The sequence below is a fragment of the Xenopus laevis genome, chromosome 2L (assembly GCF_017654675.1).
Source record: "Xenopus laevis strain J_2021 chromosome 2L, Xenopus_laevis_v10.1, whole genome shotgun sequence".
NCBI lineage: Eukaryota > Metazoa > Chordata > Amphibia > Anura > Pipidae > Xenopus > Xenopus laevis.
The window spans coordinates 59,310,868-59,455,046 of NC_054373.1; the positions used below are offsets into that span (position 1 = coordinate 59,310,868).

General features: G+C 38.1%; 5 protein-coding genes across 9 annotated transcripts; 1 reads left to right on the top strand and 4 right to left on the bottom strand.

Moving 5' to 3' along the window:
* Window positions 1–955: 955 nt before the first annotated feature.
* On the bottom strand, window positions 956–17,984 carry dnajc8.L (DnaJ heat shock protein family (Hsp40) member C8 L homeolog). Of its 2 annotated transcripts, XM_018246400.2 has the most exons (10): window positions 17,784–17,944; window positions 15,217–15,318; window positions 14,678–14,976; window positions 11,561–11,617; window positions 9,693–9,759; window positions 9,365–9,459; window positions 9,022–9,093; window positions 5,499–5,590; window positions 5,055–5,130; window positions 956–1,512 (listed from the first exon to the last, which is right to left on the bottom strand). In XM_018246400.2, exons 3-10 carry the CDS (start codon window positions 14,777–14,779, stop codon window positions 1,390–1,392), a joined length of 684 nt encoding a protein of 227 aa, XP_018101889.1. In that variant the 5' UTR covers window positions 14,780–14,976; window positions 15,217–15,318; window positions 17,784–17,944; the 3' UTR covers window positions 956–1,389. The 2 variants fall into 2 exon arrangements, with proteins under 2 accessions (XP_018101889.1, XP_018101888.1); XM_018246399.2 differs by lacking the exon at window positions 14,678–14,976 and having other exon boundaries at window positions 17,828–17,984.
* A 3,937-nt stretch (window positions 17,985–21,921) lies between these two features.
* Window positions 21,922–67,823, bottom strand: pum1.L (pumilio RNA binding family member 1 L homeolog). Of its 4 annotated transcripts, none has more exons than XM_018246404.1 (22): window positions 66,890–67,823; window positions 52,259–52,635; window positions 51,337–51,405; window positions 42,542–42,650; window positions 42,204–42,382; window positions 40,700–40,866; window positions 40,344–40,611; window positions 40,162–40,255; window positions 39,663–39,764; window positions 38,280–38,431; window positions 35,895–36,033; window positions 35,634–35,777; window positions 34,442–34,726; window positions 32,132–32,368; window positions 30,677–30,944; window positions 29,946–30,075; window positions 29,038–29,172; window positions 28,647–28,784; window positions 28,029–28,154; window positions 27,461–27,582; window positions 23,708–23,900; window positions 21,922–23,514 (listed from the first exon to the last, which is right to left on the bottom strand). In XM_018246404.1, the coding sequence occupies exons 2-22, from the start codon at window positions 52,622–52,624 to the stop codon at window positions 23,383–23,385; spliced, it is 3,555 nt and encodes a 1,184-aa protein (XP_018101893.1). In that variant the 5' UTR covers window positions 52,625–52,635; window positions 66,890–67,823; the 3' UTR covers window positions 21,922–23,382. The 4 variants fall into 4 exon arrangements, with proteins under 4 accessions (XP_018101893.1, XP_018101892.1, XP_041437852.1 ...); XM_018246403.1 differs by having other exon boundaries at window positions 39,663–39,767; XM_041581918.1 differs by having other exon boundaries at window positions 30,677–30,941; window positions 39,663–39,779.
* Window positions 67,824–81,842: 14,019 nt separating this feature from the next.
* Window positions 81,843–100,371, bottom strand: nkain1.L (Sodium/potassium transporting ATPase interacting 1 L homeolog). Its single transcript, NM_001093819.2, has 7 exons — window positions 100,247–100,371; window positions 87,594–87,731; window positions 86,981–87,061; window positions 86,611–86,808; window positions 85,779–85,839; window positions 84,517–84,598; window positions 81,843–82,008 (listed from the first exon to the last, which is right to left on the bottom strand). Exons 1-7 carry the CDS (start codon window positions 100,298–100,300, stop codon window positions 81,999–82,001), a joined length of 624 nt encoding a protein of 207 aa, NP_001087288.1. The 5' UTR covers window positions 100,301–100,371; the 3' UTR covers window positions 81,843–81,998.
* A 12,835-nt stretch (window positions 100,372–113,206) lies between these two features.
* Window positions 113,207–121,596, bottom strand: snrnp40.L (small nuclear ribonucleoprotein, U5 40kDa subunit L homeolog). Its single transcript, NM_001086355.1, is given in 10 exon segments — window positions 113,207–113,579; window positions 114,409–114,512; window positions 114,656–114,717; window positions 114,924–115,006; window positions 115,121–115,241; window positions 115,527–115,649; window positions 115,760–115,925; window positions 117,271–117,364; window positions 118,458–118,587; window positions 121,474–121,596. Coding segments are annotated over 10 exon segments (1,014 nt in total). The 5' UTR covers window positions 121,555–121,596; the 3' UTR covers window positions 113,207–113,529.
* A 188-nt stretch (window positions 121,597–121,784) lies between these two features.
* On the top strand, window positions 121,785–136,249 carry LOC108708086 (nucleolar protein of 40 kDa). Its single transcript, XM_018246405.2, has 8 exons — window positions 121,785–121,920; window positions 127,363–127,449; window positions 129,313–129,370; window positions 131,151–131,251; window positions 132,121–132,212; window positions 133,262–133,362; window positions 135,263–135,378; window positions 135,729–136,249. Exons 2-8 carry the CDS (start codon window positions 127,408–127,410, stop codon window positions 135,930–135,932), a joined length of 714 nt encoding a protein of 237 aa, XP_018101894.1. The 5' UTR covers window positions 121,785–121,920; window positions 127,363–127,407; the 3' UTR covers window positions 135,933–136,249.
* Window positions 136,250–144,179: the final 7,930 nt, after the last annotated feature.

Sequence of the window (144,179 nt, forward strand, 5' to 3'; positions counted from 1 at the left end):
GCAGGAGCAGCACTATTACCAGATGCGTTTTGAAAAACACATTGTTCCCATGACAGTATCCCTTTAATTCAGCTGCTGATGCCTCTTTCTAGGACATGAATAGAGAAAGGACTTATGAAGTCATAGGGGCTGCAGATCCATTTGACCTTCATTCAGATCCACTTGTTTAGGAAATATGCCCAAAGGAAAGTTAAAAATCAATAAGAGCTCAGTAGCAAGGCCGCATTAAATAGCTTTGCTTATATCACTGCGCAGCTTATGTCCCCAGATGCTGCAGTCACTTAAGCTCAACTCTGCAACATTCCTACTTGGATGACATTGGTACATTGACTTTGTTGTAATGAAATCTCCTTAGTTGGAGTATGATCCCTGGCACACTGGTTTTTCCTTCCATCCTAGTAATGACATGCAGTTTACATGCCCATTAATGCTCAGCAGGGAAAGGATGTGGGGCATTAAAAATGGTGATGACAATCTCTGCAAAATGAGTTTACGTTTGGGTTGTGGTTTTGGAGACATGACTGTGGAGTGGAGGGAAAAAAAAGCCATCAGTGTAGGTGAGGTTATATTCTTTTACTAGACACCTTCAGGCTAATGTCTAGCACATTTTTCTGCTAGATTTAAAAAATTAAAACAAAAAAAAAAAACCACACATGCTTTTGTCCCGACACAGTCCATTGCATTCACCTATAGCTCCTTGGGGGAATGCCGTATGCCATTTTTTCTGCCAAAATTTCACTGGCACAATGAAAATGTCAGGGAAAACAGTCTGCCACTTTAAAACTTCATTAAACTGTCACAATATCCTTAGTCTAAGGGCAAATGACAACAATTTGCATACAGAATCAACTCTTGGCAAGGGACAAAGAGTTGCAAATGCTATGAAATACATTTTCTGATGGTCACATTGTTTTTTATGAACATTCCAATTGAACAGACATCTAGATACACCAGATTTTGGACTTCTAAAGATTTCCTTTAATGTCACACATCTAATATACAATGGCTAGTTGACATCAAATGATATTGGTACAAAACATTAAAATACAAGCAATTCCTCGCCCCAAAAAAAAAATTAAAAAAAAGCATTAAAGGAGCAGTAACATCAACAGTTTTTTTTTATTTGTTTGCATGTATGTGTGTGTGTGTGTGTGTATATATATATAGATAGATAGATAGATAGATAGATAGATATTAAAAAAAAAAAACATTTGATGTTACTGGTCCTTTATAAGGAACAGCTCAACTGTACAAAAGGGGAGTTGGTTTAAGTGTCCGTGCCACCAGCAGATAGCATGAAATACTGGCATCAGCCAGGGCACTTAAATAAAAGGTGTATAAGCAGTTCATAGAAATCAAAGGAGGGCTTATTCTGTGTGGGTGGGACAGTCACTCTCGTTGCTCCATCTTCACTTTTGGGGGTTTTAGAAAGGACCTTGCCTTCTTTTCTTTTTTTCCTTTTGTGTTGGCTTGGAAGCTTCGCCAGCTATCCACTCGCCCATCTCGACTATCCTGAGAATAAATCAAACATTTTAATAAAACCACACAGAGGGCAAATCTGAAGTTACATTTTCCCCAATTAGCTGCTGTGCCTCTCAAGTATTCATAAGTGGGCAAAATCAATTTGTCGCCCTCTAAAGTTTCAAAAGCCTTTACAGGTTCATGCACAGACACAGAACATTTCAGGTTAGACAGGTCACTCAGAGAAAGGCGTGGAAGCTGAAACGTAATTGTATTTGTCCATGGAATAATGCCCTTGGGTTTATTTCTACTCTCACAGCTATATAGGCTTTTAAACTTCAAAAAAAAAAAACTGCACTTACATGCTAAACCTGAAAAACATACAAAGAGTTTGTAGCACATTTTGAAAAAGGTAGAAAAAAGCTCACAGTTCAAGTTTCTGACTAAAACAGGGTAAACGGACCATGAATTGCACTTACAGGAGACCGTGTCATGAGGCACCTTTTTTGGAAAAAAATAACAGACTTCGTGTATATTTACATTTTTTCCCTATTGATAACATTGGGGTCAAGCATCATTTTTTACCAGTCAGGCTGGGATACTGGCCAGGAGGCAACCATTTCAGTTATATTACAGAATTATTATCACAGGGAATTGGTAATGCACTGAATTTGCTCTGTTTCTATAGAAACAAATAGGTACAGACTATAAAGAAGTCAGTAACGGTCATCTTACAGCTCAAAATGGCACACAACACTAAAAATGCACAACCCCAATATTGCTATCAATGCCTGTGAATAAACAGACTCCACAAAAAGCCCTGAAATGGTCTCCAGTTGTACCCTAAACTGGGCAGCTACAATTGACTCAGCTGAGATATGTCTGCATGATTGTTGCTTAAGTAACACTTCTCTCTCGTGATGGTCTGAACTGTGTTTTACAGCTTGTTGCTTCCTTGCTGTGCTTTATTAGTCTAGTGATTGTCTGAAATTAAAATGTTCCCAAAATTACAACTTGACTAATTTCTCCTGCTGTATTCAACAGTAACTGTAAATTGAGCAGGGTTTTTATTTAGTTGTATTTTTTCATGTATCTGATGTTCATTGATGCACCAATCTATTGCTGTGGAATATCTAGGCACATACAAATATGTATAAATTATAATCTGTACACAGACTGAAGTGCATGTGCTGCTTAGCTGCAGCAGTCTTAAACCTTTACAGACTGTTTCTTTCCATGTTTCTTTGCCCAGCAGCTGCCCCTTTTGTTGTTTTAACACTATAAACATTGTCTCGGATTGTACTAGAATGAAATTGGGAGGATTAGTACCCTGCCACAAAGTACGATAAAGTGGATGTGCAGTTGTAACTAACTCGGCTGAGAACAGCAATAAAATTCCCAATCAAGCCACGCGCAGTGACAAAGGTCCAAACAGTGTTCAAAGTTCTCAATCCTGTGATTCACGTTTGAGTAGTGCCAAGTATCTATTCGCCTTCCCTATTAAAAGGGATATGATTTTTATTATGTCGTTTTTTTATTTCTAAATTACACTGCAAATAATTCACTCCACAATATAAAATGTAATTCCTGAACCAGCAAGTTACATATTTTTAGTTGTAATATTGGTGTGTAGGCAGACATCTCAGGTCATTTTGCCTGGTCATGTGCTCAGAAAGAGCCAGCACTTTACGATGGAACTGCTTTCTGGCAGGCTGCGGTTTCTCCTACTCAATGTAACTGAATGTGTCGCAGTGGGACCTGGATTTTACTATTGAGTGCTGTTCTTAGATCTACCAGGCAGCTGTTATCGTGTGTAAAGCTCCCCATAGACGCGACAATTCTTCTTGCCGAACGACCGATTTTAGGGAAGCCCGACCAATCCTTCGAAATTATCGTGCGTTTAGTGGGATTCGAACAATCGTACATCTTACGATTTTTCTGCCGACATCTGTCAGGAAATTGATCGGCCAGGTCAAAAAATCTTTGGCGGTCCCAGTGCAATCTGTCTATGTTTGCAGGGCTAAGCAGGCAGCTCCCCTTTGTTTTCCTGCCAAATTGGTCTTTTTAGTTGATGGTAAATTCGTACAATCTGAGAAGATCGTGGTCTCACGATCAGGATCTGATCTTTTAAAAATCTCAACATCTATGGCCAGCTTTAGGTAGCTGCTATCTGGTTACTTTCCCATTGTTCTGTTGTTAGGCTGCTGGGGGGGGGAGGGAGGGGAGTTATATCACTCCAACTTGCATGACAGCAGTAAAGAGTGACTGAAGTTTATCAGAGCACAGGTCACATGACTGGAGGCAGCTGGAAAACTGACAATATGTCTAGCCCATTGTCAGATTTCAAAATTAAATATAAAAAATCTGTTTTCTTTTTGAGAAATGGATTTCAGTTGCAGAAATCTGCTGAAGCAGCATTAACTGATTTGCATAAAAAAAAATCCCATGACAGTATCCCTTTAAAGACTGGTTGACAGGTGATAGCCATCGATCTGATGTATCAAAGTATGCCTTATTGTAAGAAAGGGTCTTGCAATAGGTTGCTCTGCTTTCTTTCCCCCAAGTGCTTTAATAATTGCAGACCTGTGATTAACAATCTGTTGCTTTAAAGGAGAAGGAAAGGTTAAAACTAAGTAAGCCTTATCAGAAAGGTCTCTATAAATACACCAGTAAACCCCCAAAGTAATGTTGCTCTGAGTCCCCTGTCAAAAGAAACACTGCATTTCTTTCCTTCTATTGTGTACACATGTGTTTCTGTATCAGACTTCCTGCCTTCAGCTTAAACCTCATTGCCCTGGGCAAGAGCATGCTCAGTTTGTTGCTCTTCCCCCCCCCTCCCTTCTCTACTGTAATCAGAGCCCGAGCAGGGAGAGACTCAGGCAGGAAGTGATGTCACACCACATTGATACTGCAGCTCCTATTCTAAACAAACAGAGAGTTTCTAGAGCTGTTTACTCAGGTATGGTAAAGCATTCTGCAGAATAAATATAGCATTCTAGCTTGCACTATTGCAGCTAACCTATTGGCAATAAAATGCTTCCGTAGCTTTCCTTCTCCTTTAATGTGGCAGTTGTCTTGCCCACCTAGTAAAGGCCACATGAACAAATGATAACGTAAAGATAAAGATATAAGTACAGAAAAGTCTATGCATTATTTTAAGTGCTTGCAGTGTGAGGATGTGGGAAGTTGGTCAGTTAATAAATATCTTATACTTCGACCATCCTAGTTTGTATTGTGTAAAGTATTACTCATCCTTTGACTAGTAGTTAAGTCTATTTTCACCAAGATGTCCCTGAAACTTTTATTCCACCTGTACCTAACATACATAATAAATTGTGGAGACTGACAGATGAAACCCATCTTTAAATATGCAAATGTTTAAGTTTGTATCATGTGGGATTTCCTAGGTCTGAAGCTGCTATTACCTTCACACAGCACACCGCAAATCGTTGGTAAACTTTGACAAATTTTACAAAATTTTAAAAATAATATTAGAATAATATACCACCTGATCTTTACAGCAATATGCAATGGGTTCTTAAGTTCTGGTCCGCTTATGTGCCTTACACCACTTGAGGGTGTTAAATACATACCTCAAAGTTTTTCTGCCACTCTCTTTCCCTTTTGGCTTTTTCTTGAGTTTCTATTTCACCTTCTCTCTGCCTCTTCCTGTAGGAAAAAAATAAGAAAGAAAAGAAAGGTACTATAAAAATTATTTAAAAGGAAATAATTACTTAGAGCATAAAGACTGATATCCCTAATCCTATCCCCTCCTGGAGATATTTAAGAGATATGTTAGAAAATATCACCCCTTCCACAGCATTTGTGAAGTAGTACTTTTTAAAAGGTACTTTAACCACAAGTATGGATCAGATCCTTGAGACAAATGGATACTCCCTATCCACCCATGCTTCAAGGGCTAAAACTGAAAAATAAAACTATCCTACATAATCTAATATATAATAAGATAAAATGAATGAACGGCTATGGACATGTAGAATATATCTTATATTTGAGAAAGAAAATCATATACAAACCTTTCGTGCATATCTTTGGCTTCTCTTTCTTTTCGTTTGATTTCAAGCTCTGCAAAGAGCTTCATCGTCTGTTTGTACACAGCCTGTTTGAACTGTGGTATAAAAAAGAATCATAATAGATCAGTGTTACACATGTAATAATCTTACAGGCAATGTCACACACAAGTGACAGCACATAGCATACTGCAGAAGTTAAGAATTCTAGGACATTGCTGGTGCATGTTTAGCTGTGAATATTTGGTTTGACCTACTCACTATGTTTAAAGCAAACACAAAGATGGCTTATGTGAGGTTGCTCACCTATAAAAAAAACCCCATGCTTCTGACACTTGCTGACAACGCAATGTCAAATAGAGTTGTGTAAAGGTCTCACCCACTGGATGACACAAAGTAGGAAGTGTGGAAATGTCAGCTGTCTGGGGGAGGCCATTTCCGGTTTCCATCTGTCCATCCATCATTTGTTTTAACCAAAACTGTCCTTCAAATCCACATATAAATAACACTATATATAATTGTATATAAGTTTAGTAGAGAACTGTGCTTGTGGCTTATTATTTGTGTTATCAAGTACAATTTTATCGAATCGAATACTTGGAAATCAAATTTGGAAATATATGAATCATTTTATTAATTAATTGCTTCCTCGAGGACCCATTCACTATAACCAAGCTTCAAATATCTGATGTAGATGTATGATATTTATACAACTTATAGATTTAATGTGCAATTTGTGATAATTGTGAAAGTCTGTAGTTATCTGCCATGTTATTATGATTTGTCTTCTTTATATGGCTTCTTTCTTTTAGTTAGTGCTACACACTGTGATCTAGGGCAGTTTCCAATGTTTTCATAAAATACCTGTGTGCCATAGCCCATGTTACCTAAATAAAGTTAATACCTACATGAGAAAGGAGTCTTCCTTTGTTCTAGTGGTCAGATTAGATACTCACTGATATGTTTACAAAGAATAACTCTAAAAGGGATTTTATGTTTCTGTTCTAAACTTACTGTTTAAATAATGCTTCTCACTTAACTCCAAAATTCAACTTCCTAAGCATTCATATTTGACATTAAGGGGCAAATTCATCAAGGGTCGAATTTGCCCCTTATTCGACTGGGGAATGAAAATCCTTCGACTTTGAAGTCAAAGGATTTTGCGCAAATACTTCGATCGAAGGAATAATCGTTCGATTAAATCCTTCAAATCGAACGATTCGAAGGATTTTAATCCAACGATCGAAGGATTATCCTTCGACCAAAAAGTCGACATGGGGACCTTCCCCATAGGCTAACATTGAGTTCGGTAGCTTTTAGGTGGCGAACTAGGGGGTCGAAGTGTTTTCTTTAAGAGACAGGACTTCGACTATCGAATGGTCGAAAAGTGGAACGATTTTTAGTTCAAAACGTTAGATTCAATGTCGAAGGTCGAAGTAGTCCATTCGATGGTCGAAGTAGCCAAAAAAACACTTCGAAATTCAAAGCATTTTTTCTTCTATTCCTTCACTCGAACTTAATGAATGAGCCCCCAAGCGTCTTTGGGCGGATAACTGCTGTGACCTATTTATTGAGTATGAGGGAGATACAAGTGAGGTAAAGTGCTTAACGTTAAAAGCAGCTAGAAGATTGGGAAGTAATAAATAACCGAGGTAAAAACTGAGGTAAGAGGTAGATAAAGTAGCAGAGCAACAGGGAGCTTTCCTACTGTGTGTCTGACAATGGAAAATAAACACTGCATAAAGGCAGGACTAAGAGAACGTGTAACCGAATGCCTGGGCTCAGTTCCTTAATGGCCTTTTGCAAACCAACAGGGATATACCGAATTCGGCCTTAGTCAGCGTGATTCAGCCAAATCCCCAAAAAATCACGTGATTATTCATCACACAAACATTTTTTAACCATGCACTGCACGCATTGTGGTCTTTCCCCCTTGTTTACCTAATTTGCAGATGCAAATTAGGGATCAGTTTCGGTTCAGTATTCAGCCGAATCTTTCACAAAAGATTTGTCTGAATCCTAAAATAGTGTATTTGGTGCATCCCTACAACATATTCACCAGTGATTCAGGCAACTAAAGTGAGAATTTAACATTTTGTAGAAAACAAGCAACCTGAAGTTTCTGAGCATTAATTCATACGTAAAAGAAAAGCAGAAATGTAGAGGACAGAACCCTTTATTGAACCCTTTGAATACAAAACAAAAGGGGAATTCCTATTTAGCATTTTTTTATTGCTAAACAGAAATTCCCATTTTGTTCAGTGTTCAAGGGGTTGAAATTCATAGTAAGACACGGCAGAAAGAGGAAGGAAAAGTATCGGAGGTGGCATTAAAACAATGTGTAGAAAAGCACAGAGTAAAAAGAAGTGAAAAGTAAAAATTTGTTTTTGAATCTAAGCAACCATACAAAATATATTAGGCATGTTTAGTGATTTAAATTACTTGTAAATGTAATTGCTACACAAATCAATATCTGTCATATGCTGCTATCTTAATGGCTGGTCCGGACTACATGTACCAAAACCTGCAGCATTAGTCAGCTGCCTTCTAACCAGGACTTATACTCCCAAAAGCATTGCATGATCTGCATGATTATGAAAAAAATCTATAAATAAGGAAAATTATGCAGCAGTTAGTGTTTCAGAGCATTATATCATGTGCACGGGTGAACGAGCAGAGTCTAGGAGATTACCATTCAGGGCAATGGAATGTCAACTTTGAAACTTTTGCTGCTTGCAGAATTGCAAATTGCGTGGCTGGAATAACACTCACAACTGCCTCATGTGCCCTAGTTAACCCCCCAAAAAACTACATTACTTCTTAACACTATTTTGATGACGTGTGTGTGTAGCTGACTTGGAAGTTTAACGTGTGGTCCAACTGACCCGAGTTATGATGCTATATGAATCCAAAGAAAACCGCAGCACTCCGGTATTATTGAAAAAGTGAAGAACCTTACTTAAAGTGCCTTAGGCAATGTTTCGGGCTACACAGGCCCTTTTGTCAAGCCAAGGGCCTGTGTAGCCCGAAACGTTGCCTATGGCACTTTAAGTAAAGTTATTCACTTTTTCAATAACACCTGAGTGCTGCTGTTTTCTTTGGATTCATGTAAGTTTGCCCTGGCAGGGGGTACAATTGCACCCGGGGCTGCAAAGAGCTTGTTCCGCTTTTGAGAGCACACACGAACTAAATTCATTATGATGCTATATGAAGATAAGTACCCTGTTGATTTGTGTGAATAAAGTGCAGGCAAAGCCCCATCTTATTCAGCATTTATGTGACCCCGTCTCTTCTCATAAAATATCAGCATGCCTACCATTGTTACTCACCTTGTATCTTCAAACTTCTTTCCCTTAGAGACAGTAAGCTCTATTATATAAGGCCCTATTCAGCTTCTGTATCAATTAATTATTGAATGCAATTTGTATGATTGATGTTATGTTGCCATCATTTGTCCACTCAACCACAGAGAGAGGGTTAAGAGTAGTCACCATGAAAATCTCCATTCTTTTGTCACTTTGATGCTTACCACTTCAGGGTCATCTTCTTCAACTGTTAATGATTTTCCTTCCTTTTTCAATTGCTTCTTTTTTTCTTTTACCTAAACAATAATGACATCAAAATTTTAACAGATTAGATACTCGACAATTGAAAGACTTCTTGGAGTTTAACTTTTGATTTTAAACTGCAGTGTGTCCAAAGTGAAACATTCTCTGCAAATATTGCATGGGTTCTGAACTGTTCAGTGAAATAAAGTGGATCATGTGGGCAGTAAATGAAAAATCGAATCAGTTGTCATACTGCCAGGCTCCACCAACATGGAAACATTGTTGAGAAAACAGAGGATACACTTGAGGGAACAGTGTACTTACAACATGTTCAATGTATTCCTGTCCAGCTTGGATGACATCTACAGCCCTCTTTTTCTGCTCCGGATCAAGGAGACTCTTATACGCTTTGTCTACAGCTGCAAAAGGAGAGTAATAAGATAAATAAACAGTATGTACTGGTTAAAAAAACTGGAGGGGTGGTTATTTGCATTTAATTTAAAAAAAGCCTATACTTTAAAAAGTAAAAATAAATCAAATAAAATCAAGGACAGGGAATAAAGAAAATAATCACAACAGAAATAATGACAAAGAAAGCAAATATGTAATATATTACACTGGGAGATGAAGTGTACGAAACCTATCAGTATACCTTCAAAAGCTTTCTGGGCTCTGTCTGGATCAGCTTGATTTTTATCCGGATGAACAAGAATTGATAACTAAATGGAAACGGCAAATGAATTTACAGAATATAACAAAAACAGTTACATATTAAACAAACACTTGATAGATAACACATAAAATAGAAACCTTAATAATCTTGAGAAGCTACAGCTAATAAAATAATAAAGTCATGCAAATGTCACCAATACAGGAACAGCAATAAAAAACAGACAAAAAAGACAGAGAATTATCTCTTTGAGATAATGTTATGGGTCTAAATTATACCAAATCCAAGCCTGTTTGGTGTTGCAGAGTCTGTGATTTTTGTCTATGTGCAGGCTTGCAAATAAACAATTTCATGGATTGTTTTAGCCATTAGTGGCATTTTATTCCCCCAAATTTTCCTCAATGCAAGAACATAACTAAGAAATAATTTATCACATCACAAACAGCTAAACCAGATAAAGAATTGTGATAACTTACTAACTAACTACATACTCAAGAATTACAGTTAATATACTTAAACTACATATTTAAAGGGGAACTATCACGAAAAAATCTAATATAATCTTAAAGGAACAGTAACACCAATTTTTTTTTAATGCTTAATTCCCCCCCCCCCCCGCTATAACAATAGGTAAGGTTTACTTCCCCTTGGCGTTTTTCAAATCTTCAGCTTGAATTTGACAGGAGAAAGACAATAGCAGCTTGAATTCCTGTGCTCTGAACTGGAAGTCAGCTTTGTACTAATAATGTAAATGACCAAAGCTTTTTTACAGTGTCTGTAATAGAAACATAAATTTAAGATGGAGACACTGAAAAAAAGCTTACATGCTTTAGGTGATCAGTACAAATCAAGTACAAATTCATGCTACCATGTCTTTTCTCCTTTCGCCTATGGGGCACTTTGCATGTCAAATTCAAGCTGAAGATTTGAAAAATGCCAAAGGGAAGTAAGCCTTACCTATCATTGTAGCTATTTTGGGGGGTTTAAGTATTTTTAAAAAATTGGTGTTACTGGCCCTTTAATCACACTGAAATAAGAAACGTTCTAAATATAATCAATTGAAAATTCTGTACCATTTCTGAAATAATAACTATCCCTTATCTCTCAGCATCTGATTCTCTGCATTCTCTCTTCATACAGGAATTGGGTGTCAGATTTTCATTGACAGATCCAATATATCTTATAGGGGGGCTTCCTTTTCTAGCAAATGAATTTGAGCTCACTCAAATAACAGATTCCAGTACAATCAAAATATAAAAAAACAAACAAAAAAAATCCCCACAAAAACTGACTTTGACTCTCTCTGCATGTAGAGAGACAGGATCTCTGGTGATTTTAACAAAATGAGCTTGAATACATCTTCTAGGCTAAAGGAGCCACCCATAGATATATTGGACCTAGATGTCATTCAAAATCAAACTCCCAACTCCTGCATGAAGACAGATTGAACAGAGACAAATGCTGAAAGTGGGAGAGTGAAGAGTAACTTGATTATTTTAGAAACACTTCAGAATTTTTAAATAATTATATTTAGAAAACGTCTAATGCCTTAAATTTTCATTTTAGCAATAGTTCCCCTTTAACTAACACAGGGAAAGTTACAGTCATTAACAGTTACAGAACATTTGCGTTATGGGGGTGGGGGGGGCTGAAGCCTTGGATGGGGGACAGAGGACTACTGCTAAACTGTTTCATTGGTACATATAATCAGGACCAGTGGTGCCGGAAAAAACATGACTAACATTTTGTAACAATTTTTGTATTTTATTTTATATATTGAAAACGTTTTAAACTGTGTCACAAACCCCTATAAACAAACAAAGCAGAAGCTCAAGAGCGAGTTTTGTTACCTGCCGAAATCTCTTCTTGATTTCCACATCTGTTGCTTCTGGATCAATTTGCAAGACCTACAAGATTACAATGTAGTTGAGAGCAGGATAAAATTGTATACCCATACAACAAATACAGCAACTTACACATGTTAAATTGCAGCACAAACAGTAGTGAGCAGTTAAATGGAGTGGGTTTGTGTGGGATTTTCCATGTATTCACCATAATAACAATATCAATGCGCTGACAATCATACCCTGTGGAACGAACACGTTGATAGATGCATGGAGGAATAAAGACTTGTGATTTTTTGTCTTTACATTGTTGCTGTCAGTGCTCTCTACTGTTCAGATGGGTATACTATCTTATTAATCGACATATTCATATCCTCACAATGCTGAGATTCAACTATAAACTATAGGAAAAGTTGCTCATGTTGGGAGAAATATAGGCCCAGTCCTGGGACCAAAATACTGCAAGGTGAAAGCTAGTTGGAACTTTGTCAGGTTTTGATGCTGGGCAAAAAACCCCATAGACCAAGCACTGCATCAGGCCCTTCACTTATAGTTCTGCAAAGGCCGCCCACAAGATGCAGATTCTGACCAAAAGACAACACACATGATCTAATATTTATCTAAACTAAAGATCTTTGTTGTCTTTAACATTTCCCAAACATTTAGGATCTTCTTTTTAAACAACACATTTTCTGAAAGTAATGCATTTGCATCTGACACAAAGAAGAAAAAGTAAGGTAAAAAAAAGGTTTTGAAATGTAGTGTGACATTGCACTTATAGGGGTAACATCCAAAAAAACAAAAACAAAGGAATATTTGCTGCACTAAGGTTAAAAACAAATATTCATTAAAGGGATACTGTCATGGGAAAACATGTTTATATTCCAAAACGCATCAGTTAATAGTGCTGCTCCAGCAGAATTCTGCACTGAAATCCAATCTCAGCAAACAGATTTTTTTATATTCAATTTTGAAATCTGACATGGGGCTAGACATATTGTCAGTTTTCCAGCTGCCCCAGTCATGTGACTTGTGCCTGCGCTTTGGGATGGAACTACTTTCTGGCAGGCTGATTCAGTTACATTAAGAAGAAGAAATAACAGTCTCAGTGGGGCTTTTACTATTGAGTGCTGGGGGGGGGGAGGTGATATCACTCCAACTTGCAGTACAGCAGTAAAGAGTGATTGAAGTTTATCAGAGCACAAGTCACATGACTGGGGCAGCTGGGAAATTGACAATATGCCTAGCCCTATTTCTGATTTCAAAATTGAATATAACAAAATCTGTTTGCTCTTTTCAAAAATGGATTTCAGTGCAGAATTCTGCTGGAGCAGCACTATTAACTGATGCATTTTGAAAAAAACATGTTTTCCCATGACAGTATCCCTTTAAGTAGTTAAAATACATAGGCACATCAGCATGGAAATATATATATATATATATATATATATATATATATATATATATATATATATATATATATATATATATTTCCATATATATTTCAGTTTAAAGACCCTTAATAATAGGCTAACAATGATGACATTGTTACAAGTGGTTCCCCTTAAGGTTAAGTTTTAAGATACCTATTTATTAACATTTGAATGTGTGTAGTTCTGGAGGTTTTTTCAACTTAAACTCACATTTTAAAAAAGCATGAAAGTCTACTTATTTATTAGAAGATCCCAATATAAAAATAATAAAACAGTTAAATGAATCCAAACAAGAATAGGAAAACCTCAAAATACTAATTTTCGTAAGAATTTTTGTGCAATTAAAAATAAAAATCCTAAAACCTATAAAAGCTCAAAGCAAAGGAAAAAGACAGCAGCTTTTAGATGGAAAAGTTTTAGTTTTTCCTGGTTTAGAGTAATTAGTTAAATACAAGATTCTAGTTGTATAAAGTATGATTCAAGGAAAAGAAAAAAAAATATGAAGATTAATAAAACCGCCCCTTAGTATGTTTTAGAATGGGCATTTCTCAGCAACTTTCTATTGGTCTACTTTTTTTTTTTTTATTAGAGTTTTTAAATTATTTGCTTTCCTCTTCTGACTTTTTCCAGCTTTCAAATGTGGGTCACTGACCTTGGCAGACAAAAAAACAATTGCTTTTTGAGGCTACAATTTTATTGTAACTGTATGAGTATATTGCAATTAGTAAATATGATATATCTTATATTATAAAACTAAAAGTGAAATATCCAATCTGGGATTCAAACCATGTGGAACTCGTATATACTATCCAGAAAGCCTTTATAAAGTTGTCAAATAATTCCCCCACATGGAGAAATCTGCAATTTTTCAACAAAATTTACTTTCAGATCCCGAGTTCCTCTTATTCTACAGTCCTGAGAACTGATTTTGTCCTTATATGGATAAGCCTTGCAGAGAGCTGTTCTAAGTACACAACAACACAAAGCAAACTAATACAGTATACGTGGTCTTCCTGTTAAATTACCAAAGCTGACAGCTGTCACATTATTTGTACACACTGCAAATGTTAATTATAACCAAGTCAAGCATTGCTGCAAACCGAAATCTATTACCTGTCAATACACACAGAAGATGTAAAGCAATACTTTGCAAGTCATTAAAAACCACAGTACAAAGAGAACATCAAATATTAAAACCGAAGAAGCCCAACTGAAAAGTTGCTTAGAATTGGCCATTCTAAAAGTTACCTTAAAGCTGAGCCACCCCTTTAAAAGCAAACTACACACCTGAACAATGTAGGTCTCTATAAACATATCTCACATAAAACAGCTCATATGAAAAACACTGATGCATAGAAATTATAGATTTTAGTAGTATGTTCCATTGGGTAATCCAAAATAGGAAATTGTAATTTCAAAAACGAAGGGGCCCCTGGGATCCTACCTTTCACAGTGCACACAAACATACCAAGGGCACACATACATGTTTGGTTACACAAGCCAGTTAATGGAGAAAGGCTTTTACTTTAACACATTTCCTGTTATAGTTAGAGCCGCATTATTTCTGGTCAGGTAATCTCTGAGGGAGTACAAAAAATATCATAAAACGACTCAAGGAAAAAGTTGTAAAACTGCATTATTTACAGATACCTATATTTCAGTAGGTAAGATTATTTAATAGGCCACTTACTATGCAATTTGTTGTTAAATATTCATTCTTGGGGGTATTGATTTCTGTTTGGGAACTGAGGAGACCAACTGCTGTAGTTTTTTTTAAAGTGAAATATTCCATTTTTGTCTGACATATGATTTCAGCTGCTCAACAGTTTGCAGTCTCTTGCAGTATTTAAGCTTCATAATGCGGCAAATGCTCTCAAATAAAGGGTTTAAATGGTTTGCAAACTTTCTTATTCTCTTCTTAGTTACATTTTACATAGCTTTCCAACTTATTTGACAACAAGCTTGTGCAAGCTTATGCAAATACAGTACCTGCAATAAAGATAATTATCAGTGCAAAATCAAGGGACACAGGACAACATCAATATTTTAAAAATGTTAAAGAATATGAACATGTTAAATACTATTCATATTATAGAATGGCAAAATGTACCCAAATGAAACGGTTACCAAAAACCTAGGAATACTTTGCTGTACTGTACTTGACCCTTTACAGACACAGCCATTATATTGTTTTAATTGTTACATTCCTAAAATGAATTAAAGCTTTACCTCAAAAGGGTTTAAGTTAAAGTACGATGATCCAGGTCTAATCAGTCTTTCGATTTGTTGCTTTGGGGTTAAGACGGAATCACGTTTTTCAATTTGCTTAACCTGTGAAAAATTGAAAATAAGTATGTTGTCAAAAATAAAAGTGCTACCACTTTCTGAGTGAAGTGCAAAACAACAAAGCCACGCAAAAAGGATACCCTACTTTTGAGAAGTTAAAGGCAATAATGATAATTGTGTATTTAATGCAAAGGATTGTTTTGAATCCACCAAACAAGAACAGGTCAATAACTACCTGTATTAATTTTTAAACTCCAAAAAGTTTGTACTATTGATACTGTGTTGATACTGGTTTATTTACATTTGTTTTTTTTTACAGACTACCTGCTACAGGTAAAGGGCATGTTCAGTTTTAGTTAATAGATTGTGTTTAATTAAACAACATTTTCAAAAGATTGTCTTTGGGGTAGGGACATAAATCCATCTAGTATTTTCATATTTTATTACATTTTTAACTTTCCCCCTGTTCGTGTTTATATCCTGTAAAGCATTACATACATTTGTAGTGTTAGATAAACCAATGCAATACAATACATGTACCTGTTCAGGACAATGAATGGATGTTTAGCTCTGACCAATGGCTGTGAAAGACCCTGCTTATAGCAGAATGATAAATAAATCTGTAGATTCTAGTAAATGCCAGAGGGGCTGATGTACGATTCCAGAGTAAGCACCTACTTATTGGGTTTGTAGGGGCAGTTTGGGCCTCTGTATACCTAAACGGCTAGAGCCTATTTTGACTGTCAGTTTGGACCTGATGACATTGCTTGTAATACTGGAGTCACTGATAGGGTTGCCACCTTTTAAAAAAAATCTTCACCGGCAGGCGGAGGGGGCAGGGTTAAAAGGGCGGATTGTGACGCTAAAGTGGGCGGGCAGTGACACGCTATTGGCTGGGCAGGTTGTGATGACGTCAAAAGGGGCAGAGCCAAACGCACACATTTGGCAAGAAGCCCGGGAAAAAAAGGTTAGTTTTTTGCAGGCTGGGGGCAGGCCACGGGCTTTTTGTAGGTGTATTACAAATTTACCGGCAGCTACATTGCCGGTAAGTTTGTAATACCGGCCCCCACCTTGGCTGGTGTTTTACCGGCTAGCCCGGTAAAATACCGGCCAGGTGGCAACACTAGTCACTGAGCGCTTTCCCTTATGGCTTATTTGCACAATAGTGCTTGATGTTATGCCCCGTTTCTTTACAAATATGCATTTTTAAATCGCATATCGCTGCTTCGACTGGCTTCCCCACTTATGGTTAAAGGGATACTGTCATGGGAAAACAAGTTTTTTTCAAAACGCATCAGTTAATAGTGCTGCTTCAGCAGAATTCTGCACGGAAATCCATTTTTCAAAAGAGCAAACACAATTTTTTATATTCAATTTTGAAATCTGACATGGGGCTAGACATATTGTCAGTTTCCCAGCTGCCCCCAGTCATATGACTTGTGCTCCGATAAACTTCACTCACTCTTTACTGCAAGTTGGAGTGATATCACCCCCTCCCTCCCCCCCCCAGCAGCCTAACAACAGAACAATGGGAAGGTAACGAGATAGCAGCTCCCTAACACAAGATAACAGCTCTCTGGAAGATCTAAGAACAGCAAAAAGTAAAAGCCAAGTCCCACTGAGACTGATTCAATTACATTAAGTAGGAGAAATAACAGCCTGCCAGAAAGTAGTTTCATCCTAAAGTGCAGGCACAAGTCACATGACTGGGGCAGCTGGGAAAATGACAATATGTCTAGCCCCATGTCAGATTCCAAAATTAATTATAAAAAAATAGATTTGCTCTTTTGAGAATTGGATTTCAGTGCAGAATTCTGCTGCAGCAGCACTATTAACTGATGTGTTTTGAAAAAAACATGTTTTTCCATGACAGTATCCCTTTAAATTAAACCTAAGTCAGCAACCATTCAAACATTAAGTGCAACGCTGCACTAACAGTGGCTTCAGTGGACAATGCACCTGCTTGAACAAATGAATAAAGTCGAGCAGAGTAATTATACTAGATATGGTTTTGACAGCCCACATCATCCTTCAGAAAGCTTCCAAGGCAAACGTGTTTCCCCATATGCACATTAGTCACTAAAGCCAGTGACAGGCTGACAACACAGCGATGCCCTTACTTTACGGTTCGTGTTAGAGAAGCATTTCAATAGACTCAGCAAGTGCGAAGCTGCTAAAATATCAAGCAGAATATTTGTGTATTAATAGTGACTTCAGTGAGGACGCAGGAAATCGTAGTTCAATGCACATCCCTGGGCTAAAGCTTCCTATCTGTCCTGTCTCCCAGTCATAGTTCCCATTGTCTCTGTCTTTAAGCCGGCCGGGTGCTGTCAAAACACACAGCAGTAGTTTCACAACAGAATCAGGCCACAGACCAGAGCGTTGCCGCTCCTCAAATATGTATATTGCATCCACGTTTATGACTACAGGCTAATTTCCATTTCTCCGTTCAGGAGAGAACATTTCTCCTCCCCTAGATTTTATTTCTGTAATTCCAACTCCATGTTTACCAGGATTACGTTGTTCGCATGTTCTTCCTCTGCAAACACCGTACCTCTGTGTAAAACGTCGAGAACAAATCATCTACTGAACCGGAGGACACACCAGACCCGGCAGCCGCCATCTTGCCGCCAAGCGAAGACGAACGTACAGGCACACGTGACCCGACGCTAGGCAAAAAGGTAGATCCCAGACTGTTACGTACGGACTAGCGATACGTGCGCGCAACCCATGTTATTACCACGTGATTCGTTTTGTCACAAAGAGCGATGTAGAGAAGAAAGTGCAATGTGTGTCGTGGCCTTTCTATTAGCATTTTTGTTGTGCTATAAAAGCGCACAGTCTAATAGGAGAAGTGATTGCAAATGACAGCATGTGATTATTGTATTTTAGTTACAGTCACATGCCAAAAGGCCACTCTCCACACATTCCCAGTTCTCTTCACTATCACTAAATAATTGTGCACCAGAATGGGGGACCCAATGACCATTCCCATGCACAGGCTACACAATCAAGATTCTGAGATGATGCAAGGCTTGCCTTAATAACAGTGTCCACAAAATGGCTCCTGCCTGCTTGATATAATTATGAGTTCCCAGACTGAAGGAAACAAGATTCAAATAATTAATACAGTGTAATTAAAGTTAATTTTGCTTGACTAATGTGATAAAATAGGATTTTGAATAATTTTTTTCGGTGACGGGTCCCCTTTAAAAGGATTGTCATGATTTTTATGGTGCAGGTATGGGACCTGTTATCCAGAATGCTCAGGACATGGGGGTTTTGTGAATAACCAATCTTTCTGTAATCTGGATTCTCATATCAAAAGTCTACTAGAAAGTAATTTAAACATTACGTAGACCCTACAGGCTGCTTTAGCTTCCAAAAGGATTCATTTATATCTTTGTTTGGATCAAATACAAGGTCATGTTTAAACTTTCTGGATAACAGATCCCATACCTGTAAAGTTTTTATTACTAAATTTCACTGTGTACATTGCATATAATGCATACTACCATTTAAAATGATATTCTTGAACCATTAAATGTACTTTACTAAGTTATAATATTGGTGTGTCGGCAGCCATCTCAGGTCATTGTGCCTGATACTGTGCTTTCAGAAACAGCCAGCACTTCACAATGGAACTAATTTCAGATAAGCTATTGTTTCTCCTACTCAATGTAACTGGAGTTGCGGTCAGACTTGGGTGTTTAAAGGGCATGTAAACAGCAGGGGGAGCCCCCACCTTACTTTCCAGCCATGCAGAACTCAAGCAGCTTTATTACGATCCCTAAGCAAGTCTTTGTCTTGCAAAGATGTTTAACAAAGTTACAAGATGGTGACCCCCTGTAGCCAACTTTGAAAGCATACATTATTTGTTTGATTAGGCTTGTGGTGCAGTAAGTTCATGTTTATATTTAGTATACAAAATACAGCATTTCTAGCCTTATTCTATTTTAGACTTTAAATGCCCTTTAAGGGGGACATATAGCATATATTTTCACAATGCATCAAAACATGTAAAATAATGTAAAATAGAAGAAATTGTTATCATCTTAATACATTTAGGGTGAAAAACATCTGTATTAGTTCGAAAACTTTGCTCAGCCTGCCCCCTTAGCAAGCTTCCTGTCCAGGAGCTTCCAGTATCAGTCTCTGGAGCCGCCGGCACCTTCTGCCCAAGTTACAGAGCTTGTATACAATGTAATCTCTCCTACCGCACACCTGTAGTTCACTAATCCTGCAACTGGTGGTGTGTTTCTTCCGTTGACCAGGCCGGGTCCCTTAGCAACATATGTATATAGAAAACGGTTCCGCACACACTCTGGTTAATGCAGTCGGGGAGTATCCCCTTTTATTTAGCCACCAAACATTCAACGTTGTTTTTTTTTGGGGGGCTGAAGTGAGGGTGTTCCCCCCCCCTCGAAACGTTAAATGTTTGGTGGCTAAATAAAAGGGGATACTACCCGACTGCATTAACCAGAGTGTGTGGGGATCCGTTTTCTATACACACAAGTTATAGAGCAGCAGCCATTGAGGGAGGAGTGTGCGTTTGTGATGTCACACTTGGTTCTTGCCTGCAGATATGTTCCTTCCCCCCTCCCTGCAGTGTTCAATTCTGTCCCTCTCTGCCCTGTTCATGTAACCCCCTCCCTGCAGTGTTGTTTCTCTCCCTTGCTGTCCTGTTCATTTAACCCCCTCCCTGTCATGTTCATTAAACCCCCTCCATGCAGTTTCTCTCCCTCTCTGCCATGTTTATTTAACCCCCTTCCCTGGGCTGTTCGTTTCTCTCCCTTCCTACTCTGTTCGTTTAACCCCCTCCCTGCAGTGGTCATTTCTCTCCCTCTCTGCCCTGTTCATTTAACCCCCCCTATGCTCTGTTTATTTTCCATCCTCCAAGAACCTCCCTTCACTGCTTACAGCCCCCTGCACCTGATCATAAATTGTTCCAGAACAGCTACATTTATTCCCTTGCAACTCCCTGGCAATTTAACATAAATTCTTCCCGAACTGCTGCATTTATTCCCTGCACCTGATTATATATCAATATGCAGGAAAAAAAACCTACAGCTGCTGTTCTGGAATTTCATAATAGTAAATACTAATGTACAGTGTTTGTGAGCATTTTTAGCAATGCAGGTTGCAGGGAGCAGTTATCTTGTTACCTTGCCATTGTTCTGTTGAAAGGCTGTTGGGCGGGAAAGGGAGGGGGGTGATATCACTCCAATTTACAGTAAAGACTCACTGAGTTTATGAGAGCACAAGTCACATGGCTGAGGGCATCTGGGGAACTAAGAACATGCCTAGTGTCACTTAAATTTTCATAATTAAATAAAAAAATAAATAAAAAAAAGCTCTTTTCTGCTAAACAACCCTTCATCTGAAAACATTCCATTTTGCTTGGAGGCTTTCTTAAATGTCCCTCCCCACTCTGAAATGTTCTCAGATACCTACGATAGAATAGGCTATAACAAAAACATTGGTATTTGGTCAAATATGGTTAAACCCCATCTTTTTAGTTGTTCAAAGCAATGGTCATAAGGTATTTAAAGTACAATAAATTCAGTTTCACTGTTAATGATTTAGTGCAAGAAAAAAATCATTAAAATGAGAGCTAGTATAGCCCTGTTCATATTGCCTTTTTAAAGAGACACTAAACTAACATATGATATACAGAGATTTATACAGGATAAACAAGATGTGAAGAACTGTTCAAACGCAGTGGGTTGCTGCAAACTTCAGTGCTTTATTTCACACGACATGTTTCGAGCAAAGCTCTTTTTCAAGTTGGTTACACTTGAAAAAGAGCTTTGCTCGAAACATGTCGTGTGAAATAAAGCACTGAAGTTTGCAGCAACCCACTGCGTTTGAACAGTTCTTCACATCTTGTTTATCCTGATTAACTTGGTTTCGTTGGACGGAAACTTTGTGACTGAACTGCTTGTTTGAATCCATTATCTCCTGCTTGAAAATACAGAGATTTATAGTTTCATCCAGTAAAAACCAATCAAATGATGGCTCAATTTCAATGGTTGCTTTAGCACAAATGTGTATTTCTGACTATTTCTTTTTAATGTGTAGAAATTGGACAGAATAGCTTTTAGATGACCTGAGAACAATATAGACAACAGAATAATAAGTTAATCTGTCCAACATTAGCCAGATAATGGGGCTGGCACTGAAATATGTTATTCTAATTCTTTAAAAATAAATGCATATTGTTTTAGCTATTATATCATTAATGGATCATGGTTTTGATTTGTAACCTTAATACGGGTCAGTGCTGCCTTGGCAGGTGCTATGATGGATGCAAGTTTAGAATAGTCATTATACATACTTGCAGCTACAGGCAGTTTACCAATAATTTCAACATTGTTCCACTGTGCGCAACTGCATTTGTATACCTTCGTTCATTTAGGAAGCACTACATTAAAAAAAAAAAAGAAAGTTCTGGTATAATGGTGGTTGAATGGCAGAATAAAGCCTACTCATTAATGGCAAAAAAAGCCTACACTTTAAATGAAGGCAGAGTTTTCACGTTCATGATGATTAAGATGATGAGTACTGCTTAATGTATGTGTGACTGAGCACATCTGTTTCTATGTACATATGACATTTTTCAGGAAAGACCAAATTAAGAGAGTCAGAGAGATTCCAAAGATCTGTAATTTTCAAAATAAAGATCACACATCGTTTATAGACATTCTACACAAAGTACAAAAAATAATTGCTAAATCAGAAGCATCCACAGGGCCAATAACACCCCTTTCCCATTGCCTACCATCTACTCCTTCAGGCAACAGAAAAGGGGAATCTTAATTATACACATACGGTTAGACAAGTGTGCTTGGAAAAATTTCATTTGTAATATACACAAAAGAGGAGGATCTTATGTCTGTTGTAAATATACACCGTTTAACTATTACATTTGTATATTCAAACAAGAAAGAATTTAGTGGACAATATGTTACAGCAACTTACAAGTGAGACAAAATGCAAAACGAAAACGTTATAGTATGTACAATAAGGATTAACTAACAGTATGTCCAACTGTATAAGGGGGCTGTTTCATTTCACAGATAATCAAAAGATAATTTGCAAATGGCAGATTTAAAAGATTACTGTGATCATTTGGAGCAAATTCATAATTTATCCAAATTTTTTTTTAAAGAGAAATAAAAAGATTTAAATGGAAACTAAAAAAAGGGGGACCAAAAATAACGCAGTTTTGTTTTGTCCAGCTGAAATTACAATTTACAATTTACAACATCACAACTAATATATCTGTAGAAGAATTCTGGAAAAGCACAGTTTGGCCTAACTTTTTTTTTTTTGTTATTTTTTTTGCCTTTTCTCTTACCAAAAAAGGAAGGGGGGTTATGTCGATTTTCAAACTCACATTTACATTACTGGTTTTACAAATGTACAATTTTACAGTCAAAAGGGTTTATGTCCACTAACTGCAGGATACATCTGTATTTTAAACATCAAAAAAACTAAAAGAAAAAAATGACTACAAAGTTTTATATATATATGCAAATATCTATATCAAGTATACACTACATATTTATACAAAGCGAAAAATGGGTACAGGGATTAGAATTTTAAGTGGACATGCTAAAGTAAGTCTCTCAAAATCAAAAATATTCATAAAAAGGGCAGGCGAATACCTGTCTCATTACAGCCAAGATTCTGCACAATAAAACAGAACTTGCTGGGGAATAAGCAAAAAAGTTGTATATCTAAAGAACAGACAGATATGGAGAAATCTGGTTGAAGAAAGAATGTTAAAAATAAACAAAAGGAGGGGAATAATGGTTTTTGGCATAAAAAAAGTTTTAACTTTTTGGAGTTGGTAGGAAGCAAATTTATTCACATAGGCTCTGAACACATACTTGTGCATTCAGTAAAGGGCAGGACATGTACAAAGTATGTACAAGTTATTCTGTACAGAAATACAGCGGGGGTTAAGCTGATCTTAAAAAAAATAATACGCCGGGTGTAATAAAATTAAAGACATTTACAAAGTTGGTTGAAAATTAGAATTGCGTGATGTTTCTCCCTCCTGGTGTTGTGCAGAGACTGGGAGATACAATTTGATGGAGATCTCTAAATGATTCCATTTGAGGGTCCACACATTGGACCCAGATCCATGCCATTTTTCATGTAGTACTTCTCCAACTTGGCCAGGATGTGCTTGCCATATGTGTATTTACGAAGAGTGGCAATATGTGGTCTGATCTAAAAAGAAACAAAAAAAGTGACAATTTAATATTGAAGGAAAATAAAATTATTCAGAGTTGCCTTACAGTTCAAGCCTTCCCTTAGACCCTTCGGGGAGTAACTGCTTTGTCCGCAAACTCAAAACATACAGTGCAAATGAGGGTGCATTTTACATCTCTCTGGAAAAAATACAATTTATATTAAGACTCACCTTGTGCATAACAATCTTGCGCTGAGCTGGTTCTGCTACATCGATCATTTTCTGTACAACATAGTTAGCGTACTGGTCTTTCATCATGGTGTATAAGGCACTATGAGGCCCATCATTCATTGTGCACACCTCGTCTATCAGCATGGCCCTTTCCGTACGAGACGCATGCGTCACACACTTTTCGACTACATTACTGAAAAAAATTAAAAGAAACAATATAGCATAGCAAAACAGGTACTAATGGCTGTGAAACAGTATGTTTCCAATACAAACAACATTCTTTATGCTCTCTGAATTTTGTGGTTGTGTACAAAAATGCAACTATTCATAAAAATCAGATATCAGTATTCCTATGAACCATAAGGACAAATGCATAACCTGCTGTCCTCTGTTGCCAAACTTAAACATATAACAAGCCACCTTAAAAATGTATTTAGAAGTTGTCAATATCGCCAACACAGCCAACAACATTGTTCTTAAATAATAAAAGTGGGGAACTCCACAAAAACATAAAAATATGCAGACTTTTCAGGATTTTTAATGGTTTGGAACAGTTCCATAAGTCTAGCCCCCTGCTCTCCTGCTGATCTGGCTGACTACTGTTACTTTGTATCAGCAACCATCTGCCTGTATCCTCCAAACCCCACAATTCCCTGCACATATGATTTCAATAAGTGCAATGCATTGCGTGTTATGTAGTTCCTGCATGCTGTCTGTAAGCTGTAGAGAAGTTGTTACAATTTGTAACATCAGTGTTTAGTCCCTCCTTCCCTGCCAGGATTTCAAATGATGCAGAAAGAGAACTGTTAAACAGCTAGATTTCAGAATAGAATGGCATTTATTTATACTTTTTGAAGAAACAGGTAACTGTGATGGGTATATTAGGGGGTTTTGTGTTGTGTGGACCGCTTTATCAAATTTTGGTTTGGAAGCCTGAGTTCCCCTTGAAGTATAAGCAACTTTCCAAAATAAATTAATCTTCTAAACTCCAGTTGTGTGGTTATTTCGTAAACATAATTACTACTGAACGAAATATTGTCTGCCTGGTTACATTCTCTGCACTGCTGGTTCTTATGCCTGGAACAATTTTGCAATGTAATCTCTCCTACCGCACACCTGTAGTTCACCAATCCTGCAACTGGTGGTGCATTTCCTCCGTTGACCCGGCCGGGTCCCCCAGCAACATATGTGTATAGAAAACGGATCCGCACACACTCTGGTGTCTAAATAGAAGGGGATACTCCCCAACTGCATTAACCAAACAACAATGTTTGGTGGCTAAATAGAAGGGGATACTCCCCGACTGCATTAACCAGAGTGTGTGCGGATCCGTTTTCTATACACATTTGGAACAATTTTGCAGCAGTCAGTTGATTAGCAAACCTGAAGGAGAACTGGCCTCTGCAACACCACACAAGAGCCAAAACAAGACAACATTTACATTTACAATCTTGTTAAAAGTACAGTGGATCAGGGCTGCCTTATGTTCAGTGCCAGAAATCAAACGAGTGGCACCACAATATTTAGTATAGATTACAGAAGGCCAACACCAGTTTTCTTCTATACACTGAGCACTTGATGCTTCTGATGGTGCTAACAAAGCTCCCTATATGAATGGAAAGTAGACCATAGAACAAATGTATTTAGGAGCTGTACACATCTTCAACATCGAAATGGTGCTCAAACCATTTATTTAACACCCTTTGCACATATAAGCACCCTTTACACACCTAAGGGGTGAACAGTTAATATACATATGTTCAAGATAAAATTGATCATAGTGTGTGTGTGTGAATGTGATAGGAACCTTAGACTGTAAGCAGGAACTGGTGTAAATGATGAGCAAGCCCTGTACAAGCAATTTCCATAAATGTGTTGGCACTATATAAAAAATATAGTACTTTCTGGGCCCTTAAGAAAGGCAAATGAAACATGGCATTTTCCAAAATGTGTTCAAGGGTAGAATTAGATTAAAATAATGTCATACTCTAGGGCCTGTTATGGCTAGAGGTTATAAAAATACTTTGGTGGACCATATCCATCCTAAGGATAGCCTAAGGGCAAGGCCAGACGTGGAGTTTTTATGTTGCATTTTTAAAAAAGCTCTGACAGGCGTAAATACGCAGAAACTGCACTTCCACTATGGCAATTCTCACATGGCGCTTGCAAGCTGAAATCCGCGACGGGAGAGCCAGTATTGGCGTTTTTTTTTTGCGGAAACGCCAATATGTCAAGAATACCAAATCGATAGACTATGGGATCTGCAAGTTTGAAACCACTTTACCTAACTACGCAGCGTATTTTAAGTATGGCATCCAAATTCTTGCACGATAAATGAAGTATATACGGTTTTAGGGCCGGTGACGTAATTATGTTGCGTTCTGATCATTCCGTCTCCATTTTGCATGTAAATAGTTTTTCTATTTCTAAATAGCTTTTCTATTTTCAGCCAATGGAATTATGGGGAACGAGAACAATGAGAAGTGCATGTTGGGAAAAGAAACCTACGTGCTGAAAAACGCATGTTGACGGTCGCGTGTGGTTTCAGTGTCGTATTTACGTTATTTAAAAAAAAAAACCATGTCTGGCCTTGCTCTTACAGTGTATGCATGTCTGGGTGGCTACACACAACACAGGGCAAAAGTTAATTTTGACAAAGAAATGTGTCAGTACCGTATATTACTTCAGAGTAATTAGGGGAAATGTAATATGTCTTCCCATAGTCCCCTTGCCTGTCTTACACTATCAAGAAACTCCAACCCTCTGGTCTGCTTACTGCTGAAATGCCTAAGCTCAGTAGCAGCCGACAGTTTATTTATTTATTTATTTTTTTAAGCAAACCTATGATGAGGGGGGAAGGACAGAAATAAAAAGTATGCATATGATATATGTAAGATCGACTAGATTGTAGGATGATCTACCCCATTTCTTAAGTTGCACATGGTTGGAAATGCAAGCTTTTGGGGAAGACAGTAGTTGACTTCAAATTGATAAAGTTTTCAAGCGAAAACCACTAATGAAAACGAAAATCATGAAGGCTAAAAACATCTTCAAATGGTTCAAGGGACCTATGCCATTTACTTCTACATTACCTCAACAGGTTTTAGCTGGAGTATTTTTGGATTCGGGGCATAATAAATCTTGGTCAAGTACATTACATGTACATTAGTCCAGAACCTCAATTTAGGAGTACCACCTGAAGCACTGTATTAAGTCAAAAAAACAATATAGTATTCCTAAAATAAGAGAACAAAGGGGTACAAAGGCAACATTCCCCTTCAACAAATCTGAATTGGCTGCTAGGTAGTGCTGCTTCCTCAGAAGCTTTACATAATGATTACTATCACCGTTACCATCTTATAGGTCTTTTTATGTATTGTGCATATCATGAACGAGTTTGAAGTCTGAAATGCAGGTAGATGGGAAATTAGCACTGCCCCGTAGCTCAATTCAAAGACAATTCTAATGTCCCATGTCGCATTTTCTCCACTGGTTGGGTTCCCAACTGTCTAGTGGTCTTTTAAGCACTCACGTCAATGGCATCCGCTTGTCAGTATGTACACAGGGCAACTAATAATGCTGTAACTGAAGCAACATGCTAATCGCTACCTTTAGCCAAAAACCTAACTGATTTCACCATTATGAATGCAAGCATCACTTTAAGCTTTAGCCACCACTTTGCTATGTATGGGTGAAAGTAGCATTCTAGATAAAAATAAAAAAGTTTTTTTTATATAAATGACACTTAAGTACCTGGCAAATTTGTGCTGACTCAGGACTAGAACGTTTCCACGAATCTCCGCAACAATTTTACTTTTGTCCTCCGGTCGACCATGCTCCAAAACATGCTGGATAACGTAGTTACCATACTGATCCTGAGAGGACAATCACACATTTGAAATTGTTTATTAAGTAATTTCCAGAGTGGTAATTGAAATGACTGCACTCATTTTAAATTAGCTCCCAAGACAGAAGGCTAAATGCAGAAGAGAACTAAACTTAAAACAGGAGACAAGAATATACTTGGACCACTCAGTTGTTGAGCTACAACTCATAGAATGTCTCTGAGAGCCACATGTGTAACATCTCTTTTGCAGACAAGCTGTTAAACTTTTTCAGTGTCATGAAAAAAGCTGCAGTTTAGCTAAGTTGGCTATGTAATAGTTGCCAATTCTTTTTTCAAGAAATTTTTTTTTTTAGGTAACTAGAAACAAATCACTCATGATGGTAATGTCACACTTTAGTTCTCATGATATGTATTTTAAAGCATTTGTAAAAACTGTACAGTGGTTTATAGCTGCACTGGTAAAAAATGTGGTACCTGAACAAGTTGCTCCGTGTGCTGGTGTAACTCTTTTAAAATGGGCAGTGTCTGCTCAGGAAGGCAGTGCTCCAAAATTCGCTGGATCACTCTACAGCCATACGGATGTGTGGAGAGTGCAAACACCTGTACAGAAAGCATTCGGTGAACATCCAAGTTTCAAACTCAAATAAAAAATCTTGGTAGTAAAATGACGGGATTACTCATCTAGAAACCACCTAATATTTGGAAAGCAATTTCCCACAGACTGCATTTTAAGCAAACAATTTTCATTTTTTCCAAATTATTTTATTTTGTTTCTTTGTACCTGATCATATCTAATCTAGCAAAGATCAATCCAGGAGGTAAAAACCTATATGCTTCATTTAATATGTTTTATAGTAGCTTTAACGTATGGGGACTTAAATTATGAAAACACACCTTATCGATAAAACATCAGGTCCCAAGTATTCTGAATAATAGACCCAGTTCTGCTGGGTTCCTACATATCCCTTATCTTATCAGTACAACCAACAGCGAGTTCTGTTTACTCGTTACATTAATAATTCAGAGCTCTAGTAAGTTCCTAACTTCTCAATAACAAATGTTTTACACCGATTGTTTCATGCTAGATTGTACCTGGCTCTTGAAGGCATCAATAATGAATTGAAGGGACTGCGGCTGTACACACTCAATGCATTTTTGAACCACATGATTCCCATTCTGGTCCTTTACACACTTCAAGACGTGACCATCCAACTCTCTGACCATTTCATTCTGCCAGTAAGAGTGTAAGAGTTGGATAAGAATGCAAAACCAAAGACAGTTGCTATTGTAGTTACGAGGCTGTTAAGCACAGGATACACAACATAGCAGAAAATACCAATTTATAAAAATGAAACAGTTTAGACAGTAGGGTTTTTTTTGTGTAATAGAATGCCTCCATGCAGTATGTATCAACATGCATAGCTTATTTATACTGCAGTCGTGCTTCTAATGTACAACGGGAGAAAGAAAAAAGTACACTTACAATAACCTGCTGATCAGGGGGAATAAACTCCAGTGCCTTCTGTATCACCCGACATCCATACATTTGCAGTGCCAGCGAAAGTACATGCCCACGAATACGTTCAGCAAGAGCAAGCTTCTGTTCTAGGCTGCCAAACTACAAAAAAAAAAAAAAAAATTATTAAAGAACCTAGAGATTATATTGGTAGTTGGCAGCCCATTGCAGAACTAGTAGCAAATCTCTGTATTTAGTTGGGCACAGTCGGTCAGCGGTAAGCTTCTCCTTTGCAAACAATCCTTCAATTACTACCTGCTAAGCAGAATAAATATTGAGGGTATCTCTGCTCATTATTATTCCTTGCTTTCAGTCTCACATATTACATATATGAGATGTGGGCCCTATTCTGCAAATTTTACAACCCTGGTGCTGCTGTCCCTCCATTAGGTTCTATTTAGAAGTATGATTTCCATGTAAAAGTATTCACCCCACCCTTCCGTGGCTTTCTGGAGACAGCTAGTGGATGGGGCTCTTCCCCTAGTAAAATTAACTTATGAAACAAGAGGAGCGCACGATAAGTTTGACTAGATTTGGGGGATTGGTGCAACCAAGACCCCCTAGATGAATAACAGGTCCCTTTAAAATTGGTGTGAGCTGCTATATAATGCTACCTATGATTATTTGAACAATGATAACCGAACTATCCAGTTACTTAAAGCCTAAGATTGACCTGACATCACTTACATGCAGAATTGCAAAACACTTTAATGACGTTGTTTTGTGTTTGTTTTGGTTTTGTAAAATCAATAAAAAAAATTTAACTTTAAAAAAAAAAAAATAAGTATTCACCCACTTGATATATTATTAATATCCTGAGGTGTTGTAGCATCAAACATAACACTGACTAAGAAAAGAAGGGGACATTTGCCAACCTCAAAAAATTTCTGTATGACATAATTCCCAAATACATCCACCATAAGTTGGTAAGCTGCTTGAAGGATCTCATTGAACACCAATTGCCTCTCGGCAGGTGTAGCTCGCTCCAGCTTCAGCTGAATAAACCTGCAGGAGACAAAATGTATTTTTACATTATGCTGCTCTATGCCACTCCACCACACTAAAAATCAGCTAGATATCGACTGGGCAGGCTTGATTTTCCAGTCTGATCGAGGACTGCATCTGCTAGTTGATGTGGTCCTTTGCTCAGACAGTTCCTATTTCTAGGATCTGATTAAGCGGATATCGCCCACCTTATGTTGGCATATTAGGGGAAATAACTGCTTTTTTATCAAGCTCGTCTGGCAAACACTGGATAACAACAAGCAGATCCTAAACGCAATAAGAGTCCAATAATTTAAAAAATACAGTAAAATACAATGCACTTTTCTTTTCTGAGACATAAATAAATGTCCACAAACACACAAAGATGATTACAACGAGCAGAGGACATAGATTCTGAACCCAAGTTATTTTTTATTACCTCTAAGACTTCTCTATGCCAAATGCCAGAAACCTGTTTTATTTGGAGATTAAGTATTGTCAAACTTCACTAAACAAAGAATAAAAAAGGCTGCTTATGTGAGAAGATGTCGTAATTATGATAATTTTACCATGTGCAAAACTCTTAAGAGACAAGAGACTGCCAGGAGTCTACTTAAAATACCTTGATCCATGCTGGTCCTGGGAAAACTCCATGATGTGGCCAGCGATTTCTCGTAACTGCAAATTTGGGTAGCGGTTGTTCCTGAAATCTTCAAGTAGTCTACTCCGTCCAGAGGGCATGACATCTGACATTCCATAGCGCAAGCGGGAGGATGGGAAGAGAGTGCTGCTTGGGCTGAACAAGCTAGATGCACTGCTGGCACTTCGGTACTTTGCTTCTGCTCCTGGTGCAGCAGAGATATATCGCCCACTGCCATTCGTCAAACCTCCTAAAGTGAAAATGTACAACTTATGCTTTCGAATTAAAGAATACATTATAGCCAATTAAAAAACCCCACATAAGAAAAAAAACTCCAAACCTGGGTTTTGATCTTAACGTAAACTTCTTAAGCATATCAACATTTCGGTATACCCCACCACCAAATTTATAATGTAAGCTCTATGGTGTATAAACTCATAGTGCTTGACATTTCTTACACAAATTTCACGAAAATTAAAATTTTATATTAGCTTCAATTTCACGAAAATTTAATATTAGCTTCAGCATACTGAAATAAGAAACTTTCTAAATACAAGTTAAAAATTCTGTATTGTTCATCTTCACTATCCCTCTTTCAGCATCTGTTTCTCTTCATTCTGTCTTCATGCAGCAGTTGGGTGTCAGATACTCAGACAGTTAGATCTAATATCTTATAAGGGGTTCCTTTTGCCTAGAAGATGTATTAGCGCTCACTATTAAAATCACCAGAAATCCTGTCTCTCTACATGCAGAATTTGTGCAAAAGGCAGTTGTTTGGTTAGATTTTGTTTGTACTGGAATCAGTTATTTGAATAAGATCTAATTAATCTGCTAGGAAAGGAAGCCCCCCTATAAGATATATTGGATCTAACTGTCAATGAATATCTGACACCCAACTTCTGCATTAAGACAGAATGAAGAGAAACAGACGCTGAGAGAGGGATAGTGAAGATGAACTTGATAATTTCAGAAATACAGAGATTAGTTGATTATATTTAGAAAGTTTCTTCGGTATGATAAAGCTTAAATTAAATTTTCAATTTCGTGATAGTTCCCCTTTAATGTTCTGCATGCATTTAGGAAAGCTTTTTGAAACACATTAAATAAACAACAACACATTAACAATTGGCTGTTTATTTTGTTTGAAGTCTCATCCCACTCAAAGGTGTTATAATATGTCATGCCACTTTATGCTATCGCTGACCAATTTGGGATTTACAAAATAAGTCCAGCACTAAATAATTTTGCCTACTTCTCCACAGATCCTGGCTTATCCAGTAATTTTTACAACAGCTTATTGTGAAGTTTATTTTATGTTCAACATGATGTTGCAGACTGCATTCATAGTAGTTTGCTGTTTTTTGAAGAGAATGTGATACAGTTTGTAGTAGTACTGCGTACAATAGAGGCACTATTTCAGAAGTTTCTGTTACTTACCAAGGTTGAGGCTGGTGGAGGACCCATGCGAAGACAGGGATGGAGGAGGTGTTTGGGAGTGACTGGGACCCTGACTGGGAAGTGGCATTCCCACAGGTCCTGGAGAAGATGAAAAGCCCAATCCATTGTAAAAGCTATGACCTATGGGTGTCAGGTTGCTAGAAGTTCTCTTGTAGATATCACTGCTGCCAGTCAGAGAGTCACGACGAGAACCACTGTTAGCGTTGGAATTCGCAACTATGGAGAGAAGAAAAAAGCATGCTCAAATCACAGCATCTTTCAGAAATAATCTATTGTTGGTTCAAGGATAAGAGATGTAAAAGCACAATAATTAAATATATATTCCAGTTTGCCACTTAATATGATATAAACTGTTGCTTAAACATTCATTTTGGGGGGTAAAGTTTTCCTTTAAAGAAGACATTGTACCAGCCTCATCTCCTAGTATTGTATTTCCCCTAATTGCAAAAAAATGGTCAGAATGTTCAGCTCATGGTGATCAGTGATGCTGCATCTTTCCCAAAAACGTTTTGCTTTGTCCCCATTATTGATTATAAGGTCTTATACACAGCAGATGATGTGTAAAATTGCTGGGAATAATAGTCTCCATTAAAGAACTAAAGCTTAGCAAAAGAATTAGGCAGAAATATTGTACATTATGTTTTGAGCTTCTGTACCAGCCCAAGTGGAAACCACAGCCCTTTAGCAGGGAAGATCTGTGCCTCGAAAGACGCCCCTATTGTTCCCATCTTCTTTTTTGCAGATTCACCGCACATGCTCTGTGCTGCTGTCACTTACTGAACTTAGGGACTGACACAATATACAGTACACAGAATATAAATGTCAGCAACAGCAGAGAGACCAGTGCAACTAGCATCAGAATTTAATAATCAGCCCTGTAGCATCAGGTTACATTACAGGCCATTTTCTGCTTCATAATTGGCAACAGCCCCTAAGTTCAACAGCTGCTCAGAGCCTACTGAGCAAGTGAGGATGGTGGCTCTCTGTGACAAGTTTGAAGTCCTTGATCATTGCTGTTATTGAGAAGCTGAAATGTTAGCCTGGTGCAATACGTTCAGTATATAAAATATAGCATTTTTAGCCATATTGATTTTAAGGGTTTAGTTCTCCTTTAAAGCAGTAGGCCTTGTATTCTATGGTGAAGCCACCTGCTGCCAGCAACAACAGCCGTCCATATCAGTTTCCTCTGATGTTACATAAGACGTACATGCAGCTTTGCTTGGAGGTAAGTTAAAGAAAGCAGCTAGCGGGCCACATTCGAATATGACTGGATAATGGTAAAAAAAGGATACACCACCATGTCAGCAGGTGGTCTCTGAGCTGTTACAAAATGAGAACTGCCTGCACCAATTCCTGGAAATAGTTATTCATAAATGGCTTGTCTCAATAGCACATCAGCAGCTGCTCCTCCTCCAGCTGTGATTAAACAACAATTTGCTCAATCTATGGCTGAAAGAAGTTGATGCTGGCAGAGCTACCGAGTTGTGCAATTAAAAGTGCCGAGAGTAACAGCAAATAATGGGACAAAATAACCAATTTTAGGGACAAAGTTTTACTACTTTCACTGCTTTTCTTTCTATATGACTTTATATAACATAATGGCTGCTTCTATTAAATAAATACACTTACTGGAAATGTATGCCCCAGTACTTCCCAAGTAAAAATGTATCCTAAATGATATCACTCATCTATCCCCCTTACTTGCCAGCATGAAAAATGGGGCTTTCCCCTTACTGGACACCGGCAGTAGGCAATTTCCCTACAAGAATAGCAATTACATTCAAAAAAAGTCATTTTTATTTTAACTCATATGAGCCAAAATTAACTTTTTAAGGCTGAGTTTCAAAAAAAAGTTATATCTGGATTTTGTTTTTCAAGGTCACATTTTAAAAAATGATGTACCGTATATGTTTTGTATATGTCACCATTTGGTGTGGGGTGGAGTATGTCGGTGAGCAGCTAGTGACCAATAAATAAGCTAGTGACCAATAAATAAATACAATTCATCTGTATTTCTTCTACCATTAGGTACTCACTTTATAGGTTGTTTGCTTGTTTATTGTATCTATTTATTTATACATTGTTACCATTAGTGTACCATAATCCTCCAAAGGTCTGTGCAATTTCAGCAAAATGGAAATGATTTATTATGACAAATATGTATTCAAGAGTGCAATGTATTTATTGTTATATAAAGTGATATAATGCTCTCAGGAAGTTTGACTTGCCCATAAAACATGATGTTTATATGATTTATTCTCTTTTAATCTACATCAGGCACAATCTTACCTGCAGTCCCAAATCCACCAAGAGCTGAACTCAGCGTGGCTCCTAAAGAACCACTGCTGCCAAATCCCAAAGAATTGTTCCCAGGCTGACCAGAGCTCTGTGAGAACAAGGAGCTGCTCTGTGAGTTACTGTTCAGGGAGCTGTTGCCATAGAAGGAGCTGGACGCCAGATTCTGGTTGCCCTGTGGCTGAGGCTGGCCCTGTGGCTGCTGAGAGTTTAACTGCCGAAATGGTCCATTAGCAGTACCTGCTGGACCATTTGCAGAGGCAGCAGCAGCTGCAACAGCTAGAAAAGGAAAACAAATTAAAAACTTAATCTCCAAATTGTAATCAATCAGCAAAATTAATTTGGTGCATTTTCTTTTCTTTTAAAGGGATTCTGTCATGATTTTTATGGTGTCGTTTTTATTGCAAGCTTACACTGTTTACACTGCAAATAATTCATTCTACAATATAAAATTTCATTCCTGAACCAGCAAGTGTTTTTTTATTAACTTATAATATTGGTGTGTAGGCAGCCATCTCAGGTCATTTTGTTTGGTCATGTGGTTTCAGAAAGAGCCAGCACTTTAGGATGGAACTGCTTTCTGGCAGACAGTTGTTTCTCCTACTCAATGTAACTTAATGAGACTGCCTCACGAGGAAACTTTGTGCGACTTTGGAAAGCCAAAGCAATTCGAGTGCCATTCCCGCCAGCTTTTTTCATTCTAGCCGTTCAGGCAGTTCAGGGGGAGATTAGTCGCCCGAAGAAAAAACTATTTGTTGCTGGGCGACTTATCTCCCGAAATCACAGCGTGTATCTCTGCCCTTAGATCTACCAGGGAGCTGTTATCTTGTGTCAGGAGCTGTTATGTTGTGTTAGAGAGCTTTTATCTGGTTACCTTCCCATTGTTCTGTTGTTAGTCCTGGGGGGGGGGGGGTGATATCACTCCAATTTGCAGTACTGCAGTGAAGACTGGTTTATCAGAGCACATTTACATGACTGGGGCAGCTGGGAAACTGAATCGGTCTAGTCCGTGTCAGATTTTAAAATTAAATGTAAAAAAAATCTGTTTGCTCTTTTGAGAAATGGATTTCAGTGCAGAATTCTGCAGGAGCAGCACTATTAACTGATGTGTTTTGAAAAATACATGTTTTCCCATGACAGTATCCCTTTAAATATTCTTAAATGAAGATTTGATGCAAAGGTGTACCTGCTTGGGCTGCCGATTGGCTGATGATAACAGGTGCTGGTGCCACTAGACGAACAGGTCCACCCAGACCATTCCTGGCTCCAGTATTCACAACTAGGGCACCTGTTTGATCATAGTAAGCAGCAGGTGCAAGCATAGGGTATCCTGAAATTACAACAAAATAGAGGCTGATTATATTGCCATACAATGGAAAAATCTCTTCTTTCAAAGAATCAAGAAAATCCAATAATAATAATATATGGGGTTGTACAGTGTACCTACCTGGCATCCCTGCAGCTAGTCCTTGTCCAAAGGCAAGTGCAGAATTCACTGCAGCTGCTGCCACCAGCTGGTCAGTATTTTGCCCTTGCTGATTTTGGTTGGGCGTTAAGGGTCTCTGGTTGCCCCCTGCACGTAGCACCTATGAAGCAAAAAGCAAAGGATGAATCTGTACCAGGCATGCCAAATTCAAATAATCAGTAGGACAAATTACATCAGAAGCAGCCGTCAAGGACCACAAATAAAAGGAAGGGATTGCAAACCACCTTTAAAAAATATCTAGAGCAGTCCAGTGTAAAAATAAAAACTGGGTAAATGGATAGGCTGTGCAAAATAAAAATGTTTCTAATACAAGTTAGCCAGTAACGTATAAAGGGTGCAGTAATTGTATGTCTAACTTAACGTAACAGAACAGAACTCAACCTACTGCTTTGCAGCTCTCTAACTCTGAGTTAAGGTGGCCATACACGCTAAGATCTGCTCGTTTGTCGAGGTCACCAAACAAGTGGATCTTTCCCCTATATGCCCTCCACTGGCAGGGTGATATTGGGTTAATCCAAACGTTCAGCCATAGGGCCAAATTATCAAATTACAATAAAAAGCATCAACTAGCTGATGCGGTCCTTGATCGCCAGAAAAATCAAACCTCTCTGATCAATATCTTGGCCAGATATCAATCAGGGAGACCTGTCAGAAGCCTCCATGTATGCCTGTGTATGGCCACCTTTAGTAGACTACTTTAAGTGGATGGGGCACATGGGACATAACTGTTCAGTGAGTTTGAAATTGATCTTTAGATCAATTTAATTCTTGAGTGAAAAAAATATGCCATCTAAAACCTAGCAAGTTCATGAAGCAATCAATGGGCATTTATTTAAATTGAAGCCATTATTCAATTCAAATTTTTAAGATTAAATGGGAAGTAATGTCAAATAGAATAAGGCTAGAAATGCTGTATTTTGTATACTAAACAAACATGAACTCACTGCACCAGAAGCCTAATAAAACAAATGATTTATGCTTTGAAAGTTGGCCACAGGGGGTCACCATCTTGTAACTTTGCATGACCAAGACTATGCACATGCTCAATGTGCTCTGAGCTTCAGTTGGGAGGCTAAGCTTAGGGATCGTCATAAATGATCAAAACAGCACAAATAATATCTGCCAGAAGCCGATACAGCAAGACTGATTAATTATCAGAATATGCAGACTGCACTTGGTCCTGTTTTGTCATGTAATCTAATGTGGATTTTATCGTTTTTGTATTGTTTAATACAAACTTTCTTCAATTCTGCAGAACCAGTGGCTGTTGCAAAATAATCCTCCAAATAGAATCCCAGTTTATCTGTTTAAATCTGGCTCCATGATCTTTGTCCCTGCAGCTGGAGTTGGAAACAGTAAAGGGGACGTAAAGGCAAAAATAAAATCCAATACAAATCTCTAGGTCATTAGCATCCTACCCTCAGTATCTGAGTTGCAGTTTAGTCTAAATACCACACATATTAAAAAAATATCATCATTAAACCCCTTCCATCTTACAGTATCTCAGACCAACTAGGAAACCTCAATAATATAGCAGTCCACTCCAGAACATTTAAGGCACATAGGGCACCAGGCTATGCATCTTCCAACTCAACTGTAACAAGAAGTCCTGGGAATTTCCCCTTAACTGAAAGGTATGATAATTACCTGGACCCTGCCAGTGCAATTGAGCGACAGACAATTACTGCTTGGAAAAACTCACCGACATGTTTCTGAACACTGAATGCCTGACACATGAGTGTTTTTGCAGGGTCCAGGCAATTACTATGTAAACCAAAATAAGCTGCCTCCAGTCCACTGCCCAGTGTACCACAGCACTTACAGTACACCTAAGGAACTTTGACTGACTCCTTCCAGATACACATCCTAAATGTGATACCTGGCTTGTTATGGCTTTGTGGCATTTAGTCCTGCTCTCATTGGACAGCAGAAGAAGCAAAAGCAGCACAGTAATTTTTAATGTTTTACTTTACATTTGTAATAAGAGGGATTTTAGTCAGTTTTATGTCCAATAAAAATTAACAAAAAAAGACACAAATAAATATGTCAATACATTTGGTATAATGGGGATAAATCACAAAACAATCTGATTTTGCATAATTTGGCCAAATAGGTGCCTCTTGCAATTGCTTTAGGAGAAATTGCATACTTGACAAAACAGGGCCTAATCTGCAGATTTTCTAAATCTCCCAATTGATATTTTATATATGGTCAAGGAAGTCATCAATGCAACCCTATACGTGCTGGATTATTATCCAGCATGTAAAGCATACTGGGAACTCATATTGCATAGGTGCAGAAAAGACACAGAACCATCAAGTCAATATTATAACACAGTATGCTCACCTGTTGTTGGCCCTGCTGATTCTGTGGATTGTTCTGCTGCGAAGCAGAGTTGCTTGCTGCTGCAGCAGCTGCTGCTTGCTGCTGAAATAGGTTGGCTGGATACACCCCCCATGGCGTCACTCCATAGTACTGATGAGGGACAACAGCTGGACCTATGAATAAATGACAAGGGAGATGAACAACTTCTGCAACTGGTCAAGTTCAAGCAGCAATATGATCAGGCTAATTTACAATATGATCAGGCTAATTTACAACATTTCAGAACAATGCTATATGGACATACATAAGGATCAGCCGATTTGACAATATGTTATCACATGGCCAAAAGGCTTAAAGGAACAGTTTAGTGTGAAAATAAAAACTGTGTAAATAGATAGGCTGTGCAAAAAATGTTTCTTATATAGTTAGTTAGTCAAAAATGTAATGTATAAAGGCTGGAGTGACTGGATATCTAATATAATAGCTAGAACACTACTTCCTGCTTTTCAGCTGTATAACTCAGCGACTTGAAGGGGAGCCACATGGTACACATCTGTTCAGTGAGTTTGCAACTGATTCTCAGCATTCAGCTCAGATTCAAAAGCAACAGATATGACCCATGTGCCCCCCCTCAAGTCTCTGATTGGTTACTGCCTGGTAACCAGTCGGTGTAAACCAAGAGAGCTGAAAAGCAGGAAGTAGTGTTCTGACTATTATATTAGACATCCAGTCACTCCAGCCTTTATACATTACATTTTTGCCTAACTTACTATATTAGAAACATTTTTTATTTTGCACAGCCTATTTACCCAGTTTTATTTTTACACTGAACAATTCCTTTAAGCCAGAGATTCCAACTAACAGACAAAGTCTCTTAGATTAAATATTAAGTATTCAGTCCATGGGGTATTTTACTAAATTGCACACATTCAGTTTCACATAGAAACCAATCTTTGCTTTCATATTTTTTAACTGGCAGTAGACTGTTCAAAACAAATTGCTGATTGGTTGTTACTAGCAAATGTTGTTGTATATATTATTAGTTAAACAATACGGTTGCTATCTGACCATTACTACCTAAACACAAACATGAGCTACTAGAAGCCATTTAGTTTGCCAGAGCACCTATGCTATTAAATATACACTTTTGAAAACAAGCATGCATACTAAGTAACAGCATCAACTATTAAAATTCCACAAGGCACTAGTAGCACCAGACAAACCACATAAAACACACATACAGAGCACCTATGCTATTAAATATACACTTTTGAAAACAGACATACATACTAAGTAACAGCATCAACTATTAAAATTCCATAAGGCACTAGGTGCACCACACAAACCACATACAAATAGCACAGGAATAGCAAAAGGTTAAAGATGACAAGGTAGATTACTTACCGAGTGTTGCTGCAGCTGCCAGCCCTGCTGCATAGGGGTCTGTTCCAGGAGGTGCTGCACTTATGATGTAGGGATTTGGAACAAAGGCAGCGGGAGCTAAACCTGCTGAAAACATACCTGTCAGTGAAAGCAGACTTCAGTACAAGGGTAACGCAAAGCGCTTGTTACCATGCTTTGATTCCTTGTGTGACAGAGTTATTTCTAAGGTAGCACTAACAACCCAAATTGCTAAAGGATCATCATTAGGTCACTCGGTTGATTGATGAAAACAGTTTTCATGAGCTCTAAACTTCCCTGGCAATTTTTATATTTATAAAAGAAAAACTAAACTTGCACATTTACAAAGCAACAAAGACTTTAGAATAATAAAAATTACAACTCTTACACATATCTGTATATGTCAGTGTCACAAAGCACAGTCTGTGCATACCCATTGGCAAATACAAGTATATCATTTAGAAAAAAAAAGTTTACAGATAAAAGATTCAGGATGTTTTACCTATGTGCGGCTGATGCGCTGCTGCAAGTGCGTACTGTTGCTGTTGTGCAGCTGTCAGCTGCTGAACTGCCAGAGCATTTGGTCTCTGGAACAACTGTAGGAGGAAGAGTTTGATCAATTTTTTGTTGCAAAGACTAAGATTCTTTGGTTTTTCATAACAAACTTGGCCACAATAAGATTACCTGCTGCTGCGAGTTGTAGTCAAATAGGCCCACAGTGGCAGTTCCTGAATCCACTGGTACTTGGTTGCCCTGGTAGTCAAACTGCAGTGGTTCCATGCCAACATGCTCCATGGGATCTAACTGAACACTCTGAGACTCAATGCCACCGAAATCCTCTACTGGCTTGGCACCATTATTAGTCAACTGGCCAAGCCCTTCTGAGCCATTTTGGTTGGGCCCAAGGAGGTCTACTTCATTAGCTGAGGCTTGACAGTTTCCTGGTGTACGGCTGGAAGGTGGTGATACAAGTAAAGGGGGATTTTAAGGAGATCCAACAAATTATTAGTTCCATTAGTATTTATTTTAGTCTTTTTTACCTGAAATCCTTTACATCTCCATCAATCCCATTTTGGACTGGTAAGCCATTGGATTTATCCATACTGTCTGCTTCCTCTTTTAGGTCTCCTAATTTATCCCCTTCATAAACACCTTTATTTTTTTTGTCTACCTTCTCATTTTCATCTCCCTCCGTGTCTCGTGGACCCTGAAAACAAAGCCATTTGAATTCCATTTGAAAAGCCTACTTTTCTTGCATAAATATTACCATTGAACATGCTTGAATAGCATAGTATCCCTTCAAATATTTAAAGCATAGTTCTGTTTGCATTCAAAGAGTACACCAGAAATAAGAAACTTTTTAAGTTTCTTTTTAATTTCTATAAAATTCAACATTAATTTTAGCTTTCAACCCTTTCATCTTTCCCAGGAGCAGTCCAGTAAGCACTCTGCCCCCCACACTGAGAAATCACTCTCCGTGTTGGCAACCTTGTACAGGTATATGCATGCGCATAAGGAGCAACTGTCCCTCTATATCTGTGGAGTCTTCAAAAGTCTTCTAGGATCAGCTCTTATAATTTTCTACATGTGAAAGTGCATTGGCTATGTTCTTAAAATTAAAAGTATCTGTAGATCCAGTGGCAGTGAGTGCTGACTGCAGGCACCTTATCAGAGTAATCATGGAAGCAAAGATATTTATACAAATAGGCATATACATTAGGCTCTTTGTGCAAAATAACCTATGCAAATAAAATCTATGAAAACCGATCTATAAAGAAGGTATATATTTCAGAATGTATCAAAATAGCCAAAATCAAATAGATTTTTGCCTGATATAGAAGGCTTCCAAAGCTACCTGCATCTGGCAGATAAACATTTAAAGGGATTCTGTCATGATTTTTGTGATGTATTTTTATTTCTAAATTACACTGCAAATAATTCACTCTACAATATAAAATTTCATTCCTGAACCAGCAAGTGTATTTTTTAGTTATAATATTGGTGTGTAGGCAGCCATCTCAAGTCATTTTGCCTGGTCATGTGGTTTCAGAAAGAGCCAGGACATTAGGATGGAACTGCTTTCTGGCAGGCTATTGTTTCTCCTACACAATGTAACTGAATGTGTCCCAGTGGGACCTGGATTTTTACTATTGAGTCTCTTCTTTGATCTACCAGGGAGCTGTTATCTTGTGTTAGGCAGTTGCTATGTGGTTACCTTCCCATTGTTCTGTTAGGCTGCTGGGGGGAAATATCACTCCAATTTGCAGTACAGCAGTAAAGAGTGACTGAAGTTTATCAGAGCACAAGTCACATGACTTGTGCTCTGATAAAACTGGGAAACTGACAATATGTCTAGCCCCATGTCAGATTTCAAAATTAAATGTAAAAAATCTGTTTGCTCTTTTGAAAAACAGATTTCAGTGCATAATTCTGCACTATTAACCGATTAACTGATGTGTTTTGAATTTTTTTTCTCTCATGACAGTATTCCTTTAATGAGTAAACAATACAACTGTTTACATACAAACAATGTGTGGCACTTACAAATGCTCCTTTTCGCAGACAAGAGTCTCCAGGTGAGGAGCTGAGCACATATTCCACCATGCTGACACCCAATCCACCACTCTCAGATCGAGGACTTAGAACAGAGTTCACCTCACTGCTGACATGAAACCCTTGGCCAGGCCTCCGCTGCACCATAATGGGTTGGGAGACTGAATGATCTGTGACAAAAAAATCCTAGTTTTTTTTTTTTTTTTTCAACCTTTTCCAAATGATTATATTTACAAACTTGGCAACTGGTATTTATCTCCCAATGCAGGATGAATTACATATGTGCTGCCTACCTTTTTCCACTTCAAGAGTTGGAAATGTTTACTCACCTGAAGCCCCCCATGTGCTCTCACGCCACTGGTCCCCAAGAAAAATGCCTTTTGGTCCATCCTTGTTTGAATCATCAGTCTCCCAGAATTTTTTGCCCGTCAACAGTTGCTAGGAGGACAAATATTTTTCTTTTTAAATATGTCAAGAAAACACTTTCCTCAAAACATACATAGGACAAAAGGAGACCGTAAATTTTCTAATCAAGTATGGAATGGCTGCTTTTCTATTGCCTTATAAGGAGGAGGTAATTCATCTATCTGTGAACTCTACTCTGCTGGAATGCACTCTGACCAGGGAGCATTCTGTATGGATTGGCCGTAGGGATAAATTTAGGGAAGTGACACGCTAGGATTCGGGGAGATTAGTCACTCAGTGGCAAATCTCCTCTTCGTCGGGTGACTAATATCCCCGAACTGCCTTCCAGATTTCCGAAGTCGTGTCACGAGGAAACTTTGTTCGACTTCAAAAAGCCGAAGCGATCCAAATGCCATCCCACCGGCGATATACATTCTAGTCGGCAGGAAGGCAGTTTGGGGAGATTAGTTGCCAGATGAAGAAGCGATTTGTTGCTGAGCGACTAATCTCCCGAAATAGCAGCATGTGCCCTGGCCCTTATTCCCCAAATTTTGGATACAATTGAATACCAAAATTAAACTGAAACCCTACTTTATCAAATCTAATTTAAAAAGATTTTATAACAAAAAATCATCAATTTTGATGATTAATCATCAAGAGCTGAAAAATTTTTCTCACTAAGGGCAGAGACACACATGGAGATTCGGGGCATTTTAGTCGCCTGTTGACAAATCACCTCTTCTTCGGGAGACTAATCTCCCCAAACAAGGGAAAGTTGTGCTCACCACTAATTTTTTATAACCATTAGGAGGGGGTGCAATGAGGCTGTGACCACAAAATACATAAAGACAAATACAAGAGTCCTCTGCACTCAACCCATTATCAATATATTTAAGACATTGAGACATTTTGTGCATACAGCTACTAAAAAATTCCCTACCCTTTAAACAAAAGAGGGATGGTTTGTCCCTATTTTGCCGGCGGGGTGGCACTCGAATCGCTTCCTTTTTCGAAGTCGCCCGTAGTTGCCTCACGAGGCGACATCGGGCCGACGGAAAACAAAACGATCCGAGTGCCATCCTGCCGGCGATTTGGATTCTAGCTGGTGGGAAGGCAGTTCAGGGAGATAAGTCACCCGAAGGCGACTAATCTCCCCAAATTTCCACATTGTGTCTCTGCCCTAAAACGTCCATCTCCTTATTGATCTTTCAACAAACCAATCCCAGTTCCATTCTTTGAGCAATTCACCAGTGGACTGGCACAGAGTTTTATTAGCTCTTTGTCTGATTGGGAAGACCAGGAAATGACAGGAAGTGTTAAAATGAAACTGGTTTCATTCTCTTGTTCAGTGCCAGAAATAACAAAAAAAGACATGACTTAATGAAAGCAATAGGCAAAAAGTATATTTGGCACAAGCCCTATTCATTGAGCTGAAGTTGAAAAGCGTATATATACTGTCCCTTTATTGGTTTGGATCCAGCTAGGCTAAACACTTTGGATTTGACCAAATTTAAATCCTGCAAAATGTGCAAGGCAAATCTCAAACACATCCTGGAATCAGTACATTCCTAGTTTACATAAGGTATTCTTGCTTCCTCTCACATTCCAAAAACACAATGATAGGTTAATGGCTGCCAACACCAGTATATGAACGTACCATCAAAGGATTTACATTTAGGGCAATATCAAAAGTTGTTTAGGGTGGCTTAAACGCTTTCTTAAAAATATGGCAAAAATAGTAACACTTCTAAAAAATTAGTACTGTTTGCAAATTTTGCATAATTTCTAGAAAGCTGAATTTATTTAAAAATACCCTGCCTTGAAGTACACTACCCTTGTTTTACTTTCAGTTGAATGTGGTCCCAACCTCTTAAAATTGTTCAATTATATTATCTGCCAGTTACAGTTCTAGATTCAAGATATAAAAGCAGACACTGAAAGATGGAAGTTACAAAATAACAAAGCAAGTTGCTATACGCCTGTATATAAAAGGGGACCCGTCACCCAAAAAAAATTATTCAAAATCCTATTTTATCGCAAAATTAACTTTAATTACACTGTGTAAATTATTTGAATCTAGTTTCCATCAGTCTGGGAATTCATAATTATAACAACCAGGCAGGAGCCATTTTGTGGACACTTAAGACAAGCCTTGCATCATCTCAAGACTCTTGTTTGTGCACCAAAACTGGCGACCCAATGTCCACCCCCATGCCCTGGCTACACAATTAAACGGTGATGAGAACGGGGGAACGTGTGGAGAGCGGTGACATCTAGGAAGTGCTGAATGAAAAGTGAAAGTAACTGTCTGCCCCGCCTCTATGCCTAAGGCATAGAAGGGGGGGGGAGACAATATTTGATTGACAGCTGAGATTTTTTAAATAAGCTTACAACAGCAAAGAATGCTTCAATAAAAAATAGAAATTGGATTTCATGTTTAATTTGAAAAGGACTTTTATTATACAGCTTTGTGTGTCTGGGTGACAGGTCCACTTTAAGTTGATTACTAACCCCTTAAATATTGTGGACTTTCTTCCTAACAGTGTAAAGGACCCTAAACAGAACTTGTGTGGCCCGCACTTAGGATCACATATGATTCTGGCCAATTTGTTACTTAAATTGGTATGCTTAAGACATCATAAAACGGAAAACACAAATTTTATATGTTAAGTAAACCGCAGAAAAATAGTACCACACATCAAATATTTTGATGCTACTAGACTTAACTGGCTGAAGAAACTGATCATATATAGTTTGTGTGCACTCATGGTAGGGTAGTTAAAAGTGCAAGCTTCAAAAGGGAGGAACTAATGTTTAGGATAAACAATTGGACAAGTGCTGTGCAAAAAAGCATAATGGGCCACAGTTGGTGACCTAGTCATATGGGTGACTCTACCCTTAAGCAGAGTACAGCTCACTGCCCAAAATACTACAGAACGTATGCCATTGTTTTACTGATGTATTACAGAGAAGCAATTGACCAATATTTTATTAAACCTAAAGATGCTATACATATGGGGCACACCACCATTTACATTGCAAGAACACATTTCAGTTGAAAGGTGCAATATCTGCTTTTGTTCAACTTAAATTGTTCTTTTAAAAAAATGATTCTTCATTTGAAGTTACCTATAGGTCATGCTGACTGTTTTCTCCTTAAAGCTTTTTTTCACTTAAATCCAATTCTGCATCTGTGGCCGACTGTGGCAGCCAGGCTGTAGCTCTCTCCTGCTTCCTGTCAGAATGTGAGCTTGGTGATGTCACAAAGGGGGTGGGGCTTCTCGTTCCATTTCCCTTGCAGCATCTAGTCTCTGGAACTTCCTGATTGTCTCCCTGGTTTCATCTGCAGCCTGTGAGATTCTTTTCTCTACCTCTCTCCCCTCTAGTGTGTTGCCTGCCTGCTGCAAAGGGCTCTTACTCCCTCACGCTGCCCCCCCCCTCTTTATAACTTGATAGGAGACAAACTGGCCGTTGCTGCCTGCTCCAAAGTACTCCCCCCTCCTACCTTTCTCCTTACATACAGAGAACTGGATTTATTAAGTGAAAAAATGCATTAAGGAGAAAACAGTCAGCATGACATATAGGTAACTTCAAATGAAGAATCATTTTTTTTAAAAGAAGTTTTTTTGGTGTCAGCTTCCCTTTAAAGGGGAACCATCGTGAAAATAAAAATGTAATATAAGCTTCAGTATACTTTCAAAATACAATCAATTAAAAATTCTGTACCGTTTCTGAAATAATCAAGTTTTTCTTCACTATTCCTCTCTCAGCATCTGTTTCTCTTCATTCAGGAGTTGGGTGTCAGATGAGTGATCCAATATATCTTATGGGGGGCTCCTTTTGCCTAGATGTATTAGAGCTCACTCTATTAAAATCACCAGTAATCCTGTCTCTCTACATGCAGAATTTGTGCAAAAGGCAGTTGTTTTGTTAGATTTTGTTTGTACTGGAATCAGTTATTTGAGTGAGCTCTTATACATCTGCTAGGAAAGGAAGCCCCCCTATAAGATATATTGTATCATTCATCTGACACCCAACTGCTGCATCAAGGCAGAATGAGGTGACATGGACAATCTCATGTCATTCACTGGTTAATCACACATCCTCCAAAAATTCTCCCTTTGTTTTTACCCCGTAAGTGAAAATTATTGTTGAAGTATGAAAAATCTCAACTGTTTTAACTCTTTGGCCATGTTAGTATATGAAACAATTTTTTTTTAAAAATGAGGGCCCCCACTATTGATTGTAAGCAGAAGAAAAGTGACTATTCGCATCCACAAGAAAGAAAAAAAAAAAAGTTTACATTAGGTAACACTACATGCAACTGAATGCATAGTTTCCTAAAAGGAACCTAAGTCATCTGAGGTAAGAGAGAGTGAGAGTAGACAAATTAAACCATTTGCACTGAGCATTTCAAGCCATTGTCTAAGTATTATTTATGCAGCGCTATCACCTCATGGTGAGCTTTACATATTACATTTCATATTTCAATGTTACAAAATAAAAAATGCACTTTTGAAATACGCCTGAATTTTTTGACTACAGATTTTTAATCTCCATGTTAAAATAAGTTATCTTGCATTGGCAAAAAAAGTCTACTGATAATACAAAATGACAGTAAATAGGAGTCTTGTGGTCCTCTAGCAAGAGGAAGAAGTTTTTAATTTTGGCAGAGGTGAAGATGGCTCATTACAAAGTATTTTGATTCGCTCTCTATTAGAGAAATAAGTTTAGTTGGTGAATTTACACCCCCTTTAACCAGGTGTTCTCCGTTCATTTTCCTTAAACCTATAAAGTAAGGTTAATGGCACATGAGTGTGCACATAAAATTCCCATTGTGCATATCTACAGGTATACACAGGTGCTAGTGCTGTCACATTTGTTGCCTCTGTAGAGGAAAGCAAGGCAATGGTAAAAAAAAAAAAAAAAAACATCTTAATTTAATAGAGATATACAGTGGAGTGCTAACATTTACATACACCTGTTTATGTTCAAACTTGATTATTTTTTTTTTTCCAACTTTACTCATCTTCTTACTATACATTGCCATGCCAAGTCAAATAGGATATCTACTTTATTTCTCTACGAGTTAATTTTAAATTGATAGCTAATTAGGTTGATTTATTTAGGCTTTTACCATACTGGATTTTCATGTGGGTCATGTGTCCATCCCTACTGACAACATTATACTAAATATGGAAAGCTAATAAAATATTCCAAACCAGTGATTATAAAAGTAAAAAATATATTTTATTAGGACAGAGAATAAGGGCCTGATGTGTTTTGTGTCTAACGGGGCACTTACTCAAAGGCTTAAACACATTCCTCCTAACCGAACTGGTATTAAGCTGGTCATAGAATCCGATCGTACGAATCCTTGATTCGTACAATTTTCGGATCGTGTGTGGAGTGTCCTGACATCTGTCATGCCATGCCAATCGGTCGTTCAGTGGATCGGACAGGTTAGAAATTTCTGACGGCTGCCGATAATATCTCTGCATGTATTGCCGATCTGACAATCTTCAGTGAGAGACTGTCACTAGCTTTTGTTGGACATAACTTTCGTGCGATTTCTGTCAGGGGCAGAACATCGGCTGATCTGTTCTTTTACTATTTTATTTGATCGGAAAGGTTAGTGGCAGGTCGGGAGATGGGGAAGTCTGATAAGTCCGATCGTTCAAGGATTCGAACGATCGGATCTTTGCATCTATGGCCAGCTTAAAGTGGACCTGTCACCCAGACACAAAAATCTGTATAATAAAAGTCCTTTTCAAATTAAACATGAAATCCAATTTCTATTTTTTATTTAAGCATTCATAGCTTTTGTAAGCTCATTTAAATATCTCAGCTGTCAATCAAATATTTACTGCCCCTCCTCTATGCCCGTGTCACTGCTCTCCCCACATTCCCCCATGCTCTTCACCATTTAATTGTGTAGCCAGGGCATGGGGATGGACATCGGGTCCCCCATTCTGGTGCACAAACAAGATTCTGAGATGATACAAGACTTGTCTTAACAGTGTCCACAAAATGGCTCCTGCCTGCTTGCTGTAATTTTGAAATCCCAGACTGAAGGAAACAAGATTCAAATAATTTATATAGTGTAATAAAAGTTCATTTTCCTTGACTAATCTGATAAAATAGGATTTTGAATAATTTTTTTGGGTGACGGGTCCTCTTTAAGTGAGTCATGTTTGTAGGCCTCCTTGCAGAAATGCTGACATTTTCAATGGGATTTAGGTCTGGGCTTTGTTATGGCAACTCCAGTACTTTCACTTTGTCTTTAAGCCATTTTGAAAGGATGCTTTGGATCATTGTCATGCTGGAAGACAAAGCTGTGATCCAGTCTCTGTCTGATGGCCTAGGGTTCAGTCGAACCTTTTGGAGCAAAGTTCACTTGTTTCTGAAGTTTAATGTGTTGTCTGTGTCATCCAAAGATTTTTATACATGTGTTATACAGATGCTCATAAGACCTTCATTTTTTTCCACAGATTTTCCCATGGTTTCAAGGGTCAACCTGGTATATGTAAACTTTTGGTCTCTAAATTGTTACCTTGAAATTCCCTTATATAGAAATAAAGTAAATGCCATATTTGACTAAACGCAGTGTATGGTAACATACGTGAAGGTGTAAAATTAAGCAAGAACATCAACATGGGTGAAAATAAACTTTAGGACCCAATTGTACTGTGGACCAAAAACAGCTGTATATACAACTATGGCTCATTGGCTATCTTATGCAGAAGCACTGTATCACTGGTTAAGACAACACAGTGGTCACTTTATTGTAACTACAGGCCTAATGCTAATTTCCTGCTCGGTTTTTGTGAATCTGACCATCATTTTTCAATGCATGTCATACACAACAGCAAGTACTGTACTGCAAGCAGTGAATGCCAATACAGTATGTTACAAATCCTGTGAAGAGAATGAAATATTCAAGAACAAATGTAGTTTTAAAGTACTTTTAAAAAAGTACTATAAAGTACTTTTAAAAAAAGGACTATAATAATTGAAATGTATGGTGAAAGCCATGCCATCAAAGTACAAACTAATTACTGAATTACATTTTAGGCTCATTTCAGCTAAAGCAAGAAGCATCACAATATCCAGTTATATTTATAACAAACTGCAGAGAAGGAATGTTATGTGCACAGAGTCATGTTTGTATGCAGTGAAACCTTAATTTTACATACCCTGATTTTTAGTTTTCCCACATTTGAAATTGTTTTTTTTTGTGGTCGCGGCAATTTATAATGCATTTTAGTGGGTGCTTTTCCCTGATTTTACATGTTTTCCTGGAGTGAACAAGAACATTTTGGCTTATTCCCAAAAAAAAATGCTTGTTTGTCCTAAAATTAAGAGGTTTAAAACACTAACCAGATGCATACTTTGCCATGGTTCTGTCTGTAAATAGTAATTTCCAATTTGTCTGCACCTCAAACAGTCAGACAAAACGCCTTTTGCTTTACGTTCTGTATGTGACTAACGGTCAGGGCACACGTTCAGCGCACTTCGTTTTCCTAAGTCGCCCGAAGTGTGAGACAATTAACATTCTAGCCGGCGACTAATCTCCCCGAATCGGAGGTCTTGCACCTGCCCCCCACCCCATTGTCTTACATTAATGCTGTGATGCTTAACCCTTATGAACACAGTTAATATTGTATTGTAAAACAGACTCCTGTGCTTATATCCTTAGAGTACTTCAAGAATAAGTTGTTTTAACATTTCCTTGATTTTACTTTTCCCGGATTAAAATGGGGTTTCTACTGTACTTCAGTTTTCATTTATATTAAAGGGGTTGTTCACCTTCAAACACCTAGTTGTTTTCAGATAGTTTACTCTAAATAACGACTTTTTCCAATTACTTTCTGTGTGTCAATGTTTTTCTAATATTTAAGTGTAAAGTGTCATGTTTTACCTTCTAAAGCAGCTCGGGGGGGGGTCGCCAACCTCTAAACTGTTCTAACTTGATATTTAGTTACATTTCTTATCTTTGTCCCTGCTGAGCAGAATCTCTGAGCTTCATTACAGGCAGCTTTTGGAATTGATACAATAGTTGCTAATACTCCAGAGATGCTGCTGAGAAATGTATCAACTAAATGTTGCAAAATTGTAACAGTTTAGAGTGCACCTGAATTACTGAGCTGCCAGACTCAAACACCAGAGACAGAAAAACTAAAGTTTAAATTTAGATTTTGAAAAAAATCTGTAAAAAATAAATAAATGGAAAAAATATTTCTTGGGGAACAATCTGAAAACAATTGAACTGAAAAAAGTGTTTGGAAGGTGAACAACTCCTTTAAAAAAAATAGAACAAACAGGCCCTGCTTGTATATATTTCAGAGCAACATTTGCTTCTTTGAATGTGCCAACCAGATGGCTCTACAAATGCCCTTGGTTTACTCCACATCTGTAAGCAGTTGTTGATTTTCGTTTGAATTAAACTTACAGCTCAACCTTTGGTATTTGCAGTCTACCACTAGTTTTATACAGACATCTTTTTTACCGGAGTTTTCATAAGCCAAATCTTTTGTTCCAGTGCAGGGAAATGCGAGAAGAACCACAGGCCTGTATTGCCTATTAGGCAGTACTCAGACGCAGGTTGAATACATCAAGTTACATTCCACTTGCAGCACAAATTCTACAATAAATTATACATGCCTAATATGCATGTGAAAAACCAATCACTACCATTCCTTTTTTTATATTTACTTACTTCTCCCATTGCTCTTCCTTCCAATGCAAGCGCTTGAAAATCATGATTAAGTTCATCCATAGAGCGGACCTAATTTTAAAAATAAACCATTATTAGATAACCCCATATACTAACTGCAGTCATGTCCAGCTGCTGGACACAGAATGTAATAAAATGCATCAAAAGGGTAGACAAAGTAACAGCAACACCTACAATTTTAAATGTTTTAAAGTAATAATAATGTTGCACTGATGCGTTTGCTTTAGGAACTCTACAAACTTCTATATCAACAAGCTGTTGTGTAGCCATGGGGGCAGCCATTTAAAGCTGAAAAAGGAGTAAAGGAACAGGAGGCAGAGCAGATAACAGATGAGCTCTGTAATATAGATTCTTCAGAACGTATCTACTGCGTGTCCCGTGCTTGTATGGTTGCCATCATGGCTACACAACAGCTTGATATATATATATTATATAATATATAATATATAATATATAAGTATATAGTGTTTCTGAAGCAAACATGCCAGTTTCACCAGTGCAGGGTAACGCCACATTATATTGTCATTAATTTAAAACACTTTCATTGTTTGGTATCCTTTAAAACTATAATCTTTCAGAAAATACACTAATATTATAGGCCCTATGTTGAAAACTAGCAAAGGAATTGAGCCCAAATATTCTTGGGCTCTCTATTAGAGCAAAGTTATTTATTAGAAGGAGCAGAAGCCCTTCTCTGTGCTCCAGGGTCAGTAGGATTATGTGACATTAAAGCAATCTCAAATTGAATGCATGCAATATTGGGTATAAAACCTGTTTTATCTCATTAAAAGCCATATCAACAATTGGTATATTTCAAGATCAGTCCAAGTATTATAACCTTGATCAGAGAAGTTATAAAATGTACTTTCACCATTCATGTAGCCATCTCAGCAGTTTCACATACCTGATGCTCTGCGTGGATGTTATCCCCAGTGGGCCAGCGATGCTTGCTATTATTGTAACCTCCACCTCCACTCCCGCCACCACCCAGCTGCTCCCCATGCTGCCTTTGGAAAAAATAATCCACCATGGCATCATCCTGTGAGCGTCCAGCCACTCCCATAGCGCCCCCCACAGGGCTGGCATGGGGTCCTGTTGCCAGGGCAGAATGAGTGGGGGGCTGTGGTGGCTGCTGCTGGCCCACTGGCCCAGAGGTAAGGACCACGGGCATATTGTGGTTAAGGGTTCCTTCTGGGTACTGTTTGAGGTGGGGGCTGAAGGAGTCCTGCCAGAGAACGGTTTTCCTCTTCAAGACACATGCAACGCTCATTCCACCAACACCTAAAAAAAAAAAAAATCTAAAGTCAACCACAGAAATAATTTGAAAACAATAAATAAATAAATAAATTAAAAGTATAAAGGCATTGTAAAGTCCCTTTTATTATCATTTTGCAAGTACTCCATCAGCAGGGACCTAACATTAATCTGTCACAAAAACAATGGCATAGACTTGATCTGAATTCTGCATCTGTAATTTGGATCACCATACCAAAAAAATGCTAAAAATAATTTCAATATTAAATAAACCCAATTGGATTGTTTTGCCACCAATCGATTGATTTATATCTGTTATCATCATGTAGAAGGCACGATTTTATAGAAAAAAGTAGAATATTTGCTTGAAACGGATTCTATGAGAGAGGACATTCCCTTAATTCTTTGCTTTCTGAACACTGGTTTACAGATCCCACACGTGTACTACATAAAGAACACTGGCGTGTCAAATGGCAAATACAGTGATTATTATTTCCAGAGAGGTGAGGCACCTAAGAGTGCCACAATTGTTAGCGCCAGGCATACTATGGAGACAGAGAACAGAAGCTCTGAAAGGCAAGGTGCAGTGTATTAGAGCCAACAATCTGGTACATGAATTAAGATTCATTTAAAACCTGCAATGAAAATACTACTTCAGCCTGGAGTGTATTTTCTGGAGGATCCCAAGCATTAGCTTAATGGAACGCATATCATTTTCTCCACTGTCGTATAAATGTGAGAGAGCACAGAATCTGCCTGTCAGTGTACAGAGTGGATTTCAGAGCAGAAACACTAAAGTATGCATTTTGTCCCCAAAATCCATTCTGTTAGAGCTGACAGGCAGATAATGTGCATCGTGGGGGCAGAATGCACAGTTCAGCCATAGTCTTACAGTTCACATACCCCATTGTATTACAAGGTGATCGATTAAAAGGGTTGTTCACCTTCCAACACTTTTTTCAGTTCAGTTCAGTTGGTTTCAGACAGTTCACCAGAAACTAAGAACTTTTTCCAATTACTTTCTACTTGTGAATATGTTTCTAATATTGAAGTGTAAGTCTAATTTTTCACCTTTCCAAAGCTGCTCTGGGAAGGGTGGTGGCCGACTCTCTTAACTGTTCTAAATAGATACATTTAGTTGATACATTTCTTAACTTTGTTCCTACTGAGCAGAATATATGGGCTTTATGTAGCAGCTGTTAGAATTGATACAATAGCCGCTAATACGCCTGAAATGCTGCTGAAAATGTATCAACTAAATGTTACAAAATTGTGACAGTTCAGACTCTGCATCTGAATTACTGAGCTGTCAGACTGAAACACCAGAGACATAAAAAAGCCTCAAAGAATGAAAGGCAATATAGAGAACAAGACAATTACAAAAAGAAAAGGCATTTCTTTAGACATTTCTAAAATCGGAAAATCAGCTGTTGCTAAGTTCCACCTCTTTACTTGGAAATAGTCATTGAAGAAAGCTGAATAGTAACTACAAATAGAGTTAATAAGGTTATAGTGTTGTGCATGCATGTTGTTCTACAGTAATCCAAAGCTCTGATAAATCTCTAGCTGACGTACATTGGTTAAAGTGGCTTTGGACTGAAAGGAGGGCCCATGCTTAAATGACCCACTGACACAATACTAAAATACAAATTTATTTTTTAAACCTCCAAATAGAATGGTCAAGCTTTATGTTTATCATGGCTTTTAGGGGTTTGGGGTTTTTGCAGTCCTGACCTTTTAACCAGGACATCAAGTTTACTGTACAGGCCAGTGAATGTCTTTATTTAACCCAGATTATTAAAAGTAAACTTTATGTTTTAATAAACACGCTTGGGGCATATTTTAATGCAAAAAACGATATTATTGAACTCAACATGGCGTCGCATATACGTATTTACGGTGTATGCTCGTGACGTAATTACATTATGTATTGACAAGCAGTACAGTTGCATTCGGCATGTAAATGGTTTTCCACTGGTTCAGATTTTGATACACGTTACTCCTAGGAGAACGTCTAACAATTATATTAATGATTGGACAAGCAGTACCTACATGGATTTCAGCTTTAAACAGGAGACAACCAGCAGTTTTATTATTTCTGTAAACAGACTAGGGCCCACTTAACCTTGTATTGGCAGTATCCGTACGTAATAAGTACATGTATATTTGATTTGTACATACACATTTACTGAGACAGAACAACAGTAGTGCAGGTGTCAGGGAGCTGTTATCTGGTTAACATCCCATTGTTCTGCTGATGGGCTGCTGGGGGGAAAGAGGTGATATCACTTCAACTTGCAGTTCAGCAGAAAAGAGTGGCTTAAAACATTACTGAGGCCACATGGGAAACCAAGAATATATCTAGCCTTACGTTCAAATTGAAATATAAAAAACCTGTTTGGCCCTTTGAAAAAATGGATTTCAATGCAGGATTCTGCTGGAGGAGCACCATTAATGTATCCATTTTGTAAAAAAAAAAAAAAAAGTTCTCCTGTGACAAAATCCCTTTAAGCACAATCCCCTGTGTTATGTATCAACGTGGCTTCTGAATAGAGTGAGCTTAGATCAGTGTACCAGTAAGTGGGCAACTGCCCTTCTATATCATCTGCTTACAGCTTTATTCAACATAAATGCCACTGCTGAAAATGTATTCCTTTATTTTGAAAGAAACTTTCCTCAATTTTCTTTTTCTCTTACAGTGCGAATGGATCATTGTTTTGTAATTGCTATTGACAGCAGTATTGTCTGCTCAATTATTTGCTTTCAATATGCAAACACATATTTAGGTGAAATTGCCCTTTAAATAAAGATAACACACTCTATAAACAAGTTCCTCTCTTCCCTCAGCTGCAGCTGGTATGTCAGATACCTCTGTTTATAGATTAGGAGTTTATTATTACACAGGGAGTGTAAATTGATTAACAACCTTCTACTTAACTATTTCAATAAATAAAATTACTTTCAATTTCACAGATTACACTGCTTAGTGCAACAATGACAAAACAGTTTTTCATTAACATAATAAGCAAAATGTATGCGTAGCACAAACTGCTATATATTGCCCAATTTAATGAAGGATAACAATATAAAGCATTTTGGACTAACTACACTCTTTGGGTTCTAGGGTTTGCCTTTCCTATCTAGTACCAGGATAATGAAGCCACATAAGGGCTTTAGCACATGGGCAGATTCGGAGAGATTTAGTTGCCTGGTGAATAATCGCCTCTTCTTCCGGGCTACAATCTCCCTGAACTGCTTTCCACCTGCTAAAATGAAAAATAGCCTGCAACAATGCACTCACGGCGCTTTGATTTCTGAAGCTGCCTCATGAGGAAACTTCGGGCGACTTCGGAAATCGAAGCGCCGCGCGTGCATTGCCACAGGTGATTTTTCATTTTACCAGGCAGAATGCAGGGTGAAGGCAGTTCGGGGAGATTGTCACCCCAAAGAAGCTGCGATTAGTCGCCTGGCGAATAAATCTCCCCGAATCTGCCCGTGTGCTAAAGCCCTAAGCGGCAAGGATGGTGGCAGGTATAAGAGAAAGAAAGCCAATTACTGTTGTATACTTCATTTATGATAAACAAGATACTATATACTGCACATATAATTAAAACAAATTCTTATTTGGATTTTAAACAGCTGTATTTTTCTTGTTTGATGAAAATGGGTTTGTCTAGACCAGTGATCCCCCAACAATGTTGCTTTCCAACCCCTTGGATGTTGCTCCCAGTAGCCTCAAAGAAATGGCTTATTTTTGAATTCCAGGCTTGGAGGCAAGTTTTGGTTGTATAAAAACCAGATGTACTGCCAAACAGAGCCTCAAGTAGGTTGACAATACATATAGGGGCTACCTAATGGCCAATCACAGCACTTATTTGGCAGCCCAAGAACATCTTTCATGCTAGTGTTGCTCACCAACTCCTTTTACTTCTGAATGTTGCTCACGGGTTCAAAAGGTTGGGGATCCCTGGTCTAGACTCTAGGCAGTAGACTAGCATTCTGTAAACACAGCAGCTAAGTTCCTTTTTATCTGAGAGCTATTTTTATTTTAAGTTTTCAAGTGTGCTCCATGCTTTCAATATAGTTAGTTAGCCAAAAATGTAATGTATAAAGGCTGGCGTGACTGGATGTCTAACATCATAGCCAGAACACTACTTCCTGCTCTGCAGCTCTCTTGGTTTCCATTGATTGGTTACCAGGCAGTAATCAATCATTGACTTGAGGGGATGGGGGCAATTGGGTCATAGCATGCAGGTTAGATTCAAATGTAAACAGTTAAGGATCAAATTCACTGAACAGTTATGTCCCATGTGGCCCCCTTAAAGTTGCTGACTAACTCAGAGTTAGAGAGTTGAAAAGCAGGAAGAATACGTTTTTGGCTAAGTATATTAGAAATATTTTTTATTTTGAACAGCCTATCCATTTACAAAGATTTTATTTTTACACTGAACTGTTCCTTTAAGTAAGCATGATAACAGTAACCTCTATAGAGGACCATACTGCACAAATCTAACTGTTCAGCACCTGTAAGTTAGTCCATCTATGGCAATTTTATAAAAAAAATGTAATTTTATACAGTTATATATAAAGTTAGCCAAATAGACTATAGAGGCACCATGATAAACACTAGGATAAGCCTTTTTACTTTGAAAATCCCTAAAAAAAATAGAATATAAAAAGCGCCAGAATAACGTACCTTTCTCCCTGCATACCATCCCATGTGGTTTTTAATAACAAGATGTAAACTAAGGCCCATTTGAGCAACTTCCTGGTCTATTGTGAAGCTCCAAATGACACTTATTTAACGGTCTTCACAGTCATGAGAGGAGAGCTCAGAAAAGGGGGTGGAGCTTCCTAAGGAAAAAGTCCCACATAATAGAGCAATTGGTCCGTTTAAAACGAGCGTACAGCATGGCATTATATAGATGGCTGCACATACTCTGTATAAATTGCCAGTCTAAAATCACCTGTTAATGTTCCATACAGATTCTTTTATTCTTACTGTGTTGGTATTTTTTATTTTTACTTAAGCAGTTTACAAACGGCCACTTTATCCCATGTGAACAGATTCTTGAGTAGAATCAAGGTCACACGTGGTAAAAACGCGCAGTCGAGCGTAAATGCGCCAATGAAACTACACATGCATGATAATGTGTTTTTCAGCCTGTAGTTTTCTTTTCCCAACATGCATTTCTGTTTTTTCTCGTTCCCCACAATTCCACAAGAAGAATTTTAGCGAAGTTTTGCAAAAAAAAAAAAGCCAAGTGGAAAACAATTTACATGCAGAATGTAGCCGTACATGTTGAAAATACGCAGTGTATTTCAGCAAAGTGTATTTCCAAATGCAGATCCCATAGAGTTCAACTATATGGCGTTTCCCTGGCGTATTGGTGTTTGTGCTAAAAAAAATGCAAATACTGGCAGATGTTGTCTCATAAGCGCCCTGTGGGAATTGCTATATGCCTTATTCAATTATTTAGCATTTTGTGCGTATTTACACAAACGCAACGTAAAAACGCCACGTGTTACCTTGCCCTTAAGAGACAGATGTATCAAGAGTATCTGTATAACCCTGACCAGATAGATAAAACCAAGCTTGGGTGAAGCCATGAGCAATTAAAACAGGTGTGAAGTAACCCAACACCTAAAGCAAAAGTAAAACTGTAATCAATTTTGCGGCCTCAACAATAGTTATCCGGGGTAGAGATTACAGAAAAAAACATTTATGCCAAGAGCACAAGAATACTACAGAACTGCATCAAGTTTTAAAGGAACAGTTCAGTGTGAAACTAAAAACTGTAAATAGAAAATAAAAAAATGTTTCTAATATAGTTAGTTAGGCAAAAATATAATGTATAAAGGCTGGAGTGACTGGATGTCTTAACGTAATAGCAAGAACACTACTTCCTGCTTTTCAGCTGTTTAACTCTTAGCTAGTCAGCGACTTGATATCTGTTCAGTGAGTTTGCAATTGATCCTTAGCATTCAGCTCAGATTCAAACGCAAAAGTTATGATCCATGTGGCTCCCCCTCAAGTCACTGATTGGTTACTGTCAAGAGAGCTGCAAAGCAGGAAGTAGTGTTGTGGCTATTATGTTACACATCCAGTCACTCCAGCCTTTATACATTACATTTTTGCCTAACTATATATTAGAAACATTTTTTATTTTGCTCAGCCTATTTACCCAGTTTTTATTTTTACACTGAACTGTTCCTTTAAGGTACAGGTAAAACTGCCCCATGTTGTGTGCACACTAACAGGAAGGGCATTGGCCTGTCTGTGTGTGCACACATGGTGGATTTCCACAACAAAATTCACGCACATGCTGACAGACCAACAGCATGCTTATCAAACCCTATACAACTTGGGGAAGTCAGAAGCAGATCAGCCTTTTCTCCATACACAGGCCAATTCGGATGCTTTTTAGGTATCTGAAAAATCATACAGATGCTTGTCTGGGCAAGTATCACCTAACAATTGCTTTTAGTATCACCTAACAATTGCTTTTACAAGTCCTAGTTAACTGCTGCGTTGAGGCACAGCATTTTGGGACACTAAAGCATGACAACAAAGAATATCTTGGCCATTATCCAAATGCTCATGTAACACACATTTGAGTGTTTTTGGATCAAGATCCAGCTGGCATCTATGGTGACAGGCTACTCGCGCTACATGATTTGGGTGCTTCTTAAAGCATTTGAAGGCAAATTTAAAACCGGGCAGAAAGGCTCCTGAACCTGGCCAAGTGACATTAATTAAACCACCTGTAAATTCAAGGTGAAGTTCAGTCTATATTGCTACTTTTACTCATTTCTAAAAAATCTAACTAGACCCAAGATAGCAGCAAGGTACAATAATCATGCTTCATTTAAAAAAACAAGAAAAAAGCTTCTGCAAGAATGTTCAGATGTAATCCTTCTCCACACTAAGGAACGAAACCCACAATCCTAATATTGTGTTAAGTGGGATATTTACGCCATAAAATTTCCATTACAACATGCAACGGAAAGGTGTGGATGGAAAAGCTGTAGAAGATAGCCCTGTACAAGACAAACAATCTTGTAACTTGGGCATGTTCCATAGTATACATGTACAAGTGACATTAGCATGTACTAAGGAATGGTGTAAAAAGTATGTACTTGGGTACAGAGAAAAATATTTTTAGGCCCCAACAACACATTGGAGATGACCAGTTTTGTAAACTGCAGGCATTTGGCCTACTTCCTCTATTGTTAAAGGGATACTGTCATGGGAAAAAAAACATTTTTTCAAAATGAATCAGTTAATAGTGCTGGTCCAGCAGAATTCTGCACTGAAATCCATTTCTCAAAAGAGCAAAGAGATTTTTTTATATTCAATTTTGAAATCTGACATGGGGCTAGACATTGTAAATTTCCCAGCTGCCCCAAGTCATGTGACTTGTGCTCTGATAAACTTCAATCACTCTTTACTGCTGTACTGCAAGTTGGAGTGATATCACCCCCCTCCCTTTTTCCCCCAGCAGATAAAAAAAAAAGAACAATGGAAAGGTAAACAGATAGCAGCTCCCTAATACAAGATAACAGCTGCCTGGTAGATCTAAGAACAACACTCAATAGTAAAAACCCATGTCTCACTGAGACACAATCAGTTACATGGAGAAGGAAAAACAGCAGCCTGCCAGAAAGCATTTCTATCCTAAAGTGCAGGCACAAGTCACATGACCAGGGGCAGCTGGGAAATTGACAAAATGTCTAGCCCCATGTCAGATTTCAAAATTGAATATAAAAAAATCTGTTTGCTCTTTTGAGAAATGGATTTCAGTGCAGTATTCTGCTTGAGTAGCACTATTAACTGATGTGTTTTGAAAAAAAAACATGTTTTCCGATGACAGGATCCCTTTAAAGTAACGGTAACATCAAAAAATTTAATTGTTTTAAGTAATAAAAATATAACAGTGTTGCCCTGCACTGGTAAAACTGCTGTGTTTGCTTCAGAAACACCACTATAGTTTATATAAATAAGCTGCTGTGTAGGGGGCAGCCATTCAAAGGAGAAAAGGCTCTGTAGCACATAATGGTGGTATCGGTTATCCACTATTTAACCTGTGCCATAAAGCCTTTTTTCAATTTCCTCCATCGCTACAAAGCAACATATTTATATAGTAGTGTTTCTGAAGCAAACAGATCAGTTTTACTAGTGGAGGGCAACAGTACAAAGTAAAGCAGTCAAAGAATAAACAAATATTCTTGTTCTCACAAGTTAACTGCTAATATTACAAAGGTTGCTAGCAACACTACACATTATGCAGTCACATCTTACTCCTCGGTATATTATTAAGAACAGTGGTTACGGGAGGCCACATTATGTTTTGAGTACAGTGACTAATAAACCAAGTCCTTTTTTCCAGAGATTACAGCCGGCAAACCCTCACCAAAATATGTGGAATTAGTTTTGACATTTGTGGTAACTTTTAATATGATGTAGAGAGTGATATTCTGAGATAAATTGCAATTGTTTTTTTTAGAGGGGACAGTGATGCCCATTTAAAAGGGGCAAAGAATAAGAAGACAAAGACAAATAACTATAAAAAAAATAATGAAAACCAATTGAAAAGTTGCTTAAAATTGGTCATTCTTAAAAAGTTACTTTAATGGTGAACCACCCCTTTAAAGGGGGGTTATTCTTTTAAAGTGATAATGATGCTAAAAAAAACTACTCTTTAAAATATAAATGTACATTAAAAGTTACATATAGGTCATATTGATCGTTTTTTGCAGAGAGGTTTAAGTTATTGTTAGTTGAAGTTTCTAAACCTGTTTTGCCAACCTGACTATACCATCTCAGCCAGTCAGTTTCTAATGCCTATTAGTCTACCGGACTACTGCTGTACAAATATGGCAGCCCCATCATACAGGAACATGGGCCATCAGACAGGTAATTTAAAAGCATTGTGCAAATACTTTATGGCAAAGTTATAATTCGCTTTCAAAGGCAATATTATGACATGTAAAAAGTGTGTTTCATTTTTGGTGCACAGTATCTCTTGATGTATAACCACAGTTACAAATGTGAGTAATGGCAACCTCTAGGTTGCACAAGTTTTAAAAGTTATTAAATAGCAATATACTTGCTCCTTAACATAGCTTCATCAGAACCGTGCAGTAGACTAATATCAGAGACCCTGGTTCTCTACTTCATGGCTTCTTCTGAAAGCTACTACATCTGGAAAACCACATATCTCATAGTAAATGTACTATTTTAGAGTAAGTCAGGCACAGGAAATGATTGTGATGGAGAGAACATGGACTGCTGCAAAAGGACAATAGCACAGAAATCCAATACCATGACGTAATAACACAAGCACACTGATGCTGGTTTAGTCCTCCTTAAAAGAACAGTAACAGCAAAAAAGCTGCTGTGTAGCAATGGTGGAAATTGAAAAAAAAAGGCTATATAACAGATAACACCATTAGGGTAATGTCAACCTATGAGCATCGAGGAGATTTAGTCGCCTCTTCTGTGGGGCAACTAATCTCTCCAAACTGCTTATCCGTCTTCCGCCTGCTAGAATGAAAAAACACCTGCAGCATGGCACTCGCGGCTTTTCGTTTTCCAAAGTTGCCCGAAGTTTCCCCTTGAGGCAGCTTCGGAAAAAGAAGCGCCACGAGTACCATGCCGCAGGTATTTTTTCATTCTAGCAGGCAGAAGACAGGGGGAAGCAGTTGGAGAGATTAGTCGCCACAAAGAAGAGGCGGTAATCTCCCTGAATGCCCAGGTGTGACTTTACCCTTAAATTCTACAGGGTTTATCTATCTGCTGTGTAACCTGAGTCTTTTCTCCTTTGAAGGCTGCTACACAGCAGCTTATTTGTATAAACAAAAGTAGTGTTTCTGAAGCAAAAAAAAGCAGTTTTACCAGTGCAGGGTAACAATACGTTTTATTTTTATTACTTTAAAACACACATTTTTTGACTTTACTGTTCCTTTAAATGTGCAAACAATGAGTGGAAAAGATACAAATACAATGGAGAACATACTCCAGTTCCAGGGTGTAATACATGTGGAAGCAAAACATAAGTCCAGCATTTAAATTAGTTGCACCACCCACAACAATATATAAATATACACAAGAGCCATAAATAACCTGTCAATTATATCCTTATAATACACAAAAGCCATGAATATCTTGTAAATTATAACCTTATAAACGGTGAGTTCTGATGTCATCAGTTATAAACGGTGAGTTCTGATGTCATTTCTGTCACATGACTCACTGAAACTTGTGTATTATAATAAATAAAGTACCCCCAGTTGCAAAATATGAGGATATTAGAAGTTACCTCGGAGTTCCATGACCTGTATAAAAACACTCGGCCTTGTATTTTTATATGGTCATGAAACTCCTCGGTAACTTATAATATCCTTATATTTTACAAGAGGGGGTACTTTATTCACTATATAATACACAAAAGGCATGAATATCTTGTAAATGATATCCTTATAAACGGTGAGATCTGATGTTATCAGTTATAAACAGTGAGTTATGATGTCATTTCTATCACATGACTCACTGAAACTTGTGTATTATAATAAATAAAGTACCCCCAGTTGCAAAATATGAGGATATTATAAGTTACCTCGGAGTTCCATAACCTGTATAAAAACACTCGGCCTTGTATTTTTATATGGTCATGAAACTCCTCGGTAACTTATAATATCCTAATAATTTACAAGAGAGGGTACTTTACTCACTATATAAACAGTGCTTAGTGATGTAATTTCTATCACATGACTCACTGAAACTTGTGTATTATAATTAAGTATCCCCTTGTTGAAAAAATAAGAGAAGTCATCTCAGAGTTCCATGATTTGTATAAAAATATAATCATGGAACTCCTCAATAACCTGCAGTATTCTTACCGTATATTTTACAATAGTGGGTAGTTGATTCACTATATAAAGTTGCTACAGCTATTTCAGTTATCTATCCCAGAAGACAACTGCACTTAACTCTATAGTATTTTCACTACCTTTACTTGCATTTAATATGGAATAAAATTAATTGTGACTGCTCACATACTTAACTGGATATGAATGTTATCACAAAGCATATCCATAGTCTTGGATATTTGTTCACCTCTGAGTTAACTTGTAGTATGATGTAGAGAGCGATATTCTGAGACAATATGCAATTGGTTTCATATTTTATTATTTGTGGTTTTTGAGTTATTTAGCTTTTTAATCAGCAGTTCTCCAGTTTGCAATTTCAGCAATCTGGTTGCTAGGGTCCAAGTTACCCTAGCAACCATGCATTGATTTGAATAAGAGACTGGAATATTAATAGGAGAGGCCTGAATAGAAAGGTGAGGGGGAAAAAGTAGCAACAACAATACATTAGTAGCCTTACAGAGCATTTGTTTTTTGATGGGGCTCTGTTTGAAAGCTGGAAAGAGTCAGAAGAAGGCAAATAATTAAAAAACTATAAAAAAAAATTAGCCATTCTAGAACATACTAAAAGTTAACTTAAAGGCGAGCCACCCCTTTAATCTGACTACACGTAAAGAAAAATGACTGATCAACTTGAACTGGCGGCTAAGTAAATCGGGCACAGTTACCATGGACTGAAAAGTGCCAATAACTGTGTATGGCAGGTTATGCACCAAGACAAGGCAGCAGCAACTCCTTTATATTTTACACATAATTCAACCATTTAAATAAAGGACCAACCAACTGGATCTGTGCAATTAAAAAAAAATAAAAAATAAAACGTTTCCTGCCATTTTGTCAGAAATAGGAAGACTCTGTACCTATCTGTCTGATCAATGACTGCCAAAGAATACATGCATCAAATGGACAAGAGAAAAACATTCCCAAAGCAACTTTCATTTTCTGGCAGATCCTTCCTAAATAAGTATGAGCTAGCAAATGATGTCCCTTCAGATGCAGGTAAGGACAATCATAGAAGGCCTAAAGCAGTTAATTTGATTAGAAAACTGCCAAAGTGGCTAAAGAAAGTGGGTTGCTATAGACTCCATTTTCTATATTAAGTGGGCTACAAAAAAAAAAAACAAATCTCTATGGCTATGCAGACTTTTGAGGAGGAATTCTCATATCTTGGATGATATTTGCAAATACCTTGTTCCTAAACAAAAACGTTCACATTAAAAAACAATGCTTGTGACTGTGCTGTTGCTTCACTTGCTATCCCCAAGGAATAAAGCAGCCAAACAAACTATAAATGGCTGCACCACTATTGACAGCTACCATTGGCATGCGTATGAAATCATTATGGAAACCTCAAACTACACAAGAGAGCATTCCTGCAATGTCCGGATGTCCACACGTATGACCAAACTGTAGAAAATCTGATTGGTCAGACAGAAGAAAGTGTGACTAACAGGATTTCCCCACAAAAGCCCAAATAACCCTCTAAAAATTATGGGATCCACTTCAATATTTAGCTCTTCATTTTATTTATAACCATCAGATGTTGACCTATTGCCTACCACTAAAATAAACAAGGGACTAGTAATGTCACAAGGGACTAGTAACAATAAAACCCCCATACAAGCATACTTTATGCATGATAGCACACAGTAATACTCTAATATTCAGATGGAAGTGCACACTGATTTTGAAAAATTATGCCAGAAATAATAATAATATACAGGTATGGGACCTGCTATCCATAAAGGAAAGCTCCAAATTACAAATCGGTTGTCTCCCACAGGTTCCATTTTATCCAAATAATTTGAACCTGATTTCCCTTTTCTCTGTAATAATAAAACCATAGCTTGTACTTGATCCAAATTAAGATATAATTAATCCTTACTGGAAGCCAAAACCAGTCTATCGAGTTTATTAAAAAAAAAAAAAAAAAAAAATAGTTTCCTCCAACTGAAGTTCAGGCTCTATTTACCCGCACCTTTGGTTGGGGATAATATTTTTGCCCAACAGGTGCCCTTTAAAGGTATGAAGATCCAAATTACGGAAAGATCCATTATCTGGAAAACAATATAATGATACAAAGGTAACAGTACTAGCTCAACACAGTTTTACCAAATGTATTTGATATAGGTATATGTGTGTAATGTATGCATTTATATTGATGCATTTGCTTACACAACACACACACTTTTGTCACGGAGAGCTATCAGATAGGGCAATGATATTGCTTTTACAGGAAGTGCCATCAATGCCTGCCATTTTCTTCATTTTCAACTCAACACAAACAAAGGGAGTGGTGAATATCTTCAAACCACTATATATGGCAAATAAAATGAGATTTCTCACACATCTTTATACTCTGCATATGAAGGCCAGTTCTGTCAAACCTTAAACAGGAATACCCAACCTGCAGCCCTCAAGTTCTTTCTGAATAACAATGCCAACCGCCACAAGCACAACAGTCGTCCCTAGACTATATTTAAAGCCCACACCATCAACAACCAATTGGTGTATTTATGTATGCATTCTACTGCTCAAAGGACAATGCCTAACCAAAGTAAAGGCACACATTACAAGGAACACAGATGCCACAGTTCTTAGTCTCTGCACAAACATACACACATACACACACACACACTCAAGGTAAACACACACAGACCAGGAACACAACAAATATAGAAGCACATTTACTCCCATGATAGATCTTCCCATCAATCTGATATCTTGCATGAAACTTATTTTCACATTTTACTGATGCAAAACAACAACCTGATACAAAAAAAAAGAAGGTGTAAAGGAAAAGAGCTGTAATTAGGAGATAACATAGGCTTATTTATAGCAGCATCCAGGCAAGTGTGTCCCATCCAGGATATAAACAAAGGATTGGGACATAGTTGATGTAACCTCACAAAACCCTTCCGTCCTAAGACGCTAAAACCCAGTACAAACATGTGGGGATATTCTATATAGACACAACTACCGGTGCCCGTTCTAGGCCCTCAGTGTAAAGAGGCACTACCTTAGCAGTATGTGGCCTTACAAACGCTTTTGAACAGGGCTAAGGAGGAGTGGGAGACAATGCTTTTAGCCCCGAAACCAAGCAAGACGTTCACTTAGGCCTACGTGTCACATTTAGGGGTTTCATTTGCTCTAATTCGCGCCCCCTCCTCCTACTCCCGTAACAATAGAGGCCTCAAAACATGGGCAGTGGGAGGACCCAGCGCCGGAGACCGGCCCCTTTTCTAGCGCCCTTCTCCCTCCTACCGGGGCCGAGGCCCCCTAAAATATATGCGGCATACGAGAGCTCAGAGTCTCACGTATCCTTCAATCCTGCTTTCATGTGAATACTCACGGGCGGAGCGGGAGGATGGAGTCGGATTGGGTCAGTATCTCTCTCACTCTCTTCCCCCGATGCCGTCTCCCTACCTCTGCCTCTCACTCAGAAAACATGGCGGCGCACTAGGGGGACTGAGAGCCGGCGCGGTGCATCATGGGAGGAGGGAAGGGAGGGCTACGTTACCGTAGCAACCTCGGGGACTGCTGGGAAACTAGGCCAGAGCAAAGGAGACACGCGTGCATCATACTGGCTCTGTATGTTACCGAGTGGAACGTAGAACTAACTTGTGCTGTCATTTTCTCTGTTCCTGTTCTATAAGGCAGGACAGAAGTACTAAGTTGAAAGCGGAGCAGGAAGTGCTCGAGTACATATTACTTTCGTCTGGATTCTGATTAAAAAAAAGAATGGGATTTAAATGTGATCACTATGCTGAGCCTTTCTCAACTACAGTACAAAAACTTTTTATGGTGTTGATGGGGAAATGTAGGATTTCAGTCCCTAGTGGAGACTTAAATCGTTGTGTATTATAAGAAATATTCATATACCCCTTCCACAAGTTCAAATATGAGGATATTATAAGTCACTCTGAAATTCTGTTAATTATATAAAAAATGCAATCCAGCTGTATCAGTGGTGAGGTGTCACTTTAGGGCAAATTATTAACTAAAGGACGAAGTGGCTGGCAATAGCAAAAATTTGCCAGAAATCCAATTTGCAGGGACATCGCCAATTTACTAACAGGCGTAGAGGTCAATTCGCTAGTGAAAGAGTACATTTCAAATTAAGTTTCATGCCTTTCGCCAGGCGAATTTTCACTCAGTCAAATGATCATTAATCCGAAAATTCACTAAAGTGCAAATCTTCCATTATGTTACCCCTTTCACCAGAGTCTGCTTCTCCAGGTTAAACCTGGCAAACCAATAAGATGAAGCTACATCCTCCTCAAGCTTGTCAGTGACATCATATCCTGTATGCCAAAAAGTTAAAAAAAAAAGTTAAAAAGGTGGCGTTTTTTAATATTTTAAAGTGGGATTATGTTTAAAAGTTCAAAAAGCCTTTCTCTTTGACCTTTTGACTAGCCATGTACACTCCCTGTTAAAAGCAATGTTGTTTAGTAAGTTTCTAAATTTGCCTCAGCCGCAGTGCTCCTGGTGGTCATACACAGGACAATAGAAGTTGCCTTCCAGACTGAGTTGGCAGCTTATTGGCTCATGTATGGCCAACAGGCCTGCCGAACCGATAACTGGTGTAATATCATCTAGATATCAATTGGGTTGGTTTGATTTTCCGTTGGGGAGAGGGCCACGTTGGCGTGTGGATGCAGTCCTCTCTCAAAGGACCTGCATTGGCGGCCATTATGATGCAATCATTGGCCTGAGAGCCAAATGATCAGATCAACCCAATATCGCCCAGCTTGAGATGGGCATATCAGGAAAAAATCTGCTCATTTGGGGACCTTTCCATAAATAGCATCTTAAAAAGGAGCCCAAGTCTGGGAGGATAAAACTTTCTGAAGTTGTCCAATGAACAAAATTATCTTGCTGTAAGACTGTTTGTGCTCAAACAACCACAGATCAGTGGACTCTGGAGATGTTACTGGAGATTTTCAATTATCTCAATAACATTTTTATGAAAGGCAAATTCAAAAGCAAAGAACATAATGGACATTGACTCCATTTCAAATATTCAATTTTCTGGGAGTCATCTTCAACACAATCTTTCCCTAGATTTAGTGTTAGATTTGAGACTTGTTTTTGAATGTTGTGCACTTTTCCAGTTTCATTAGTCAATGTTTGTCAACATGCACTAGGCAAACTGACATCATCTAGGGAGTCAGTGATATGGGCCATCTATTAGACCAAATTATTTTCATCAATCTGTCAGTACGGGAGAAGATAACATGGTGACTACAAACTCCAAATTCCAAGAAAGGAGTACATTTACAATCTCCCCAGTAAAATTATCTGACCACTGTAGTGGATCAGGTTGGGGAGCTCACAGCAGAGTATAATCATCCATCAAATTTTGTCAAATTGTATAATGTACAAACAAAAAGTTATTTGATGCCACTGAAGTGTTCCAATGTAGTCTCGTGCTCTTATATGTATTGAACTTTTATGCACTGTACAGCGCTGCAGCTCCTTAACAGCGCTTTACAAATAATGTTATACATACATACATACATACATAGAGACTAAGCCTGAAAGTTAAAAGGCAAGGGATGATGCAGAAATACTTACCAAACATACTGAAACTTTGCTAGCTTTCAGGAAACTAGCCACATCTCTGAAATATTATAAATAATGTGCAACGTTTTCTGAATAGCATGTAACATCTAATAGGCTGATACAGTTACAGAAAAAGATGTAGTGATGTTTCTACAATCTGGATTTGACAATACTCAAGTGAGTCAAAACCAAGTTATAGCTTTGTCTGCAATAACAGGGTTTTTCATGGGCTACTGCTCCATTAATCATCAGGTGTTTTTAATGTCTGATGATGTTAAAACCTAAGTTTAATGACTCACCCTGGTGATCTAGTGGGCCGGTGGTGCTGCCCGCCGCGTGGTGCTGCCTCCACTCCTTGTGCCGGGGTTCCTAAGGCGCAGGAAAAAAATAGGTACCGGTAAGCCCCTTGTGTTTATTGTGTCACAACATTTTGGGCACTTCCGAAATTTACGCTCCAGCGTGATGATTTCATCACGCTTTGGGGGGAAATTCAAAACATTTTAAAGGGGCTTCGGGTTCTAATTCGTTGCCCATTGTTAGGTCTAACTCGTTTAGTATCTCGGTGCATTTTAGATCTGTTTTGATTCTGGTTTTGATCCTTGCCCGCCTGACTATCCTGAACGCTGCCAATCCTGACTCTTGCCTGCCTCACTATTCTGAACTCTAACGGTATTGACCCTTGCCTGCCTGACTATTCTTTGAACGCTGTCTGTACCGACCTCGGCCTGCTTGAACGCCTATACCAACCGCTGCCTGTCTAACCCCTACTTGAACTCCGCCTGTACCAACTGGCTTCCTGTGTAACCCTGCTTGAACTCCGCCTGTACTGACCCCAGGCCTGCCTGACTACGCTTTTCGTCTACGCCACTTTGCTCGTTCAGAACATCTGCTTTGCTCTTCTCAAGTTAAGACCTGGCGGCATCTGAGTAGCTGAGGCCTCCTCCTGAGACCAAATGTGGCTGCTACGGCAGAAGATTGAGCCGTGACCAGGGCGCTTAGCACTTGTTCTGAATTTAGGGAGCCGTATGTGACACTAAGGTGAAGTCAAAATATCTGCCTCTTATGCAACCACCCATTGAACCTTTGGAATCTGACGCTTTGTAGTTTTTTCCTTGATGATGGTTTTTCTATTGGCTATATTTTCAGCCAGGAGAGATTAAATATTTAAGTTTTTTGACGCCAATTTATGACAAATTGTTCTTTTTTACCTAAAGTTGTCTCAGAAATCCATACCAATCAAGACTTAATTCTCTCAGTCTTCTTTATTGCTCCAAAAATAGCATGGCAAAATTTACATGTCCAACGTATATCTGCATAGAACCAAGTCAATAAGAAAATACAAAAATCTACTCATCATGTACAGAGAGTGGGCTACCAGATACCTAAAAGCACAGTTGCTTCCTGGATTAAGTCTTGCATCAAATAAGCTTGGAGGGAGGCAGTCCGGTCCTCAATCAATACCTACATCAAGTTTTACAATGCATGCTGTGCCCACTGCACAAGAAACAGGAAAGTCAATTCATACGTACAGGGATTTTCTTTACCTGGACTGAATCATGGCAGTGGGCACACATTCCTCCCCTGTGTTTGCAGGGGAGTCCTTCTGTCTCATACAAGCCATAGAATGGAGGAGGAGAAGCGCAAACCTAGATTATTTGATTTTGTCATTCGTGTCCTTCACATGTCAGGAGGTATTACCCTGTTGAGCCCATTGTCATACTTTAGTTTAGAAAAATAAAAAGTATGTATTGATTTTCCTTTTTCTTCTGCCTATTTAGGGAAGGAGAACAAGAAACATGAAATGACTACTGAGAATTGACAAACAGGTATATGGAGGGTTTTACCTCCCAACATTAGCAAAATGCATTCCCTTGAAGACCTCATAATGCCTCATATTAACTCATGCAGAACAGCTCCCAGTGTTGATTCCTTCACTGGAAAGTTTTCCGGGCAGTTTAATAAATGTTGTCTTATGTTTAATAATTATCAGCTGTACTTGGTGTTCTCCTAAGATGCTTTCAGATAGGTGCTCTGTCCATCATTTTTTTGTAAGATTTTCCCACCTCTTACTGCATCATATTGCTGTGAATGTTTGTGCAGTGTGTGTCAACATTGTTTACATATGTGATGACGTAGAGGCAACATCAGGAAGTTGTGATTTTGCGTGATTAGCCACATAACCGATAACATTTGGATTAGGCATCTCATTAGCATGAACAATCACCAAGGTCTTCTGCTCAAGGGCAATCACACACAAGGAGATTTGTCGCCTGAAGGAAATTTGTGCTACACACAGGCAATATATCTCCTAATAATCCCCTGCGATCCAAATGCATTAGAATCACATGCCATTGCCCTAAAGCTTATATCACAAATGAAGATTAGTAGCGCCTACTAACCTCCTTACCTGCACAATATTACAGGTATGGGACCTGTTATCCAGAATGCTCGGGACCTGGGGTTTTCTGGATAATGGATCTTTCCGTAATTTGGGTCTTCATGCCTTAAGTCTACTAGAAATTCATTTAAACATTAAATAAACCTAATAGGCTGGTTTTGCTTCCAATAAGGATTAATTATATCTTAGTTGGGATCAAGTACAAGCTACTGTTTTATTATTACAGAGAAAAAGGAAATCATTTTTAAAAATTTGGATTATTTGGATAAAATGGAGTCTATGGAAGACAGTCATTCCATAATTCGGAGCTTTCTGGATATTGGGTTTCCGGATAAGGGATCCTATACCTGTATAAGTAAGCATGGTGACTCAGAGGTTATTATTGCTGCCTTTCCAGAATTTGGTCCCAAGATTTGATTGCTGCCAGGATGCTATCTACAAAGAGATGTATGTTCTCCCTCACAGCTGTAGTTTTCTTTTTTCAAACGTATTTTTATATCACACTTGCTTTTGTTTATTTTCGAAAAGAGAAACTGTAACAAACAGAGAAGAAAAAAAAGTATATCAAATGTCGGGATGCCATGAGACAGTAGGTTTGGCACAATGATGTTTTAATACTTCAAATCTGCACCTACAACCATAGCTTATAGCTTAGATGAGATGTTGTGTGTAGCATATTCAATATGTCTAGTGCAGTGCATGTCCACAATGAGTCTTCTAGAGTGCTGTCCCATTGTGTACATTTCATACATTCAGTGGACTTAGTTAAGCCTATTTTGAATGCAAGTTTAGGCTAAACATACAACCTATGTAAGAGTCTATGTAAGAGTCTAATACACTGCAGAGAGGTAGTTTGAGTAGCATTAATGTTCAGAAATACTTTAAACAGCTAGACGTTGCTTCTTTTTGCAGGCTATGGTTTATAATTGGCATGATAATAGCATATACCCCACATACTGTGCAGAGCTGTCATTTTCGTCTGGAAACACTGGTTTCTTCCTTCATTATTAAAACATATAGGCAGGTTAATTGGCTCTTGACAACATGGACCCTACTGTGTGTAAATATGGTAGGAATTTAGACTGTTGCGCTGGGGTAGGTACTGATATGAATATTTATGCTTTGTAAAGCACTGTGGAATATGTTAATGTAATATTGTAATAGGCAGACAAATAAGGATGATACAAAGGTCACCTCCAGCCTGCAGATGGCACTGTTAGGCAATCCGGAAACAGTAAGGCTGATGCCATGTGACTGTGTAGGGAATGCTGGGTGCAGGGAAAGCAGATTACACTTAGGGGGTTATTAAGTAAACTTGGAATGCAAAAATCACGAAAAATTTGTGATATTTTTTTTATAAAATCAGACAAAAATTTTGGAATTTATTAAAACCTGAGAATGGAATCTGCAAACCCGGCATCTCATACCTGTCGAGGTTGCATATAAGTCAATGGGAGAAGTCCCAATGATTTTTTGATGTGCGCTGGATTCCGTGCAATACCCCAAAAGTTTTTGGGTGAAAATTCTGAAAAAATCGGATTTTCGGAAAATGTAATAGAAAATAAGCGTAAAAAAACAAAGCAGATTTGATGGGAGTTTGTAGCAGAAAATATTGAGATAAATTCGGACTTTGATAAATAACCCCCCAAGTGTATCATGCAAAGTGAAGCCTTCTGAAATCAGAAGGTATTTACTTGTCTCATGCCATACATATAGTACTGCCTAGATACCAAAAATTAGAGTTTTAATTCTCCCATAAGGCATCATGAACAGAGACATGCAAATCACTCCTTGATGTCCCTTTGGCCAACTATGCATCCAGAAATACTGGTATACTGCACATATACAGTCTAATGGTTCAGAACCATATATCCAAACTTGCAGACAGCCTGTTTCGATCTTGTTAGAGCTCAAGATATTGGAACATGGCTTTTGGGGGGGTAGGACTTGGAGAGTAGCGAAATAGAAAACCAAACCTGGTTAGGATGAGATGGGCTAAAAAGCCCTTTCACAAGCAATTACATGCAAAGTGAAGCCAGTGTCAGTGAGTGTCAGTCAGGGAAGGACTTCACTCTCCTTGCAATAGGCCTTCACTGTAGCTGTTGCAGATCTAGGGCCCAGTTATGGATTTAGTGAATTGTCTCATAAGAACCAGAAGGTTCATTAGTCAGGTCCCTTGCCTGAATAGAGTAGGTTAAAGCCCCAGGTTCCAGAGCCCGTTAGTGTCAGTCACCCCGGCTTAGTTACTGGCCAAGTTTTATCCAAAAAGAGAGCCAGGACTATCTGCTCGACACTGCACTCCCAGGGCATATGGCATGGGTAACCATTAATGGATTATAAACTCAATGTATTGGGATTCATGGATGCAACACCATGGATTACAGATAAGTGTGTACCAATGTAAAGTGTACACAACAAGCAGGCCTGAACTCTCGGTTATATGTGGTACACCACAGGGGTTAATAAATGGTTAATAACTGTATTACTTTGTTCTTTACTGATATTCTTTGTATTTGTTTGTTCATGATTCTGATTTACACTTTCTAGTAAAGCAGAAAGTTCTGTATTCATTCCTATTATAAATACAGCACATCTGGCATCTTTACTTTGTACCCGGTTGTTAAAGGCAATCTGTTAGGCAATGAGGCAAGGAACCTGTACCTTGCCAGGCTACCCAGAAGGTAACAGATCATTTGGTACATAATAACTAAAGGTACATTATAAGCAAAATCTGTATTGTTTTAATAAACCTGGGCTGGAGAAGCTCTCTTAAGTAACTGTCCTTTTTTCTGTTTTGTGTTATGAGTTCACTTTTTTGCTGCATATGGCAGTTTGCCAGCCCAGTGCAGCTATTCAGGACTCATTGCTGTACTGCACATAGTTGTACCAAACAAATTACTCACTGTGACAGAAAATAAATTAAAATATGTCTTGGATTAATGCAGCAGCGTTCCTAGAGGGGGGGCGGGCCCTGGTGCGTGACGCGCAGCCAGGCCCCGCCCCCCTACGTACGGCGCGCTGCAGGGGTGATTTCAGTGGCATGCGGCGCTGCCGGGGGGCCCTGGCCCGCTCGCACCCCCTGCTCCCCCGGTAGTTCCGCCACTGGATTAATGTATTTTTAGTTTGGTGTTTTGCCACCCTACACCGCATCTTGAAAAAACACACAGAGAAAGAATCCAACACTGTTTAATTCAAATATACAAAAGTGGACATCATTTGAGGTACAACGTTAAAAAAAAAATCTCCTACACACTTCAGACAAAAGCAGAAAGTATTCATCCACTCCATCAGCAAAAACAATAGGATGCCTACTTGGGGAAGGGGTGTTACATGACTTGTACATACTGTAGCTAAATCTTGCCAATGCCATATACCCTTAGCCTTGCAACTCCCATAATAAATTAATCTGCTATGATGAATTGAAAAGATTCAAACCTGAAGAAGTAACTATGTTAGTGGTATAACTAAGTGTTGTGATTTCCTTCGAGCCAACTGATTGCTTGTTTTTATCTATGTGGTTACTCCCACTCCCATGAGTAATCACATCTGTGTTTTAGCACTAAGGGTAGGCAGAAGAAGCAGCTGCCTAAGTTTCAATTGGGGGGATGCAGATAAAAAAAAGTTTACTGCATGATACATACCGCTACCCCTACCCTGAGTCCAATCTGTCTTACTCCAAATTCCTGAAAGAGCAAGCGGGAGCAGGTGAGGTCTGGGATAACTAGAAGAAGGAGGAGCAGTTGTGGCAAGTGGGTGGCAAATGAGTGAGTTAAGGGGATGAAAAGCGGGCAGGGGTACTTGCCTTGGACCTGCTCTGCATACAGCATTCAATATTTTTATGTGTTATTTGTAAATTTTTACAATTTGTAATTGCTATTGAAAGCAGTATCTGTGTGTCCCTTAGTACACCTGCGCTTAGATGAACAGGTACCCAAAGCCCTTTCCAGCAACAGCTCCTTGACTGATGGACATGACACCCCCCTATATCTTGCTCACCTCGATCCTGAAACACCCGCCGGCAAGCTTTACACCAGCAAGCCAAGCTATGCACGCTTTTTCAACTATAACCGAGGTTTGCTGAAAACACTACACAGGAGATTTTGGCTCCGTTTTCAACTGCATTAGTAGTATTTTCTCCTCCAACCAAGAATACAATTTCCTAGATAACAGGTTCTATACTGCATATTTCCCATGGAAACAGCCAAAATCCTTATTTGTGAATATAGTGGAGTCTATCACTGATGATATAGGTAGCCATTGGTCCGAAAATGCACACTTGAAATGTGTATCACTGGTGAATTGAGGTTTCCATTTTAATTAATAGGAAGTGGAATGGGCAGTTTGGGCAGAAATATACCTGTGTAAAAACTGCTTCATCTGACAGTAGTCTTACATATCTGTTAATCATACCATGTAAACTGGAACATTGGACGAAGAGGAGACAAGTTCTGCAACCCTGTTTTAACAATAGTCAGAAACAGCATTGCAGAGCATAGCAAAGAACAGACAGCTACTGCATTAATTAGCATTACATTTACAAATAACTTTAATTAAATGAGTACACAAGAACCCCATTTTTTATGTTTTTCACAGGACCAGAAAAAATGTTGTAAAATCTGGGAAATGCATTATAAATTGCAGGTTCCAAACATACCCCTTTTAAGAGAGCTATGTAAAAAAAAAGCTTACAAACAAGCCATGTTCATGAAATGGACTAAGGCTTTTTGGCATTGTAATGACAATTTAACACCAAATTTAAATTTTACTCCAGTTTTTATTTACTCTTTTGTGAATTCTCCCAAGGTGATTGTAGGCAATGATATTTTCTCCTAATGCATTCACACCCCATGTATACACAACACAGGTACAATAAAGGTAGAGGCAGCACCAGTTCTCCATTACAAACTACACAATGACATGCACACGCTGGTACTGCCCTTGCAATAACAGTGCAAGCGTTCCTCATTCACACCCTTTGACACAAAAACATGTTTGCTCAACATGGGCAGCGCAAGGGTCCTCTGAACACTCAACTACATCATTAACATCTTTACACAACATATGTCATGCCAGTTTTATCTTTGCACAACATTAAAGTTTCATACCTAATAGATCCTAAACTGGTGTGAATTTGTAAACGTAATATTTTCTATTGCTCCGCTAAAAAACCTCAATACAAACAGCTCGTTATATATTAAATAAAGTATCATCCTGAAACATCATTGAATGTTGGTGCAACAGTGACACTAAGTGGCCATATGAAACACAGTAGGCATCGTTACTCAAATGAATTAAGTGCAGTGTATGCAGTGTTTCATAATTAAGACAAAACCCACTTTTTATAAAAATAATAATGCCACAATTTTTACCAGCAGTAGACTTTGCATTCCCCTTGACCTACTTCCATAGCTTCCTTCAAGTATACTAAAATAACCTTGCTAGGTTACACCAGAATATAAAAATGATACTAGACTTTAAATGCTACACTTTAATGACTAACATGCGTTTAGTGCTCCCTTGCATTACAAAGACATTTTTAAAAAGCAAAGGTGTGATTATGTGTAGCTCTCAGACAGCAGGGCTCAGATAATAAGTAGACTGCAACCACACTGACTTGGTTAGTCTGTAGAGGTTTATACCTAGCACCCACATTTAATTCTGCTGTTATGCCTGGACACACATCTGTAGTTGTTTTTATAAAGGTTGTTTTGAAAAACAGATTTTGGACAGTGTTGGTTAGAATTAAATGTTTCTCATAGACACTCCTTTTAAAATTGTTAGTTTTCATCATGCATTGCAATTCGTAATGCATTTACCGTAGTGTGTTTTACTTGCATCTGTTGTAAGGTGGGTTTTCCTGCGTTCCACTGTTCAGCAACGCAAGTAAGCATGATGCATCATAAAAAGGAATACAAATAGAAGGAAAAGGGGAATCTATAGACTGAAACATGGAAATCAATATGTAATTCTTATCATTCATCATTTTATATTTAACTATTTTATATTCAGCACCGGTATAATTCATCTCAGAATGGAAAATATTATCTGAATCGTTACTCCTCACTTGGTGATTTGCAGTGGAACACATTTTGCTCAATTGACACATGTATTTGTAATGATAAATCTGTCAATTCAGTAAAACGCTTTCCTGATGCTTGGAAAATCTTTCTGAGACTCCGGAAAGTGTTAAATCTGCCCTGGCAGCTGTACTGTCTACTAACCAAAGAAGGAGCCAAAGGAAAATGAGTAAATGCATTTCCAAAGCATGGTACATTGACTTGTCCATTAATGAATGTATAATACAAAGTGCCTTGTTTTGAGGTATCCTGGCAAGCAGCACAGTTTGTTTTAGACTTAATATGCCCTGCAGACTTCAGCATCTCATATATAGACTATAAAGCATAGTTTAACCCTTTGTGTGGAATTCTCGTGTGGCACAATGGCTTTGTAGCAAAATATCCTTGTAAATGATATTCAGCTGTTGCCAAAAAATTAGAGTTGATCATTGTCTTTTGTGGGACCTGCTCACTAAAGATCAGTAAAGCATGAGCATAAAGTTACTAGCATTCCACCCTTCTTGTGTTAATGAAGATATTTTATGGGCTAATACCTCTCAAAGTAATGGTGATAATGCCTCATTAAATAACCAATGCGATATTTCACTAATAAAGTGAGGGGACAAATAAAAATTATGATTTTAGCCAATAAGTGATGTTATTTATTATGAAAATGTAGTGAATAGACACATTGGCTTCTAATGCACAGTTAGATAACAGCGTGCCAGGGGAAAAAACTTGAAATTTGGGGAAATGACAGGGTGGTACACAAGAATAATTTTTTTTAAAAATTTTCAGATTTTGAACCAGCAACCACTCTGTTGCTCTTTAAAATATATCCCATATTCACCTTTAAATAGATAGCAGTAAGTAAAATTTTGTGCAGGACTGTGCTGAAAAACATCAGCCTCAGCCATGTAGAACATATCTTTCCCAAAGTTAGAAGGCAATGGTGAAAGGCAAAACGTCCTATTGGTAAACTTATCAACTCATGCTGTGATGTGTGTCTTCAAAGGAGAACTAAATCTTAAAAATGAAGGTGGCTAAAAATGTCATATTTTATATACTGAATTATTGCACTGGCCAAAAGTTTCAGCTTCTCAATAACAGGGGGTCACCATCTTGGAAAGTGTTTGCGACACTCACATGCTCAGTGGGCTCTGAGCAGCTGTTGAGAAGCTAAGCTTAGGGTTTGTCGCAAATTATAAAGCAGAAAATGAGGTTAGTAATTACCTGTATTAATTGCTAATCAGCCTTATATTGTGACATAGTGTATATATTCTACGTGTATTGTATATTGTTTCTGGGTCCTTAAGCTCAGCAAGTGACAGCAGCACAGAGCATGTGCAGTGAATCAGCAGAAAAGAAGATGGGGAGCTACTGGGGCATCTTCAGAGACACAGATCTTTACTGCTAAAGGGCTGTGGTTGCCTTGGGCTGAACATAATGTACATTTGTAGCCTACTTCTTTAGTTAGGCTTTAGTTCTCCTTTAACAGGACATTTTTTTTTTGTTTTTTTTACCACTGGGCAATATTAACTTTTAACAACCAGTCAGCTATTAGCTTTTATCATTTTGCTGCAGGTAGAATACTGAAAGCAGGTAGCTGATTTGCTGCCGTGGGAACATTCTGCCCAGTGTTAATAAATAAACCATCAAAAATACCCAACCCATAGTTTATTCACAGACGCACATATAAAAGTAAAACTATAGCTAATAGCCCAGAAAGCCACGAGTGCAAAGAATCACTTTTTATCCCTAATTTCTGTAATACATGGCATGCAGTAAGTTTCTCTAGGCCATGGGACTAATATATATGTTTAGTTAATATTACAGTGTGTTTGGTCAGTTTGAACAGAGATGTTGATGACATTGTTAAAATCATCCTCCAATTTAAAGATGAAATGCTGGCTATGCAGGCAAACTATCAAGTGATGTCCTTGAGCCAAATAACTGTATTTTTGTAACCTTAGCCCATGCATATAAACTATTATCATAGAATTAATGTAGCGGCAGGATGAGGATGGAGTTATTGTGTCAAACCCCCCACTGGTTGCTAGAACCATAAGCTATAGGGTCTGACCTGACAAGCCTACCCACGACAGCTAAATTCATTGCCAGTTTCTGTGAATTACAAAATTCCATATTTAGCTTAGGTATAGGGGACATTCGATAATGAGCAAGGCATTACCTACTGGTAAAACCTGTCAAAAGCCACCTCTGGAAACCTTAGGAGCCGAATTTTCCCTATTTACCGATTTTGCTTCATTTGTGTTTATAGGGGGCACAAAGTGCACTAGTGATTTAGTGATTCTTATACCACTGTCTTGCGTGCAGGAGAGGCAAGCATTGTGGAGGGTGCAAAAACCTAGAAGTGCTCCTGCTATTGCCGTTAGTAAGACTACTGTCTGTTACACACACACATGGGTATCTGATTCAGCCTCCTACCAGTTCTTTGACAGGATTGGAATCCACCCGAACTAAGAATGGGGCCAGGTCGCCATAGAAAACACTGGGTATGACAGTAGCCTAAAGAAGAACAATTGCCCCATTGGAAGCAATCCCAGTTCTGTAAATCTATATACAGATATACTATGAAATAGGGGTTCAGTGTATTTCATTAATACAAAAGCTTTTTCAGATTCTGGAAATATTGCTAAAATGAAAAACAGCAGCCACAGAAATGCCAAGCCTGTAGCTGTTGTTGAACTTCTCTCAAAGCCACTGGCTGACGATACTAACAATCATTGGGTCACTGCAGTTAAACTTGCACACACATGCAGCTGCATGTCAGTAAGAATGTATACCCCCAACATTCAATATATAATTATATTCCAGACTAGTGCAGTTGTAAGCAGGTCTCAAGATGTTTTAGTATTAAGACACTTACACATCGTTTGTAAACCATACTTCTGAAACTTCAGCAACAGGACAAATCTTTAAATCAACAGAAGCAGAGTACTACTAAAGCTCTTAGATTAATCACATGAGTGGTGCAAACAACAACTGGCTGATGCAAATATGTACCAGCAGGGGCAATGAGGCAAGTTGAGGCTGTCGCCACAGGCTGCAGCGACCCACTAGGTACCAGGGGCAGCAAAAATGCCACTCCTGGTACTTTAAGAGCTGAATTTCTGTTTCTTTAAACCGGAAATTTGGCTCTTCTAGCGCAGATAGCGCAGTTAGGCTCTCTACGATAGCGTACTGGCCCTCTCTGCCGCCTTTGAGAACCCCACTGGACCCCCTCAGGCGCAAAAAGGTAAGCGTATGGGGGAGGGGTGGCAGCAACTGCTGCTGCCTCAGGCGGCGGAGGGGCCAGGATCGCCCCTATGTACTAGCATGCCAGCCAAAAGCATGGAAACCTTGATATATGCACATGTGAATGTCACAAAATGCTTCATCGGGAAGGAATACGCATTTTAGCAACTACTTGTTTTTATTAGAATGTTTTTTTTTTTAATGTATCTATAACAGGTGGGGTTTAACTGTTGCTAGGCTGTATCTTCAATCACCACCGGCAGCTAAAATATCTCAGGAGATGCTGGGAATTGGAGATGAGTATAATTACTAGCTAGCCATCTACTATGTGAATTTTATCTGAACCCAGTTTTAAAGGTGTGAGTTGGCAACCCCAGAAGATCATTGTAAAGCCCCAAAAAATGCTTTTTTTTCCAAAACCACCTTTTTAAGGGTAATTTTTTGTACAGGGTTGTGTCACTTAGAACCTGTTCCACACATATCTGAAATTGACAGTACTATGATCATTCTTGATAACACGTCCCAAACAAAATGTATTTAGTTGCCATGGAAAAAGATTATATTGAGAGTTACTATTGAAAAACATGTTCTCAGTCAATAGATATGTTAGATTCATTATACATTGGCATTACTGTACTGAGTACAATGGAAAACATAATGTAGATAAGGGATTCTGTGGTTCAGAATCAGCATCTGCTGAACCAAAACATTATGCTTATAAAAGGGCAAGTGGAATCAACAAATTACAATAAAGCCCAGGTGTAAAATCTCAGTGGCTCTGACTTCACTCTCAAGTGCCAGAAAAAGATGCTAAGCTCTTCTGTAACAGTGATTCGACATCTTGTAAATGCATTTGCAAGGTCCTCCGGGTATTAGGGGCAGCAATTATGTGTATCTAGCCTGCTGGACGTAATGAGACTTTTTGGTGGACAGGTCCATATCTGCTTGAATATTTTCAGAGAACACGTATTAATTGTAACTTTCTTTAAAACTCAGTGCACAACTGTAAGAAGGTGCTTCCAAATATCAGTACAACTGCCTTTATGTATTAAGGCTTTTGACCACATATTAGAAACAATGAGAGAAAAAAAATTCTGTATCAAAACCAAAGGCTCAGAGTAAACAGTAGTGTGGGTGTTTTTCCTTCAATGCGTCCGCTGTATAGTTAGGCTCAGCAGAGACTTTTAACCAGGCCTGTGTAAGAAGAAAGAAGACACAGGGTTAATTGTACTGTTCAATGCATTTCTCATTAGTTGAGCGGTGTAAGGCTTATGCATATAAGATTTCACCAAAAACAGATTTTATTGATTAATATGAGGTACAAAAGGATCTAACCGTATAACTTTAATAGTGACCCTATATAAAATCCACATACAGCAGAGATGGCTGCTGCAGACTAGCACTCACAAGCTAATATTTCATCATTCAAGCATCATATGATTTCATAAATGCTGAGACTGGTATTAGAGTGATGGATTGGCAATCTCCTAGGAGGATTAAACATTGCAGTGCTGACTACTCTTAAAGAAAATTGAAACTGCAATTGCTGAAGATTCCAATTGGTGGTGGCAAAGCCCATAAAAAGGATCATGTATGGGTCCTCCCCGACTTGCCCCGTACCCCCCCCCCATCAGATATCTGTCCGAAATAGATATCAATCGGTCAGGTTAAAAAATCTGAGGGCCAAGCAATCAGATCAACCTAATATGGCCCAGCACTTAGGTGAGCTCTCCAAATGATTAGATCTTTAGGGTCAGGGCACACGCTCAGATTCAGGGGAGATTAGTCGCCTGGTGACATCTCCTCTTCTTCGGGGCGACTTATCCCCCCAATCTGCCTCCCGCCGGCTAGAATGTAAATCGCCAGCTTGATGGCACTCTGAGCGCTTCATTTTCTGAAGTCGCCCGAAACAACTTCGGGCGACTTTGGAAAATGAAGCGCTCCAAATCTGAGTGTGTGCCCTGACCCTTAGGTGTATGATCAGTGGGCCTCTTTAATTACACTGCTCCAATGCAACCAGTTAGCAATTAACCCAGATCAGCCTGGCTCTGCTGTGATTAGAACTGAAAGCAAATATCTCATTGATTATTGCATTGAGGCAATACTTGTAGCATTCACCTGATAAATACACTCCCCTGACTAACAATTCCTTCACATAATTGTATTGTGGCATACATTATATTTCATTTATTGTCATTTTTATATCAGATTCAATATACTGCATTAATAGAGGTTTCATACAATTCGTTTAAGAAGAACTGCCATCCTATTAGGACAGGATGGAGTCCCAATAAGGGCCTAGTTCTAGTAGTGGGCCTGACTAGATGCAACAGTCCAGATTAGTAGACTGCCAAAGGGTTTGGGTGGATCAATGGCACAAATTGACATAAGGGCAACATTATACACTTTGTAACACTCTGCTTAGTAGTAAACTAGCAGTTAGGCAGGTTAAAATAGAGTTCAAACGTTGAACTTAATTGACATTTTCAACTTAACTTACAATGTTACTATGTTTAGTAGTGAACTAAAAATTGATTCTATTTACAGATGCACCGAATCCACTATTTAGGATGTGGCCGAAACCCTTGAATCCTTAGCGAAAGATTCGGCAGAATACAGAACCAAATCCTAATTTGCATTTAGTGTTACAATTAGAGATCTGCTCGTCTGTCGATTTTGCAAGGACATGTTTCTCCACCACCCTTCCCTCCCCCCAGTAGCTGTACCACTCATTTGATACCAAGACCACTGACCACTACCCTGCTGAGGTCACTCACCCACTCATACAGGTGTGTACACACAGGCCTGGAGATAGAAAATGCAGCAGTGGCATGTGCCTAAGAGGCCTAGTTTCAGCCCTGTATGCTGTATACCACACCATGTGTAATGACTGATTGTCATTAATTTGCATGCATGCATGGACTGCTCAGTTTTATGCAATTCTGCCTTGCATCACTTCAGTCCATAGAGTTTGATTCTGGCTTGGGCAAGGGGTTTATAAGTGCTAGCACTATAAATGACAGGTAAGAATATATTTTCCCTTTCAATAACATTGTCCTCAAAATGCAAATATGTCCAGCTAAATAATTGTAATACAAGTACATTTTACACTTTGTATTAAATAGATTTTTGATTGGTGGGTGGGTAGTGAGGGAGCGATTGATTGGAGTGGTGTGAGCAAGTGAGTTAGTGTCAGCCAGGTAGGTGAGCAGGGGCTTTGCCTTGTGCCAATACTACTTGGCATTTCTCTGATTTTTAGACTAAAAGATGTTTAGTGTATCTTCTACTGACTGTGTGCTGCTTTAAGGTGGCCATATATGGAGAGATCCGCTCGTTTGGCGATGTCGCCAAACGAGTGGATCACTCCCCGATATGCCCACCTTGAGATGGGCAATATCGGGCTGATCCGATCATGGGCCCTAGGGCCCAACGATCAGATCCTAGCGGTGGCTTTACGGGTGGTCGGATCTCGGGACCGCATCAACGAATAGATGCAGCCGCAATCCGACGGGATTTTTAGTCCCATCCGATCGAGATCTGGCCGACTTTCAGCCAGATCTCAATCGGGGAAGCCCGTGGGGGGGCCCCATACACGGGCCAATAAGCTGCCGACTTGGTCTGTCGGCAGCTTTTATTGGCCCGTGTATGGCCACCTTTAGGTGAGTTAATGAGCACCAGATATATACAGATTAAGCGACTCACTTGTACAGTGGCTGCAGCTGGAGGTGTGATGTCTTCATAGGAGCCTGATATCCATAGGAATCATAAGAACCAATGAAATCAACTGCAAAACACAAACAAGTTATTTTCAGACTTTCTGGATCCCAATACACAATTTGTGGTCCAACATGTTGTCAGTGCCCCCCATTTCTAATAACAAAGTTACCAATATATTAAGACTGCAACTAACAGCATTTCTTGGTGTTTTGTTTGCACAGATAGTCCCCTAAAAAATTACATTGTTCAATGTGCCAGTGCCTATCCATACTCACCACTGGTATGAAAGTTGTATTAGACAAAACCAATAAATCTCAAACTGAGTTGTGGTTGTATGTTTAGCTTGTTTCTTGGTTGTTAGGGGAAAGGCACAGTCTATGGCATACTGTATTGTGTCTCACACATAGTCCCCAAGATTTGAGAACTAAAAGTCAGGACCTTTTAGGCCACACCTTTATTTCGTGGTCTACCTAGTTATAACTAGACACAAAAACTCCACGCCATCCCACCCTATATTCCACTAAGCTGTATCCCTTTTCAGGTCTGTGATCCAGAACTGTCCCATTGGAGGAATGCACATACACCAATGTCAGAAAAAAAGTGTTTTGAGCAATACCTAGATATAAGATGTCGTACACAAACCATCGTTATGGTTTGACACACACACATCAAGGTTAATACAGTGAAACCTAATTTTTTAAGTTTACTCACATTTTACACAATTTTTTGTGGTCCCACCAATATATAATGTATTTTCCTAAATTTTACATTTTCCCAAATTATACACAGTTTTTTTCTGGCCCCATAAAAAATAGGTGGTCTACTATAGATCCTTGCCCTAGACTCCTTCCAAAATACATTTATGAATACTGTATTGTGCATTGTTATACAGAATTCCTTTGCTGTCCCACATTACATTATTGATTATAATAATAACCTTTGAATAGGTAGACTAATGAAAAACACCCCATGTTGGGTTGCCATATATGTATTATTGTTATTTTAGAGCTTACACTAACTAACCCCTGAAGAAAGGTGTAAACAGTGATAGTGATATTTCCTCCCTTTTTTCCTGCAGGAACGAATCTCTAGGATTGCATTTTTTCCATGTAATTTAAAATTTCCAATCAATTTTTGAACATTACTTAAAAGAAGGCTAAAGATCACTTACAAAAATATTTAGAAAAAAAGAAACATGTAAATGATGTTTCTTAGAAAATGTCAGAGGAAAAAAAAAAGATACCCACAGCTGTCTTCTTCATCCATGAAAACTTTGCTGACATAGCAAGCATAGACAAAACCAAAGAGCTAAGAAAGAAGAAGAAAATTGGTTAGAGAAGTAGTAAGAAATAAGTACCTAAACATAAAAAGGTTCCCTTCCCTGATCAACACTAATGTTCTAATTCACTGAAGTCCTTTACATCAAAACATACACACTTCATGTCATCAGTGATTAACTAATGAGTCCTAAAATTTTATTTATTATTTAATTTCACCTGAACATATATCCCCCCCATGCCTGGATACTTACTAGCAGGTTAAAATGTTTTCATATGTATCTCCCATTGTCTTGAACATATATATAGATATAATATCTTTGAATCAATATTTGAATAAAAACCAACACCACATAAATAACAGGTATTGCCTGCTGTGCTCATTTTTTAGCATTGAATATGTTTTTATTAACAATTGTGCATAAACACAAAGGTTATATGGCTACGTATAAACATCCTTACTTCTGCCATTCTTATGCCACATTTCATTACGTTTACTGTGGTGCAGTGCATTAGGCCATAAGGTTATGAAAGACGCGCAAATGTCTATTTATTAAAAATCACCTTTCTCTCTCTTGCCGGTGGCAGATTTTGTCTTCAAAACAGTTTTATTATGCTAATGATTTTACTCTGTTCTCTCTTTGTTTTAGATATTTTATTGCCCAGGCTTGTGTATTGAATTGAGCTGCTGCTTTATTGAAAATCCTGTGCAAACTATATTTTTGTAATTTTGTAAAGCCCTTCTTGAAATGTCAAACTCCTTTGGATTCAAATTTTCTAAATGTGTCCTTTATCAACTCACCGCCAGGAAGATTTGCAGAGCACTACTTAAAGCTTCTATGTATGGATAATCGAGGAGACAACCAGTCACTGTCACCATGTGGTGATCTGCCAGTGATAGAGGAGGGCCACGCACAGGGGTCACCAAGCAGCCTGGCCCATTCTCCATCCACCAAGACCGATGCATGGAGGTATTAAAGTTCATGATCAGGTCCCTGTGCTGAAAGATGTCAGAAACAATAAAATGTAATGATATGACCATAAGCAAGCATTGCATCATGGATATGAATTGTGTGTATGGATATGAACAGTATGGAAAGCCAGGCTTTGTGATTTGAGCTGTTGGTAAGTCACAATTGACAGTAGATTGGTTGTAAACAAAATGTTCTTACCTGTGAGAAATGCCCCACTTCCAGATAGAAACATATAATAAATGCATTCCAGGCCACCCATAATGCCAACCATATGGAATACTGCAACAAATTCACAGAAAAAAATGTAATTATTAAATGGAAAATACAAGTATTATAAGGTTAATACCATTATCAGTACCAAAAGAAGCTATAATGTATTTATTTCTACTAGCATGAAAAAAATAAATACAATAAGTGAATAAATACATATTGCTTTTGATAAATAAATCAAGGACACATTTACAAACACAAGTGCAGTGTGTAAAGTGTGATCTTTTAAGTGATTTCCTGTGTTCCTTACCCACAAAATAGAATCATACACAATTGTGACCAATGTTTGCGGGTTTGTGCAATTTCCTGTGCTTGGTTTATGTACATATGTGCATTGGATACAAGTCAGCTGCTGCTCATACTGATATAATCCACAGAGGGAACCCGGGAATTACCTTACCTACCAACTTTAATGTGCCTGGAGCTCCACAGGTCAATAAGCGAAGAGGAAGCAAGAAAATACACTAGTGCAGAGCATAATATGAAGGAGGAACAGTAGAGAGCAAAATCAGTTTGCATTGATTTCTGTAGGTTAACTCACCAGTATAAGATACCTGGATCTGTAATGAAGAGTCCCCAGTATTCCCAGAATCACCACCATAATATGAAGGAAGTTTGCTAATATGGGAGCCCATTGATAACCAAGGAAGTCAAAGATTTGTCTCTGCAAGGCAGCAGCCTGAAATAAAATTGAAAAAAAACTTTTACTTTAGGCTATTGTAACCAAGTTGTGTTCTTTACATTCTACAGTTTAGCATCTAGTAAAGAGTTGCTGGTGTGTATATATGTATAATTTTATTCAATTATATAGTGCTACTTATGTATGCAGCGCTGTACACCAGAACAGGAATAATGAAAGAAAACATAAAATTCTATAAATACTTCTTTTTATCTCCCCTCCCAACCCAGACATTGTTTGTCTCTCATCTCTATGTAGTCAAGAGGACCTTAAGGATAAAATATTAGACTGAAAAAGTTTTGCAGTATCTGGCAATATTTTCCATTAAGCATGCTGAGATGATCTCATAACCTGGAGCACAGTGCCAAGTGATGACCTTGCAGAGTGCAATTTATCAGGGGCTGGTGTAATTAGCTTTAGTTACTACGCAGAAAAAGTAACATGGTATGGGGCATCAGGCCAGTCACACATACAACCATGACCGTGCCAAGCTCAATCTGAAGAAGGTTGGCTGATCCCTGAAGATAGGGTACGGTATTTATATTCATAGGCTAAGGGTAAGGCGGATCATCTGGTTCTTTCCACCTGTGTCCAACACAGTTGGAGAGATGCGGATCATCTCTGTGTAGCTGCACTAGGTGCAAACTGTCCAAACAACCCCACACCAGCCTTCTAAATTGTGTCTATGGCATCTTACAGCAGCCCCTTTGGCATTTGACAGAAAACACACAGATACTGTCTGGGATTGAGCTTCACATAGGTCAATGTCATGCCTGTCAGAATAGCTACACAAAGGATTGAATGGGAGCAGATCTGCTTCTGCTTTCTCCGTTTGTGATCTGCACCGTCTTCCCTTAGCCATATGCACCATGTTTATTTAGAAAGCATACCAAAGCTTATGTATTTCCTGCCTTTAAGCACATAATCATAGTCTAGAAGCCACAGACCATCTTATATTTAAGGATATTGTACCCAATAGGAACACAAAATTTATGAACCAACAAAATAAAGAAAGAAGATTAACTTCACGTACAATTGAATTTAGAACTAAGAAACATAAATCTCTACAAAACAGGTTTGAAATGCAAATGGGGTTAGGGCATGTTTCTTGAATATACTGTGATTATTTTACACTGGCCTATCTGCCTGTCTGTGGCTACCTGAGTTTTGCTGCGTGCAGTGATTCAACCACTCAAGCTAAGGGTCTGGGCACATGAACCCTGGGTTTACTAGCAAAGAATTTTACATCATTAGTCCATATAGGGCTTTTTCTCTTTATATTCCTCATTACTGGACAATCTTTGCCTGTGCTACTTGCAATTTTAAAGGTTAGCTACTGGTTTGCTGGTCTGCATGGCATTGTACAAGGCTGTTAAGGTAAGGATAAGGAACTTGCAGCACAGGTAATGTATGGTTCTTGCATGAAGCCAACAAACTATTTGTCTCCTCCGCTCTTTTTCCCTAAGCATTTCTAATTTTTTTTTCTTTCCATGCTGAAAAAATTATATAAATATATATATGGAAAAAGGTAGTTAAATAAAAATATACTCTCAAGCTGTCAAAAAACATTGCCCAATCCCAATATAAAAAGTGTAGAGACTACAGAGGAAAAAAACACATTAATTCTAATCAAGTAAAAGGACCATTTTCCTTCTGTCCTTTCTTTTTTCTCTTTTCCTTTTCTGAGTTAATATAGAGAAAATCCAGAATCTTACAAATATTTAAACTCATGCTTTCCTTTGCTTCTCAGTATATTAGCTCTTGGCCAAATCCACCTACAGTTGACGTTTCAGTAGTCATCAAAAAAGAACAAATGATTATGTGGAAGAATCAGCTATCAAGGATCAAAAGTCAGGCTTGAGTGTGCCAAGCTTACATGTTAAACAGAAAAAGAAAACTCCCTTTCTAAAGAAAGACCTAAAGCACTCAAAATCAGTTTTTTTTCTTTTCTGAATGATTTTGTTCTAGGTCAAGTTCCATTACAAGTTTTTGGGAGATGGAGAACTGGAATGTTGTCAGGTTTAGAGCCAATATAGACTTTAACTCACCATAATACCATCTAGAAGAAAATGTTGTTCCAAAAACCTTGCCTTTTTTAAACCACAAAATAATTATTCTACTTGTTAGGGCCCAATCTGATCACCAAATTATTTGTATAGCAGGAAGTTAAGAAGAGCTGCAGGGTCCCAGGATCTTTTGAAATACCCTCCCCAATTTACTATAATTGTCCAGATGTTTGGGTAGTGTGGTTGATATTAGCCAAACCAACCAACCAAATCTGGGCATGTATGAACATCTTAATCGTACTATTGCATCTTGGGTTAAAAATGCTATTTTATATATCTTCTGAACAGCTAAAATCCCACTCTACATGGTCAGTCTCCCCATGCTGGGTTGAGAGATCATCTGTTTGTGTACCAAAGATTTACAGAGGGGCCTCTTGGGGCATCATTCACACATTTGTAAGTACGTCTGACTTGACTTTGCAGCCATGCAAGATGGAACCTGATTTTCTATGTGAAATCTGGGGACACAAATATAAAGGTTAGGTGTACAATGCATATTAGGGAAATTTGCATTTACTTTTGACCACACTCACTCAAGGTCAAGGCAACAATGTTCCATTTCATAAAAAACAGAAAATAAACATGGTTAGCATGTAATACATAGTAGCAGCTATCACTATGAATGTAAAAGTACCTCTTCTACAGCATAATCATGGGAGAGGTGAGCTCAAAACTGTTAAAATTCTTAAGCCAATAGCTGCAAACATGAACTTTGTATGGGGACAATTTTCTCTGGGTACTGAGAAGGGACAAAGGGAGGGAATGCCCACCCAAAACTTGATTGTTGTGGTTACACTGACTGAAAATAAATTGGGTAAACTGGCTTCAAATTCTATAGGGACGTTTTACTAATGCTTGAGCCCCTGGGCTCGAGCATTCAGCTTCTAAAACCACTCGAGTTCCTAAACTCATGCGTGGCTTCCGTACCCAAATACCTTGGCTTGCTGCCATTCATTTTTTTCCTAAGCAGGTTTTTTAAAAAAAATAAAAAGCTCGCCACCTTAAACCTGCCAAGCTTTTTAAAGTTTTGTTGGCTAAAATAAACCAATCTGCAGCAAGCCGAGGGATTTGGATGCAGAAACCACACATGAGTTTGGGAGCTCACACATGTTTTAACTTCTCGAATGCTTGAGCCCAAAGGCTCCAGCATTAGTAAAGCGGCCCTTAAGTGTACGGACTATATCTGCTGTTCTACATGCAATTTAGGACATCGCCATACGTCTAGGAGACCAGGCACCACATCACTACAATTCAATAATGTAAGGAGTTTGTGCAACTGGATACTAAACTGGTGTCCTAAAGGGGGTCCACCTGAAACAGGGACTCATGGGAACCCTAATTCAAGAGGCATAATTCCAATTTTACAAAGCCAGTAGAAAAGACACAAAGAAAAGCAGAAATGCATATGTAGTTGACGTTTTCATTTTCTGTCTGTAAGGCAGCACACTATTTCTCTCCAAATTAAATTATGTGCATAATTTGTATTAACACTGCATGTGGTGGGGGCAGGGGGCAAGGAGGCAGTTATTGATTCTAATGTTTTTTTTACTTCATTCTTCCTGTCATACCAGGGGGAGGTCCAGAACATCAACTCTTCACTAGGTGCTACCTTATAGCTAATGAAAGTGACATAATTAGAAAAACTACTCAGTCACAGCAAGCACAGCTAAATGCCTCATAAATAGCTTTGCCGATAACATAAAATATTTACGGGTCACACTCACAGGACCTAAAAGAATTCTATTGATTTATTGACCTTTCATCTGCAGAGAAAGCACACCTCTGAGTCTTTTACCAGCATATACTCCCAGTGGCACTCACTATTAACCTATTCCTAGCCAGCAGTTGTGAAGTTTAATCCAGAATGCTTCTATTAATACAAAAATGCTGCTTTAAACAGCTAATGAAAAAAGGGCATTACATGTTTTTTGGACCCATGTAAACCTGTACTAACTGTATTAAAGTTATGTTTTTTCCATGACTCTTCAAATCCTATTCACTATAGTCTCCGTTTTGTCTGTTTATTCAAAAATTATCATTTTGGCACCCTTATTAAACGCTGTATTCAGGGAATATATCGAATTAACTATGAGCATATAACATTTCGGTGCACGCTACAGTTTGTTTTATTTGCTGATGTCATAACTCCTTTATGTTATGATAGCATGGAACCAGTCATGTCTGGCTGAGTTAAATGGGAAAATGATAGAAAAGGTTAGAATTCAGTAATAAGCAGCAGGGATAAAGTGGCTCTCTACAAACCAACAGGATGAAAACCTTCATATATAAAATAGAACTGTTGTTAAATGGATATAAGGGTAAAATGTACATAAAATACCAATTTATGGTTTAACTAGGGTTTTAAATTAAACAGGGCTCAAGAGGCAGCCCAGTACTCATATGGTATATAATTACTAAACCTACAAGTTAATTTGTGGCTTTGGTTCTAGTTTAAAAATATAGTGCATTTTTGGCCAAACTCCTGGCCCAGTTATGCCCTTGATCTGCCAAGTGCCATCCTATTTGTGGTCTGTGATGTGGGACAAAATTAGATTCCGAATATTGCTAACGGTCACCAGGATATTTAGTAAAGTCACACCCCATTAAAATATAACATATCTTTACATGGATGGGTAACTTACAAAAGGGGCCATTTACAACCCTGAGGGAAGCAAGAGTGCACCCAATAGTGCTCATTTAACAGCACTTGTGCCTCCTAAGATTGTTCTTCTCTGCATGGAGCTATGGATTCAAAATCTGGAAAAATCTGGCATGAGCAAGTTAGGGGTGGGTACAGGGGCAGGAGGGGAGGACGCCGCCTATGTGCCACCCCCCACCCACTTCTTTAGAATCATACACATCCTAATGTAGGCTGCACCCGATTCTAGACTATTTGTACAAAAGACTTTGGGAAAATTCCTACTGGGATTCGAAGCAGCCAGACTTTTATCACAGATACTAACATTTCCCTGACGGTCAGGAAACTCTGAAAATGCAATGAAGTTTCCAAAATACCTTACAGTATCATTCTGCAGTATCCTACTGTCATCCTTGCCTTAGCCTGAACCATGGGTGTCATTAAGAGGCATAATTATGTTTTCATCCCTTGAGTTAATGCCCTTTTTTATGCAAGACAGAACTTTATTTGCTTTAGTAGCCACAGAATGACACTGCCCAGAATTAGACAACTTGTTATCTACAAAAACCTCTAGATCCTTCTCATTTAAGGAAACTCCCAACACACTGCCATTTAGTGTATAACTTACATTTATATTATTTTTGCCAAAGTGCATTTATCAACATTGAACCTCATTTTCCAGTTTGCTACCCAGTTTCCCAACTTAGACAAATCACTCTGCAAAGTGGCAGCATCCTGCATGGAAGCTATAGTTCTGCACAATTTAATATCATCTGCAAAAATAGAAACAGTACTTTCATTGCCCACCTCCAGGTCATTAATAAACAAGTTGAAAAGCAAGGGACCTAGTACAGAGCCCTGCGGTACTCCACTAACAACACTGGTCCAATTAGAAAATCTTCCATTTACCACCACTCTTTGTAGTATATATTTTAGCCAGTTCACTAGCCAGGTACAAATACTATGTTCCAGGCCAACATTCCTTTCCTTAATTTAACCAGTCTGTGTGGCACTGTATCAAATGCTTTAGAAAAGTCTAAGTAAATTACATCCACTGCCATCCCAGAATCTAGGTACCTGCTTACCTTCTCATAAAAAGAAATTAAGTTAGTCTGGCAAGATCTATTACGCATAAAACCATGCTGGCACACACTCATAGTATTATGATTTGCTATAAAGTCCAGTATCTTATCCTTTATAAACCCTTCGAAAACTTTTCCTACCACTGACGTTAGACTAACTGGCCTATAGTTTTGAGGCTGAGACCGGGATCCTTTTTTGAATAGAGGCACCACATTAGCAATTCGCCAGTCTCTCTGCACTATGCCTGACCTCAATGAATCCTGAAAAATTAAGTAAAGAGGTTTGGCAATCACAGAGCTAAGCTCGCTAAGTACCCTGGGATGAATACCATCTAGCCCTAGCCCCGGACATTTGTTTATCTTAACATGTTCAAGTCTCTTTTGAATTTCTTCATGTGTGAACCATGTATCATTAGTTGTATTACTAGAATTGGGACTTTTAAGAAGGAAACTTTCATTAACCTTCATGGTTCCTCATTTTTGTAGACAGACGAAAAATATTCAGAATCTGCGTTTTTATTTTGTTTTATAGGTCTTATATATGACTTTATTAGAGATGTTGGTGCAAATGCTTGAAGTGGCCACTTCTTATTAAAAATGATCAAGGATGCAAAATAAAGGCAAAAGAGATCCTCTATTGTCCTAGACATGAGCCCACCCTAAAACAAATGTGACATGTCCTTCAAATGGTAAAAAAAAAAAGTTAAAATAAAATTTTTTAATGGTTGCAACTTATAAAGACAATCCTGCTTTAAATTATGAAAAAAAGCCAGCCTTTTTTTAAATATAATTTTTATGACTTTTCGGCATTTAGGATATGATGTAATTGTCATAAGATTGAGGAGGAAGTAGCTTCATTTTATCAGTTCACCAGGTCTAAGCTGGTGAAGGAAACACTGTTGAAAGAGATAACGTAATGTAAAATTCGAACTAGTGATTTTGCAGAGTAACGATTGTTCGCCTGAGTGAAAATTCGCCTGACGATTTCTGGAGAATTTTCGCTAGCAATGGACACTTTGCCATTTAGTAAATCTGCCCCATAGTGTCAGTGTGTCCCTAGACCCCAGCACTGAGTGGCAGAAATACTAAATGTCCCTTCTTAGCTGCTTTATGTTCAGGCCTGGATTTGTGGCGAGGCCACAAAGGCCCGGGCCTAGGGCAGCACGATTTGAGGGGCACCATCTGCCAATGCACGAGGACTGCATGCATGGCAAATTTCCTAGTTACATACCAGGCGCACACAGTCCTCAGTGCAGATAGATGCGCGAGAGCTTGCTTCCGCATGGGAGGGAGAGTACGCGCGCATGGGTGTTCGCTTTCTCACACGCTTCCGCATGGGGGAAGGGGGGGCAGAGCAGAAGAACTGTTGCGAGCCTAGGGCTACCGGAAACAGAAATCCAGCCCTGTTTATGTTGTTTAATTTGTGTACTGTATGCTTTCACTGGCAAAGAGCAATGGAATTGTACACTTCCATTATAGGAAGAGGGCAATAAAATAGGGGGTCAGAATCACAGGAGTTGGGGGGGGACACCATTATTGTGACTGTCTAATTTTTAATTCAGGCCTAGAGCACAAGTGGTAAATTCAAAATGTACATACAGTACAATAAAGCATTACACCACTGCACATTTGCATTCACATGTATCAGTGGGATCTGTCCTATTGCCTAAAAGTGCTTCACTGTTAATCAGCAGAAGCCTTCAATTACATTCCTTTGCCACTTCACTAAGTTTTAATGTCAGAAAGGTGTAGCATGTGACTGAAAACCTTGACCGTTACAAATGGTTTTCATTACTGCACACGTACTAAGCCTTGGCCTTTTTGCATATATATATTGATAAAGAATTAATGGTGAGTGCTCATACATAATGAAGTCAAGATTATGCTAAAGGGACAGGGGAAATTAAAAAGCTTTTAACCACATAAAGAAATTAGAAAATATAAAATGATAGTAAGCGATGAATGGAATGATGGAAAAACACTAGTTATGGCATTTTATTGATCTTCCATATGCAGTCAGAAGAATAAACATTCCAGAATTCAAAATTTATATTGGGGATGTGATGATGATAGCCTGTGTCTGCTCAACTGCATTCTCTTTTTTTTTGTATCCTTCTAGTATCAAGCAGGCATTTTGACAGCTGCTGAGATCATCTGGTTGCTTGGGTCTGTGAGCCGAGCAACCAGAAAGCATATGGATACTGAAATGTCATTTTCTTATTCTTTTATCTCTTATGGTCTGGCATTTAATTTTTTTGGCCAAAAGAGCCAAAAAAAATTCAAAACAGTCATAGTGCAGCTCAGTACTCAGGATTTTGTAGTTGTCGTAAAAAAGTTTTTTGGGGTGACTGAGATAGCAATTGAAATGCCAAAATGGACAATTACTATTAGAAGGAAATATGAAATAGTTAACACACACATATATATGATTTGCATATGGTTTAACCGTAGTAATAGTACAGTAAAATGTAATTTAAACCTGGTGAAGCTACATTTAATATTAATGTTTTTATTCTTATAGTACAGGGCAACATATAACAATGCTGTACTTTTTATGTCAGAGCCACCATACAACCACAAATGTGTTACAGCTCTACCCTGTTCCTCCCACTTTTCTATTACATGGAGCATATGCATCTTGGCATGCCAAGTGCAGGCCAGGAACAGCACCTAGGTGCATCAAGTACTCTGAAATACTGTATGTATGTGGGAAGGAACCTTCAAAGGAGCTTAGAAAGGGAATTAGGGTTTGATTTGGGTCTATAACTGAAAAGCAGCACAGCATCTCAATGATGACTCCTTACTTATGTTATTTGTGGCTCATGTCTACCAAAACTCTTTTGAGGACCTAAAAAATATAGCGTGCCACTCTGTAATGGGAAAGAATTTAGAAATTGTCAGCCTTTGTTTTTAGCACTTCCATAAGCAACACAGGTAAAGGTAGCAGCTGCACACAATGCTGGCAATTTTTGCATTCATTTTTCAAAAGTTCAGTGATGTGGTCTCTAAGGGGGCTTGGGCCTACATTGCCTGGTCTCTGTATTGGGAGCTAGAGCATGGGAAGCTAGTGATGTGCATCCCAACTTGAAGCCTGCGGGAACCATGGGTTTACCCACGGGGCGGGTGGTTTCAGGTCAACTTCCGCACAAAATTTGCATGCCCCGCCTCTTCTATGACATCGCAGCAAGGCGTCTGTGTATAAATAGGCATACATAGCGGGTAAAGGTTGGGTGTGGATTCTCAGAGTTTTTTTCGACCTGCACAAAACTGTTGGGAGCCCATTGGAAACAAGCACACATGTATATTTACTAAAGAATGAATTTAGAACTTGCACCAGTCTGCAAGAGTGAAATTCTGAGTTCCTCTGCTCTCAATTCAGTTGTATGGGTTTTTTAAAAGAGTATTTATCAAAGGATGAACTCTTAATTTTACCCATTGATACTGTGTATAGGTCTTTAAAACCCCATAGAAATGCATATAGAGTGCAATGATGCCTAGCAGCAACATCACACTCTCCTGCCATGGGGCATATTTACCAAAAATAGTCTGCAAAAGAGTTTTGGTAGACAGGAGCCACAAATAAGCATAAATAAGGAGTCATCATTGAGATGCTGTGCTGCTTTTAAGTTATAGACCCAAATCAAACCCTAATTCCCTTTCTAAGCTCCTTTGAAGGTTCCTTCCCACATATATATTTCAGAGTACTTGATTCACCTAGGTGCTGTTCCTGGCCTGCACTTGGCATGCCAAGATGCATATGCTCCATGTAATAGAAAAGTGGGAGGAACAGGGTAGAGCTGTAACACATTCGTGGCTGAATGGTGGCTCTGACATAAAAAGTACAGCATTGTTATATGTTGCCCTGTACTATAAGAATAAAAACATTAAAATTAAATGTAGCTTCACCAGGTTTAAATTACATTTTACTGTACTATAACTATTGTTAATCCATATGCAAATCATATATATGTGTGTGTTAACTATTTCATATTTCCTTCTAATTTCTCTCTGGCAGACTATTTTTGGTAAATATGCCCCATGGCAGGAGAGTGTGATGTTGCTGCTAGGCACCATTGTTCTTGATCTGATTGACTCCTGATTCATAGAGCAGGCATCATTGCTACTAACTGCTTGGCTTCAATATAAGCATGGCAAATGTGGTTGGGGTACTATGGTTGGGGTACTATGGGTGTAATTTAATAAGGTGCAAAATATAAAAACGGGTGAAATTTGCCATGTTTTTTGTACTTTGTGCCCTTCATTTCTTTAAATTTCTGCAGTCCAAAATAGAGCCCAGAGACCTGCGTTGCCCTCATCAATACAGAGCTGCCTGTGTTCACCAACACTACATTCATGAGGGATGGGCAGGAGAAGGCAAGTAGGCATCCCCCATGGGCATGTATGCATGCCCTATGGCCTTCTGTCGCTAGCTCTGAACTCTGGCGCTAGGTGCAGAGCGCAGCGAGACCTTGGATGAAGTAATTTCAGAACGAGCACTGGGGGGTTGTAATAAATGGCCCCTTATATCTTCAAAATTCCTCAAAAATATATGTAGATTACAAACTAAATTAAAAGTTTAATTTAAGGGATTTTAACAGAGTTCCTAAACTTTCTTGGAAGTATTTGCCTTTTATCATACAAAAAGATTTAAATGTATAAAAAAACCTATAGAATTGTTTTGCCGCTAACATGAATTTAACCCCCAAGATTACATACATGGCTAGATGATTGAGCATTATGATCAAACTGGCCAAACTGCTTGACCAAATGTCACCATGTATGGCCAGCTTTAGAATGCTGCGATCTCTATGATGACCCTTGATCTTGACCCTCTTGGTTTTATAGGATCACAAAATGACTTAAACTGGCCATAGAAGTACAGATTATTTGGCTATATCAGTCAAACGAATGTCCGTGCCAATCTTCCACCCTGCAACTAACCATTCAGATTAATATAAAGTAGTAATGGGAACAAACCACACAATGCTCTGGCCATTAATTGACCCGCAGCAAACATATGAAAGTCATGTCCGACAAATAGTAGTGACAATCTCCCATTGATATCATCAGATAGGCAGTACATGCAGAGATATTATCGGTAGGCGATATAAATAATTTAACCTGTCCGATCGACTGAACGACCGATCGCCATGGCACAAAAAATGTCGAGACAATCCATATGTGGTTTCGTACGATGGTATCTTTGCTTTTATGGCAAGCTTTAGAATGATGCAATCTTATTTTAGTAGATTTAAGGTATGACAATCCAAATTACGGAGACATCTGTTATCTGAAAAACCCGAATTCCCAAATATTGTGGATAACAGGCCCCATACCTGTATCGGGGTATATTATTTGATATGTGTTTGGCATCAAACAGTATATAACACACTATTTAGAACAGTTATATAGCAGCATGATCTTGCTAAATGCAGTAATATGAAGCGAGCTTCAATTCACGGTAAGTAAATTAACATAGTTATGCTGCACACTGCTGTGTACAGAGCCAAAGTTTGCAGTCACTAAGTTTAACTGCAGGCTCAGTAGAAACACTGTGTATTTGTTACCATTATATTTAGATAACTTTGTCGGACTTTGTAAAGTGGGTAGAGAATTGTTTCTGACACATAAAACCCCTGCTATAAAATTCAACCCTTCTGGTGTACACATGGTTAAACTCGTTTGCCGATGCCTGGCCCTTATCTGTGCTGAACCCCCACACTAGAGTGTAGCCAGGTAGAACAGGTTATATATGGCATATGTTCCAGAAATAGCAAAACCATTGAGATGGAAATTCACACCAATAAAATGTATGTTTCCTGCTGTAGAGTAATTGCCAATGGGATTTAAAAATTCTATTTGCTTAGGTTACTGACTCAGCAACTATTTTAGCACACATAATCATCCTCAGTTTCTTCAATATGACGCCTTTAATTAGATTTCTATAATGTAATATAATATTCCTGGGAAATTAATCATTCTAGTTCAGGTAAATGAATCAAATTAAAGGAAACTCTTTACATTTACCTAAACAAGTTAGGACCCCTTATTAAAGGTTTAATTTAGTTTTGTCTGATAATATAGTGCTCTACTTTACCCTTATTTACCATCTGTTAAAAAATGAAGAGGCATTATGAATTCCTAAAGCTTTATTGTTATTAACTGACTCATTTCTATGGCAATAATGTCTGAACTGATTATATAAATGATTCTATATCTGACTGTTCTAAAGGATAATAGGCACCCACATTCCAGAAAGTTGAAATGCGTAAAAGGCAATAATGAACATTCAATTAACCATAAAATATAATGAGTATAGTTCAGTCATTTCTCAATGCACTCACATAATCTAAATACAAAGATAAATAAATGCATAAGTGTGCCCTTTTTACAGTATAACCTCCTATTCATATATACATGGCACTATAAATATTTATCTCCATTGCTCATTATGCTATTACAAACCTAATGCGTGATACTGAGGTACAGGGTTCAAGTCCACATATCCACAATGTAATCACTGCAATGCTAATTACAAAGGTGCAGTCATGTCATACATGCAGCTCAGTGTTTACTGATACAAGAGCTTACAATCTACACCCAAAAATGTATCATATCATTTACATAGGCATACTAGTGATTGTGGACAGACATACATATCAGTGATGATGTTCCCAGCAGTTCTAGCAGTCCAATAAAATTGATAATTATTGTTTGCTTTATACTCACCAGCTGTAGGCAACAGATCCCAACCAAGGTACATCGCCCACTGCATCTGCCCATGATGGATTGAGTAGATTCTGTAAACACCGACTGCTGGTGGAGACTGATCCTATTCAGAGGATGAAATCCCCGAGATGTTAGCTCTTCAGCCTAGCATTGTGTGCATCCTTCCTCCATGAAGAAAAAAGGCCTTGTGCTTTATAGGACCATAGCTGGGAATGCCACCCTACAAATCTGCATTCTGTATAAGAGAGGAGGAGCATACAACCTTGTGTGCTCTTTGTGTTGCTCTATTGTGTGTTTTGTGTATGGGGAGGGGAGGCTTGGAGAGGAGTGGCAGAGAGAAGGGACAAGCCACACACCCACCCTACATGGACCCCCTCCCTCTCCTTGTGTAGTAGGGAGCATGCTATTCTTTGCTTCCTGCTCAGAGGTCTGTCTGTGTGCTACAATCCAACCCCCCTTCTCTCCATGAACACTCAAGGGTATATGTAGCAGCTGCTAAATCTCTATTGTTACTCTGCAAAAGAAATGCAGTGCTGTTGATGGGTTGGGGATCTGGTCACTGAATCTTTATAGAAACCCAGTCCTGTCTGCACTCTACCATGACTACAGGGCACATAATGATATGTTTTTCAATGTATTATCACAAATGGCTCTGTGTTTTAATTGGGGTGGGGGTGAAGTAGAGGGATGTGGAGAATAAGGTGCCAGAAATTATTCATCTGAACTAACATTCCCACCACTGGAGGAGCATAAGGTTTTTAACTAGAAGCCCATGGGCCCTGACAAAATTTTGTCCAGCATGAACCTAATTGTTTTCTTAAAACAACCATGTCACCAGTCATTACTAACTTCCTTATATCATACCACTAATCTCTGCATGTGGATTGTGCATACATCCCCCTAATTATTGAACATTATCACTAATCTGTGCAGAAAGGTGATATTTTTTCTATGGGACCCCATCAGATCCTGCAGGGGGTTGCACCCTACAATTGTTGTAGTCAAGCCCTGGGTTATTTAAAACACAGTGGTTGGACATTGTCCTTATTGTTTAGGTCCTACAATGTATGATTTTTGTAGGACATTTATAAAACACTGCAAGACAATACCCCTACCATGCAAACAAATGCCTTTTCATCTACTATCTGCCAAATCCACAAAATGCACACATACAGGTAAAATATATGTAAATTAGATCTACATGCACTACTTTTCAGTGTCTATCATCAGCACTGTGCCTCTGTACAATACAAATATATCTTCTGTTAACAGGGTCTGACTGAGCCGGCCGGACACCAGGAAAAAACACGGTGGGCCCTGGCTCTTTGGGGCCCGCTGGCCCAGACCCGCTCCCCTTTAAAAATTAACTTCAGGAGCAGGAGACAGCAGCCCCGGTGGGCCTCGGGCCCCCCAGTCCGACCCTGTCTGTTAGTAAGTATAGCCTTACAAAGGGCAATTGCAAGTTGATTTTATAGAATGAAATGGATATTTTCCTGGCTGATCAAAGCTTCTGATTTGATTGAGGCCTCATAGTAGTCACATGGGGCAAATCACTAAAGGGCGAGTTTTCAACAGCAAAGGCTCTGCCACACTTTGCGCCACTCGCCAAGCGCAAATGAAATACCACTAATCTAATTCACTAAAATGCGAACCTCTCTGTCTATATGATGATATTACTTATTACAAATGTCCAAGGAAGCATAATAAAGATAAAAGAGAACCTCTAATGCCCTAGACATGAGACCACCCTAAAAAAATGTGGCATGCCCCTCACATGGTTGGGAAAGAAATTTTAACACAAAAATCTTTAATAGTTAGGACTTTTGAAGGCAATCCCGTTTTAAAATATGAAAAAAAGCCAGCGTTATTTTAGAACTTTTATGAGTTTCCAGCATGCAGGATATGATGTCACTGACACTAAAAGAGGTAACGTTCTGTAAAATTCACACTCTAGTGAATTTGCAGAGTAACGTTTGTTTGCCTGAGCAAAAATTCTCTTTCTCTACCGAATTGTTGTCTACACCTATTAGTTAATTGGCGATGCCCCGTGGATTGGATTTCTGGTGAGTTTTCGCTAGCGGCAGCCACTTCTCCCTTTAGTAAATCTGCCTCATGGTGTTTTGTATATTTTATGAGAAATGATGGTAAACAAATGTCGGCAGTTCTCAAGTGGGTTGTTTCGCATTACAGCGAACTAGAATGGCTGTGAGTATATGATGTTCTGTCTCTATCACTTTTCCAAATAAAATGCTTGGCATTACACATGTGGAAATTTACCTTTTTGTATTATTTTTTCAGGGAATTGATAAATTCATGCAGTTTCTATAAATCATGTGGGTGCGAGTGTTTAATTTGCAGGCAGCAAGAAAAATTATACTTTTATTGCAAAACTGCACAAATACTTAGAGATTATGCTAACTTTACTGGTACAGGTATGGCATCTGGAAACCCATTATCCAGAAAACTCTGAATTATACAGGCCAGCTCCCATTTTAATAAAATAATTACAATCTTTAAAAAGTATTTCTGTTTTCTCTCTAGAATAAAACAGTACTTTGAACTTGATCCCAACTAAGAAATAATTAATGCTTATTGGAGGCAGAACAATCCTATTCTGTTTAATTCATGTTTAAATGATTCTCTAATAAATTTGAAATATGGAGATCCAAATTATGGAAAGATCCCTTATTCAGAGAACCCTAGGTCCTGAGCATTCTGGATAACAGGTCTCAAACCCATAGTATTTTGGCACTGGTTCTTCTACCATAGCTCATACACCATGTTACTTAACAGGCTCCTAGTACAAAAATGAGCCTACACGTTTCATTGAGTACCATAGCCTGAGCCACAGATATACCACAACTGGACTCAATAGGAAGAAAATACTACAAATACACAAGTATTAAAACATAATTTCATCCGTCAGTAAAATAAAAAATATCCAGCAGCACTCCAAAAAATATATATTCAGGCCCGTTATCAAGGACCTCACTGTGCCTCTTCACTTCCTGCTGTTTGACTTTTCAAAATCTCGTTATTGAATTTTTGAATAAGCCAGCAGAGCGGTTTAACACAACAATATTTGTCAAGATTCCAGGTAGGTCCACGTAAACATATTAGACAATTACAGGATGTGCTAGACTGTGCCAAGTTTGGCTCAAATGAATTCTTTAAAGAAAAACTTGCGGAGCCCAATCTGTCTCACTTTAGGTATTTCCAACTGAGGCAAGTGTTTCTAGCACAGTTTGGAGGATCTGAAATACAGACCTCACAACCACAATTTGAAACTGTGCTATGGTCTCCTACTGTAACCAAACCTACATCCACTTATATAAGACCTTGTTACAAACGTGCCCCCCCCCCATTTAGGGCAGCATACCAAAAATGGCTAGGTGAAATCCCAGACCTCAAAGTGGGAGGAAGCTACAGATAAAAGTTATACTCACCTCTATTCTATACGTGACAAATTAGTTCACTTTAAATGGCTTCATCAATTCTATATCACCCCTGTGCGATTAAAAGCCATGGGAAATAACCCAACTGCAATATGTCATAGGTGTGGGGCTGAAGGAGCCACCTTTTTGCACATGGCTTGGTCGTGTCCACCAGTCTCCAAGTTTTGGACCGAAGTCATGGATATCTTAGCAGATAAATTGGATTTCCCTAAGCTGCTGACCCCACAGGTGCGCATACTAAGAAAGTAATTGCTATGGCATGGATGGGTCCTCAACCCCCCAAGGTCCAAAACTGGATAACGTTGGTGAATCAGAATCTGCCTCTCATTAAACGCACCTTACTAGCCAGAGGTTTACTGAAAAGATTTGAGAAAACATGGAGTCCATGGTGGGAAGCGGGGCTTGGGGGTCAGGGCTCCCGAACATAAAAGGAAACGTTTATTAATACTGTTAAAGGCAGAAATCCCTCTCTAGAACTTGATGTTACTGTCCAATATGTTGACAATAGGAATTTCGGAGGCAATACTCATCTTACTGTACGACAGTTTAAACTCTTGGATCCAGAGTGTATCATTCAAATTACTAAACACATCTGTATGTATATGTTTTATTCCGAGCTCTGTAATGGTAACTCAACTGCATTTATGGCATATATTTTGTTTTATGTTTAATGTGTTATAAAACAATAAAATTTTACCTTTAAAAAAAAGATTCCAGGTAGCTGATCATAAAACAAAAACAATAATAAATTCAATTAACAAACTACTAGTAACTATCAAGTGACCAGAGTTCTACTTCTGTTTTTGCTCAACAGATTTTACAGCCCAATAACCATTTTCTCCAAAATTAGTTATATAAAAGCAAGTAGTGGTAACAACAGGTGAATAGAACATTCATAGTCAGAATAGGTTGTAATAAGAATTTTCCGACATCAAAGATTTTCTCCCATAAACTTATACATAAATTGCCTGCTGTTTGAATTATTGGGCTGTCAGATTTTGTGACATTATTTTACACTAATGGTTTATTATTAATTCTATTTGTAGAGCCATTGCTAATGACCACACAGCTTGCTAAATTGTTTACATTATGGTTTGAAGCGAGTGTGGTGTAATCTTAAATGTCTTTGCTGATCTAACTAGAATAGCCTCCACACTCTTTGATTTTAATATCTTCTTTGGGAGTCAAGTCAATTGCAAATATCAGCTCTGTTGTATTACTCATCCCTTAACACTGTCTGTATAGCGGATTCTGTCACAGTCAATTTTGTTCTTGAGGTGGCTGAGAAGAATAGCAATAGTTTTAAATGCCAAACACTTGATCTTTATTTACATAGGTACATAGGAAAATCGGGTTGAAAAAAGACAAAATTCATCCCCTCCAAATAAAAACCGAGCATCCATACACACACCCCTCCATACCTTCACATAATTTATATATACCCATATCTATACTAACTATAGAATTTAGTATCACAATAGCCTTTGATATTATGTCTGTCCAAGAAATCATCAAAGCATTAACAGAATCAGCCATCACAACATCACCCAGCAGTGCATTCCACAACCTCACTGTCCTCACTGTGAAGAACCACCTACGGTGCTTCAAATGAAAGTTCTTTTCTTCTAGTCTGAAGGGGTGGCCTCTGGTGTGGTATAACAAGCATTTATATTATTTTTGCCAAGTGTATAACCTTGCATTTATCAACATTGAACCTCATTTTCCAGTTTGCTGCCCAGATTTCCAACTCATTCAAGTCACTCTGCAAAGTGGCAGCATCCTGCATGGAACCTATAGTTCTGCACAATTTAGTATCATCTGCAAAAATAGAAACAATGCCCACCTCCAGGTCAGTAATAAACAAGTTGAAAAGCAAGTACAGAGCCCTGCGGTACTCCACTAACAACACTGGTCCAATTACAAAATATTCAAATTACCACCACTCTTTGTAGTCTATCTTTTAGCCAGTTCTCTATCCAGGTACAAATACAATGTTCCAGGCCAACATTCCTTTCCTTAATTTAACCAGTAATTAAATCACATCCACTGCCCTCTGTCAACAATTAGGTAGGGGGCGCTGTGGAGACTGATGGGGAAAGGGTGAGTCCTTGAGGCAGGAGCTGTATGTGCCTAGGGAACACGTAAAGGGAAGGCAGGAACAGGTTGATGAGGGCGAAGAGTCAGACTGGATCAGGTGCAGAGCAGAACAGGATGGAGAGGATGAAGATCAGGACTGGACTAAGCAGGATGAAGAGGGCGACGACTCAGGACAGGAACAGACTGAATGGAGCAGGAGTGGAACAGGAACAGAATGGATGGGACAGGACGGTGCGTAGATCAGATCAAACTGGGGATAGAGTGCAGAAGGAGATTAGAGCAGGATAGCAGGAGAGGACTGGAGAGCAAGAGAGGACTGGAAAAGGCAGGGAAAGATGCAGAGCGAGATGAGGGGGTACAAGGTACAAGACAGGGTCAGGAAGAAAGAATCAGGAATAGGCGAGGCAAGGTCAGTACAAGGCAAAGTCAGGGAAAGGTACACGGTAGAATAAGTTAAGGCAAGATCAGGATTGGAGTGAGGAACAGAGCAAGATATGGAATAGCAAGGAAAGCTGGGCAGGGCAAAGTCAAGACAAGGTTAAAGCAAGGAGAGGTCAAGGTTTAAAGCTGGACCAGAGCAGAACTAGAAAGGGAAAGCAGAACAAGACAAGGTTCAGAGCCAGGCAGGACAAGACAGGGAAGAGTTCAGACAAGGAAAGGAGGCTAGAACTGAAACCCTTAGCTTGGGACAATGCCACACTGCTAGTCTGGGAAACAATGCTCTGGCAAGGTGTGTTTGGAGGGCTGACCTTAAATAGGACAGAGTCAGCCCTTATTGGCTGATTGCAACTAGTCAGGCAGCAGCTGGGCTGGGGTTGCTGTGAAGCTGCTTGTATCTGCAAGAGTAGTTGGGCTTCATACGCGACACTTATACAAGGTGGTTTATAGCATACACCAATGATAATTCTCTTTATAACCTTTTGCCCAGTCAAAATCTCTACCCAGAGGGATTCCACTCCCTCTCCAGTACCAGCTATGGTTATGTCTTTAGTTCATGACTTTAATTTAGGCTTTACCTACAAACATACTTCTCCACCCTTTTTAATCCCTGTCCCTCCTAAAAAGGGTGTAACCATTTAAATTCACAATTCAGTCACATGTTTCATCCCACCAGGTCTTAGTGATACAAATTATATTATAATTTTTAGAGCATGCAATTAATTCTAGGTCTCCCATTTTACCTGACAAACTCTGTGCATTTGCCAGCATAAAGTGGAGGTCCCTAGGCTCCTGCTGTCTTCCTAAACTTGCACGTGGCATGGGCAAAATTTCTGAAAAAATTACATTGGAAGACCTTCCCTTAATCTTAGAGCCTAGATCCCTGAACTCACTCTTTAAGGTCTTCCATCTACCATTTATTTTTTCATTAGTACCAATATGTGCAATAAGTACACCGTTTCACAAAACTCTTAGGGAAATTGTCTAAAAGCTGTCTGTTTCTACAAGCAATGGAGATCTGTTCTTTTGCCAGCTTGTCCTCAACAAGCATACCTATACCAAACAATGGGAGGCAAAGACAAATAAAGAACTGAGAAAAAATTGCCTGGAATACCATGCACACCTGGCACAATAGGGATTTGAGTACACTCTATATGACAACAACGATACCAGTGTAATTACCTTTTTCAGCCTGCAAAAAGTGTACAATTTTGACAGGTCTGTGCTTGCTACTTTGTGGCAACAAAGAAATGTCTTCCTTTTTCAGTACAGTAAATGTGAACTAACGCTTAACAAAGAAGTAGGGGGTCATTAATTAAGACTGGACACATTTGCACCTGGGCAGTAACCCATGGCAAACAACCAGATGATTGCTTTCACTTATTGGTTGCTATGGGTTACTGCCCTGGAGCAAATTTTTATGAATGAGCCCTATTATATTTTGGGCTTTTGTACAAACCCAAGGCACCCACATCCCTTTAACAATGAAGATACTGTATGTGCCTCTGCATATGCCTCAGTAGCTCATCAACTTATTTTCTGTTGCTTCATGGCACATGCCCTGTGCTGCATCAGTTACCTGAGCTTAGGTTAGGCTTAGGCTCATGTTATACTGCATATATAGAACATAAAAGTCACTATACAAGGCTGATTAGTAATTTCAGATTTTCATTACATAGTAAACCAGTGCAAATAGCACCAGAATAATCAGAGCCCTGTAGCATCATCTTCTATGACAGACAAACTTCTTTTTTTGCTTTATAATTAGTGGAGTACTAAGCTTAGCTTCTCAACAGATGCCCAGAGCATGTGTATCTAGTATATGTAATTCTAAAACAACTGGAATTGCTGACTAATCATTGAAGACGTTTCACTAATCATCTGAGCAGCGTCTTCAGTTCAACTGACTGGTGCAGCCTATAAACTCTCAATCCAATCACAATGGCATATTGTAACTCTACAGAGAGGTGACATCTGAAACTCACAGAGGTGTGATTCTGTGGTGTTACATGTGTGTGTCACAGACACTCCTAACAAAATTTATCTTCCGACATTTTTCTTTTAAAACTTTTTTTTTTTTTTTTAAACTGCATCAGTTTCAAAGTTATGATGGATCTGTTTGTGCAGGCAGAAGAAAACATCAGGTCAAATTAATATACTGTATGTTGGTGTTACTTGTACTGTATTCATTTATTCATTATACATCAGCGCTGGGCAAATGCTCTCCTCTGAGACAAAGAGACTCTAATTTTCTCTCATCATTAGAGGTAATGCTGAGTTATTCTACAGAACCAGGATCAGACAAGCCCAATATACAGTGGTGACAGTGCTTTATTTATTAATACAAGAGTATTGGTTTATGTGGCTTCCATAAAGGTTTTACTGACTAATCTGAAAGATTCTGCTTTGTATAAGACTTAATTATTGTAAGCAACTCTCCTCAACCTTATTTACCTCCATCATTTTATGTAACTCAGGGTAAGATCAGCTGAAAACAAATGTAATTTAAAAGGCAAAGCATAAAAGAAAGAGAACAATCATGCATTGCTCATAACCTATACAGGAATTTTAAAAATTATGTCTTGTATACTAATATACCAGGACCACAGAATTTAGTCACCCATAAAGGATGGTAGAGGGCAATTCCTAAATTTCAAAATTACACCTCACAATGGGAGCATCATTTCTGAATGTCAGGGAGGTAACAATCTGAATCGCTATGATTTTAAAGAAGGGCTTAGTAGGCAAACACTGTACACCAGTAATAGCAACTATAATGCAGCAAGTCATAAAAAGTGCTAGAAATTACCATGCAGTCTATATACTGATCTGGACTGGCTTTTCCATGAGAAGTAATTTGCACTAGACTTAAAACGATTGACCAATGCACCTCGATAAAGGTGAGAAGTCATGATGTGCCAGGAAAAAGCAGAGATAATACATCTACTACATTTCACTGCCATTATGTTCTGATTGTTTGGCCTGCAGGTCAAGAGATTTAATCAGTGCAATTAGACCATCCATGTGTATTCCCAGATCACATACAAGCCAAACAGTCAGCTAGACTGATAAGTACATTTGACTCATTATAGTGTTACCAAGTACATGGTGGCCTGTAGTATTTTTCCAGTTCCAATTAAATGGTCTAACTAACGAGCAGTTTTTCTCTTAACACAAATGGGAAAATAAAAGAAGACTACAACATCCTCTTATGGGTTTGTTAAGGAAGCTTATTATTGTCGATAAAGGAGCAATGCAACTTTCATTGTTTTATCCTTCTCCTCTCCACCCCTACAATGTTTGCTAAATCCCATTTATATTGTGCCATACTGGGACAAGGAAAGCATGTCAAATTTCCACCTTGATGCCATTTAGGACCAACATGCAAAATGATGGTCTTTTACAGAGAGTTTTTTTGCATCTATCCTGCCTCATGTGAAAAGTAGTGCAAATTACTGGAGCAAAAGAAGAAAATGCAATGTAGGACAGACCTAAGGAATAAAACAAAAAGATTTTTCTCCGCAACAACATCCACTGTATGTAAGTATACGATGTTAAGTATATGACTTCATTGATCCATATCCGCTGGCACAAACAGATCCATCATAACTTTGAAACTGATGCAGTTTAAAAAAAAAAAAAAAAGTTTTAAAAGAAAAATGTCGGAAGATAAATGCCTTTCATGTTTCATGCCTTACAGGAGAACTAAAGCCTAACTAAAGAAGTAGCTAGAAATGTTGTACATTATGTTATGGGCTTTTGTACCAGCCCAAGGCAACCACAGCCCTTCAGTAGGGAAAATCTGTGTCTCCAAAGATGCCCCAGTAGCTCCCCATCTTCTTTTCTGCTGATTCAGTGCACATGCTCTGTGCTGTTGTCACTTATACAGTACACATAGAATAGAAATGTCACAATATACGGCTTATTAGTAATTAATACAGATAATTACTACATGGCAGCACAGAAATCAGTGCAATTAGCATCAGAATTTAATAATCAGCCCTGTAGCAGCTACAGACAAACCTAATTTTCTGCTTGATAATTTGCGACAACCCCTGAGCTTAGCTTCTCAACAGTTGCTCAGAGATGGTGACCCCCTGTGACAAGTTTGAAGCCCTGGATCATTGCTGCTATTGAGAAGCTGAAATGTTAGGCTGGTGCAATAAGGTCATTTTATAAAATATGACATTTCTAACATCCATTTTTAGGGTTTAATTCTCCTTTAAAAGCAGGCCTGGACTAGGATTTCATAAAAAGGCCCCGGCATTTCAAATACAGAGAGACCCCCACTAAATTGCGACTGTCTATGGCATCTTACAGTAGCCCCTCTGGCATTTGCTAGACTCCACAGATTGCCAGTCCGAGCCTGCCTGAGATCAACACTAGTGGCTAAACGAGACAATGCTCCATGATATGAAACACTGTAGCAAATTCAGACATCCCTATGGGAATTCTTTAAATTCAGTGATGGCTCATTGCTTCTTCCAACACTTTGCACTATTGCCATATAATGTTACCCAATTCAGACTTAAAGATCTTCTAAGCTTCTGGAAAAACGTCACATATTCTGGTTTTAAGATTAATAAAAGCCAATAAAGTGGGTTTCATATATGGTCACCAGGCAGGCAACAATAACAGGCAAGTGGTATATCTCAATAAAGGGGTTGTTCACCTTTAAGTTAACTTTTAGAATGGTGTAGTGAGTGCTACTCTAAGACAATTTGCAATTGGTTTTCATTTTTTATTATTTGTGGTTTTTGAATTATTTCGCTTTTTATTCATCAGCTCTCCAGTTTGCAATTTCAGCAATTTGGATGCTAGGGTTCAAATTACCATAGCAACCATGCATTGATTTGAATAAGAGACTGGAATAGGAGAGGGCCTGAATAGCTTCGTGTTGGTACAGATGCCCAAAATATAAATGTACAACATTTCTAGCCTACTTCTTTAGTTAAGCTTTAATTCACAATGTCCTTAGCATATTTATGGATAAGTGCAGAGGACCTCATCTCTGTCTATATGAATGTTGTGATCACAGCCTTAATGAACCCCAACTGGTTTAATATTTAGTGGTGAACACAACTTTCCCTTTTTTGCTATATTATATAGTGGTGGCAATCCAACACACTAGCAAGTTATGGCAAGATAAAATCAGTTTATATTTGTACCTTCTAAGTGTAAATAATAATAAAAAAAGCAGTCTTTTATCTAACTACAAAAGTCCAGTTATGTTTTTCTTTCTTTCAAAACTGGGCACATCCAGCAACGGTATATTTTGTATACATCAAAGTGATAGATTCAGGAACTTCAGGCAAAATACAAGAAAGGTTAATCTCACATGTTGAACAGTGTGTCTAGTTTAACATCCTTGGGATCAGTGCAAGATGAACTAAAAACGTACTCGACTTCAAATAACACACATATGTACAAACAACTATATCAACTGAAAAGCTTTAATGAAAGTATATTGGAAATTTGCTTATAATTATTTTTTTTTTCATTATGCATTAAACAAAAATGTAAAGGACCTCTTTAATTTGGAGTGTTAAAAATAGATGTTTGCATATGCATGTGATGGTCCCCTTCACTCTATTGTATTGCCAAGTCGTGGCATTTGGAGAATGAACATTCACTGATCAAGCTCACATTTGAGGCAAGGGGCTGTTCAGCAACATTCGGGAAGGTTTGGTAGTAGTAAGTGTGGAAAACATTCAACATCCCAAGTATTGCTTAATACACTTCCCCCATTTACTGCTGATTCTCAGCACAGATTTCAACCGCCCCTCCTCTTGAAGTAATACTCCCTGAGATTTCCCCTAAAACATATAAGCTCATTGCTTTACAAGGTATTATTTAAAAAAAAAAAAAAAAAAAAAAAAAAAAAAAAGGGGAAGCTAAACAATTGGCAGCATACCGAAAAAAGTAGGAGTTTATTGAGGAACTAAATGCTTCTAACATTTTTTTTAAAGTGCAAAAGACAATTTTTAAAACAATTACAAGATGGTGCAGACGCCCAGTTGTGGTATAGGTCTGTGGCTTATATTCTGCCACTGCTACCATACATGCTTGAGACAAGCATAGTGATCACAATAATTAACCCCTTTATAGGGGAAAAAAAGTTTTGAAGTTATATAGCAAACCATTGGTCTTTACAGAAAACCAGACCCAGCCACAGGGCTTTCCTCAATACTCCCAAAGCCTGTAAATACATACAAGACAATGGTGATTTACCTCCCACTTGGAATAGGTTAATGCCAATGATGCAACAAATATCTAGTTCATATGAACAATAGGTACAATTTACAGAAACCTTATCTACATGGGTCTGATGGGTTTAAAAAAGTTAAAAAAAAAAGTTATATTAGGGGTGAAAACAGATAAAATTAAAGGCTGAGGTGGGCTAGTTCTTTTTACTGCATCACTTGGTTCCTATGTTCTCGCATTCTTTATGTTTTAAGTCTGCACTTCGAATAGATTAGAACTATAACATTCTGTCATAAAATACTTGTTATTTTTGTTAAAGTTTTCATTTCTAAATTACACTGCAAATAATTCACTCTACCATGTAAAATTAAAATTTCTGAACTAACAAGTGCATGTATTCTTTTAGTTGCAATATTGGTGTGTAGGCACTCAAGTCATTTTGCCTGGTCATGTGCTTTCAGAAAGAGTCCGTGCTGCACTATGGAACTGCTATTATTTCTCCTACTCAATGTAACTGAAGGAGTTTCAGTGTGACATGGATTTTTACGATTGAGTGTTCTTATATGTACCAGGGAGCTGTTATCCGGTTACCTTCCCAGTCCAGCTCCATGTCAGATTTCAAAATTTAATTAAAAAAAAAAAAAGTCAATTTTCTCTTTTGAAAGACTGATTTTCACAAATCCAACTCTGCTGGATTTGTGGAAAAAACAAAAAAACAAAAAGGTTCTATTTTTTCTTTTCTTACTATAGTTAAATAAACAACACGTTCTAATAAAAACAGTTTATCATATAAAATAAACATGATTTACAAACCCAGTATTACAGAGCCAATATCAAGCCACATGTGAATACATTGGTGTGGTTGGGGATGTCTGTTGGCTTTTGATACCTGGGAAGGGGGGGGGAACAAAAACAAATGCTTCAGAAACAAAGGCTCATATTATTACAGGAATGCCGAAGGTCTTAGGCAAAAAAGAAGTCCATGTCATACAAAAAAAAAATCCAATAAAACAGAGCAGACTGTCAGGCACATCTCTGACAAGGGGCATAGTCAAAGCTTGGGCTTTCCTTCTGTGTGCACTGGGTAAATCACTGGATCTCCCCCAAATACAATCTCTTGTCATTGGAGGCAGAGAGAACTGAAATAGAAAAGGTGGTTACAATTAAATCATGTAGAAAAAAAAAATTACAGCTACTATGGATAAAAAAAAAAAAAAATGAAGCATTACACTAAACAGGAAATGGTTTATAAATCAATACATCATTTTCACAAAAACAATGGCTTTAAGTCAGAAATGATTTGTCAGTGTTGGCTGAGACTATATGGATTTGCAGGCTAAGGTTATATGGATTTCTAAGCTACTAGTATTAAACATCCTACTTATACAAATAAAAATAGGATTTATCTTGTCATGGTGTATCTTTGTCTTTGGTATCATCCTCTCCTTGTCACCTGAATATGGGTGACAAAGAGAAATATATTCCCCCCCCCTCCAAGTCTAAAGCTTCAGATACATCCAAAGATATAGCTGAAAGGGAAGAAGATTCACTTCTATTGTGAGTTTTCTAGAGGGATGTTATGCAATTTTGACATGGCTTCCCAATAGAGTCCACAATTGATCCAGCAATGGAGTCCGCTAAGGAGGGAAGAGTCTGAAGCGAGGCCAATGAGTATTTTAGCTAGACCACCCAGAAAGGAACTGTGAGAGCAGAAGGGGGATCAGCCACAGAGCCCTGGAAAGTCCCCTCCATAGGAGATGTTTCCCAAGTCAGCAGATTTGCTAGAAGGACAGTATTCTTCTCTCATTGCAGAGGGGCAGCCAATTATCTGGGTGGTCTAGTCTCCTTATTAACCCATTGCGCAATGTTTTTCTGTATATTTATATAACAATAAAAGTAAAATGTTTATAAATAAGACATATTTTGCACTTTCAAAGTTAGAGAGAAAAGTAGTAGACAGAGACTTACTAATTGGCTCCTCAGGGTGAAAAGCCACCTCATTGACAGACCCAGCGTGACCAGGAAGCTTGTAAAGGACCCGGCGTGATGTAGTATCCCAAACATAAACAAATCTAAAAAAAAATAAAAAATATGTATACATATATTATATAGAGTTCATATTTCATATATACATATATGTGTGTATATGTATATATGAAATATGATCTCTATATGTGTCAGATATTAGGACAGAACATGAACAAACTGTAGTTACCTGTCTGCGGATCCTGCGGCTATTTTGCTTCCATCAGCAGACCAAGAGCAACGTAACAGGTTCTGTTAAGGAAAGAATGTTTGGCATTACTCTTATTTTCGTATAAAGAATTATCTGAATTAGGGAGGGGAAGGCGCAGGTTTCTTCAAAATGGGATATTACAATAAGGAACGAATGATGATGTATCCATTTTCTCCAACATGAAGTAGTACACAGTATCTGGATACATTTAAAGCCTTTTGGATTTCACCTAAATGAAAATACACACCTTTTCAAAGTTGTGCACATTTCCTTGGAATATCTTCACACATCTCTCTTTTGGAGCAAAAGGGCGGACATCCCATACACGTACTACAAAATGTAACAGAGAAATTAACTCACTGGCAATGCAATCCTTTAAGCAACTCCTTAATCTGTTCAAGATACATAAGTCTTGCGCCTTTAAAAGGGCATATAACTACTCACCTGTATTGTCCATAGCATTAGACAGAAGATAGGAGCCCTCAGAACTGAGGCTAAGCCCTGTAACAGAGTCACCATGACCTCTCATTGTATACATAAGCTTGTTTTGTCTCAAGTCCCATACCTAAAGAAAAAGTAAGGACATTTTACACCTTTTTACATCTATGAACCATTCTCAAATTCAGCAACATGGAGCAAACGTTACATGACAGAGCTGGTTTGGGCTGTCTTGTTTGATGGGTAGCCCCATAACCAGTCAGCCAAATGGGGTGGGGGAAGAACCAAGAGATCAGAAAAATAGATCTATGCCTTAATAATTATTGCTTCTTTACATAGCATTCCTAAATATGCTTGGTATGGTCAGTACCGCTTTAGCAAGTAAGAGCCAATCACCTTTGTGTTTACTTGCCTTGATGTCATTGTCAATGCCTCCTGAGATGATCTGGTCACTGGTGTCATTGAATGTGACAGATAGTACTTGGTATGTATTTTGAAAGGTCTGTACTGCAGCCTTTTTCCTGAAATCCCATAGCTGTTTGACACAAAGTAACACTTAGTAGAGTCATGAATTCCGGTATTCAACTCCTCCTCTAGTACTACCAGGTAGTACACCATCATTAACAGATCATAATTATTACCAACCTTTACTGTGCCATCATCACTCCCTGTGCATATAAGCTGAGGTCCCCTTCTTGCTGGGTAACATGAATTCACAAATGATGTATGTCCCTTTAACCGCTTCACCCTTTCTCCTGTTTCACAGTCCCAAATAGCAACAGTTTTATCAGTTGATGCTGAGAATAGCAGGCTGAAAGAGAATTCAGGGACTATTATCAATATTTCTATTTTACAAAAACATGATAAAAAAATTTCCTTGAAAATATATACTTAGGATGCATTGCAGTTCACTACTTCTGGGTTATAGAAGGCAACAGGAAGCCATCATGTCATTGGTAGATATGAAAATAGTACATGCACCACAATAAGCTTAAAGGGATACTGTCATAGAAAATTTTTTTTTTTCAAAATGCATCCGTTAATAGTGCTGCACCAGCAGAATTCTGCAGTGTAATCAGTTTCTCAAGAGCAAACAGATTTTTTTTTATATTTAATTTTGAAATCTGACATGTGGCTAGACATATTGTCAGTTTCCCAGCTGCCCCCAGTCATGTGACTTGTGCTCTGATAAACTTCAGTCACTCTTTAGTGCAAGTTGGAGTGATATTACCACCCTCCTTTCTCCCCAGCAGCCTAACAGCAGAACAATGGGTAGGTAATCAGATATCAGCTCCAAAGTAAAATCCAGGTCACAAACAGATTCAGTTAGATTGAGTTGGAGAAACAACAGCTTGCCAGAAAGCAGTTTCATTCTAAAGTGCTGTCTCTTTCTGAAAGCACATGAACAAGCAAAATGACCTGAAATGGCTGCCTACATCAATATAAAAAAATACACTTGCTGGTTCAGGAATGACATTTTATATGGAAGAGTGAATTATTTGCAGTGTAAACAGTGTAATTTAGAAATAAAAACCATGACAGAATCCCTGGTGCATGTAGTGTTAAGAAAGCAGAAAAAGATTAATTGATTGTGCAATTTACCAGAGTCTACCTTTTAATTTATTAGTTCCAAGTATTTTTGTTTTTTTATTTGCATATATGTAATGTTCCTATTAACAAATAAAAGTAAATGCGATGTCAAATCACATGCCTAATCAGTAATACATTTTTATGCTTTGTACCAGCTACAACACATTGTTACTGGCACAGTGTCTGCATTGCGTAGAATATCACATTGCACATATTTCAAGCACTGTTTGCCTTTACTCTTCTAGATATTAAGCTACATACTGTGAAGTGAAGTTACAAGGAAGTAGAGGAGATCAAACAGCCCAAATGATCAGTGCATTTGTTAAGCAGAAAATTATAGGGATAGAGATACTGCAGCCCACAGGCAGATTCGGGGAGATTAGTCTGCCTGTGTCCCCTGACCCTAAAGAAAGCAAAAATCAAGGATCTCAGGCTCTCCTGTTTTTGCAGCTTTCCAGAAATTAGGATGCTGCATAACGAATCCAGTATCTGTAATATGCAGGTTAGCTATGAATACCCTTAAAACAAAAATTAATACATAGCCCCAGTCCAGGTAAATAACCTACCTCCCATCTGTATTATAATGAAGCTCCATCACTGCTCCACTATGTCCTTTCAAAGTTGCATAATTGTCACAGTCGCCATATACATTCCATAGCACTACAAGACAAAAATCAAAAGAAGCTCACTGAGCAACTTCCCAATTGTCTAAAAGTAAAATAAACATATCTTCATATACAGATACAAATTATAATTAATGTACAATGCAGCATAGGACCAAAATTGAAATGGTGCGAGATTCCTTGCAAATTACAAATTCAGATGGTGTCAGATGTTTCTTGCAAATGGGTTAACCACCTGCACAGAAAATTGCAAGTTGTTAAATTTCCTTAATATGTTTTACAGGAGGTAGTTTCTTTTATTCATCATTTTAAATATTTTCAAAAAAAAAACAAAAAAAAAAAAACAGTATGTATGAAGTGTTCTCTACAAGCACAAAATCACAGGGGATGCAGATTAATCTTTCATTAAAGGGATTCGGTCACAAGAAAACATGTTTTCTCAAAATGCACCAGTTAATTGTGCTGCTCCAGTAGAATTGCACTGAAATCCGTTTTTCAAAAGAGCAAAAAGATATTTTAATATCTTATTTTGAAATCCGACATGGGGCTAGACATTCGGTCAGTTTCCCAGGTGCCCCCAGTCATGAGACTTGTGCTCTGATAAACTACAGTCACGCTTTACTGCAAGTTGGGGTGATTACACCCCCCTCCATTTCCCTCCCAGCAGTCTATCAACAGAGCAATGCAAAAGCAGAGCAAAGTTAAACTAGAGACCAGCTCCCTAACACAAGACAACAGCTCCCTGGTAGAAATGAGAATAGCACTCAATAGTAAAAATCCAAATCCCACTGCGACAAATTCAGTTACATGTAGTTGGAGAAACAATAGCTTATCTGAAAACTGCTCCATCAGGAAGTTCTGGCTTTTTGTGAAAGCACATGACCTGAGATGGCTGCCTCCACACCAATATTACAAATGAAAAAATATAAACTTGTTGGTTCAAGAATAAAATGTTACGAAATAAAGAAATAAAAACACCATAAATCACGACAAAATCCCTTTGATGCAATTTTACAAAAATCATGTGAAACACAGCAGTTTAGCAGAGGTGTTGACCAATTAAGTAATTGTCATCTGGTCAAACACCTGCAAAAATACAAAATTTAAAAATACGTGTGAAAATTGCTTACGGATTAGTCTGTCAAATCCTGCAGAAGACAAAGTTACACCATTGGGATGAAATTTGCAGCAATATACTTCTCCTTCATGACCAGAGAGCAGCATGATTGGAGCCTGAAGACTGGATGATCTTGGGGGACCCTGCAGCAAAGTTCAGAGAATCAAAAATCCAAGTAAATTCAGTTCCACTTATTTCCTACATGATTATATTATTTAACCTTAAACTTGTATTATGTTATAGATGAGCCATTTCTATTCTAACTAGTCTTTTTATTTATGCTATATGGTTGTTGGGTTCACAGACCCTGGCCGCCAAAAAAAAATAAGACTTACTTAATCTTACTTATTGTTTATCAACCTATTGAAACCCTTCTATAATCCATGTTTGGGCTATATGGTTGTTGGGTTCACAGACCCTGGCAGCCAAAAAAAATAAGACTTACTTAATCCTACTTATTATTTATCAACCTATTGAAACCCTTCTATAATCCATGTTTGGGCTTTGTAAGGTAGATAATTAGATGCACAAGTAATCCTCTGAAACAAAAAAGTTACAACAGTGGCTGAAGGAAGAGGACTGTAGAGCGGAGATCTTTTTATTGACCTCAAAAAGACAAAATATGGAAGAGTTTCCATTTCTCTGTACACCCGATTTATCTCAAGAAATAACAAAGCATAGATTTTGTGATTAAAACAATAGACAAAAAGTATGTTCAACACAAGTTCTATTCATTGCTCATGTTGAACGACAGGCTATGCTGCCCCTTTCTTCACAAAAAAAATAAAAATCACTGACTGGTAAAGATTTAAGAGGTATTTTTTTCTTGTATATATTTTGCTTCTACATTTTGTAAATGGTTACTTATGTGTTAATACATATGAGATATATATATATATACTTCGGGTGCGTAGGTCAATTTTGGTTATATGAAGATAGAAGGACTCGCACACCATTTTCCAGTGAATAAAACAGTGTTATTTTATTCTTTGATGCATCAAAGAATAAAATAACACTGTTTTATTTACTGGAAAATGGTGTGCGAGTCCTTTTATTTTCATATATACACACACACACACGAACAATCCCTGTTTTGTTTAAAGGGTAAGGCATTTTTCAGTAGCAGCATGCACAAAATGTCTGTCTTAAATATATTGATAATGGGTTGAGTGCAGAGGACCTCTTGTATTGGTCTATGTATTTTGTGGTCACAGCCTCATTGCACCCCTGCCTAATGTTTTTAAAAACTAGTGGTGAGCACAACTTTCCCTTGTTTGTTATAGTTAAACAGGAGCAGTGACCAGCTCCATGTTGTAGCTCCCACCCTTCCCAGCTATAGTTTGGTGATCCCACTGGTGTCTAATAAAAGGGCAGCCAAGTTTGGGAGTTTTACTTTGAAAGCAGCTAGTAAGTTGCAGGTAAAACTTGGTCCCTTTGTAATATTTATAATTAAGCAATTGAATTCTTAATGAATCAGATGAAAATTGAGCGTAGGACTGGCCAGATATGGGATGACTGACGTAGTTGGCCATCTTAAATATATTGCAATATATGGACAAACAATCCTTGTTTTGTTTAAAGGGTAAGGCATTTTTCACTAGCAGTATGCACAAAATGTCTCTGTCTTAAATATATTGATAATGGGTTGAGTGCAGAGGACCTCTTGTATGTCTACATATATATCTACACATATACATATAGTAATAAGCATAAAGAAAAACCGCACCAACAGGTCTTTATACAAAAATAGAAAAACTTTTATTGATCAACGTTTCGGCTCGACCGCTGGAGCCGTCTTCAGGAACGGCTCCAGCGGTCGAGCCGAAACGTTGATCAATAAAAGTTTTTCTATTTTTGTATAAAGACCTGTTGGTGCGGTTTTTCTTTATGCTTATTACTATTGATATAGATAGATAGATAGATAGATAGATATATATATATATAACCAGCATACAGGCATTGCTCTTTGGTTGTCCGTGCGCACTGTCTAAATTTACATATACATACATACACACACATATATACATATATATATATATATATATATATATGTATATATATATATATATATATATGTATATATATATATATATATATATATGTATATATATATATATATGTATATATATATATATATATATATATATATATATATATATATATATATATATATATATATATATATATATATATATATATATATATATAAAAATATATATATATACATACACACACACACACACACACATACATATTCGGATCCTAAGGTGGGCCGAAACGTTGGACGCGAGGATTTATGCAAATAAATACAACTTGATTCACTTGATAAATGGAGTGCGGCGCTATGTGAAAATTATGTGTGTTAATTGAACCATCACCCACGATTAGGAAATCCAGATCAGAGTGCAGCTGCCTGATGAAATTAATTCCACATATGTCCAATGAATGAATGAATGGTTACGCTAACAAAAAACACAAACACACTATGCCACCCTGACTACTTATCTAGTAGGTTTCTGTGAGATGTAATTAAAGGGGAACTCAGGCTTCCAAAGCAAAATTTGATAAAGAGGCCCAGATAACACAGAAACCTCTAATATACGCATCACAGTTTCCGGTTTCTTCAAAAAGTATGAATAAATGCCATTTTCTATGCTGAAATCCAGCTGTTTAACAACTCTTCTCTTTCTGCATCATTTGAAATCCTGGCAGTGAAGGAGGGACTAAAACACCTATGTTACAAATTGTAACAACTACTCCACAGCTTACAGACAGCATGCAGGAACTACATTACCCACAATGCATTGCACTGTGATGATACAAAGCCAGCTCAGCAAAGTAGTCAGAGAGATCAGCGAGCTAGGTTTAGAAACCATTAAAAATCATGAAAAGTCTTCATATTTTTTTAAATGATGTATATTGCAAAGTTATTGAAATTATTTTATCTTTGTAAAAAGGCGTAAATTATGTTTTTGTGGCGTTCCCCTTTAACCCAGGCTTCAAGCTTACCCTTTCATTCAAACACTTACCGAAACCACCAACTCATTCCGTGGTTTTTTCGCCAGTACCGGCACCAGTTCCATTCCCTTCCGCTTGTTTTGTTCGTTCATGTTTCCAAGGACTCCCTCCAGCTTGTCGGACACACACAAACCAAGCCACACTGTACGACTTCTCGCGCTTGCTCCTCCACTCTGCGGCGCAAAATACTGACGCAATTATCCTGCGCAGTCGCTGCTTGATAAAGAATATAGCGATGATTGGTTATGAAATAATCATGTGACATTAAAAGGGGGGTGTCGCAGAACAAGCTCGCGCAAGTTTTGGCTCATAGAAATGACGTACACGTGGAAGGGGTTGCACGTTCCACAGGATGTTGAGCGCCTAAGCTATAGACGGATAAGATGACGTATCTTTTGCTGTGATTGGTTGAATTTAATAAACGGGGGCGGAGACTGTAAGATGGCGGCCTACCAAAGGTAAAATATGAAGAAACTAAGTGAACGGAGAATCAGTCATTACAAGAACCATTATTGACGTCTTCATGCTTGGCTGTGGGATTTCATGTATTTTTCTGTTGGTGGTTTCTCCATTTTCTTTGGCTCGTATAAGTGTGGTCTGTGTGTTCCTCCAGAATTACCCGTGTATTGGGGGGCTGTTAGTTTTAGGTTCCTTGCATGCTTTCACTTTTTCATCTTTTCTGCGTTGACTGATGGATTAGTCAGTATGTTTTGCACGCAGGGCCATATGTATCTGCATATTTGTTCTTATAGTCGTGTGCTAGCAGTCATGATTACTATTAGCAGTTATTAATCTAATGTCATAAGTGGCCCAGTTAGTGTAAGTGCTTGCAGAGGACAAAGTAGAGTTCATTTACACAATGGGCAGAGTTGTGCCTGGGCAGAAGCCTATAACAAAACAAAATTTTGAATGTGATCCCTTAACAAGCCTTCAAATAATTTCCCCACCACAGATGCCAAACTTACTGGCCTTTAATTACCAGGCTGAGATCGTACACCATTTTTAAATATTGGAATGGCATCAGATGTTCTCCAATCCATTGGCAACATACCAGATGAAAGCAAATCTGAGAAAATCAGAAATAGGGGCTGGTCTAAGACTGAACTAAGCTCTCTTAGAACCCGGGGGTGTATGCCATCATGCCCTGGAGCCTTGTTTACATACATTTTTATTAAAGCTTTATGGATCATATCCTGAGTCAGCCACTGACTAGATTGAGCTGAGCCATCAGTGCAGCTATGAAGTAAGCCTGGGAATTCAGACTCCTCGATTGTATAAACTGAAGAAAATAACTGATTTAGCACATTTGCCTTTTCTGTATCTGTTACAACCATACCTCTCAATCTGCATCTTTTTACTATTAATATATTTAAAGAACTTTTTTGGGTTAGTCTTAGCCTCTGCCGCAACGCACTCTTCATTTCCTTTCTTTACCTTCCGGATTGCTAATTTACAACATTTATTACAGTGTTTATATTCATTAAACTTAGCTTATGTTCCAACAGATCTTTAGTTTTTAAATGCCTTTCTCTTCTTTCCTATTAACTTCTTTACTTCTTTATTAAGCCATATAGGGTGATTCTTAGAGCTTCTACATATGAAAAGTAATGATTTAATATAATTTTAAATGACATCCATTTCTATTCTGTGTTTTTAGCTGAAAACTTAAAGGGGTGGTTCACCTTCAAACAACTAGTTGTTTCCAGATAGATCACCAGAAATAACAACTTTTTTCCAATGACTTTCTATTTTCTATGTGTGACCGTTTTTCTAATATTGAAGTGTAAAGTGTAATTTTTCACCTTCTGAAGCAGCTCTGGGAGGGGGGATCGCCAACCCTGTAAACTGTTCTATATGGATACATTTATTTGATACAGTTCTTATCATTGTCCCTGCTGAGCAGAATCTCTTAGTTTCATTACAGGCAGCTGTTAGAATTGATACAATAGTTGCTAATACTCCAGAGATGCTACTGAGAAATGTATCAACTAAATGTTGCAAAATTGTAAGTTCAGAATCTGCACCTGAATTACTGAGCTGTCAGACTCAAACCACACGAACATTCAACTTTAAACTTAGAGTTTGTAAAAACTAAATAATGGAAAGTAATTGAAAAAAGTCTTTATTTCTGGAGAACAATCTAAAAACAACTGAATTGAAAAAAGTTTTCGGAAGGTGCCACAATCAATGCTCTGAAGTAGAGTCCTGCAGTGGGTCGGGTACCTGCGGGTTACGCGCAAAAACCTGCGTTACCTTGCAGGTTGCGGATAGAAGTTCCGGGTGCGGGTATAGACGCGGGTCAGCAGTTCTGCGGGTCGGGCCGCGGGTCTTCTCAATAGCGATATTTACTCCTTTTTTCTGATCACGGCTACCTCGGATGATGTCACTTCCGGTTTACAATGAGAGCACTTCCTGATTCTTGATGGTCAGCGGGTCGCAGGTTCGGGTTGCGGATAAGGTACTTGCGGGTCGGGTAGCGGGTCCAAGCGGGTAAGAATGCGGGTCCGGGTTGCAGGTCGGGTACGGGTCCCAAAAAATGGACCCACGCAGGACTCTACTCTGAAGGGCAACCCTCAAGGCACTAAAATAAGCTTTTCTGAAATTCATGGTTTTTGTTGCCCCAGTGTATATTTGCTTTTTGCACCAGACATTAAATGATAAAACATTATGTTCACTATTACCTAGGGGTTCAATGACTTGCACATTTGCTATTTTTTCTGGTTGGCTCCTCAACAACCTGTATTTACTTTTATTAGTGATAAACGGATGCATCTTTGCAATAAGGCAAAGTGATGGCAAGCAATTTGTATGTTAGGGTGTGTGTATGTATGTGTGTGTGTACATATACACATACACTAACTGTAGATCTTGAGTTTACTGCAACTCAATATGTTCTGCGTGTCATCCTAGCCCCTCTTAAAGGCATTAAATGATTCTGCCATTGCATCACCAGACAGGGCATTCTTCAACCTCACTACATTTACTGTGAAGAAACATTTGCACGGTTTCAAGTGAAAAATCAGAGGGGTCATTTACCATGCAGAACTGAGTGTGCAAAGTGCAAAAACAAGCTGCACTTTGCACGCTGTCTTCTTCCTTTCTAGTATTGCTGCAGGTTTCAGTGTTTCTTTTCAGAGCATCTGTGGCTTTCCCCACGAATACTGATTGTGTTAGTCATCACTTTATTCATGGTTAAGCATATTTACATTTGTAGAGAGTACTTATTTTCCATCTTCCTTACCAGTTTAGTTGCACGTCTCCTTCTCTAGCTGATTAATATCCTTCTTAAGGACTGCAGCCCAAAACTGCACTGCTTTACCAGGTATAAATTAGGAGGCAAAATTATGTTTTCATCCTTCGAGTGCATGCTTTTGTATACAAGACAGTACTTTATTCATTTTAGCTGAAATTGTCTAGAGTTGCAGAGCCTATATAGCCACAAAACTCCCCAAGCTCCAAATTTTGAATAAAGGCATCATGTGTTGCCACCATGCAATTCTGTTAAGAAAAATGGTTTGGCAGTCAAAGAACTTAACACTTTTAGTACCCTGGGATTAATACCATGCTGTCCTGAATATTTATTTTCTTTTGAACTTCCGCTCTGGTGATAATAGGGAAAACAAGATTTTGTAGTTTGAACTGTTATTTTTCACATGTATACACAGCTAAGGAACCAGCTAATAAAGTTCTCCATTTTAATAGACCCAAATTCAAATTATGCAACTATTGATGGATGGATATTGATGGTTGACTCAGGTGGAAGTTCAAAAGAGATAAGAACATGAGAAAGTAAACAGAGATCCAGGAAAGGATGGCATTTATTGCAGGGATACTAAAAGAGCTTAGCTCTCTGATTGTCAAACAATTTTTCTTTGTAGGACGGCACAATACCCAGACATTTAAAATTATTTGGGAATTATTTTATCCTTGAGTACTACAACGCGATGTTGATTTTTTATTTTAGCTCGTCTGCTTGTAGTTTTGCATGGTTTGTTGGCCTCTCTGTACCTATTAAAGGTTTCAGCTATCCTGGCTGACTTGAATGCTTTAAATGCACAATACATTTTTTTCCTTAAAGGGGTTGTTCACCTTCCAAACACTTTTTTCTGTTCAGTTGTTTTCAGATTGTTCCCCAGAAATAAAGACTTTTTTCAATTACTTTCCATTTATTTATTTTTTACTGTTTTTTCAAAATCTAAGTTTAAAGTTGAATGTTCGAGTCTGGAGTTTAAGTCTGGCAGCTCAGTAATTCAGGTGCAGACTCTAAACTGTTACAACTTTGCAACATTTAGTTGATACATTTCTCAGCAGCAATTCTGCAGTATTAGCAACTATTGTATCAATTCTAACAGCTGCCTGTAATGAAACCCAGTGATTTTGCTCAGCAGGGACAAAGTTAAGAAATGTATCAACTAAATGTACCAATTTAGAACAGTTTACAGGGTCGGCGACCCCCCTGCCAGAACTGCTTTAGAAGGTGAAAAATGACACTTTGTACTTCAATATTAGAGAAACGGTCATACATAGAAAATTGAAAGTTATTGCTAAAAAGTCATTATTTCTGGTGATCTATCTGAAGTTGTTTGAAGGTGAACAACCCCTTTAAAGGATATGTACAACTTTCAAATATGTGAAATTGATGAGTGTTGTTCTAAGCACTTGTCATTTAAATTCATTATTTATTTTTATTCCAGAATATTAAGGAATACATTTGCTGTCAATATGAATGAATTTTGTTACAACAGTGCCACCTGCTGGTCAGTTTCTGACCAGTCTGACTGCTAAGTAGTCAAGGAAATTGTCAGGAGAAAGAAAGAGTCTGCTCTGATGTTCTTCTGCTTAGGAACACACTAAGAAACCTTTCTAAAAATCTTTCCCAAGCAGAAGAACATCAGATGAATGTAAATTATAAAAGTGCTTAGAATAGCACTCTCATCAATTTTGCATTTACTTATTTAAAAGGTTTACTTATCCTTTAAAAACATCAATGATTGTTCACCTTTCCAACAATTCTAATCATGTATACTCTCACTCATCAATAAACAACATTATACAGTTAAATCTGTATGACAAATAATCTACCCATACATATTACTGAAATTTTGAAATGTATGCTATATGGCTGGGAAAGGTTTTCATAGCCTTGTTGTTTTTACATAAATGGCTTACATTGGATCATGCGGCCGAACATGAGGTGACACAGAAGCCCAAAATGTTAGGCAGTGTTGTAGAAAAATTTATCAAATTGTCCAACCAAATGGGGGTAAATCCAGCTTAATAAAACTTGGGCCTATCATATTAATTCATATGGCCCAGTATTTAGTCTGTGTGCTTCTTAACGGGGACCTGTCACGCAGACAACACGCTGTATAATAAAAGTACTTTACAAATTTAAGCATGAAACCCAAGTTCTTTTTTTTTATTAAAACATCCACACCTGTTATTGCTTGCCCCACCCCACACCTCAGGCATGAAGACAGGGCAGGCAGTTACTTTCACTTTCCATTCTGCACTTCCTAGATGTCACTGGACTTCATTCGTTCCCCCTCCCTCATTACCATCTAATTGTGTAGCCATTGCATGAAGCAAAAATTTCCATAATAACAGTATTCACAATATTCACTAAATGGCACCTGCTTGATGTGATTGTGAATTCCAAGACTAAAAGAAACAATATTTAAATAATTTATATAGTGTAAGTGAAGTTTATTTTGCTTGAATAAAATCAAATAGGATTTGGAATTATTTCTTAGGGTGACAGGTTCCTTTTGATGCATGTATAATATACGGTTGGGAAAGGTTTTCATATCCATGTTGTTTTTACTTTAATGAATGTCTTTTGCAGGTACAGTTCATAAAAACATGAGATAATATACATTTTCTTTTCTGCACTTTTAAAGGTGACTAAAGGGCAATTTTCATAAAGAAGAAAACACAGTAAAGTCATGGAGAATCTGCCAGAGTTACATGAAATATTCAAAGGAGAGGTAATATATTTGATTGAAACATATATTCATTTGTTACATTATTGCTTTCTAGTAAATCTGAACTTGTTCCTCATGGTTTTTAAATGAGACGTACCAGATACTATACAGGTATAGGATCAGTTATCCGGAAAGGCTGTCTCCCAAAGGGGCAGATTCACTAACCTCAGAAAATTCACCAGTGACGGCTTCGTTCGCATCGCAACACTTCACCAGGTGCAAATTTGCCAGGACAACGCTAATTCACTAAAATACGAAGTTGTGTCCAGGGCGCCGAATGCTGGCGAAGTAGCGCTAGCATTGCCTAATTTGCGGGAAGTTAAAGTTGAATGGACGTACATGTTGCAGCCAATACATTACATTACACAAGCCAGGGAAACCTTGATAAAATAAAGTTGTTATATTGCCCTACACATGAGCCCAGTGTATAGTTTATGTGCCATATGTTAGGAAATGTAGGGGGGAAGCCGGGTACTCCAGAAAAAAAAATGTACGATCTTTTGCAGCCTATCACCCTGAAAAATGAAAAGTCGCCAGCATTTTTTGGGACTTGAACATTTTCAACTATTTTTTGAGGAAGTCCTATCTACTCTATTGCACTTCGCTGAGCGGAGGTAGCGAAGGCAAGTCTGGCGCAAGAGGTAACGTTCAGTAAAATCCGTATCATAGTGAATTTGAGTAGTTACGTCCATTCACCAGAGCGCAACTTCTCCAGGCGTAAGGGATCAAATTACCGCTGTAGTCTATCTCCTTCGCTAGGTAACGTTCAGTAAAATCCGTATCATAGTGAATTTGAGTAGTTACGTCCATTCACCAGAGCGCAACTTCTCCAGGCGTAAGGGATCAAATTACCGCTGTAGTCTATCTCCTTCGCTAGCGCAGTTAAGCCTGCGCCCGTTAGTAAATCACGAAGTAACAAAATGACGTCACCCTGGCGAATTTTCACTAACGTTAGTCACTTCGCCCTATAGTAAATCTGCCCCATAGACTCAATTCTATCCAAATTTTATCATTTAAAGATAATTTTCTTTTTCTTTGTAATAATAAAACTAATTAATACAATCAAAACCAGCCTATTAGGTTTATTTAATGTTTACATAATTTTCTAGTAGACTTAAGTTATGAAAATCCAAATTCGGAAAGATCTGTTAAACTTATCTGATCACTTATTTGATCCCCTGGGCCGGTGCTCTATCGTTTGGACCTTTCCTTCTCCTTTAAGCAGAATCCTTCAATTGGTTTTGATATTGTTTTTTCATTTAAGGGTGGATTAGGGGGCTGAAAATATGGAAATATTTGTTAAAAAGTCCACTGAGTATATTACAATTAATTTAATTTAGTAGTACAGGTATAGGATCCATTATCCGGAAACCCATTATCCGGAAAACTCCAAATTACAGGAAGGCTCAAATTTATCCAATAATCCAAAATTTTTTAAAAAAAACCATTTCCCTTTTCTGTGTAAAAATAAAACAGAAGCTTGTACTTGATCCCAACTAAGATATAATTAATCCTTATTGGAAGTAAAACCAGCCTATTGGGTTTATGTAATGTTTACATTATTTTCTAGTAGACTTAAGGTAGGAAGATCCAAATTACGGAAAGATCCTTTATTAGGAAAACTCCAGGTTCTGAGCATTCTGGATAACAGGTCCCACACCTGTAATAATAAAACGGTAATAATACATGTCCTAAAGGTTTACATTGGTCCTTTTCCATTTACAGTTGCTGAGCATGTATGCAGTATTCAAGAGGGTTTAAAATAAAATGTGTTGAAATTGTAATTTTTATTGATTGCATTACCTCAGCTTGTTTTTATGTTGTTGGAATATATAATTCCTTTAATGCAGTCTGTAACTTTAACAGGTTGCAAGTGTGACAGAATATGGAGCTTTTATTAAAATTCCTGGCTGCAGGAGACAAGGTGAGCACCCTTCATGTAGTCTTATGTATGGCTTGATAAAGGGCCCGGGCGGCCCGAAACGTTGCCCTGTTTAAAATGATTTGATGCAATAAACTACACGTTTGTTCATATCCACGGTGTGCTGCTGATATCTGCTCTGATTGGATAATTTGGCCCTGTAACAGGCGTGGGTCCTTCAGTACAGCACCTGGTACCGCAAAGGTATGTGTTCAAGGTCTTAAGCTCTCCATCTCAGTTTCTGCATATGTAGTCTTATGTACGGCTAATGGCATACTGGGTATTTAACTGAATTCATACAGACAAAGATGAGAAGTCCTCTGCATTCACTGATTATCAACATATTAAGGACATTGAAACATTTACTTAAATAAAGGGTTGGTTTACTTTTAAAGAAACAGTGACACCAAAAAAATGAAAGTGTTTTAAAGTAATGAAAATATCATGTACTGTTGCCCTGCACTGATAAAACCATTCTGGTTGCTTCAGAAACACTACTATAGCTCATATAAATAAGCTGCTGTGTAGCAATGGTGGAAATTGAAAAAAGGCTAAATTTCACAGGTTAAATAGCGGATAACAGATAACACCATTATGTTCTACAGAGCTTATCTGCTGTGTAACCTGAGCCTTTTCTCCTTTGAATTGTTGCCCCCATTGCTACACATCAGCTTATTTATATAAACAATAATAGTGTTTCTGAAGCAAACAGCAGTTTTACCAGTGCAGGACAACCCTGCATTATATTTTTATTACTTTAAAACACTTTCATTTTTTTGATGATACTGTTCCTTTAAGTGAACTTTTTTTATGCTATAGAATGGCCAATTCTAATAAACGTCATAGGTTCTTATTGTTTCTTTTTTTTCTTTTTTTTTTTTATAGAGTTTTTGAATTATTTGCCTTCTTCTTCTGACTCTTTCCAGCTTTCAAATTGGGCTCACTGACCCCATCTAAAAAGGCTACTAATTTATTGTTATTGCTTTATTTATTAAGCATATTTCTTTTCAGGTCCCTCTTTTTTTATATTCCAGTGTCTTATTAAAATCCATGTATGGTTGCTAGGATAATTTGGACCTTGCAAACTGAAGAGCTGCTGAATAAAAAGCCAATCAACTCAAAAAGCATGAATAATAAAAACCAATTGCAAATTTTCTCAGAATATCACACTCTATATCATAATAAAAGTTAACCCAAAGGTGTGCAACCCTTTAAAACAAAACAGAGAGAGTTTTTTGAGCACAATTTTTTTTGCTGTATAAGTGAATACACCACTGCCCATTAATTTGAACTGCTGCTTTTCAGCCTTAAAATGAGAGTACTGTTGGTGAATATTCCTATGCGTAATGTTTCACTACGCAGTTCTCTGTTTGTTTACAGTGACAATGTGTAACGACTGATCGTGACTATTAGCTAATATTGTGACCTTGTTAACATTATGAGGCACATTTATCAAGAGTCGAATTTGAATTCCTGTGAGTTTTTTTAAAACTCCCATAAATTCGAAATTCGAAAATTTATTGATTTTTTTTTTTATATTCGGACGAATTTAAATGACTTGAAAATTTCACCAAAAACACCCTCCAAATTGATCCGATCCCTGCACCTCTCCAATTGACTTAAACAGTAATTCGGCAGGTTTTAGGTAGCGAATAGTCTAATTCGAAGAGTATGATAAATCTCGAAAATCGATTTTGACCATAAAAAAAAATTGAAAATTTGAATTAGAATTTTCAGTTCAACCCTTGATAAATTTGTCCCTATATCTTTGATTTTTTTGCAGGTCTCGTGCACAAGTCACACATGTCATCCAGCCATGTGGATCGACCCTCAGAAGTGGTAGACGTTGGTGAAAAAGTGTGGGTAAAAGTTATTGGACGAGAGGTAGGCACTATGGGGTTTATAATTTGTTACTAATTGCTAGGGGTGAATGCAGGTAACACAATTTTAAAATAATAAGTCTTGCATATGGAAGTATTGATTATGAATATGGGCAAAAAGTTTGGCTAAATGTCAAACTGAACTGGCTAGAAATCTGCTTACAAAGTGGGTGCAGACTGAATCCAAAGGTACATTATCTCCCAAGAGGCTTTTGCTCAATTTCACCTGAGGAAGGGGCCACTTTCCAAAATCTTTTGCTACTTTTTGCTGCAATAAATGGATTTAAAGGCAATTGCCAGTGGATAGGTGTGCTTCTTCCATACAACGTTGCTGGATAGGATTTGGTTTGGGAGCAGCCAAGGAAGTGAATGCGCCCTAGTGAATCAGGTAAGTGGTGTGCAGAAGAGTTTTTTTGGCTTTTGCTCAATTTCCATTGGTCAGGCTTTTGGATCACCAAGTGTGTGTTTGGAAGGATTGCTTTATCTGGATCAACCGTGATAAGTGATGTGCAGTTTTGTACTCCAGAGATTAATTTCCTTTTTAGATAAGAATAACAACTATATAAAGGCTATAAACTGACATCTTCGTCAGTATCAATATGTGAACTGGGGACCCTCTGATGATTAAATGTGATGGACTGCTGTATTGTCCAGGTCATGTGTGTTAATTCTTAAGTATAGAACCTTATTCAATTTCTGTGGGTTGGCTAAGAGAGACCTATTACACACTAACGCTTGCAAACCTCCACAATAACTTTATTTTAATAATGGTGGAGCCCTTGTATTTTTAATAGATTTTTCCTACTTAAATGAATTTCATGTAATGCAGTGAAAGACTAAGAGATGACTTTTTATCTGATCCCTTGGTCCCAGACAAAAGATGGGAAGGAGAAAGTCTCTCTGTCCATGAAGGTTGTTAACCAAGGAAATGGGAAAGACTTGGACCCAAACAACATTGTTTTAGAGTAAGTAACAGCTGAACTCTATTCCAGTTCCTATGACTCCATTTTTGGATGGAAAAATGCATTTGTGTTACTTTACTTACCTCTTCTTCAATTAAATATTTTAATATATTTCATATATTAATGCAGTTTAAATATTTTTCTAGAATAAAAACTTTAATCATATAAATTCTAAAAAGTTTCATTTGAAGATGATCAATCATTTACGATAAATGAAGGTGAAAAAGGAATTTTGCTTTTCAATTACCAGGCTTTTGCCGAAAGGATTATCCTACAATGACAATGACTAAATACGTTTAATAGTTTTTCCAATGACTAAATACGTTTAATAGTTTTTCCATTCACTTTATAAAAAAGTATATATTCTGTATTGTACATGCTAACTAGATATTAAAAAGTACAGATTATTGTTGGCATCCATTAACAGGTGCAAATTCTTAAAACTGAAATCAGTTCCTTGGAAACACTACATTCACTGTAAGGTGCCCAGAAGGACAGTAGGTTACAGGACTCATGGGAATTAGAACAATCATCTCTTAAAATAATTTTCATCTGGAATTTTATATTCATCTACTGTATTTTGAGTAGATGAAGCAGATTGAGTTAGTTTTATAAGGACTTTACACTGTAAGCATGTCTTGGCAGAAACTGGTGTGAAGGATTAAACAAAGCACTGCATAATATCTTAATGCAATGTAAAGGAATAGCAATTATAATAACATATTGCCCACACTGATGTCTGCCTTATACACAGTGTAATTCGAAATAAGCCCATCTACCTCTCCCATCCCTACTTTTCCATTCTGTTCTTCCATTTCCTGATGTTACTCTATATTGTTATGTAAAAGGTGGAAAATTTAAACTTAAAAAAGATATTAAGCCCAGCTGCTGACCACCCATCGGCTGTTAAGTTTCTCCTGCTTAGTAGGTCATCTACTGAACCTTTTTTAATCCTAGGGCCAGAAGTAAGATAGTAAGCTAGTAAGATAGATCTATTAAGTGAAGTAAGTGGCATTTAGAAATTTAAAATGACTAACTGTATGTCCCCGCAGGCAAGATGAGAGAAAGAGGCGAGAGTTTAAGGACTACAGCAAGCAGAAAATAACCCTGGAGGCTGTGCTGAATACAGTGTGTCAGAAGTGCGGTTGCAAAGGTTGGTTTTCATAAAACAGTCCTTAAAGGGGAATTAAAGTCTAAACTAGAATAATACTAGAAAAGCAGGTACAAATCTATACATGGTCGTCGGCTGCTCTACAGGGAAACAAACAGAGCTGCTCGAGTTCTGGGAAGTAAGGCGGGGGAGGGGCTCTTTGAATGTATGATTGTTTCCCTGCAGAGCAGTTAGGTACCGTCTGAAGTTTCCTATCCACAATAGTCAGAGCAAGAAAATGAAGGGGGAATTTCCTTGCATACAGTCAGGTTTATAATAAAAATCGTAGACATTTTTTAATTGAAGTATATTGGAGATAGATTTAATTTTCATTAAAGAAAGTAAAAATGGGATTTTATTTTTTGCCTTTACATATCCTTTAAGGGCAGTGGTCAACAGGGAGATTTCGCCCCCGATTATTTATGCGCGACTGATCTTCCGAAAATGCGTCTCCATTGGAAATATCTGAAATCACTGGTGTAAAACCAACATATCATGAAGTTGCCCAAAGTTTCCTCCAGAGGCAATTTTGGGCAACTTTGCAATATGTTGGTTTTACTGCTGGCAATGTTAGTTATTTCCAACAGACACATTTTCTGATGTTTTATCGCTCGCAGTCGTGCATAAATAATCATGGACGGCTAAATCTCCCAGTAGGCCACTGTCCTTACACAGTTGGTTCCCCTGATATATCCGTATATGATATATAGTATCATAAAAGGGCTTGTACAAACCACAAGAATGATGTTGCAGATGTATTCTTACCTTTGTTTCAGTTTAAAAAAATCCTCTCCTACCTTTCTTCCAGGCATATGAGTTGAACTCCTACAATGCCATTTATGCTTCTGTGTTCATCCTGGGGAGACAAATTAAATGAGGTTTTATACCTCAGGTTTAGCAGTTGCTGTCCTATAAGATCAGCATCTGTTATAGTAATGGTGCACTCCGTCTTCTCATATCTGATTATCTACTCTACTGAAACATAACTTGAGCTTTCGGACTTGCACTACAGCCTATTAACTGAGCTGCATCTCAAAGTTTTGCTTGTCACTACTCACACTATAACTTAAGGACAGATTTATCAAAATGTGAGTTTAGAGCTCACCACAAAACAATTCACTTACTTTTTATTCATTCCTATGGGATATTTAGAATTGTATTTATCAAACTGTGAATTCTAACTTTCACCCACTGATAAGTACCATTCTAAACATACCATAGTGATGAATAGAAAGTAAGCATTTTTTTTTTCTGTGGTGAGCTCTTTGTTAAATCTTCCCTAAGTGTTAGATAAGTGTTTATTGTATTTTTAATTTGTAACACTAAAAAAAAAAGGTTTAAGCTTCCATAACAAGTTAATGGCAAACTTTAATGCAGACCTGCGGCATGAGAAAATGATGCTGCTAACATTTTCTTTCATATTTTTTCCTGAGAATGTAGCAACTGTTCTGTAGCTTTGATCAGAGCTAAAGTTCCAGGACCACCTTTTCCAATTTTGCCTGTAGCAATGCATAGTTGCCTCCCCCCCATGTATAGAAGCCCTGAGCAACTTAAAGGAAAATTAAAACCTAAAAACAAATATGGCTAAAAATTTATTTTTTTTATGCTGAACTTACTGCACAAGCCTAGGTGTTTAGCATCCCTATAATAGTAATGATACAGACCTTCAAAGTTGTGCACAGGAGCTCCCCATCTTAGATTTTGTTATGAGTGTTAGTAACACACACATGCTTTGTTGAGAAGATAAACTTAGGGGTTGTCGCAAATCATTTTAAAAAAATGAATTTGACTTCATGCCAAAGTCACTGCTTGTTTATTATTCAGGAAACTAGGCATTTCTGTAACCATTGTACTGTGTGTGTGGCAAAGGAAAGCACAACATGTCTGCATTACTGTTTTACAGGTCACTTTGCTAAGGACTGTTTTATGCAGCCAGGAGGAACAAAATACACCTTAATACCAGAAGAGGAGGATGAGCATCCTCAAGAGGATACCAGTTCTGCAAAGAAGAAAAAAAAGGTAATAAGTAGAAGAAACAGAGTTAAGTCGATGGACAGATATGTACATTACAGAAAGAGGCATGTATAGAATAGCAAAAATAATATAGGACAAAATATTGACAACAATGTTTAGCCACCACTGCTAATATCCCATCATGACATAAACACAATGCAAATAGAACTCGGACATGAAGCACAAAAGGGCTTAAAAGTGCACCCATAAGTGCTCCATTAGGAGAACTAATAATACTTTATTTTATTATGATAACATTTGCAGTATGGCATCTTTGACACATATAACTATTGGTAGTTGTTTTTTATAGAACCATATGGCGAAATAGAGTGTTTTCATTTTTCTTTTAAATTCAGGAAAAAGAGAAGAAAAGGAAAAAGCACCACAGAGAAAAGCAGGACTCTGAATCAGACAGCTCAGAAAGTTCCAGCTCTGACAGCTCTGACTCTGGCCCATCTAGAAAGAAAAGGAAAAATGAAGAGAAAAGCAGGAAAACATCAAAGAAAAAGAAAAGAAAGCACAAAAAACACAAACATAAGAACTCTGGAAAGGGTGAATAGGTGTGTGTTTCATAAGCCCTTCCTTGTCACTAATGATCTTGTTTATAACGGTGGTTCAGAGGTTGGGGACTTAATATGCAAAGAGAAGCAATCCATTAATAGTTTTTTGTTTGATTGTTTGTTTTTACTTTACATGAGCAACTGTTTACCCCCTGAAGAGACGTGAAATTAACTCATCTTCAAATAAATGATCAATGTCTTTTGTAAATCATGATCATCTTCACTATGAGAAAATGTTAATTTCATATACGTATATTTGTGAATGGAGCCATTTTGCCTGAAAGAATAAACATCGAAAAAAAAAAAAAAAAAAAAAATACCAGCTGTTAGTGTTAGGCTTTCCTTAGAATACTTTGCTTGGATTAGTAGTCTAAAGCCATCCATACATAGCCAGCTTTGTTTAAGCAGTTTGGCTGCTTTCTACTATGTTGCCCCACTGTCAGGCCAGAGGTCTGTTCACACATACACACACATTTTTATTGCATTCTCTGTGTGATTGTTGTTTATTTCAATAGCTACTCCAGGTTCATTCAGAAATGAATTTATGCATGTTTTACAGGCATGGTTCACCTTCAAGTTAATTTGTAGTATTGACCCCATCTATAAAACAAATGCTCTGTAAGGCTACAAATGTATTGTTATTGCTACTTTTTTATTACTTACCTTACTATTCAGGCTCTCTTTAATTTTTCTTCAAATCAGTGCATGGATACTCGGTAATTTATACCCTAGCAACCAGCAAATTGGAAACTGGAGAGCTGCTGGATAAAAGCTAAATAACTAGAAAACTACAAATAATAAAAAATTAAACCAATTGCAAATTGTCTTGGAATACTCTCATGCTAAAAGTTAACTGAATGGTAAACGATCCCTTTAAGATAATTTGTTTAAAAGGATATGTAGTATATAATATGCAAAAACTGACATGCTGTGGCTTAAGGGAAATACAGACAGATGTACATCTTGAAGACAAATCAGATTTTCACCATAACACTAATGGCAATAGATATATCCAAGTCTAGTTAGACTGTCCTCAGCAGAGGAGAAGAAGAATAAAAAGGAATTAACTGGTAGTTTGCCCCTAAAAATAACTGAATATGGCGTAAACCATATTGTTTATTTGAGTATAAGATGAATATGTTTTGTTTTGCAACTTTTAAACTGTACATATATCTGGTTGCTAGGGCTTAATTGCTTTAGCAACCAAGCAAATCGCTAAGGGGGGTATTTACTAAAATGTAACTTTCTCACTTTAATAAAAAAAAACGAAATTTAACCAAACTCCAGTGCCCTTAATTTACCAATAATTCTTCTAGAAAAAGTCAGTGCAACAAAAGCGAAAAACCAGTGTAGATCACAATGTCAAGAAACCTCTTCAGGGACATCTACTATTGAGTTCTACATGACCTCGACAGGTTTGAGATGGAGTATTTTCAGATTTTTAGCAGCTTTGGGGTATAATAAGTCTCTAAAAATTCAAGTTTTCCTCTTTAAAAACTTGATCAGAAAAAAATGAGTTTAATAAATAGGCCTCTTAAAGTGCAACATAAAAGAAAAATAAGAAAAAGAATCTAATGGTAACAAAAGCAATAGACAAACATTGGGAGACTTCCCAAATGACTCCAATGCCGCCCCACTCCAAATACTGCAAAAGCAGAGTGGTGCAGCACATTGGGGGCACTTAATTTTCTACAAGTGATTCCATACATGGAGCATGGGCAGTTAAACAAGGTCTGGATCAGGGTCCTGATGCTGAGTTTCAGTGATCACTGTTTAGCAGGTGTTTGTGTTCCTGTATTTTTTTTGTCTACCTGGATCTCTGCTGAGAACTCGTTAAACAAACTGACCTCTTGATTTTTTTTGTATAACTGCCTTCTAATTCACATACAGCATTGACTACAAGCATATTTATTAGGGCATGATCAAATTCAAGACTTTGGGCTTCAAGCAAATTGTAGTGCCTAACCAAAATGAATGACATTAAAGCAGGAGTGCCCATACTTTAATAATGCGGGGTCGACTTTTAGTGATGTTGTCACATTATGATCTACATCCATAAAAGCATTGTTAGCATTCTGTTCCATAGAAAATATTACTAAAATGTAAATTGCTATATTTAAAGGAAAACTATACCCCCAAAATGAACACTTAAGCAACAGTTCATATCATATTAAGTGGCATATTAAAGAATCTCACCAAACTGGAATACATATTTAAGTAAATATTGCCCTTTTACATCTCTTGCCTTGAGCCACCATTTCGTGATGGTCTGTGTGCTGTCTCAGAGATCACCTGACCAGAAATACTTCAACTCTAACTGTAACAGGAAGAAGTGTGGAAGCAAAAGACACAACTCTGTCTGTTAATTGGCTCATGTGACCTAACATGTATAGTTTGTTGGTTTGTTTGTGAGTACAGTGAATCCTACGATCCCAGGGGGCGGCCCTTATTTTTTAAAATGGCAATTTTCTATTTATGATTACCCAATGGCACACACTACTATAAAAGTATATTATTATGAAAATGGTTTATTTACATGAAGCAGGATTTTACATATGAGCTGTTTTATGGAATATCTTTTTATAGAAACCTACATTGTTTGGGGGGTATAGTTTTCCTTTAATAAACTATTTCTTATGTGTTCCTTAATGTAATCAATATCTGAATAAAAAGAATGAAACAGGAGGGTGATTAAGACAAGCTGTTTGTTGACAGTGTCTTGAGATCCTCTGATCACCAGCTAAAGATCTACTGGTAGATCCCAATTGGACACCCCTGCTTTAAAGCTTTAGAGTACCATGATATCTTTGACTACTAAGTCATTTGGTGTGCTACCGTTATATTCCTTTAAAACGTTCCTGAACTGGTTGATATCCCTAGTATATGGATACCAGTCAGGATCAGCAGGCTGTCATATAGTACCAATAAACAAGTTTCATACGGGATTGTGAAGTGTATCGCCAATTTAATACTCATGGCTAGTCTGCATAACTGTGCAATTTTTGAGTGGCAGAACTGGAGGGAGAAGCTCCCCCACTTCATGAGGCCTGACAGCAGGACTTGGGATATTGAAGTGCACTGTAATATGTGGTAAGGAGTATGGTGGGTCCCATAGAGACTTGGTTACACATCTATAGGCCAAGGAAGAACATATCTGAAGTACCAACTCAGCTCTTAAGAGCTCCTTGAAAGTTCCTATAAACATCTTGCTGTGGTCTTTGCCTCTTGTCACACCAACAGTGATGTTATAGATGCCTGCCTTCTCTGCTCTCCCTGACTACCCGAAGAATAATTGTCTATACGGCTTTACTGGCTCTATACAGTTGCACTCTTTAGCTCTTCCACGAACCCCAAATATTTGTACACCATTAAACCCATGTCTTTTTAAAGGGATACTGTCATGGGGAAAAAATTTTTTTTCAAAATGAATCAGTTATTAGTGCTGCTCCAGCAGAATTCTGCACTGAAATCCATTTCTCAAAAGAGCAAACAGATTTTTTTATATTCAATTTTGAAGTCTGACATGGGGCTAGACATATTGTCAATTTCCCAGCTGCCCCAAGTCATGTGACTTGTGCTCTGATAAACTGCAATCACTCTTTACTGCTGTACTGCAAGTTAGAGTGATATCACCCCCTCCCTTTTCCCCCCAGCAGCCAAACAAAAGAACAATGGGAAGGTAACCAGATAGCAGCTCACTAACACAAGATAACAGCTGCCTGGTAGATCTAAGAACAACACTCAATAGTAAAAACCAATTTCTCACTGAGACACATTCAGTTACATTGAGAAGGAAAAACAGCAGCCTGCCAGAAAGCATTTCTCTCCTAAAGTGTAGGCACATGACCAGGGGCAGCTGGGAAATTGACAAAATGTCTAGCCCCATGTCAGATTTCAAAATTGAATATAAAAAAATCTGTTTGCTCTTTTGAGAAATGGATTTTAGTGCAGAATTCTGCTGGAGTAGCACTATTAACTGATGCGTTTTGGAAAAAACATGTTTTCCGATGACAGGATCCCTTTAATTTGTCATGTTTAGAGCTGAATGGATAAATGCCAGGAAAGGGTTAAACAGGCCTTACACATGACTGGTTATTACAGGCCGCTCAACCGTAATAAACTTTTTCAGATGGAGAACCAACTTTTATTGGAGTACATATAGTCGATAGTAATTGTGCACAGCATTATACAAAACCATTGAAGCAGACATTTATTGATGGCATCCAAGATTAAATGACATGTAGGTACCTTTTGGAGACTTCTGTTTAAAATTACTAGGGCCAAATATAATTATGATGTACTTCTTATTTGTAGAACTCTACTTGTATACACCACTCTGTAAATCAAATTATTTTCATAGAACCATGCACTTTAACTATTTGGTGGTGGACTGGTCAATCATACTGTACCAAAACCAGAACATAATGAAATATATAGTGAATACACCCTACTGTCATTTAGAAAGATATTATAAATCACTGAGGAGTTACGTGACCATATAAAAGTAAAAGACTGCAGGCATGCTAAATTAGCATGTCATATTTATATGTGTTCTTATCTAGGCAAAAGGCTGCTGTAAGGCAGCCAATTGCAGTTAAATATCTCATCCCTATGTGCTTGGATTGTGTAGTCTGCCCTACATGGACTAGCCATCCATGAAATATTTACACAGGGAAATGTGGCAAAGTAAGCCAAAGTGCAAATACAAAAAGACGGGTTATGCCTAAGGCTGCTGCACAGGACTGTAGAGTACAGTAACAGCTGAGCAGTCTAAGCCCTCATCAAAAGAGAGGTAAGTTTATATTCCTCCAGTATATGTCTGAGATACACATTCAAACCTACCAGGCTTACAGTATATACAGTCATAAGATATCAGGCACTTTAGTATAAAATGTCCTCAAGTGAGCCTAGGTGGGAAGTTCTTCATTATAGGATACTGTTTTTAATATTTTTAAAAGAGTATTTATCAATGGGTGAAAGTGAAGGTTCATCCTTTGATAAATACGCCTTTTTAAAATCCTATAGAAATGAATTGAGAGTGGCGAAAAGACTGTGGTGATCTCAGACTTCCTTCTTTGATATATATACCCCATTGTTTCTTGCTTCTTTGGCAGTGATGAAGCCTACTAAGTCAAAAGCGTAAGAATAGAATGTCTCCTCACCAATGTCAAGTGCATCTTCAGAAGCTCTGGGTATTTTTTTTTGGCATGCTCTAAAGCACCTCTGACTGATACAGGCCTGTCTGAAATCCATAATTTTCTCAGGCTGATGTCATGTCCAGGATAAAAGAGAAAATTTAATACTTACCGTAATTTTCTTTTCCTGGAACGAACTCATGGCAGTGGGTCACCTGTATGTATCCCTGCCCCCGCAGGATTGGACAGCTACTAATTAGCATAGCAATTAAAACCTCCTCCTCCCCCTTCACCTTCAGTTCTAGGTTTTCCCAAAGTCAAGATAGGGAGGGTCGTGACCCACTGCCATGAGTTCGTTCCAGGAAAAGAAAATTACGGTAAGTATTAAATTTTCTCTTTTCCTGTTCACTATACTCATGGCAGTGGGTCACCTGTATGAAATACCAAAGCGAAGAAGGGAGGGATTAATGCAGTAAACATTTATTGAGACAAAGACACTGCTTGCAAAACAGATTGACCGAAATTAGCATCTGTCAATGACATTACATCCAACTGGTAATGTTTAATGAAAGTATTCATTGAAGACCAGACTGCTGCTCGGCACACCTCTTCAGGACTCACTGAAGACCGGAATGCCCATGACGTTGCCACTGCTCTAGTAGAGTGAGCTTTAATTAAAGCTGGTTCTGGCAATTTTAGAGATTTATAAGCCTCTTTGATACAGGAGGTAATGTATCTTGCTAAAGTAGATTTGGAGGCAGGAGCACCTCTTTTGGGACCATCTGGGATCAGGAACAATGAATCTGACTTCCTAAAGTCTTCCATTCTTTGAAGATATATTGATAGTGCTCTTGCAACGTCCAGTTTGTGTAATTTTTCTTCTAAATCATTAGAAGGATTTTTGTAAAAGACTGGAAGGACAATATCTTGGTTGCAATGAAATGAAGATGATACCTTCGGCACAAATTTTGAGTTAGTTCTCAGGACCACTTTATCTTGATGGAACACAAGACAATTTTCTGCCACGGACAGTGCATGAATTTCACTAACTCTTCTGGCTGATGTAATGGCGATCAAAAATGCTACTTTAAGCGTCATATTCCTGAGAGATACTGCTTGTAACGGTTCAAAAGGTTCCTCCATCAGAGCCTGCAAGACAACAGATAGATCCCATGGAGGTATTCTAGACTTTATTGGAGGATTTATATGGTTTGCCGCTTGAATAAATCTTATTATTATTGGGTCTGTCACTAATGGTTTATTCCAAAGGGCAGATAAAGCAGAAATCTGAGACTTCAGTGTATTTGTGGCTAAACCTTTTTCTAGACCAGCTTGAAGAAATTCTACTGTATGAACAGTTGAGTACACAGTATGATCAAATTTCTTTTGTTTACACCATTCTTTATATATATTCCAGATTCTATAATATTTGCTTGAAGTTGAAGACTTCCTAGATTGCAGTAAAGTCTCTACTACTGCATCTGACAGCCCAGATTCTTCTAAATTCCTCCTTTCAATAGCCACGCCGTCAATTGTAAACCTCGAAGGTTTGGATGACAAATCGGACCCTGGGATAGCAGCTGCGGGATCAGTGGCAATTTCCAAGGCTGATCTATTGACATGTTCTGGAGTTGAGCAAACCATGGCCTCCTGGGCCACCAAGGAGCTATCAGGACTACTTGAGCTTGGTCCTGCCTCACCTTTATCAAGGTCTTTGGGATCAATGGTATTGGAGGAAACAGGTACGCCAGACGGAACCTCCATGGTATGGAGAAAGCATCTCTCCCTTCTGCCTGATGATCCCAACTCCTGGAGTAATATCTGTGCTTCTTCCGGTTGTATGATGAGGCCATTAAATCTATCTCGATTGGTCCCCATCTCCTCTCTATCTGAAAAAATATGTGTGGGTCCAGCGACCATTCTCCTGGATGGATTTTGGATCTGCTGAGATAATCCGCTCTGATATTCAGTTGCCCCGGAATATATGTCGCTGTCAGATGACATAAATTGCTCTCTGCCCACTGGAAAATCTTCTCCGTCAATCTCATCAAGGACACTGATTTGGTGCCTCCTTGTCTCCTCAGGTAACTCACAACCGTCGTATTGTCTGAATGGACATTCACAGACAATCCTTTTAGCATTTTTTGACATACCTGAAGGGCTTCCCAAACAGCCTGCAGTTCCAGTCGATTTGAAGACAAAATCCTCATCTCTTCTGGCCACCAGCCCTGGATTGAATGGTTGTTGATGACTGCACCCCAGCCGAGATTGCTGGCATCTGTAGTAAGGACTTGCCATTGGGGTAAAAGAATGTGTTTCCCCTTCTGAAAATTGTACGAAAGGCACCACCACTTGAGATTTTCCTTGGTTTGCCATCTCAGAAAAATTTTTTGATTGAGGTTGTACGGATCTCTGAACCACTGGGTCAGAAAATCCCATTGAAGTTGGCGACGATGAAAATGAGCCCAATCGACAGCATTGGCTGCTGCGATCAACTTGCCTATCAGACTGAGGCATTCTTTTGCCGAACAAAATTCTTTCCGTCTGATTAGTTGTATTGATTTTCTGATATCCTGTATCCTCTTCTTCGTCAGAAAAACTTTCATCTGAACGGAATCGATTACTACTCCCAAGTACTGAAGTCTCTGGACTGGAATTAATTGAGACTTGCCAAAGTTTATTTTCCAACCATGGTGTTGCAAAAATTCCAGTACATAATTCTTGTGATGAATCAATAGTTGAGGATCTCTTGCTTTGATTAGGATATCGTCCAGATATGCATAGACTTGTATACCCTTTTCTCTTAAGGCTGCGATCAGTGTTATCAGAACTTTCGTGAATGTCCTTGGCGAAGTTGCTAGGCCGAAAGGGAGGGCTTGATACTGGAAGTGCTTTCCTAGCACAAAAAATCGAAGAAACTTTTGATGAGGACTGGCCACAGGAATATGTAGATAGGCGTCCTTTATATCGATTGAAACCAACCAATCTTCTCGATCTATCTCTTGCACCACACTTCTCAAAGTTTCCATCTTGAATCTTTTGATGCGTAGACTTTTGTTCAGAATTCTTAGATCTAGAATTGCTCTGTATTCTCCTGTCCTTTTCCTTATTA

Coding starts and splice junctions, on each gene's coding strand:
- dnajc8.L (XM_018246399.2), bottom strand. CDS start 17,896: ATGGCGGCTGCCGGGTCTGGTGTGTCCTCCGGTTCAGTAGATGATTTG. Junction 11,618..15,216: donor TTAACTTAAACCCTTTTGAG/GTAAAGCTTTAA, acceptor GTAATCTTGTAG/GTCTTGCAAATTGATCCAGA. Junction 1,513..5,054: donor AGTGGCAGAAAAACTTTGAG/GTATGTATTTAA, acceptor ATTTATTCTCAG/GATAGTCGAGATGGGCGAGT.
- nkain1.L (NM_001093819.2), bottom strand. CDS start 100,300: ATGGGCAGATGCAGTGGGCGATGTACCTTGGTTGGGATCTGTTGCCTA. Junction 87,732..100,246: donor GGATCTGTTGCCTACAGCTG/GTGAGTATAAAG, acceptor ATTTTATTTCAG/GCTGCTGCCTTGCAGAGACA. Junction 87,062..87,593: donor GATCCAGGTATCTTATACTG/GTGAGTTAACCT, acceptor AATTTGTTGCAG/TATTCCATATGGTTGGCATT.
- pum1.L (XM_018246401.1), bottom strand. CDS start 52,624: ATGAGCGTTGCATGTGTCTTGAAGAGGAAAACCGTTCTCTGGCAGGAC. Junction 51,406..52,258: donor ACATCCACGCAGAGCATCAG/GTATGTGAAACT, acceptor TTTTAAAATTAG/GTCCGCTCTATGGATGAACT. Junction 39,780..40,161: donor AGCGCATCAGCCGCACATAG/GTAAAACATCCT, acceptor TTTCACTGACAG/GTATGTTTTCAGCAGGTTTA.
- LOC108708086 (XM_018246405.2), top strand. CDS start 127,408: ATGGAGAATCTGCCAGAGTTACATGAAATATTCAAAGGAGAG. Junction 131,252..132,120: donor TAAAAGTTATTGGACGAGAG/GTAGGCACTATG, acceptor CCTTGGTCCCAG/ACAAAAGATGGGAAGGAGAA. Junction 135,379..135,728: donor CTGCAAAGAAGAAAAAAAAG/GTAATAAGTAGA, acceptor TTTTAAATTCAG/GAAAAAGAGAAGAAAAGGAA.